Genomic DNA, 144179 nt, shown 5'->3' on the forward strand with positions numbered 1-144179 from the left:
CTGATTTCCTTTGGAATGGACTGGTTGGATTTCCTTGCAGTCCAAGGACTCTCAAGAGTCTTCTCCAACACCACAGGTCAAAAGCATCAATTCTTCAGCGCTCAGCTTTCTTCACAGTCCAACTCTCAATGGACCTTTGTTGGCAAAGTAATGTCTCTGCTTTTCAATATGCTGTCTAGGTTGGTCATAACTTTCCTTCCAAGGAGTAAGCATCTTTTAATTTCATGGCTGCAATCACCATCTACAGTGATTTTGGAGCCCAGAAAAATAAAGTCTGACACTGTTTCCACATGTATTTCCCATGGAGAGATGGGACCAGATGCCATGATCTTAATTTTCTGAATATTGAGCTTTAAGCCAACTTTTTTTCACTCTCCTCTTTCACTTTCATCAAGAGGCTTTTTAGTTCCTCTTCACTTTCTGCCATAAGGGTGCTGTCATCTGCCTATCTGAGGTTGTTGATATTTCTTCTGGCAATCTTGATTCCAGCTTGTGCTTCTTCCAGCCCAGTGTTTCTCATGATGTACTCTGCATAGAAGATAAATAAGCAGGGTGACAATATACAGCCTTGATGTACTCCTTTTCCTATTTGGAAACAGTCTGTTGTTCCATGTCCAGTTCTAACTATTGCTTCCTGACCTGCAGATAGGTTTCTCAAGAGGCAGGTCAGGTAGTCTGGTATTCCCATCTCTTTCAGAATTTTCCAGTTTATTGTGATCCACACAGTCAAAGGCTTTGGTATAGTCAGTAAAGCAGAAATATATGTTTTTCTGGAATATCTTTGCTTTTTCAATGATCCAGCAGATGTTGGCAATTTGATCTCTGGTTCCTCTGCCTTTTCTAAAACCAGCTTGAACATCTGGAAGTTTACATTTCACATATTGCTGAAGCCTGGCTTGGAGAACTTTGAGCATTATTTTACTAGCATGTGAGATGAGTGCAATTGTGCAGTAGTTTGAGCATTCTTTGGCATTGCCTTTCTATGACTAAAATTAAGACAGCTTAAACCTCATCAACTGTAATGCGCTCTTCTAGAAGCCAGAATTAATGGTCATGGGGAGTGAATGATATCTGTAAGAATCATTTGGACAGGCGGTTGGAAAATAAGTATTGGTCATGTGTCTCCAAGATGGTATTGATCAGACAACATGCAGTCGACTTGGAAATGTTTACTGCATGGGATGCACATGTATCAGGTAAATAGCCACTAAGCTTAGTCAACCAGATCTTCACAAGCTTCCTGTGCCAGGTTCCCAGGTTTGTTTGACTTCTCATACAAGTTTACCTGTAATCAGCCTTCAGTCTCATCAGATTCTTGGCAGCTTTAGGAGTCATTTGGTTTAACCTCTTCTCAAAGAGGAATGTTCCCAGAGTTCTCATCATTTCTTATCCAGACCCACCATCAGTGATTTTTTTTTAAAATAAACTTGTTTTATCAGTCCATGAGCAAACCTTCCTGCCTACAGCTTCAGTCCCAAGATTAAGATAAACTTTTCAGGCCTCTTTTAAGCCTCTTGAAACTCAAATTCACTTTTATAAGGTAAATGGTTAATGTTCTTATAACTTTCTCTCTCTTGCTCCATGCTCAATCACATCTGACTCTTTGTGATGCTTTGGACTACAGCCCGCCAGACTCCTCTGTCCATGGAATTTCTCAGGCAAGAAAACTGGAGTGGGTTACCATTTCCTACATCAGGGGATCTTCCCGACCCAAGGACTGAAATTCCATCTCCTGCACTGCAGAAGATTCTTTACGATTGAGCCATTGGGAAGCCCTCTCACAACTTTATTTGGCCTTAATTGAGGGGAAGGAAAATGACACAGTTATTGTTTTAATTTCTTTATTTATCAATAGTATCCAAAAAAAGAATCAAGAGTTACAAAAACAAGTTAAATGCAATATGGAAGCCTACTAAATACAAATACATTTCACAAACACACAGGCAAAAGAAACCTGTCCAAATTTGCTTCTTGAAATTTGACTATTTAAAAACATAAATGTAAAGGAAAGACATTCAGACAGGTCCAAATGGTCTTATTAGCAGGTGGAGGAGCCCTGCTTTCCAAAAACAGTGATGGAGTCCAGAGCCATGGCATGTGAGAAGGTTTCCATGGACACTGAATCTTAACAGATGCTATAATGTCTTTATAAAAACCATAGACACACAGAGAAAGCCCAAGGAAGCTTGCAGTCTAAGCCCTGTGCTTTTAGAGAGCTGGAGGAACTGAACCTGATTTAATTCTGTTTATTTGCTCCATGCAAAGCTCTATGCAAGACTCCCCAAACTAGGCTATTTAGCAGCTTTCTGTGAATGATCATCATCACGTGACTCTATGGTGCCGACAGCAGCTTCCCTATTTACAGGAGGAATGCAGGTTAGGGTCAACATCGCAGGGTAGGGTCATCTTGGATGGCAGCCACTGACCTAAAGGTAACAGGTGAGGAGACATTCTGCCTTCTTTTTTAAACAGACTGGTACTCCCGCCCTCTCTTCTGGTGTTCAAGGGCTGGCAAAACTTGGTCAAGATGTGCTGTTGGGAGCTCTCCAAGGCACTTTGACATGGAGGTGCATTTCAAACTGTATAAGTTGGGTTGGAAGAGAGCTTTTAAGTGGGATGATTTAACAAAAACTCAGAATTCTAAACAAAGTGGAATGTTCTTCTTTCAAAGGAGAAAAAGGAAACCTGGTTAGAAGGAATTACATTTTCAGCACAACTTTCTCAGAGTTGCCTGTGCAATACGGCCCCCATGATTTCCCTCTGGTGGTCTGTAATCTGCTTTCTGAAAATGAGATCTTATGTCAAGTTTTTAATTTTGTTATTCTAAATGCATCTTAAACATGGTATTGCGCGGGGTTAATTATCACAAGGGTCAAAAGACACAGAAATGACTGACTTCTCCCCAGTCACACTTTTAGGATTTGATTCCACTTTTTTCCCTGTCTTAAAATGTAAACCTTCTTTTCCCCTCATCTCTAAAGGGAGAGTCCTTTTTCTTCCCAAGAAGGTTAAAGATGAACTGCAAAAGCAAAGACAAAGAAGTGGTTCTCTTTCTCACTCTCTTCCTGGGTAGGCTTTACTTGAGGGCTCTACATCATAGCACAACCTGTGGGGCCATTCAGACCGAGGTCAAATTTGGTCATCTGATTCTTACATAAAAACAAGGTTTCATTTATCCTAAGGAGGAGAAAAATCATCTTCTCCTTCTGGACCTATTACCAGAATCACAGAATTTACAGTTCCTCAAATCAAGTTTAATGCATTCCTACCTGTTCACCGAGGAAACTAAGGCCCAGAAACAGGAAGAGATGGGCCAGAGTCACTCTCCTACTTAGTGCAGGATCAACGAGCATATTGATAGGCTGGGAACTAAGTCTTGCTTAGCTGCGCTTGTTTCCATCCTTTGGAATACTGATTTGTATGGCTCTATCAGAATAAATGAAAACAAGTTAGCGTTGTGGATCTTAAAGGCTTTGTGTGGGGATACTTCTCATGGCTTCTGTCTGAGGCACCCCCTGCTCCTCTGGCAGACTACAGACCCACTGGAAACCATAGGAGAATTCCAGGCTGCATGTGGCAGGGTGGGGAGATGTCTGGGTGATAGCATCTCTGCACAAGGAAGAATCCCAAACTCTCCCATCTCTGAAATGCAGGACTAATGAAAAATAATTACAAAAGCTTAATTTCTAGTTAAGAAAATAAAATATTAAACAACAACAATAATATAATGATAATAATTGAAGAATGAAATCAACTTGCCAAAAAAAGTTTACAGAAAAATAGCACCTTTGGTAAAAAGTATTTTAAAAATTTGGTTAGATCTCTAAGGGGCTCAAAGTCTACAAGTATCTGCATCATTTGGGGGCACCCTCTCTGAGACACTGGGGAACTAGCAGGATGGCCGTGTGTCTAGAGCCAGCGGCTGGGGCCTTGAGGAGAAGCACAGATGCTAGAGGTCTGTTACGCTGATGGTGGCAGGAAGGGCTGGAAGCAGAATGCCGTCTTCTTCTCTGAGTTTCCCAATTCCCTCCTCTGGGGACAGCCTGCTCAGCTCTCTCTCACTGCCTGCACTCCCTGCAGCATGTTCACAGCTGTGCTATACTCAGAAGGGTTCCAGATCTGGGTCCACTCTCCCAATCCTGATGCAGTTTCCTTACTTGCCTCCGGCCCCTGAGCACACTGACAGCTTCTCCCAAAACACTCCTAGAAATGAAGGCTCTGGCCTTTCCCCTCCTAGCCAGCCACCCCCATTTCCTTTATTGCAAAACAAATAGACAAAATAAAACTCATTGCTATATAAGCAAATACAGGTGATTTGGCGGTTGTAGCAGACACTTGCATATACTGAACTCAGCGCTGAAACTGAAGAGAAGGTGCCAGGCTCCAGACACCATTCCCAGATGCCTCCTCATTAGATCTCTTTGGTGCTCACTCTCTTGGACTTTTCAGCTGTTTCCTTTGAGAGGCAAGAGAAATAAACATAATGAAATATTTTAAAAAATTATTGGCATTTATCTAGTCTTCAAGGCCAGCATTCACAGAAACATGCTCATGCTGAATTTTGGTTCTGTTTACTTGTCTATCTCCTCCACAGATGATGAACAACTTGAGGGCAAGGATCATGTCTTACCATGACACAGCTGCATAGGGCTGTGGCTAAATTAAGAGCTGACTCTAAACTCCTATGAAACAATAAGGTCAGACATTATTATATTCATTTAAAAAATGAAGAAAGGATGCTACATGGAAGTGCTACGAAATGTTTTGAATCCAAGTTTAGAGAAGCATTGAGAGGGACAGGCTCTGGAAGCAGACTGCCTGAGCTTGAATCATAGCTGTGCAACTTTCTGGGGGACTCGGGCATTATTATGAATAATAATATTATTATTATTTTTATAACAGTGGCAAATGTCTCCAAAGAAGACATTCTTACAGCCAAGAAACACATAAGAAGACGCTTGACATCATTAAGCATTAGGGAAATGAAAATCAAAATACAATGAGATGTCATTTCACACCCACTAGGATGTCTAATAAAAAATAACCACAATGAAAAATGATGGTGAGTTTGTGAGAAATTGGAATATGACTGGTTAGGATATAAAATAGTATAGTCACTTTGGAAAACAATCTGGCAGTTTATTAAAAGATTAAACACAAAGTTACCCTGTGATCCAGCAATCCCACTCCTTAGGTACATACCCAAGAGAAGTGAAAACATATGTCCACAGAGAAACTTGTAGAAGAATGTTTACAGCAGTATCATTCATCATAGTCAGAAAGTAGAAGCAAACTAAATATATACCAACTGATGAATGGATATACAAAATGTGGTATATCTATCCATGAAATGTTCTTTATTCATAAAAAGGAATGAAGTCTTGATTCACGCTACAATAAGGATAAACCTTGAAAACAGTACACTAAATGAAAAAAGTCAGACAGAAAAAGCCATATATTGTATGATTCCAATTATTTGTGTTCATAATAGGCAAATCTATAGAAACAGAAAATATAATAGTGGTTGCCAGGGGCTGAGAGAGGAGAGAATGTGAGTGACTTCTAATGGGTTTGGTGTTTCTTTTGGGGATGATGAAAATGATCTGGAAATAGACAGTGGTAATGGCTGACAATCTTGTGAATATATTAAAAACCATCTGATTGTATACTTTTAAAAGGGTGAGTTTTATGGTATGTGAATTACATCTCAATAAAAAATTAAATAGGGAATAAAAAACAGTGTTTGGCATCTAGTAGGCACTGTCAGCGGAAAAGGCGATGGCACCTGACTCCAGCACTCTTGCCTGGAAAATCCCATGGACGGAGGAGCCTGGTGGGCTGCAGTCCATGGGGTCGCGAACAGTCAGACACGACTGAGTGACTTCACTTTCACTTTCATGCATTGGAGAAGGAAATGGCAACCCTGGCAACCCACTCCAGTGTTCTTGCCTGGAGAATCCCAGGGATGGGGGAGCCTGTTCGGCTGCCGTCTATGGGGTCGCACAGGGTCAGACACGACTGAAGCGACTTAGCAGCAGCAGCAGCAGCAGCAGGCACTGTCAGTGCCCCATCCATAGCCCTTGTCTTCAACATTTCAGTACACTGGCCTGGCTCCTTACTGCCAGCACCTGCATCTTTTTGCCTGAGGCTTTCTCTGGCTGCTGAAGCCTGCTCTGCCCACACACGCTGACAGGCCAGAAATGCCAGGGAATTCATGTTTGCTGGTGGCGGCTCTCAGCCAGTGGCTGCTGGGAGCTCATGCAGGCACAGCCCGGCTCCCTGCCCCCTTTGCACTAACTGTTCCCAGAGTTCTGTAACAGGATAAGCTCCACTTGCCCCCAGTGGTAATGTGCCGGAATACACACTCATTATTTCTTCCCTCCTTGGGCTCACTTCCCAACTCCCCTTCTGGTGTTTCCTGGGGACTTCCTCCCAAATAAACTGTTTGTACTTGAGTTCTTACCTTAGCGTCTGCTTCTGAGGCAACTGACATAAAACGGACAAACTACATAATGTTAGCTATTATAACTCACTCCCCACTGTCTACTCTGATCATTTTTCCACCCTAGATGAAAGGAATTCCTATTAAGTGTTTTTTGCTTTTGTGGGTTTATACTAATCTGGAAGAAGCTCAAGGCTGCTGAAATATGAAAAAGCCAAGGACTAGGAGCTTCTGCATCTGTTTAAAAAACTGACATGAGGTTTCTACACTATCAGTGACAAAATGCACATGAAAAACCATCAATAAATATGAGCAATTACTATTAATACAAATAATTTTTGATTCTCAAGTCACATATTTCATCTCAATAGTTCCTGTGAGCATTACATTGCTTAAAAACTTATATGTCAGAGAGAAGGCTTGTATTACCAGACCTAGTTTACAGACAGATGACTCAAGGAACAATATCCTTTGTTAGGACTACAGGTAAACCAGTGGAAAGACAGTCCTAGGAGTCTAGCTCATCTAGATTTTCTCTCTAGGCCCTCAATAACATATTTCTCGCCAAGAAAGCCTTCAACTTAATGACATAGAACCTGAACAGAATTCTTATTATCCTTTCAAGTCTCTAGGAAACAGAATCTCTAAGTTCTCAGGCTCAGGCCAGCTTGGCATTTAACAAATCCTTTCTGCTACAGTCTAAATTCACTAATTTCATGCTCCCTGAGAGCCAATTATATACAGCAGTGTTCATAAGTTCATAAGTGAAAGTTGCTCAGTCAGACTCTTTGTGACCCCATGGACTATACAGTCCATGGAATTCTCCAGGCCAGAACACTGGAGTGGGTAGCCTCTCCCTTCTCCAGGGGATCTTCCCAACCCAGGGATCAAACCCAGATCTCCCGCATTGCAGGCGGATTCTTTACCAGCTGAGGTACCAGGGAAGCCCAAGAATACTGGAGTGGGTAGCCTCTCCCTTCTCCAGGGGATCTTCCCAACCCAGGGATCTAACCCAGGTCTCCTGCATTGCAGGCAGATTCTTTACCAGCTGAGTCACCAGGGAAGCCCAAGAATACTGGAGTGGGTAGCCTCTCCCTTCTCCAGGGGATCTTCCCAACCCAGGGATCAAACCCAGGTCTCCTGCATTGCAAGCGAATTCTTTACCAACTGAGCTATCAGGGAAGCCCATTATACAGCAGACCCTGTGCTAAATGCAGGGCTACACTGGTGAGCAGGTCACAGAGCCTGCTCTCAAGGAGCTCACAGCCTTTGGGTCTGGGCACTGGTCATGACAAGAAATAGGAATGCTTCTTTAGACCATGCTTATTTGCAAACCACCAACCACCTGATTCTAACTTATAGAGCAATTTACCAAGTTGTAATCTACATCTGCTGGGGCATATTGGCTCTACAAGGACTCTGGCAGGGAACTATCTGTATCATGATCTGCATGGCACAGGTATATAGGTGTGTCGTTCGGGACCTACTGTAAGGAACAGAGCACATGTCCTTGGTCACCTGGGGCATTAGGCAGTGTCTGCGTGGAGGACGGGCCTGGTGGTGACAGGGCTACCTAAACCAGCAACTTACCTGGTGCTTTTGAAGCTCCTGGACATATCTAGTCATTTCCTCCTCTGCCTGGGTCTGGGCCCCCTTCTGATTCTTTCCTATAAGAAGAATCAAGGCTCAGAGCAGTGGTAGCTCTTAGAGATCCCTCCAATACCTACCTTTTAGGCTTTCAAATTCATCTCCCATTTAACTTATGGAAGGAGAAATGAAATACCCACATTTCTCTGAATATAAAGTGTCCCAGGGAAATGGACACCTCCAAAGTAACATGCTTGGGTAGTAAGTGACTGGGCCAGGGCTCAAATCTAGGCTAAGTGGGGAGGGTGTGGAGCTAGAGTTCTAGAAACCTTTTCTGAAAGATCTCTTGGTAGAACTGTGCTAGTGGTGATGCTGGCTTGGGCACTGCACCCCTTCCCCAGATGTCTGATGTCTCCCAACCTGCCCTGCCCATGTCTTAACTATTTCAACTTTCTCTTTTTTTAGGCTTACCCAATCCTGCTAATTCAAACATGCTTATGAACATGTCTCCTTTTCCTGCCGGGCATAGATGGCAAGAAGTCATTTTGCCTTCCAATCACCTTAGTCTTTGACATAGAGGATTTCCTAAGCTGTCATAAGGATTAAGTGGGTTAAAATGTAAAGTGCTTAGAAGAAATGCATGCATGCATGTGTGTGTGTGTGCTCAGTTGTGTCCCACTCATTGTGACCGCAAGGGCTGTAGCCTACGAGGCTCCTCTGTCCATGGAATTTCCCATGCAAGAAAACTGGAGTGGGTTGCCATTTCCTACTCCAAGAAATGCACGTAATTCTCACTAATAAGTGTTTGCTTTCCTTTCTACTTTTACCACTCTAATCTCTTACCAACACTTGATCTTGCCCTGGGTCTTGAATCTTTCTTATTCCCAACCTCTGGAGTGACTTTCTAACATAGCACATCTAGCATAAGTGCTGTGCCCTCAAGGCTGCTCTCTGGGAGCCCTGACGGTCCAAATGTGAGTGGGTCTCTTGCCCTCCAGTTTCTTTTCTCCCAGCCACTGCACTCTTCCCCAGCATCCCCACCCTGACTTCTCTCATGGCGATTCATGAAGACAGCACTCTCCCTACCGGCCCTTCTTTCTCACCGTCACAGGTCATGGCTGTGCAGACCCAGTTTCCACAGGCACACACACAGCGGTTACAGTCCACCTCGGTCTCAGCTCCATCAGCATACGTTTCATCCTCCAGGGCACACTCTGTGTGACCAGAAATGAGGGGCAAAGGTTTAGGGTGAGGGTGGAACAGGACATCCTGGCTACCGTCTGTGCACCTTACCACCTTCCAGATAAGACCTGCTTGTCCCTCAGAGGCACGATAACTGAACAAATGCCTCTATCAACCCAAAGATTTTCGGACCTGAACCTCAGCATGGAGATAATGGGCTGGGGCCCAGTCTAGAATCACGGAAGGGAATTTTCTTGGTAAGCTCTGGAGAGTTCCACAGTCTCCTCTATCTTGGCCCCCTCCAAATAACCCCAACTCCCTACAAGCCGCTATTTCTTAGATTAGGCATACTCTTCTCTGGAGGGTTGAAGGATGGGTTGAGGCACTTGAGGAACTCTTGGAAGCTGAGTTTCCAGTCAGCATTTTCATCAGACAGTTCAATGAGAGCATCAACACAGAGTCCTCTGAAAAGAAAACACAGGAGAAACATGTTGGCAAGACCTCAGCTTCCCTCCTGAAGGAATCAAGCATCAGGATTACATACACCTGGGCCTCTGAAGGTGGCCCAAGAAACTATTTAAAGAGAAAGTTTCTACACTGACCTTCTACAACCATCATGTATCCTGACTCCAGTAAGCTTCCAACCTTTAGTTTATTATATGGGATATCAGATCATTCAAGTTTTTCAAATGATACTCCCAAGATGACTGAAGCTTCCTGGATGGTTTTGTCCACTTGGATTGACAAATGTTTCACCATCTGCACATACCTTCCGCTATCAATTGCCTCCCCTGCTCCAGGTATAATGTATCAAGTCAACCGAACTAGAAAGATCAAATAAAAGTGGTAGGAACAGATGACATGAAAAGAATGTGTGATTTGAAAGAATATGACTTTGAAACCAGCAGCACCACTATCATCCTTTTATTATACAAAGAGATCTTTCAGAAAAGTTTTCTAGAACTCCAGCTCCCTCCCTCTCCCCTTGGCCTGGGTTTGAGCCCTGGCTCAATCACTTACAACCCAAATGGCCTTGAGCTAGTTATTCAACCTTCCTGCACCTGTTTGCTTATCTGTGAAATGGGGACAAGCGGCCTTCCGTCACTGCAGTGTTGTAAGGATCAAATGTTGAATTTGTAAAACATTATCTTATTGCAGGTCATCAAAATAAGAAGGATTTACAGGTATTATACTTCAAGGCAATAAGTAAAAGTTCAAAGCTCAGTCATGTCCAACTCTTTGTGACCCCATGGACTGTAGCCCGCCAGGCTCCTCTGTCCATGGGATTTTCCAGGCAAGAATACTGGAACGGGTTGCCATTTCCTTCTCCAGGGGATCTTCCTGACCCGGGGATCAAACCCAGGTCTCCTGCACTGCAGGAAGACTCCTTACCATCTGAGCCACCAGGGAAGCCTTAAGGCCATGGGTTATCATTAAAAAGGAACCCTAGAATCTGGGTTTCATTCTTTGCATTCTTTTGAACAAACAGGTGTTCTCCTGTTTTCCCTCAGTTGTGTCCAACTCTTTGTGACCCCATGGACTATACAAACCATGGAATTCTCCAGGCCAGAATACTGGAGTGGATAGTCATTCCCTTCTCCAGGGGAATCTTCCCAACCCAGGGATTGAACCCTGGTCTCCCAGATAGCAGGCGGATTCTTTACCAGCTGAGCCACCAGGGAAGCCCTTCCTATTTTTAATTCTTACCAATATACTGGAACCACAGTTAATTTAGGGATTAATTTTTATTAATTCTTAGGGGTTAACTTTATTAATATTTACTTAGGGGTTAATTTTTATTAATTCTTAGGGGGTAATTTTTAATAATGTTTACTCTGGAATAATACCAGAAAAGGAGAGGAACGTGCTCCCATTTGTAACAATTAGGGTTCTCTACATGAAATAGCACTTATTATCTTAAAATCAAATCTAAAGCTATTTTAGACTTATCATTAAATAGAACATTGAAGTAATTCCTTAAGAAAATGAACCATTAAAACATCACCCACAACACTAAGAAACAACTTTGCTCTGACGTGATCATTAATTTTAAAACTACTTTCTTCTATTCCTTGCGAGTTCTGGCCAAAAACACTAACTACTTGATCAGATATCAGTGGTGCTCAATGTATTAGTTCATAATGTTCACGGAAGAGATCAGGACAAAACCCTATTTCGCTTTTTAATTCACATTGACTTTGACACTGGAGGCTCCTTGGCAGGTAGGAAGGGGTTCAAATCCCTTCTTATACAGCCTCCCCTTGTGGGCCTCTCCCTGACCCCTTTATTCCACTCACCTGAGAAGCTTGTTGTTCTCCTGGTCTGCATAGGTGGTGATGTTGATGGCGGTTTCATTTTGCTCCACAAATTTCAGAAATTCGCTGGAGTCCAAGCGAGAGTCACCATTATCAAAGTTCTAGAAAGGAGATGAAGAGATCTTTCTGGAACGTTTTGTAAAACCTCAATTCTATCATCCCTCCACTCAGTTTGGCCCATCTCTGGTTCATCTTGTTTTTAACACAGTCCAAACCTGCTCTGCCCTTCGAGGAACAAAGCCTCGAAGCCCTGGGGCACCCAGAAGGCACCTGTGCCCCAAGATGAGAGACTGAAAGTGTCTGGGCAAAGGCTACTGAGGGCCTTTCAATCCCAGACCCTGATAAGGAAGGCAGCCTGAACCCAGGCCTTTGCTGTCAAGGAGCCTGGGGGTGCTTTGGAGGTCTCTGTAGCCCCATCCCTGGCACTATCCTCCAGACATTCTTGAATTCACTCCATCATCCCATGTTCTCAAACCCTAATGATCATGGAACAACAGACTTGTGAATCAGAATCAGTGTTGGAGCCCAGGATGCCTATTTCTAACAAGTTGCTTGTGAACAGTGATGTAGGCGACCCTCAGAGCTCACTCTGGGAACCACAGGATCATTTCTTGCTGCTTGATTTCCAGCCTTCCTGGCTAGCTCTCAGTGCTTACCTCTCCCATTGGTACCCTTAGCCGACCTCATCAAAGACAAAGGCCCCTGTACGTTATCCACATCAAAAACCTGCCTTGTGGAAGTGGTGCAAAGCCCCCCACCCTGCCGCCGTGTGCTGTGGGCCCCACTGTAGACAGTGCAGGCTGTCCTTGTGGTCCAGCTCACGTTCCATGAGCACAAGGCAAGGCAGAGTGAGCTCAACATTATGCTCCCTTTGGCAAGATGGTCGACTGAGACCTTAGCCACCTGGGACCATTCGGGATGCCCAGGCCCTTGCTGCAGGTGGAGGGCAGCAACTTCAAGGCTCTGATCAAATTCTAATTTAGATACTGCTGCTCTCCAAAATATTTTTAGTGGAAAAAAATATTTTTTTCAAAATTCCTTCCCTAGGCTGCCTCATTCTGCTACCCTGGGAAATAATCAGCACCCCATGTTACTTTCAACGTGGCTCTCCAGATGGTGGAAGAGTTTCTGGAAGAAAAGGCTGCACAGGTTTCCAGGTAGAAGAGAAAGATACAGCTACTGACTCTGATGCAGGACTATCACATATCATGTATATTCTACTCTAAGGCTGTCAATCTTCTAGTGGCATGTATGACAGTTATGTATAAAACAACTCTGGGGGCCCTTGCTTAATACCTATTTATTATTCTTGTCCTAATTCCTAGGAAAAGATCTCAGATGCTCTCTCATCACTATACTTTTACCCTGGCTCCAGTTTCAGCCCTGTTCACCAGGAATTCAGGGTGTGTGTATGTGTGTGTGTGTGAGAGAGAGAGAGACAAGGTCATAAAAGGCTCTGTGGCTCTGTGTGTGTGTGTGTGACATGGTCATAAAAGGCTCTTTCTACCCGAGGCCTTCCCCTCTTTACTCTGTTGGGCTTTTGTCTAAAAAATAATTACTGAATCACCAGTTGAGATGAGAGTCTGATTTTGGTCTCATTCAAATTCCGATTAGATTTCTTTTGCAACTAATTTGATGTAAGGAATGTCAGCTGGGCTGGAGGGGAATTCACTGGCTCAGAAACAGTCTCTGTGAGATACAGATCGCTTAGCAACAGGCAGCTGTTTGCCTAGTGGGGAGAGGACTCCCTTTGAAGATTGTACCATATGGTTCTTTGATGATCATCAAGTAGATTGTGAAAACCCTATTTTCTCGGAGGACACTTGGAAGAGCGAGCATTGTGTTTGTCACTTATGAGCAAGCTTTCTTGGTTAGGATGAGAATGCTCTAGAGAAAAGGTACTTTCTCCAGGGGCCTTGCAGTTTTTAGACAGGCACCTATGAGAGAAAGTTATTGCCAGAGGGGGTGGAGATGTGTGGGGCCCTGGTCCTTGCTGCTGCTACTGCTGCTGCTGCTGCTAAGTCGCTTCAGTCGTGTCTGACTCTGTGCGACCCCATGGACTGCAGCCTACAAGGCTTCTCCATCCATGGGATTCTCCAGGCAAGAACACTGGAGCCCTTTCCTTCTCCAATGCATGAAAGTGAAAAGTGAAAGTGAAGTCACTCAGTCGTGTCTGACTCTTAGCGACCCCATGGACTGCAGCCTACCAGGCTCCTCCATCCATGGGATTTTCCGGGCATCAGTACTGGAGTGGGGAGCCATTGCCTTCTCCCCGCTGGTCCTTAGGAATCAAATTAATAGCACCTTCCAGTGATGCCCAAGGCATGTTCCATCAAGGGGCCACTATGAACAGTTAAAAGGTCCCAAGAAGTCTCCTGGAAAGTGTCCTGGGCCCCATGGCTCCTGAGCTGTAATGACCAAGCCGAAGTCACTGCTCACGACAGACCCAGCAGGTGCTGTTCACTTGGCTTTCAAAAAATCATTTTCTTTAGTTTCTCCTCCTGTCCAAATCTCCTGGCTCAGCAATGTGTGTTTTTCTGTAGATAAGGAACTACCCCTGCTCCCAGAGCTCCCTGATATGGGAGTGGCTGAGACAGAAGACAGAGAGGGCTGTGCTTTCTCTTCTCAAGCCCCTGGAATCCAGAGAGACCGACTTTCTGCCACAGTGAGAAACTTCTACTTAAATGAAGTCCTAGATGACCAATATCCTATTTCAGTCCAACACCGTATTTCTCCATCTCTGGGCAGGGGGTCCATGATGTCAGTTAACAAGAGGAATCCACAGACGAGGCTGGTGTTGACCACACTTAGTGGCCACAGAGTTGCCTAGAAGTCCCTCATGTGTGTGGGTTGCTTCTGAGTCTGAGCTGGTCAAGCCTAGGACACACCATGGAGGTATGTGAGGGCATCTGAGGATGAGCCTTGGAGGGCCTCTATCCAGAGATGTGACTGTCTGTAAGTGATGGGGGCTTTCGTGGCTATGCGGGAACGCGGGCGCCTGAACATGTGTCTGTGTGTACGACAGTCTCCATGTGGCATGCACACCTCTGCATGTGATGGTGTGTTTCTGTATGTGGTGTTTATCTGAGTGTGATGTACATACGTGTGTATGTTCTTATCAATCAGCTGGAAGAGCGCCCTTAACTTCTTCTTTTAACAACTGTCTCAAGCTCTCTGAAAGATCTCTATGGCATGGCCGCCCTATTCATTGATAAATACTGTTTCCTCCCTCATTTTCCTTTTGGAAAGCAGCATCTCTCCTCCCCACAAGTGGAACAATCTGTTGCTTCAACCAAACACGATGGGAACATCAGTTTCTAGGTTCATGAAGAATCCTGGACCCATGAAATACGAGTCCATTGATTCTCCTCAGATGAAGAGAAACTCTGTAAGCCATGGAGGGTCAAGTTAAAGACTTAGAGAAAAGCCAAACTGGGTGGGAAACAGGCTGAAGTGGCCTGGGTCTGAGAATAGGCAGCCAGCTCTGTGTGCTGGGTTACCTTAAAGTACTTGTCTAGGATTTCACTGTAGTTGCTGCCTTTGGAGAACCAGCCGTCTGGAATGATCTCCGCTTCCAGCCACTGGATGATGCGACGCCGGAGTTCATCGCGGTTGGACTGATAGCAAACGACTGCAGGAAAAGGGGTCGGCTGAGCAGTGAGGACTCCAATGTCACCCAGCACCCCTTAGCTGGTGGGCTCAGTGCCTGGGGATCTGGTATGTGTCATCTCACTGAATTTTCACAGCAACCCAGGGAAACAGGACTATTACACACATTTACAAAGGAGTCAATCCAGGATACTGGATTGTATCTACCCAGGATTCAAGCCCATGTCTAAAAAATTTATACAGTTTGAGATAGTTGAAACAGAGATTATGCTTAGTTGAGAAAAAAGTAAAAAGAAAAATAAAGGATATTTTCACTAACTTTAGAAAGCCAAGAGGGAAAAAAAAAATCAATCAATCAATCAATAGAACAGCTCTTTTGGTTCATAGATGAGCTGAATTAATAATGAATAAGAGAGAACATTACAATTCTTTACGCCACTGGATTTTTGATTCTTTCTATATAGCTTTTCCCTCTTTCCCACTTAAAAACTTCTACCATTTAAAATCTTATCCTATATTATAAACAACAGAAAATGAGGTTGGGGAAGGGCATGTTGAAGCCCTGCTCTGGACAGCTGTTTGTTGTAAGCCACATGGCAACAACAGGTGAGGCTGAAAGTCTAGTGGACTGGGAGGCAGAGAAGGGAAAGCTTTGGCAAAAGGGAATTCCCAACATATGTTGGGATGTAAAAAGGGCACTGAGCCAGGGAAATAAAACTGTGGGCACTTTTCCCCACTCTGGCACTTTCTGGCTGTGTGACTCAGGGAAATTCACTTAACCTCTCTGAGTCTCAATTTCCTCATCTATAAGGTAATTATAGTAACTACTTCACAAGGTTACATGAGGATCTAAGGAAAAGTATATGCTAAAGGAGTCTGTAGCTATAAATCGATGAAATCTTAAATTTGTATTCATTGAAAACCATGGAAGAAGATCTGCCATTTCCAATTATCCCCTTTCCAAACCAGCTGTGCCTCCTGATTCTGCTTGTCCCGTGACACCCACAGGTCTCACAGGGCACTGAAGGAGGGACTCAGTGGCTTTTCCATCCTTGCAGTTCAATCATTACTCAGCAAAAATGAAAAACACAGCCAACACTCTGATCCAATCAGCTGCTTTCCATGGCAAGTACCAAAAAATGCAGTACTGCAGCTTTTCTGAACTATGTTGAGGAGCAACCAGTTCTGGGTCACAAGCTCTGACACATTAAAGATCTTGTGAGCTTTGCGGGTAGGGATTGTGGAACATGGAATTTCCATCATGAAAAGAATTTCCACCCTAAATGCACACTGTAGAAAAAAAGAGGTACTCACCTGGGCTGGCAGAAGGACTTACAGATTTCTTCTCTGTAAGACAAAAGGAGAAAATGCATAACATAAAGTGAAGAAAAAAGAAAATTCTATGTATTGCTAGGGTTAAAACTGCCCATATTAAGGGGCCACTTATATCTTTTCATCATTTTGTCTTGAATCCTTGTCTCCTCTCCTTCCAAGTCCCAAGTATGGGGATCATTTCTTTCCTGCTTTGTTTGAATTTTGAGGCCACTGAGCTGCCCTCCTGATATCACACCTCCTTTTGTTAGATTGAGGGGTGGGGGGCTGCTGGGACTTTGAGAATTCATACAGAATCATTACGGACAAAGAAATGCAGTGGAGACCAACATGTGGGAAACAGCTTCTTCTTTCTCCAGAGAAGTTCAAGGTTAGGCAGGAGGCTGGTGTCTAATTAGCAACAAGCTTAGAATCCCTTCCCTTTTACTCTGATAGCAGTGGTTTGAGTGTAAATTAGAGGAACTATATCATCAGGGCTGAAAGGTACCCAAATTTAAAAAGCACAAGATATGTGAAATTACCTGCTTTCTAAAGAGGTACAGAATTCAGCTAAATACTACCACACTATTGATTGTTGATGTGGTCCATATCCACTATCCTTCTCCAGACAGTGTGGGAAGCCACCTGGGGGGTCTGAGGCAGGAAGGGCAGGGTAGAAGCAGGGCCACCCAGGGCAAACCCAGCAGGCTCATGAGCACCAAGGGGATGCCTTTCTAAGCAACTGGGTGGTCCCCACAGCTTTGGGCACTATGTTCGGGGTGGAAAGAACTCCAGGAGGCCAAGCCACACTGCTCCTTCTCTGGCTCCCTGGCTGGAGCTGCAACATGGGATGAGAGCACCATTTACCTTTGCAGTGTCCATCATAATCGACCTGGATTTTGGATCCAGTGAGGCAGGCATCTCTATGCAGCTCACAGTGGTTGAGGTAGGTCTTGCCATTGCTGCCACACACAGGCCTCTTGTGAGGTTTGCATTGCTGAAACAGATAGTGGAGGATGCTGGTACAGTCAAGGCTGAGTCTGTGTGTGCGCCACACACACACACACACACACACACACAGCCATCTTGTGAGGCGTCCTCCCCAGCAGAGATGACTTCTACCCTGCCAGGGCACAGGGAGCCTCAGCTCTGGCATCAGTGACCCTACCCTACTCAGTGTTGGAGGGATTACATCACCTTGCAGTCCCTCATGGTGCTCTGTGCCGATCCTGGCCCTGGGTCATCTCTTCTATTCAGTGAAAAGAAATACCCACTCCTTGACCCCAATCCTATCAAATTAGCAGGAAGGGCATTTTGTCAGAAGTCAGGAATCTGGATTATCCGTCACTTTATCACTTTGTAGAAAGTCATTCAATGTCTGGATATTGAAAAACCCCTTAAAATTCCAAAATTTTATGACACAAAACAGCCAGAGCTGGAAATATGGAAACATTGAAAGGAATGTTTCCACAGCCCCCAACCCCCATTACCCCAATTCTTCAATTATTTCAGGGTCTAGCTATAAGAATCTTTGCTCTGTTGCTTTATTTAGTATTTTGTTTTTCTCCTAATCTCACAACGGTTGTTTTCAGGCAGGGAGAGGGGGTGCCAGGTCTTTGTGAAGTGGGACAGAGGATCCTTCTGGACCAGGAAATGGACTAAAGTTCACTTGGCAGCTTGATTCTACTTTGGCTATTAAAGTGCCACAGTGACAGGCAAGCTTAGTTTCTTTACACTTCTGTGGTTTTTGAAAGGGGGAAGGGGTAAGCAAGTTCTGCTTAGACCTAATAAAGACATTAAAACAAAACAGAGTAGATATGGTGAAAGAACATAGGACCCTGGAACTGAAGGCAGGTCAACCTCTCCAATTTATAGACTGGAAAACCAAAGCCCAGAGAGACAAACTTCACTTAACCAATATTTATCATTGGGTTATTAAGATCACCCACTGGGCAAAGCAACTTGGGCCCTGAGCAAAGCCAAACATGGTCGGTCTTCAGGGCATCCAGCGGCAATTAATTTGCTTAAAATCACACAATGGTATGTGGCCAAGTTGAGGTTAAGTTTCTGGACCCTAAATGGCCACAGAGTGGCCAGGTACACCACTAGTGAGGACCTTCCAGAATCCTTAACGGATCTGGTTTGCAAGTTTTTGAGTTGAGACTTCCTTTCTGGGACAACGGGTCGGGATCCTTCAACTGGTTACTAAAGTGGGTGAATTAACTTGCAGCAATATGGATGAATCCAGTCTTGGGTTCTTCTGACAGAAAGAGGGGAAAAAGGCACACATCCAAGCTGTTTATGTTCGCCAAGAGAGAGAATTCTGCCTACAAAAGAAGTATTTCTCAAAAGCTCACTTTGTTTTTTAAATTTCATTAAAAACAAAACCAAACCTGAAAAATCTGCATTCCAGCTAGTATTTTAAAATGTGCATATCCTTGACCTAGCAAGCCTAGGACTCAACCTAACAAGTGGGACTCAATCCTATAGAAATAAAGGCAACAGCATGTAAGAATATTTGGCCAAAGACATTACTGTTTATAATGGTAAACAACCGGAATGTCCATCTGTGGGAAAATGATTACATAAATCTGGTTCTTTTATATCACTAAATATAACTGAGCTATTACAAAATGAGAACTATATGTGCTGACCCATAGAGGGTTGTGTTACATATTAAAGAGTACAAGACGCAAGTTGCATATATCTAGATCTGTCTACATTATGATCTCATTTTTGCATAAAATAGGGGGAAACTCTATATATTTATAGTGCAGAGAAACAAAAAAAACTATGTGGAACAAATATACACAAACTATTAACACTGATTACCTCAGACTAAGGGGATTTGAAGGTTATGGGGGGAGATTATTAACTTTATCTTTGCATAAATGTCTTATGTATCACTTATAAAAAGCAATTGTTAATTTTGTAATTTGAAAATCTTATAAAGCTAAATAATTTTTAAAAGGAAAAAAATCCCTACATTCACATCTGATTTTTAACCTCTGAGATAAAAAGTTCACGTCTTTCAGAGAGTCAAGGTGTGCTTTTATAAAGATGACAAAATCTTTGGCTCTGCTCTGTAGACGGGTAGCTCCAGTGAGGTAACCACATGGCCTTGGCCACCATCCTCTGGCTCTCGCCCGCAGTTCTTACCTCGATGCAGAGGCAGGTAGGCTCTCCTTTCTCTGTGACTGCACATTCCCGGCCAGCTCCACAAAACACATTGGCACAGATCTTGGATTTGCTCCTTACTTGCTCCTGAAACACAAAGCCATCAGGGAAACACGGTCCATGGGAGGAGCCCGTCTCTGGATGAGTCAATGGTGGTGATTATCTCTCAGGCTTGGGTGTGGTCCAGTCGAGGCTCCTGGTGCTGAAGGGTCCTGCACAGCCAGAAGTTCTCCCTGACAGCCGGCATCAGTCTTGCTAGCACTGCTCCTGCCCAGGCCCAGCTGCCTATGAATCCCTAAGACTGTTTCTCAAAGAGCAAGTGCATCTTTCTAGCAAGCTTCCTTTCTTCTGAAAATGTTTACTGAACACCCATTAAATGCTAGTACTAGGCTAAGGACTGGAGATATAAAGGCACAGTCCTTGTCCTCAAGAAGTTCCAGGGCTATCCAAGGAGACACAATAAAGAGACATCTAGAAAGCAGTGGGGAAGTGTAACAGGACGGCAAGACTCAAACAAGGCTTTCTGAAGACAGGTTGCCTTCACTGACTCCTAAAGGATGACAAGAATAAGCCAGGCACAAATGGAAATGCTTGAGAGAAAATACAGGTATCTGAAGGACCAAAAATCTCACTGAGTAGTGTTCAAGGCACTGCCATCTCAAAAGGCAAAAGAAGGATGGCTAAGCCATAGGAAACATGCATCTGCTGTTATTCACATGGTCTCATGCAGCCCCTGTCCAAGTCTGCCTCCAACTTTAAGATCAAGAGGGCTGAAGAATCACCTGACAGAGAGAATTGTTCTCAAACCACTTGTGGTCAGACACTCATGTTCAGACACATGCAGCAGAACTGACAAGGCAGGGAATGGTCCCAGTCTATGCCACTGAGAATGTGGATGTCCATAGGCACTAACCTGTCAGTGACACAGTCCTTCCCTCATATTAATTGGTGGCAGAAAGCCAGCCCCACCTCATCTGCCACTCAGGCCAGTGGTAGTGGAGGCTGAACAAAGAAGTACGTTTTTTCTCTAGCCCTTTTCCTGACTGGCTGGGCAGGTAGTCACTAGGGCCTCCAGGCTCCTGTCCACTGGGGTAGCACTGGCTGTGGAAGAACCAACAAAGATGGCAGAGGTTGGGATGGGGTTGTGGGACTGGCTATAGTAAAGGTGGGGGGTGGAAGCTAAGATTCCATCCTTCGGGAATCCGTCTGCCACGTCACGCAGAGAACTCACAACCACAAAGCTTATAACTGTAAAATTCTTAGTTGGTAAATGTTCTATATCCAAAGCAATAAACAAAAGTGGATGATGACAGCGGAGAGGCTATGTCTAATACAGCTGGTCTGCTGCCACCTGGAGGCTGCTTTGCAAATTCCAGGTTATTTTCTCTCAGCCAGCTTGCCCATGATCCAGGGCTCCCATTGGTCTAGAAGCTCTTGCTATGCTCTCATTTCATTGGTTCACAGGTTGTTGCTAAACCCATTCTTTTTTGTATGTTGCTAAGGAGAATTCAATAAAGCTGGCAGGGAGAAAAGAAGTAATTCCCAGAAGGCTGGGAGTACTGGAGAATTGTTATTTCCTAAATCAGGAGTGGAATATAAAATTGAGTCTATTTGAGTATATTCCGGCTAAGGCCCTCTTGGAAACTGTGCCTGGGAATGGCAAGCAGGTAGAAAAATGAAGAGGAAAAAGGCTGTCACTGACCAGTGTGAAAAAAAAAAAAACACAACTCCCCCTCTTCATGAAACAATATGCTAATTGAGGAATACAGACAAATATATACCCACAGCGAGTATGTCACATGAATAAAAGACACACTAATGCATAAAAAAGCATGCTCAGACACATGCCTACACTCAAAGGCACACCAGCAGATAGCCCCACAGGGAAAACACCCACAAGACTTTACCACTTACAGGGTTCTTGCCTGGAGAATCCCAGGGACGGGAGCCTGGTGGGCTGCCGTCTACGGGGTCGCACAGAGTCGGACACGACTGAAGTGACTTAGCAGCAGCAGCAGCTGTATGTCTGTAATTAGTCACTTTAATTCTTTAAGCCTTGGTTTCCTCATCTGTAAAATAGGGGTAAATACTAGCCCTGCCTTGTGAAAATGAAGAGAGAGAATGTATTTGGAATTGCGTCATAAGCTGTAAAGCAAATCTGCCTGTTAAGTATTATTCATGTTAATGTTTATAGAGCTTCCTGCAGAATAATCTGTGGCATTTACAGAGCCTCTTTTTATCTTATGTTTGCTTTTAGTGAGTATAAAAACTAAAAGCTTTTACTGATAGGTCAAATTCAACCCAAGTCATTTTTCAGAAATAATTATCAAAAATCCATTTGAAGAAACAGATACTGTTTACTTAAAATATAATGACTAACATTTGAATGTTGTTGTTTAGTTGCTAAGACCCCATGGACTCTAGCCCACCAGGCTCCTCTGTCAATGGGATTTCCCAGGCAAGAATACTGGAGTGGGTTGCCATTTCCTTCTCCAAGGGATCGTCCCAATCCAGGTATCAAACATGCATCTCCTGCTTTGGCAGGCGGATTCCTTACCAATGAGCCACCAGAGAAGCCCAATGTCTGAATAGTACTATTTACATTTACAGTGTTTTCATGCCTAAAATTTCATCTTACTGTGGACAACCCTACAAAAACATGCATATTATTAACCACATTTTATAGAAGAGGAAACTGAAGATGGGAAGGTCGAGTAACTTGCCAAAGGTCCCACAGCTAAAAATGAGGAGCTAGGATTCCAACCCAGATCTTCAGACAATAGATGTCTAGGCTCTCATTTATAAATGCCTGACACCCTGCTAAGTGATTTTCATTATACATGATACATTATGACAACATCATAGACATCATAACCATCGCCATTTTACAGATGAGGGAACTGTGCCTTAAGATGTTAAATAAATAGAAAGTGACACAGCTAGGATTCTAGACAACCAAAGAGAAAACTGTTCTTTAATATTTATTTTCATACCTAGAAGATTGGAGGTTAAGGAAATTATGATGGGGAATTGATTTGCATAATTAGCAAATGTCAGGTGAAAGTGCTTAAGAGTATGACAGAGAGTTAGATTTGACTTCCACCTCGATCCTCTGCTCCTTACTTGCCAAGGTTGTAGGCAAGGTACTCTCTGTAAACCTCAGTTTCTGGTATGTAAAACGGGAGCACTGATCTCTGTGAGGACTGGGAGGGTTATACAAGACGTGCTGCATACAGCAGAGTGCCTGCCACACATCAGAAAGCATCCATAATTACAGTGGGCAACTGATGTTCAAACAGTTTTCCCACTGAGATGCCATCATCACTGTGGGCTGTCAAGTCTCCACCCATCCTTCCTTACAATGAATGATAATACTGAGAACTGCACTGACTGGATGGAAAAATCCAAGGACCTAACAACCCCATTATCCTGTTTGAAGACCACAGAGAAATGCTAGCTACACAAGCCTTTCTCTTTGCAGGTGGCTCATCTGTCAATAGGTGGCAATCTCTCTCTTTGTCTTGTGGAGCCTGGCACCACTTGGAGCCGCAATGCAGAAGTGCAGCTTTGGCTTTAGCAGCTCCTCGCAGCTCTGTCCTCTCATGGAGATGTGGGGAAGGGGGCTGGGAGAATGGGCAGGTCCCCCTTGGGCATCAGGACACTACGAACCAGGAATTTGCTGACTTGGGGAAAAATGTCTAACCTGAAGCCCTCATAGCACCCCTGCCCCCTAATTCTGTCCATTCACAGGCATGCTGTAATGCAAGAATCAGCAAGGAAGAAAAACTTTCTTTAGAGAAGAGGTCTCTCTTGTGTTATTAAAAGCCTTTCTCCAAGCCCTATCATCTCTGGGAGTAGGGGTGTCAGGACCACCCTCAAGGCTTCTAGAAAGTTCCTGAGACGGTAGATAGTCTTGCCCATCTGCTGATTCTGAGTGGTGGGGTGGGGGACACCTTGAGAGGGGATAAACATGGCACGAACATGCTCATAGTACAGGACAATGGCTGCCTTGTGTGTGAGTGGAGGAGGGCATGGTGAGGAAGAGATGAGTTGGGGTGTCAGGTGGCAAGAGGTGGGTCTTGCCAAGCAGTCTAGGGGGCTCGCTGCTGAATCTGATGCACAAAGAGGACCTTGGGAGGCTTGGGACAGGTGTCATGATGAAGGTGGTACTTTCAGATATTATTTCTGGTCCCTTCCAGCTGGGAAATACAGACTCAAAGTGCAGGGCAGCCTGGAGAGAAGCTGCAGGCAGAGAAACCTGCCAGGTATAAGGCAGTAAATCTTTTGGGAGTGACCAGGGCCTAGGGCTAGTATTAATCAGAGCCCTTGCAACTGAGTGAGGCTCTTCACAGATCGCTCTGTCCTCACAACATCTTGTAGGTTTCCATATTTTTAGTCCCATATAACAGAGAGGGGGGCTTCTCTTGTGGCTCAAATGGTAAAGAATCTGCCTGCAATTTGGGAGACCCAGGTTTGATCCCTGAGTCGGGAAGATCCAGAAGGGAATTTCAGATTCAGAAAAGCTCTGTGATGTGCAGAGACCACATTAACTAGCGAGAGCTAAGTCAGGATTGGAACACAAGTCAGCCTGACCCCAGAGCCTCGACAGTCCCTTATTGGGAATAGTTGAGGACATGAGCTGCAGGGAGAGCGTACAGCTATAGGAGCTGGCACAGGGAGAGGTCACAGGTGCCGTGCAGCTCTCACAACTGAAATAGATTTGTCTGCTCTACCACCAGAGCAATTTTAGGAATTGGGTTCCAGGGCCGTATGAGAAATTCATCTATGCAGAAGCAACCACATTGGCATAGGAATATTCTCTGGGAGTGTGAGCTCTCAGGTACATGAACCCATAAGTCTGAATATACACCTGTGAGAGTGTGACTGAGTAGGGAGATGGAGTATGTTCTGGAAGGGTGGACACCATGATATATTGAGAAAAATCAACAAAATATCTGCTCCCTATGGAGAGATATATCAAGTTCTAGCTTTATCCTTCTATATCATTTCCCTCACTTGCTTTTATGTTGTTTTCATTATGTGTTGTATGCCAGGCTCTGGGGGTTTGATCTCATTAATTTGCACAATGCAAATTCTCCTTGGAAAAAATTGACCAGAACACATTGCTGACTTTTACCAGGGAAAAACTTCTCTGAACCTCTGCATGGTGATAATGACACTTTTTAAAAAAAATTTTTTATTGGAGGATAATTGCTTTACAATATTGTGTTTGTTTCTACCATACATCAACATGAAACAGCCAAAGGTATACATATGCCCCCTCCCTCCTGAACCCCACTCCCATCTCCCTCCCCATTCCACCCTTCTAAGTTGTCACAGAGCACTGGGTTGAGCTTCCTTCGTCACACAGCAAATTCCTACTTGCCATCATTTTACATATGGTAATGTATATGTTTCTATGCTATTCTCTCAATTTGTCCCGACCTCTCCTTCCCCCACTGTGTTCATAAGTCTGCATATCCACTGCTGCTGCTGCTGCTGCTAAGTCGCTTCAGTCGTGTCCGACTCCGTGCAACCCCATGGACTGCAGCCTACCAGGCTTCTCCGTCCATGGGATTCTCCAGGCAAGAACACTGGAGTGGGTTGCCATTTCCTTCTCCATATATCCATATCCACTGCTGCCCTGCAAATAGGTTCATCAGTACCATCTTTCTAGATTCCATATGTAAGTGTTAACATACAACATTTGTCTTTCTCTTTCTGACTTACTTTACTATGTATTATAGCCTTTAGGTTCATCCACCTCATTAGGACTGATTCAAATGGGTTATTTTTTTAAAGCTGAGTAATATTCTATTATATATATGTAGCCCAATTTCTGTATCCATTCATCTGTTGATGGACATCCAGGTTGCTTCCATGTCCTAACTATTCTAAAAAAAAAAAAAACTCTCCAGAAAGTAGGCATAACCCAGGTGGTGCTAATGGTAAAGAACCCACCTGCCAATGCAGGAGACTTAAGAGATGCAGGTTCGATCTCTGGGTTAGGAAGATCCCCTGAAGAAGGAAATGGCAACACACTTGAGTATTCTTGCCTGGAGAATCCCATGGACAGAGGAGTCTGGTGGGCTACAGTCCATGGGTCGCACAGCTGGACATGACTGAAGCGACTTAACATGGCATGGCACCTCAACATAATAAAGGCCACACACAACAAACCCACGGCAAACATTATTCTCAATGGTAAAAAACTGAAATCATTTCCATTAAGATCAGGAAAAAGACAAGGGTGCCCACTCTCACAACTACTGTCAACATACTTTTCGAGGTCCTAGCCACAGCAATCAGAGAAGAGAAAGAAATAAAAGGAATCCAGATCAGAAAAGAAGAAGTAAAATTCTCACTATTTGTAGATGACATGGTACTATACACAGAAAACTCTAAAGATTCTACCAGAATATTACTAGAGCTAATCAGTGAATGTAGTAAAGTTACAGGATATGAAATTAACACACAGAAACCCCTTGCATTCCTGTACACTAACAATGAAAAATCAGAAAGAGAAGTTAAGGAAACAATCCCATTTACCACTGCAACAAAAATAAAATACCTAGGGATAAACCAACCTAAACAGACAAAAGAGCTGTATGCAGAAAACTATGAGTCACTGATGAAAGAAATCAAAGATGACACAAACAGAGATATACCAAGTTCTGGGACTGGAAGAATCAATATAGTGAAAATGACTATACAACCCCAAGTAATCTACAGATTTGATGCTATTTGTAGAGCAATTTTAACTAGTTTGTAATTTTTACTATTGCCTTTATTCTCAAAACCTCTTAGGATAGGAAGGAAGGGGTTACCTCTAAGGTCGCTCCAGATATAACATCCTGTGATAAAGAAGAAATGGAGGCTCACAGCTGTATTGACAGTTCCAAGACCTCATGGATACAGAACTGTGTCCTGAACCAAGGTCTCCAGACTTTAACTCCAGCCCTCTTTCCAGTAAACCACTATAACTCTTTATAAATCAGAGTTAGAAAAGACAAGGATCCAAGGTCTAAAAAAAAAAATCAGCAATTATTTTTGCAATTGAAAAAGATTCTTTGCAAGCAAAGGGAAAACCAAGTAGAGGTTTGCAAAACCACCAGTAGAGGTGATAGTGTGTCTGAGTCTCTGGGTCGAACAGCATTAAGTCTGAACATAAAATATGCTTTGAATGTTTAAAAAAGTCTTCTGAAGTAAAACAATTTCTGGAAGAACAGTGTGCTTTGGCAGGGGTTGGAAGCTTATAAGCAAAGCCATAAAACTGTCAGCTTAATATACCATCATTTCACTAATGTGAACTGGGTAGGCTCTGTCCCTCCATCCCTTTCCTTCTTCCCAACTTTCTTGTTGAAAAAAGAAAAAAAAGCAGCCCTACGTATGCCAAGGTGGAATTTTGGCTCCCCTTGCCACTATTCTGTGACAGAGCGGCTTTGTTGACATGAGAAAGACTCTCCCTGCATTGCCAGAATTAGTCATGGAAACTTCACAGGAACACGAGGGCCCCTCAGATACGCAGAGCACCACAGAGTTGGGGACAAAGGAATTCACAGAACTGGGGGGTGGGGGCGAGCAGGAGGAGACCTGGGTTGGGCACAGGGTGGAGGGCTGTTCTGGAATGGAGCCCAGTAGCACAGGCCGGAGAAAGCCAGGGGAAAATCCAAGCCACTTCAGGACCTTGAAACCTGGCTGGGGCATCATGTGACTTTGCTCAATTCTCTGCGATTCTTCTCTGAAAAGTTGTGTTGCTGCATGCTACATATTCTAGGGAAGAGGAGGAAGGAGTGATTTCTTGCAGTTGCTCTGACATGCTTGGCAGGAGGCACTTGGTTTGCAGGGACTGTGCCCCGCTTTGTGTGTGCTCACGACCAATCCCTTATCTCCAGGTTTAGGCACCAGAGCCAGACCTTGGTTTTGCAGGGCCTGCAGCTTAAACAATTTGATGGGCCCTCCTTATGAAAAAGAATACATACGTAAAACTGCAAAATTGGGCACAGGGCTTTGGAAGGGGCCTTACAAGAAAAAGGACTGAAACTGAAGCTTAATTAGCTTCTCAGTTGATCTGACTCGCTATATACCCTGTATTTTCTTCATAAACATGGAGGCTTTGAGGCCTTCAATCTATTAGTCAGAGCTCTATTTAATATTTTATGCACATATAGCTTATCTCAAGTACACTAAACGCCTGCACACTGTGGCTTCCCACAGGCTCACCACATTGTCTTGCCAGAGAAAATTCTCAATAAACATATATATATATATTTTTACATTAAATGTCATTTGGGGTTTTTCAGGTTGATGTCAGTGTCAGTGGCTGGTGACAATGCACTCTGATGTTTAGGGGAAAGCGTGGCTGAGCTTTATGATATCAAAATAAGGGCTGCGCCAACCCCAAGAGGATTAGCCTTAAGATTAAAAAAAAAAAAAAACTCTATTATGGATCTGTCACTCAAGAATGACCTAATTTTTCATTATATTCATTTTGTTTTTTTTAAAAAAGTATTTATTTATGGCTGTGCTGGGTCCTTCTTGCTGAGTGCAGGTTATCTCGAGCTGCAGCGAGCAGGGGCTAGTCTTCGTTGTGGTGTGCAAGCCTCTCCTTGTGGTTGCTTGTCTTACTGCGGAGCATGGGCTCAGTAGTTATGGCTTAGTTGCTCCACAGTATGTGGGATCTTCCCGGATCAGGGATAGAACCCATATCCTCTGCATTGGCAGGAGGATTCTTAACCACTGGTTACATTCAGCTTCTATCATAGCTTATGGGATAGCACATTTTCTACTCACGATATGATAATATATTATGTGCCCGGAAATGACTACTTTCAAATTTCAAATGGGACAAGGCTGTTTACCTTAATCACTGTCTTTATTATTTTACAGATTCTGTCACATTCTCTGAGCGCTGGCCCTGTCAGACAAGGATCTACACTGCCACCTTCATATGGAAGCCCTCCCACTTTCCCAGCTGCTCAGCACCATCTCTGGAATTGCCTCTCGCTTCATACATTTCTCTTGACGTGGCCCAGATACAGCATGGCCGACTGGATGTCTGGTTTCTATGTAAGTTCAGTTTTCGGTCTCCAGTCAGAGCACAAGTACACAGCAGCACTGAGTAAGCACTTAAAGAGTTAAAAATATGCCAGGCCCTTCCACGTGAACTGAAAACAACCTCACAAGGATCTACGAGGTTGGAGGATTCATCCCTGTTGACGGTGAAGAGACTGAATCTGAGTTGTGACTGAGGTAAGAGTCAGCCCAGGAGGCGCTTCTGCTCTCATGCCTTCAGGCCATAGTCTACCACAACGAGCTGCAGTCCTTCTGGGAGTGCCAGGCTGTCTCCCCGACTCAGCACATCCAGTGACTCCACTCTGACGCACAGGGGCTACTAACAGTCTTTTGGACTGTGTGGGAGAGGGCGAGGGTGGGATGATTTTGGAGAATGGCATTAAAACATGTATTTCATATGTGAACTGAATCGCCAGTCCAAGTTCGATGCATGATACAGGATGCTCGGGGCTGGTGCACTGGGATGACCCAGAGGGATGGTACAGGAAGGGAGATGGGAGGGGGGTTCAGGATGGGGAACATGGGTACACCCATGGTGGATTCATGCTGATGTATGGCAAAACCAATACAATATTGTAAAGTAATTAGCCTCCAATTAAAATAAATACATTTATATTTTAAAAAATGAATTAAAAAAAAAGAAAGAGAATTCCAGAAAAAAAAAAAAAGAGTCCTCAGAGTGACCCCTGGGGATTCCCAAGATCACGTGTCAGTCTTACTAAAGAGTGCTTTTTGTACGTTCCCTAGTTTCACCATTCCATCCTTCAGACCACTCTCCACCCTGAATTATTAGTCTGTTGAACATGATATTCCTTTTCTGTTTCCCAACCGTCTGCCTGAGACTTTTCCACTTTAAAGGACAAAGCAGAGGGTATGGATAACCTCCTAGTCTTCTTCAGTGAAGATCAAGGCAAGGAGTTTAAACCCATCAGAAAGCATATCTGACAATGCCTATAACAACAAACAAAAAGGAGAGCGACCTGTGACCGGCACGGCACAAGTTGTATGGCATATACTCTAAAAGCATATAGGATGTGGCCTTCGCCTTCATAGGAGTGTCTAACCTAGCCCAGGAGATGAAATTATCACAGACACTAATGCAGTCCTGAAGTAAATGGGGCTGACTTTGGGAGATGGGTATTATGAATGAGACGGATGGGGAGGGAGGAGGGTGGAGGGTTCAGGATGGGGAACACATGTATACCTGTGGCGGATTCATTTTGATATTTGGCAAAACTAATACAATTTTGTAAAGTTTAAAAATAAAATAAAATTAAAAAAAAAATGAATGGGACGGGACTTGAGCCAAGCCCTGAAGAATAGTGGGATCTAGACAGAAAAAGTTGTTGAGCAGGAAGGTTTTAAGAACAGTTGGGTGGTGGTATATGGGAAGAACTAGGTAAAGAGGAGGGGCTTCCCTGGTGGCTCAGACGGTGAAGCGTGGGGTGATGAGTCTCACTGAAGGTGGTGACACAGATTTAGAGAAAGAAAGGAAGCCAAGAGAAATCTCTAAGGAATAAGGAGATCTGGCAGCACATTGGACAGAGGAGAGCAAGGAGAAAATCCAGGGAGCTGCCAATATCTTCGGCTTTGAGGGCCTGGAAGGCTGCTGGTGGAGATGGAGCCCTGGGAAGGGGCTGAATGGAAGAGGGACAAGCGATGACGAGTCAGTTATGGACATGAGTCTAAAAGGACAGTAAGATAACCCACTGACAGCTGAAAATAAAGAGCTGGAGGTACACAGCTGGACATCATATGTGTAGACGATGAGAACAAATGAGCTTAGGAGGAAAGGGTGGGAATGGAGGGCTGAGGGCGACTGAGAGAAAGGGACAAAATGAACACCTAGAGGAGCAGGGAGGAAGGCCCATGGGGGCCTTGTGCAAATCAGAAATGGTGTCTTCTCCTTTGAGCAGATGCAATACCGGACCAGGTTACCAGGCTTGGCAAGGAGATGGCAGGTTGGAATTTAGCCCCCCAACTGTATGAGGACTCTGAAGGCAGACCAGCCAAGCAAGCAAAGTAGACACATTCAGAAAACTGGGAGCTAAACCAGGAAGTCTAGAGAGCTCCAAGAAATGGATGATGAATGGCACTGCATGAGAAATGCTTTAGCAAACACTGCGAAGAAGTAGCCAAAAAAAAAAAAAAAAAAACGTTTAAACTTCTGCTAAAACCTGAATCGGTAACTCAGGGGGCAGACCAAGCAGAAGCAGTGAGGTCTTATGTAAAGAGAACTGGTGTAAGAGCCTGGAGACAGGCCCTGGACATGTCTCTGCCTCTAACATACTGTGTGATTAGGGCAATGTGCTTGACCTCTGTGGGCCTCAAATTCCCTGTCTATAAAATCAAGTCTTGTTGATGATACCACAGCCCCTTAAATTGTTAGAAATCTCTTAACTAGTAAGCACAAGAACTTAACATTTCAGATATTCCTGAATATCAAACTTCAATCTCCCAAGGAAACTAACCTAAGTGTCCAAACTAAAGATATTGGTTATGTATAGACTCTCGTGAGGGTTTCAGGGTTTTTGCTGGGCTTTGGTGGGGGAATTAACGTTAGCTTTCATAGTCAAAGGATTTTCATAAGCAATGCTTTTGCATTCCCTCCTGGATCATGGCAGAGGAAATCAGGGGAGCAGTAATGGGACCCCAATTGAGGGGCCTGGTTTCACTCTTAGTTAACTGGTTGGAACCCTCTACTCCCCTAGAATGCCATTAATAATGTTTTTATTCTATTTGTGTTTGCCTTGCAAGAGAAAAAGGGAAGAAAAGAAGGGAGAGAATGGCTAAAGGAAATTCACATGAGATTCACAATTCTTCATTCCTGCCAAGAACCTGTCACTGAAATATGTCTGGGACTGCCAGGACTCACATTTACTCAGCATTCATGCTCTAATTATTTCCACATGTAGTTCAAGGAAAATGGTTGATTAAAAGTAAAAAAAAAAAAACAACCCACACACCTAAATCCCAACTCCCTCAACTAAAGAGGGGAGATAGCTCTAGGGCAGCTCAGGGAGAGTTCCGAGAGCCAGTTTTAGAAGTGTCCCCTGCAGTGCAGGCCACATCTGGACTAACATCCCCACACATTCCGGGCACTTCATCCCAAGCAAGCCAGCCGTCCACCTCCCCAGGCTTCCCAAGCCCTGAACCACATAGAATTCACATTCTTTGGACTTCTGAGTGGAATATAGGATTTATTCCTCTGCTCTGGTGGAAGGCAGAAGAGATACAGATACAGACTGAGAGCTCTAGCTCTTTTGACTGGGGCTCTTCTGAATTTAGGTAGCTCATGATTTCAGGAGGGCTTCCCTTGTAGCTGTCAGGAAAGAATCTGCTTGCAACGCAGGAGACCTGGGTTCAATCCCTGGGACGGGAAGATCCCCTGGAGAAGGAAACAGCAACCCACTCCAGTATTCTTGCCTGGAGAATCCCATGGACAGAGGAGCCTGGAAGGCTACAGTCCATGGGGTCACAAGAGTTGGACACAAGTTAGCGACTAAAACACCACCTTCTGGGCTCCAAAATCACTACAGATGGTGACTGTAGCCATGAAATTAAAAGACGCTTACTCCTTGGAAGGAAAGTTATGACCAACCTAGATAGCATATTCAAGAGCAGAGACATTACTTTGCCAACAAAGGTTCGTCTAGTCAAGGCTATGGTTTTTCCTGTGGTCGTGTATGGATGTGAGAGTTGGACTGTGAAGAAGGCTGAGCGCCGAAGAATTGATGCTTTTGACCTGTGGTGTTGGAGAAGACTCTTGAGAGTCCCTTGGACTGCAAGGAGATCCAACCAGTCCATTCTGAAGGAGATCAGCCCTGGGATTTCTTTGGAAGGAATGATGCTAAAGCTGAACCTCCAGTACTTTGGCCACCTCATGCGAAGAGTTGACTCATTGGAAAAGACTCTGATGCTGGGAGGGATTGGGGGCAAGAGGAGAAGGGGACGACAGAGGATGAGATGGCTGGATGGCATCACCGACTCGATGGACGTGAGTGTGAGTGAACTCCGGGAGTTGGTGATGGACAGGGAGGCCTGGCGTGCTGCGATTCATGGGGTCGCAAAGAGTCGGACATGACTGAGCGACTGATCTGATCTGATCTGATATCAGAACACTCCTAAGGAAGGAATCCACTGTGGCAGAGAACTTGGTCACCTTCCCTGAACTGTGTCCCCTTTCCAGCATCCCAAATTGCACATGCCTCCCCCTAAAACTGAAAGGTAAGCCACTGTTTTCCAAGGTGGTTCACACGACTTGGCACCAGTGCCAACACTGTCATCTACTTGACCACATTTAACCAGATCTCTGGCACGTGGCTCAGTTTTCTTCCTCTCTCCTGGGTGACTTCCTTGTTTACTTGGCCTGCTCACCTCCAGGAATCCTCATTTCTACAGGCACTTCAGGAGGTGTCTGTGAGTAGAGCAGGTGGCCACAGTAGACTAAAATTAAGGGGATGGGGCTTCTGAGGTTCTACATTTTGAAATAAGAACTCATTACTCTTTTAAAATGTCAACACATAAGGCATTGTTAGCTGCTTCTTTAACCTTCAGATAGGTAGAGAATGTCCCACAAGACCAGCCAAAAAATAATGTTACCATCTGGGAAATCTGATTTATCATCTGAATTACCCCAATTCTTCGGTTCTTCAAGGCTTAGTTCAAGTTATTATACACCACTCCATCTTCAGTGACTTTTTCCTTTTTGTTGGTTATGAATTCCTTCTTCCTTCTCTGAATGTTCATTCCTGTCTTTATGAACTCCTTCTGATCACTTTTTAAAAATTGATTGTGCAGATTTTGCCTTCCTATCTGAACTAAAAGTTCTGAAAGGACAAGGATTATGCTTAAAGTTCTGTCAGGTCCTGGCATCCTGTGACACTCAATCAACCTTTGTTGAAAGTAGGAAAGGGGAACTGAATCCCACCTCCCTAAGGACTTGGAACAGGGGCAGAGAGACAGCTCCTATGCCAGTTCCTCTCCTAGCACTGCCCACTTCCAGGGCCAGTCTTTTTGGGGAATAGCCTGAAGACCCCACTGTTTTCTCTACCAGGCCATAAACAGCTTGGAATTTCACTAACCAGAGATTGTCTTAGACCCACAGAAAGACACTGGGGTGTGTGTGTGTTGACGAAGTGGACAGGAGAACACTACAGGACTGAAATGGCTTTCAGTCACGCCCTTTGTTCACAGTTAATGTACAACCTAGCTGACATGCTGGGGGAATGAGAATTTTGGTGGAGGGAAGCGGTGTGGAAGATGAGGTAATGTGAGAATGTGAGATCCCTCAGAGGAAGGCAAAATTCGGTGAGACTTCAGAGTATAGGGTACATGCCACCCAAGAATAGCCCCACAAGGTGGCAAAAATGGAGAAGATGAAGAGAAGCACATGAGAGGAGGCCAAGAGAAATTGTGAAAATGGGCTTATTATCAAGGCAGCTGTTTTGTGTTCCCTCTTCTCAGGACCCTCACCCCAACACTGCTCTATGAGGTAGAAGGAAGGCAAGATGGTCAGTCTCTCCCTAGATGAGAAAGAGATGCTTCTTGCCTTATTCTACCCCTCCTCCAGCCCCAGAATGTCTCTAGCCACTCCCCTCTGGCTCATCCACTAGGCTGACCCAGCAGTGGGTTGGAAGACACTGAAATGTGAGTTGCCAGAGAAGGGCAAAGGCTTAGCTATGCCCAAGTGATTTATTTCCCCTGGGGCTTGGGGACCTTAAAAGGAACTGTGATGTCCAACTAAATCCTGAGACAATCTGACTGAATGGAGGGGGAAATAAGGTGGGGGGAAAGCAAAGAATTCAGGGCTGACTGGAACAACATAGAACAGAGAGACCCGGAGACTCAGCATAGCAGAGCAGCGTGAGTTTCCTCTTTATAAAGACATAGACAAAGCCCTGGGAATCTTTGGGGCAGTGCAGCTGAAAAGTACTTGTCAAGTTTCCAGATACTGGCAATTATTCTCCAGTCTAAGGAATGAAGAAGGGGTTAAAACCCAGCAAGAAACTCTGGGTTAAATGAAGTCTCCATATGTGTGGCTCAGTATGGTTCCAGGAGAAACAGACAGATGTAATTAGAAGTTCTTAGACATTGTGTTGCCATGGCAACTGCCAGCCCCTGGAGTGGAGGGAGTAGGGGGAAAACCTGGAGTCCGAGGAATACAGTCTTCCAAGGAAATGCCCGAGGTGGGTGGCAATCACCCTCAGGCTCTACAAGCAGGGTCTGTTTCTCTATCCTACCCACTCTCAGACCCTTGAGGACCCTTCCCAGCCAGTTTCTCCTCATCCTCACTTCCCACTACCCAGATACATACTCAGAGCAATTCCAAATGCCAGTGAAGGGCTCCATTCAGATGGCACCCAGAGAAAGTCAATTCTTGGAGGAAAGTTTGTGCAGGTGATAATGTCCTCTGGGCAGTCTCTGGCCCTAGGAGCTTTCTGAATCTGAGTCTGAGGATCAGTGAAGGAAGCTGCAGGCTTAATTTATATATCACTAAGGAGCCCAGTTCCTCTGTGAGGGGGATGCTGGATAAGTGCTGAGGGCAAGTAGGGGCGTGTGAGCTTGAGCAGGGAAGGGGTACACTTGTTCATAATAGGACAACAGTGTATGTTATCAGTCAAACTGGGACATATCTGAGAGTAGAAAGGGAACTTTCAAACAGATATACTTGTGACACATGGTCACTTTAATCAATAGGCTGCCTAAGTGGAAAATGTTTCTTTCCATTTTATGATGTGGGAATTCTTACCTGGTGTCTATGAGACCCTAGAAATCCACCTATAGATTTGGGGACTCAATTTTCCTAGGGTATAATCTAGGAAAGATGAAAAACCCAAAAATGTACTGCTTTAGAGATGAACCGCCTCTTGCAGCTTTAATCTCCCTTGATTCAACTGCGACATAAAGCTATTCAAGGGGGTCTGCTGCTGCAAAGCTGGGGAACCCAGGCAGATGAGACCACTTTTACTTCAGAATCCTTGTCATTACAAATCCTTCTAACTACTTCTCTAAAGAGACAGCCATTTAATACATCATTGCCAAAAGGAGAGGGTTCTCAATGAATATATGGCAATAATGTGGTCAATGGAGGGGGATCATTCCACAGCAGTGAGACCTAATAAATCTCCCCTGAAGAGAGGTTTCCAGAGGTGCTTTCTTACACATTCCTTATCAACCGAACCAAAATACAGTGGCTCAGGGACCCTGTGGTCACAAAACCCAGGGAAAGGTCAGACTCTCCCAGGGAACCAGAAGAAATGACTGTATTTTAGGTGCAATATAGCCAGCCTAGAAATTATGAGCATGTGGTTCAGCCACAACCTCAGTCACAAAATTGTAGGATGTTTAAAGGGTAAGGCCCACCCAGGGTGCATCCCCTGGTATTTTCTCAGGGACGCTGGGAATCACAGCCAAGAGTTCCTGGCAGTTACTTAGCAACCATGGCTGGTGGTTAGCCCTCTTCTTTCAACTCTGCTGCAGGGTTGGGAGCCACTGGGGCTAATGAGTTTTATTTACCTGGACCTATATCCAGACAGATACTGGAAAATGGGGCACAAATCTCTGAGTTTAATGTGGAGCTTCCCCAAATAATTTGGGTGCCAATTTACAATCTTTAACTATCAATTTTAACTATCAATTAACACTGTTGCTCTCTGCTGGGCAGGAGTGTCAGGAAGTTCCAGCACCTACTGCACGTCTCCTGGGTTTTAACAGTCCAGTTTAGAGGAATGTTAATCTCTCTGAAACAAATTAAGAATTACATAAAATCAATCCTTTTGAAAAAAAGCTACATTCCAAACACAATTTAATCTGCATTTCCTTATCATTGTCCAAAGTGGAATTGGACAAAAACCTATTTTGGAGAAAGTCAGCAAAATATAGGACAATCAAGCAACAAAATACCAAACATTATGCTAGATGCTGGGGACTAAAGGAACAATAAAGCATAGTCCATGTTCCTCAGCTGCTGACAGTTTGGATGAGGAGATGGGGTATAAATACGTAAGGGTTTTAAATAACAGAAAAATATAAGCTAACAAGAGCAACCTCAAGACACTGTGAGGCTAAATGCAACATCTGGTGAAGTGACAATTGTCTAGAGCAGTGCTGTCCAATAGACATCAGTCTCACAAATGAGTTAAAATTTTCTAGTAGCCATATTTTAAAAGTAAAAAAAAATAGATAAATTTATTTTAAGAATTTATTTAAACCAATATAGCCAAAAGATGACCATTTCAGCACATAATCAATATTACTGAGACAGTTTACACACTTTTTTCATACTAAGTCTTTGCAGTCCAGCATGTATTTTATATCCACAGCACATCTTAACGGGACTGGCCCCATTTCAAGTGCTCAAGGGGCACTTGTGGCTCGTGGCTTTTTCTACTGAACAGCACAGCTCAAAACAGTAAGTTCTAAGTTCTGATACATTACTGAGAGCTAAATCAGGGAGGAGAGTTTAGATAGAAAAATTAAGCCTTTAACTGGGAATGTTTTAGAACATAACTGAAATCGACAGATGTTATCTGATAACAGGGAAGGCAGCACGCTGGCTGCCTCTGGGACTAGGAAACTGAAATACCTCGTCCTGTGAAGATGAACAGGCATCATGGGCACTTCGGCCTAATTCTGACTCAGCTTTCAGAGCCTGTGGGCAAGTCACTTCACCCGTCTGGTCTCCTCTATAAGATAAAATGCTTGCTATCTTCTATTTTAGGACTTTATATGGCTTATTTCATGAAAAAAATAAGGGGCTAATTAAATTACATATTTTGAGCCTTCTCTTAACTACTTAAAGATACTTTTTTGTTTGGGCATAGAAGTACATGGACAACTTTCACAATGACGTAGATATTTCTCAAAACTCTTTTTTCATTTTTTTCTGCTTGACTGATAGACTTACTCTGTTGCTGTCGGCTTTCAATAATCTCTCTCTCTTTCTCTCTCACATACACACACACACTTTTAGTGCCTTGAGATTAAAGTCAATGAATACATGTACATCCTATTCCTCTTGAGACTTTCCTGCCTTGCATTCTTTCCTTGGAACAGTTGCAAGGTCACAGCTCAGGGGGAAGGAACTGTAAAGCCAACTTCTGCCGGTCAGGTCTTAGCTGACAGCAGACCCACCAATGAGAATCTGCCGGGTATCCGGCTCCACTGTAGTGAAACACCCTATTTTTGCAGATTAAAATCCTATGAGAACTTTAAGCTATACCAGCAATGCACAAAGACCTCCTTTTCTGTTCATTTTGTTTCCCCCAAGGACCGTATTAGAAACTCTACCCCAAAACCCACTAGTTTAGTAGCTACACACAGATTATCATTTGCAGTAAAAACATTCCCAAGTATTATGTGGGAGTATACTTCTTAAAATTCTGTTCTCCTTCATTTTTAACTGACTAACCACTAGAGACTCTTGAGAGTCCCTTGGACTGCAAGGAGATCCAACCAGTCCATCCTAAAGGAGATCAGTCCTGGGTGTTCTTTGCAAGGACTGATGTTGAAGCTGAAACGCCAATACTTTAGCCACCTGATGCGAAGAGCTGACTCATATGAAAAGACCCTGATGCTGGGAAAGATTGAGGGCAGGAGGAGAAGGGGACGACAGAGGATGAGATGGTTGGATGGCATCACTGACTCAATGGACATGAGTTTGGGCGGGTTCCGGGAGTTGGTGTTGGACAGGGAGGCCTGGAGTGCTGCTGTTCATGGGGTCACAAAGAGTCTGACATGACTGAGCGACTGAACTGAACTGAACCACTAGAGAAATGCCACACGTAAAACTGGCTCTGTTGAAAAGCAGAGCAAGATGCTGTGGAAGTCAAGAACTTGGTTTGTGGGTCATCTGGAGAGCCTAAAGAGAGTAAGACTGCAGAAAAGCGGAGGTGGTCTGTTCCCTGGGACTCCACTCACTACTGATGACTGTGCCTCTGCTGGAGCTGTCCCAAGGACATGAGACTTCCCTGAGATTTAATGTGTAGGTCCAGAAATATTGTTTTACCCACACTGGGGACATCATAGGTGCCATTCAAAGGAAACAGAAGAAAGAACAAAAGCTTTAGGATCCCAGAAAGCAAAGGTCTCAGCAAATGGTGAGGTCAGAAGACAGACTGACCAGAGGCTTTGGGGCAAAGTATCACCAATAACAGAAATATAATGCTTTATTTTACATTCCTTTGGGACATTTGCTTACTCTAGGAATGATGCCCAGTTAAATCAGAATTGCTGATCATGGAGAAAAAGAATAAAAATATTTACTATTCAGCTAGTGTCTGTGTAAATTCCAACTTTTCCTGGAGCTGAGAGAATCAGGTTTCAGACTAAGTAAGCCCAGCATTACTACCAATTCCAAAGTTAAGCAAAGTATCGATGGCACATGCTATCAACCACCTTCCCAGGTGCACAATATTCTTGCAGAATCTGGCACAGAGATGACTGAGGTAGGCAGGATACTATGCATCTTCTTATACTGCAGATGACATATTTTGGTGTACTGAGCAATGCATTTAGCCAGTGGATTAATCCCACAAATTACTTACTGAGCACCTACGATATATGCTAAGCTCAGTTCTAAGGGCCTGGGATTCACTGGTGAAGGAAAAAGAGAAGGGCTCTGTCCTGAAGAGTACATATTCTAGAGGGAGGACAGTGAATAAACACAAATAACAAGATCATTTTGGATTGTGATGAATGTGTACAAGAATATAGAGCATGTCTCACAGAGCAATCTGGAGAGAGGGCACCATTTAGATCTAGTGCTTAGGAACCATTCTCTTGAGCTGAGATCTGAAGGATGAATGGAGCAGTTCAGACAGAGCGAAGAAAAGTGTGAAGGTTCTGAAGCAGGTGGAACTGGTCATGCTCCTGGAACAAGAGAAAGCCCAGTGTGGCTGTGACACAGGGCCCAACAGGGAGAGCAGTGAGAGGCGAGCTGGGAAAAGCAAATGAGGGCTGGAGCATGTAGGGCCCTGGAGTTGCTGGCAAGAAGTTGACATTTTATTCTTAATGAGACGAAGGCTACTAGAGGGTTTTACATAAAAGAGTGCCGTGAGTGTATGTGCTTTATGAAGATGACTCAGGTTGCTGTGCAGAGAAGTGGATGGAGAAAGCCTAGAGGGCAAAAAGAGCAGCTAGGATATTACTGCAATAGTCCAAGTACAAAATAATGGTAGCATGGACTAAGGTGGTAGTGATGGAGACAGAACAGTCAATGGAGAGGTAATAGATTCTGACAAAAGAGCTGAGAAAATCTGCTGATGGACTGACTGGGTATGGATGGGGAAAGTGAAAAATAGAAAAGAAGACACCTGGATACTTCAAGCTGATAAAAAAAAAAAAAAAAAAAACCCAGCCAGTTCTAGGTAGGTATACATATGGCCATGCCAATGGTCCAGTCTAGAGTCAGGCTCAGAAGAATCTGTTGGACTGACCCTAGGATCCAGATGAGCCCCATGCCCTCTTAATAAAACTGAATTAGTTTAGGAAGTGAGTTCAGCAAGCTCACTGAGAGCCAGGGGTCAGATGTAAACAGACTCTGCTTGTGGAAATCTGGAATTGACCCATGTTTCCAAACTGTTCCACTAGTCTTTAAATATTTACGGTATTTTTTGAAATGGCTTTATGTGGTGAAATGTCTGGAAAACATTGCTTACTTTTGTTTTAGAGAGGAAAATAAATAATACATATGAACATTATAAGGCTCTGAAGTCTTGCAACAAAAAACCCTTTTATCTGGGCACATAATATTAACATCAATCAGTATTCAGTTTGAGAAACATGGGTTTAGGCTCTGTATGTCTCTCCCTGTAGTTCTACTCTCCCCTGGAATTCAAGCAACAGAAAGAAGAATCATATCAGATGAGGTCAGTCGCTCAGTCGTGTCCGACTCTTTGCAACCCCATGAATCACAGCACGCCAGGCCTCCCTGTCCCTCACCAACTCCTGGAGTTCACTGAGGCTCACGTCCATCGAGTCAGTGATGCCATCCAGCCATCTCATCCTCTGTCGACCCTTCTCCTCCTGCCCCCAATCCCTCCCAGCATCAGAGTCTTTTCCAATGAGTCAAATCTTTGCATGAGGTGGCCAGAGTACCGGAGTTTCAGCTTCAGCATCATTCCTTCCAAAGAAATTCCAGGGCTGATCTCCTTCAGAATAGACTGGTTGGATCTCCTTGCAACTGGTTGGATCTCAAGAGTCTTCTCCAACACCACAGTTCAAAAGCATCAATTCTTTGGCGCTCAGCCTTCTTCACAGTCCAACTCTCACACCCATACATGACCACAGGAAAAACCATAGCCTTGACTAGACGAACCTTTGTTGGCAAAGTAATGTCTCTGCTTTCAAATATGCTATCTAGGTTGGTCATAACTTTCCTTCCAAGGAGTAAGCATCTTTTAATTTCATGGCTGCAGTCACCATCGGCAGTAATTTTGGAGCCCAAAAAATAAAGTCTGACACTGTTTCCACTGTTTCCCCATCTATTTCCCATGAAGTGATGGGACCAGATGCCATGATCTTTGTTTTCTGAATGTTGAGCTTTAAGCCAACTTTTTCACTCTCCACTTTCACTTTCATCAAGAGGCTTTTTAGTTCCTCTTCACTTTCTGCCATAAGGGTGGTGTCATCTACATATCTGAGGTTATTGATATTTCTCCCGGTAATCTTGATTTCAGCTTGTGCTTCTTCCAGCCCAGCGTTTCTCATGATGTACTCTGCATAGAAGTTAAATAAACAGGGTAACAATATACAGCCTTGACGTACTCTTCTTCCTATTTGGAACCAGTCTGTGGTTCCATGTCCAGTTCTCACAGTTGCTTCCTGACCTGCATACGGGTTTCTCAAGAGGTAGGTCAGGTGGTCTGGTATTCCCATCTCTTTCAGAATTTTCCACAGTTTATTGTGATCCACACAGTCAAAGGCTTTGGCGTAGTCAATAAAGCAGAAATAGATGTTTTTCTGGAACTCTCTTGCTTTTTCCATGATCCAGCGGATGTTGGCAATTTGATCTCTGCAGCTACTATTTATTGAGCACTTACCTTTTGTAAGGTACTTTATATCATTATCTCCCTTGCTATACACACTATATACAGGTGCTGTTTAAATTTACAGCTTGTGTGTTATCCTTTGCTGTTGTGATGAGACCATACATCCATCTAGCAAAAACAGTCACCTTTCTTTTCGGGTCATATGTATCAACAGTGCTCACTCACAGTATTTCCTCACAAAGCATTCACGATAAAGACCAGATATTCTTTTTTTTATCACCTCTTCTTCATTTACTTACCCAACTAAGCTAACAGTAAGAGATTCCCACCCCCACCACTGCCTTTCTCCTCTTCCTGTAGTCTTCCGCATCACTATTTTCCTTCTTCCTATTTACTCCACCCATTTCTAAACAAGAAACTGTTTTAGGACAGTTCTCATGCTTTTGATCTTCCCTGGTGGCTCAGAGGGTAAAGGGTCTGCCTACAATGTGGGAGATCTGGGTTCAATCCCTGGGTTGGGAGGATCTCCTGGAGAAGGAAATGGCAACCCACTCCAGTATTCTTGCCTGGAAAATCCCATGGATGGAGGAACCTGGTTAGGCTACAGTCCATGGGGTCACAAAGAGTCAGACACGACTGAGCGACTTCACTAACCCATGCTTTCAACACCCTTGGCTTTAGAATCCTTTGTCTCTCCCTCAAAGAGAATGCCATGGCTTTCCAAATATGGCTGTTGTCACATCTAAATCCACAGACTGGTAATCTAGAGCCCATAATAGTCCTCAGCTGCCTGGGAACAGGCCCCACTCCCCCCTACACACACTTGTGTGTGTGCACTCATTTCACCAAACTTGACAGAGAGAAGACTTTCCCAGATTTAAACAAGAAATCATTGGGGAATGAGAAGGTCTTTGCATTCTAGGCCACTATAACATGAGTAATTATGGTCACTACATGACAATGCCATTTACACTGGGCAAAATAGTGATAACACTACCCAGAAACATAAGCCAATCACCAGCTGAAATATAGCCCCTGGGGAGGAACCCAACCTGCTCTCTAATCCACACAGCAATTCAATGAAGCAACTTAAGCAGGAAATGAAGAGCCTGCTGTTTAATCAAATGTGTAAAAGGAATTTAGAGGGAAAATGCAATTATCTAAGCTATCAAATGACCAAACAGTGGAGTTAATAAACCTCAAGCATTAGTTTTTCTTACAGGATTTCATATCACCTTCATGGTTTCTTTATTATTATGTAAAAAAAAAAAAAAAAAAGAGAGAGAGAGAGACAGAATGCCTAGATAGGGTATATCACAAAAAAAATAGTTTATTATCATCCAGATTGTATTTAACACGTTTTCTCATAGAAGACAAAAAAACCACAGACTCTTTTCCAATTGTATTTCTCAGAGAGAAAACTGTTAACTTTGAAACTATTGTTTAAACAATATGGTCCACAAATAGCTGAGCAAGTTTTATTAAAAAATAAGTCTGCAGTGAGTACTGAATTTATTATACTCGACATTTAGCAAAGACTTGAATGTCTGGCCTCTGCTCAAAACACTTCCCAATCCCATTCTCCCTTCTAGACATCCCCCAGGAAAGGAAATTGAGAAACCCCAAACGAACTCACACCTGAAGTGGATATCCTTGTGCTGGGGTTTTTTTCTTTGATCATTAGCCAGCCCTTGGTGCATGCAGAAAATTACTCTTTTGTTGAACATGATACAGACACCAATTAATGCAAAAAGTGAAAGGTTTCACCCTTAAAATAAATAGCTAAACCATGAAGTCTGCTTCTTGGCATGTGGCTGCTGGCAAGGCCAAGGCCACACAGGCTAAGAAAGGAAAGAAAACAGAAAATGCCAAGGACAGAAGAGGGGTAGGGAGAACAAAGCACAAATGAACAGATTTCCTCAAAGATTCTTAGGACTCCGAGGAGAAGCCAAGTGAATTTCCTGCTTCTGATGTAGACCTCTGTCTGCTCCAATTAATTGTAGCATTGCAATTATAGCACATGGTGAAGACCCAAGGATGGGAATGCCCTTGGGAGAGTGAAGGTGAACGTTCTGAGCACTTGTGAATCCTGCCTCCATTTCCAAGCAGGTTTTGTGAGCTGGGCCGGGTCACCCAGAAGCCACACCTGGGTCCTCTTGACAGGGACCCTGACAATGAAGGGGACTCTGGTTATGTCTGAGTCTCAGCTCAGTGAGGGCATCTGGAATCCTGCTTCAAAAGTTTTAGCTGCTCTAATAGAAATTCCACACTGGTGTGTCAATTTTTCACTAACATCTACATGAGCCAGGTATGCTGGTGAGTCACCAGGAATTTTAAGTTCTCCATCATTTTATTTTTCTCTGTTGCAAATGTTATGCTATAAACTTGGGTCCTTGTCCATAACTGAAAATATTCCTAGTTAGTATAACCCTGAGGGGAACTAGTAGGACATGCTAGCCATAGGATTTGAGAAGAAAAACATTCTTCTTATTCCTGGAATGAGGTAGGGAATGAATGAATGAATGACATATATTAAGTTAATGTTCATTAACAAGCAAACTTCACAACCACAAGTACTGATCTATATCCCTAGATTCAGATAGAAATCAGGACAGTGTAACAGAAGTTAAATACCAAACTAGAACAAACATAGCAATCGAATTAAGGGAAATTTAGTAACATATATCCTTCTTTTCATTAGTTTCCACAGGAATTTGTTTTTGTGAGGGGAGTGTATTTGAACTATAAGTAGATGGTCACATTCTCCAAGTAGTGAAACTTAAGTCAATTAAGCAGTAAAATTTATGTGTGTGTCTGTGTATATAGTCTACCCTGGAGCACAGCCAATTTCAATTCAATTCTGACACTACAAGTGGCCTTATTAGGAAAGCCACAGACAACACTGGGCTGGTCCCCCCTTCAGAACCAAAAGTCAGCACAATTTAGCATACTGAGATTGTGTAGTGGGATTCAGGAACTAGAGGGCAGTTAAGGCACCAGGCATTAAGCAGGACTGAAACATCTGCATTGGCCTCTGCTTCCTTACTGGGTTCACCTTCTCAGGTCACTCGATTTAACCACCGAGGTCAAGGCCAAAGGAGCAGTGCCCTCAGCTGTAACAAGAGCCCTGAACTGATCTAGAGAGAAGGCATGGGGACCCAGGCAGGAACTTCATCAGTTCCTGTTGAGGAAACCCAGGATCTGGTCATGGGCCAGGCAACATGGTGAGAAAGCAAGATGAATTCCAGAAAACAAAATAGTGTCCGTGCAACACTTTCAGACAATGATTTTTGTAAGCCATGAACATTTACGAAGGTCAGAAGGAAGTTTTGTTTTTGTTTTTTTGGTAAGTTCAGCAAAAGCTCAAGTGGCACATTTTGGAATTTCGAGGTCTTTCATTAAAAAAAAAAAAGATTCCTTGCTCAACCCCAAGAGGACCCATCATCCTTCATTTCTTGCCCAGTGTTGTAGAATAGCTACTTTCTAAAGTGGAATAATCAAGTGATTCCTTTCTGTAGAATAAACAGCAGTTGGAATTTCTGGGCATGAAGACTGTTTGGGTGCCACAGGATGTACTGGTTATATTTCAGTCAATGCACACAGGAGGAAGCAAGGGACACAACATGACTTCTGCTTTTACTTGTTCTCTGCTCCCATTCCCTGGCCAGCTTCTCTTTCAAACTCCTCCTCTTTGGGCCATGAGTTAAGAGCTAATCAAATATCCTAACTCCATTAAGTAAATACCGTGACAATCCAACCTAAAACGTCTGCCTTCTTTTATATGGATAGGATTCCAGAGCTGAGTTTGAGAGCTCACCTGCTCTAACCCCCATATTTTATTAATGAGGGGCCCAGTGACTCGCCCAAGTTCACTCCACCAAGGACAGCATAAGGCTCATTACCGGGGTGCCACTGTCAGTCCTGGGTTCGCTCCAGCCCATCTCTGGCCAGTAAATGGAGGCTTACTGGAAGCTGGCTCACATCAGGGATCACTGCAAACCCAGCCACAGCTGCAGCCAGCGCTGCTGATATTTTTTCATCTCTGAACCCCTCAAGACCGCTGAATCCTCATGGTCTCACAAACTCATTCACCTGCTGCTTATATATGCGGCCAGTACCCTGAGACAGTTTAAGGCTAACTAAGAAAATTGGGTGAGGGTGGGGATGAGTGAACAGAGGCAACTGAAGTCAGAGCTGCAGAACTGTGCAGATTGTGCTGCAGAGGCTCACTGCCAAGCAGACACTGTCTAGACTTTAACTGGCCTCTCCAGGGTCGGGGGTGGGGCGGGGAGGACGGGGAGCAAGGCCGGAAAGCCTGCTTGCTTTTTGTTCAGCTAATGCAAACACATGACACAACCTCTGATGGTTCCGGGCTGGGAGTTCACTCTGTCTAAGGCATTTCTTCCTTGGAGCTGGAATTCAGCTGTGGGCTGAGGGAAGTTGTGCTAATCCAGCAGTCAGGGGGAAGCTAGGAATGCTTTTCTCAATTCCTGGGGAATCACAGTTCCCCAACTAGATTGAGTTGGACAAGAGCCAAAAGCAGCACATTTTTGGTTGCAACAGCAAAAGAGACACTGATGTACAGAACAGTCTTATGGACTCTGTGGGAGAGGGAGAGGGTGGGAAGATTTGGGAGAATGACATTGAAACATGTAAAATATCATGTAAGAAACAAGTTGCCAGTCCAGGTTCGATGCACGATACTGGATGCTTGGGGCTAGTGCACTGGGAGGACCCAGAGGGATGGTATGGGGAGGGAGGAGGGAGGAGGGTTCAGGATGGGGAACACATGTATACCTGTGGCGGATTCATTTTGATATTCGGCAAAACTAATACAATTATGTAAAGTTTAAAAATAAAATAAAATTTAAAAAAAAAGAAAACAAAAAGCAAAAGAAAAAAAAAAAACAGATTTTAAAAAAATTTCCATTTATATCATCTTAGGTTATCCATAAGGAAAACCCACAAAAACAAAGAACTGGCTTTTGATGGAGGCCAGTTATGAAAACTTTCTAAGACCCTAAAATGATATTGATTTACAAAATGTATGGAGGAGAAATGGCCACCACAGTCCAATAAGCATCACACATCTGAGAGAAAATGGTGGGTTTGGGTAGCTCTGCACATCAGTTAGAAAAACGGTGACCCTCTGGGAGGTCAGAAAAGCCCCAGGACAGGGCATAGAGACTTGTAAGCAGAGCACAGGGTGGGGTCAGCCCAATTTGCCCCCTTGCCCAGCCACTGTTATGCAGTCGACAGTGTGGACAATCATACCCAGACACTTCGCTGGAGATTTACAGCTCTCTTGCCAATTGGTCTTATTCAATGTGGAATAGTTCTGAATACATCTGAAGGACAAGGACACTGCTATAAAGCATCTCCTGAGTCACTGACCATTATGCAGCAAGCGCTCTGATGGGACATCTACACTTCACTGTGGTTCAAAGAAGCACCTGGACGTGAACCAAGTCGAGGCCATGTCTATGCTGACGTGGCTAGAATGACCATGACCAGGCCTGAAACATTGATCCAGGCACTTGTAGCTGATAGAGTGTGAAATGGTAAATGACAGAGCTTGGGCAGCTGTTTTTGAGTTCAAGTTACCTAGAGAAAAGGTCTTTGCTTTGTTTTCTTTTTTTTTTTTTTTTAAGGTGAGTGATTCAGTCTCATTTATGTTTATTTATTTTTTTTTTTTTTGACATGACTGGTATAGTGTGGCCTTTATTTTTTTTTTTTTTTTCTTCCAATTTTATTTTATTTTTAAACTTTACATAATTGTATTAGTTTTGCCAAATATCAAAATGAATCCGCCACAGGTATACATGCGCTCCCCATCCCGAACCCTCCTCCCTCCTCCCTCCCCATACCATCCCTCTGGGCCGTCCCAGTGCACCAGCCTCAAGCATCCAGCATCATGCATCGAACCTGGACTGGCAACTCGTTTCCTACATGCTATTTTATATGTTTCATTGCCATTCTCCCAAATCTTCCCACCCTCTCCCTCTCCCACAGAGTCCATAAGACTGTTCTATACATCAGTGTCTCTTTAGCTGTCTCGTACACCAGGTTATTGTTACCATCTTTCTAAATTCCATATATATGCGTTAGTATACTGTATTTATGTTTTTCCTTCTGGCTTACTTCACTCTGTACAATAGGCTCCAGTTTCATCCACCTCATTAGAACTGATTCAAATGTATTCTTTTTAATGGCTGAGTAATACTCCATTGTGTGTATGTACCACAGCTTTCCTATCCATTCATCCGCTGATGGACATCTAGGTTGCTTCCATGTCTTGGCTATTATAAACAGTGCTGCGATGAACATTGGGGTACACGTGTCTCTTTCCCTTCTGGTTTCCTCAGTGTGTATGCCCAGCAGTGGGATTGCTGGATCATAAGGCAGTTCTATTTCCAGTCTTTTAAGGAATCTCCACACTGTTCTCCATAGTGGCTGTACTAGTTTGCATTCCCACCAACAGTGTAAGAGGGTTCCCTTTTCTCCACACCCTCTCCAGCATTTATTATTTGTAGACTTTTGGATCGCAGCCATTCTGACTGGTGTGAAATGGTACCTCATAGTGGTTTTGATTTGCATTTCTCTGATAATGAGTGATGTTGAGCATCTTTTCATGTGTTTGTTAGCCATCTGTATGTCTTTTTTGGAGAAATGTCTATTTAGTTCTTTGGCCCATTTTTTGATTGGGTCGTTTATCTTTCTGGAGTTGAGCTGTAGGAGTTGCTTGTATATTTTTGAGATTAGTTGTTTGTCGGTTGCTTCATTTGCTATTATTTTCTCCCATTCTGAAGGCTGTCTTTTCACCTTGCTAATAGTTTCCTTTGATGTGCAGAAGCTTTTAAGGTTAATTAGGTCCCATTTGTTTATTTTTGCTTTTATTTCCAATATTCTGGGAGGTGGGTCATAGAGGATCCTGCTGTGATGTATGTCGGAGAGTGTTTTGCCTATGTTCTCCTCTAGGAGTTTTATAGTTTCTGGTCTTATGTTGAGATCTTTAATCCATTTTGAGTTTATTTTTGTGTATGGTGTTAGAAAGTGGTCCAGTTTCATTCTTTTACAAGTGGTTGACCAGATTTCCCAGCACCACTTGTTAAAGAGGTTGTCTTTAATCCATTGTATATTCTTGCCTCCTTTGTCGAAGATAAGGTGTCCATATGTGCGTGGATTTATCTCTGGGCTTTCTATTTTATTCCATTGATCAATATTTCTGTCTTTGTGCCAGTACCATACTGTCTTGATAACTGTGGCTTTGTAGTAGAGCCTGAAGTCAGGTAGGTTGATTCCTCCAGTTCCATTCTTCTTTCTCAAGATCGCTTTGGCTATTCGAGGTTTTTTGTATTTCCATACAAATTGTGAAATTATTTGTTCTAGCTCTGTGAGGAATACTGTTGGTAGCTTGATAGGGATTGCGTTGAATCTATAAATTGCTTTGGGTAGTATACTCATTTTCACTATATTGATTCTTCCAATCCATGAACATGGTATATTTCTCCATCTATTAGTGTCCTCTTTGATTTCTTTCACCAGTGTTTTATAGTTTTCTATATATAGGTCTTTAGTTTCTTTAGGTAGATATATTCCTAAGTATTTTATTCTTTCCGTTGCAATGGTGAATGGAATTGTTTCCTTAATTTCTCTTTCTGTTTTCTCATTATTAGTGTATAGGAATGCAAGGGATTTCTGTGTGTTGATTTTATATCCTGCAACTTTACTGTAGTCATTGATTATTTCTAGTAATTTTCTGGTGGACTCTTTAGGGTTTTCTATGTAGAGGATCATGTCATCTGCAAATAGTGAGAGTTTTACTTCTTCTTTTCCAATTTGGATTCCTTTTATTTCTTTTTCTGCTCTGATTGCTGTGGCCAAAACTTCCAAAACTATGTTGAAACTGTAATCAAAAATCTTCCAGCAAACAAAAGCCCCGGTCCAGACGGCTTCACAGCTGAATTCTACCAAAAATTTAGAGAAGAGCTAACACCTATCCTGCTCAAACTCTTCCAGAAAATTGCAGAGGAAGGTAAACTTCCAAACTCATTCTATGAGGCCACCATCACCCTAATACCAAAACCTGACAAAGATCCCACAAAAAAAGAAAACTACAGGCCAATATCACTGATGAACATAGATGCAAAAATCCTTAACAAAATTCTAGCAATCAGAATCCAACAACACATTAAAAAGATCATACACCATGATCAAGTGGGCTTTATCCCAGGGATGCAAGGATTCTTCAATATCCGCAAATCAATCAATGTAATACACCACATTAACAAATTGAAAAATAAAAACCATATGATTATCTCAATAGATGCAGAGAAAGCCTTTGACAAAATTCAACATCCATTTATGATAAAAACTCTCCAGAAAGCAGGAATAGAAGGAACATACCTCAACATAATAAAAGCTATATATGACAAACCCACAGCAAACATTATTCTCAATGGTGAAAAGTTGAAAGCATTTCCTCTAAAGTCAGGAACAAGACAAGGGTGCCCACTTTCACCATTACTATTCAACATAGTTTTGCTTTGTTTTCAAAGTCACTTTCATAAATAAAACTAAGACGACCTTAAGCACACTTGAACACAGAGTATTTGCATTGAGAATTGAAGTCCTGGATTTGTATCCTGGCTTTACTATTTATTTACTAGGTGGCTGATTTGGAGTAACTAACTGAATCCTCTGAGCTACGGTTTCTTCTCTGATAAATGAAGAGTATAGTAACAGCATCATCATGTTGTGAGCATTAAATAAGGCTCTTTGTGTCTCCCTGCTGTTGTCTGGCTAACAGCACTCATATTTGGGGCTCAGCTTGGGGACACACCCTCTCTGAGGCCTTCCTGCAACCCCCAGTGATGGGTTAGGTTGTCAGCCCTGTCCTAGCACTTACCACAGTGTGTCACCCTGTCAGCCTCCCCTACTAGCCTGCAAGCTCCTTGGAGACAGGTCTGTGTCTTAGTCACCAGCACTAACTCAAGAGTGCCATAGAGAACAGGCTTGTGATACTTTCTACTTGCCTTCCTTGAGTTTACTCGGAGAAATGTTACTTTGTCCCAGATGGATGAAGCAAAATAATGCATCAAGATTGTGTGCGGTTTTCTTTCTGTATGAGATGTGAGCCTGGTGCTCTGTGCATGTTTTGGCAGCTCCTAAGGCAGCCCAAACACTCCACGATGACCTCTCTGTTATGGTGGATGAAGGAGATGAGAAAGAAGAGGAAAGACAAGAAAGGAGGGGAAAAGATGAAGTGAGCAACACAGGGAGCAATAAAGAGACAGGCTCCGGGGCCTGGGAACCGGCAACCACGTGAAGCTGCAGTCAGGGCTGGCTGCCAGACACAGCAGTGCCCAGCAGAGGATTCAAGTTTGTGTGCAAAACACTGCAGCGCTGCCTTGGTTCCCAAACAGACAAATCAGCCTGCTCCAGCAACACTGCCTACCCTGTCTTTGAGAGAAGGTATTTATTTTTCAAACAGTGAAGGCAAAGGGTTCTATTTTCTAAACCCCAAATTTAGCATCTGGCCTGGGAACAGGCTGTGCTATGGGGACTACACCAAGAACATATGTAAATGACAAATCCCACAAAAAACGGAAGATATCTGGTGGCCACCTCCATATGTCAGAAGGTGGGACACAGGAAAACAACTGGATCTGCAAAAATTCCACAGGAGTTTTATTACCTCTTTTTTTTGCCTTTTCTCGCTCTTCTTCCCTTTCCAGTTCTCTGCCTTATTCACTGTCTTCAGAGAGAACCTGTGCTGGCTTACACAGCTCACTGCCTGCGCAAAGGAGGTTGATGAGTCCTTAACTCTTTTCTCAGAGGAATGATAGAACCGTGGCTCTACAGAGGACATGCTGGAAGTCTGAAGGCAAGACTGGCTAAGTCTAAGTGGAGGCAGGGTTCTGATATGAACTCTGGGTGACAAAGCATCCACTGAAATAAATGCTCTAGTTGTCTTTTAAAAGGTGATCCTTAATCCCTGGAAAGAGTAAAGGAGGCAAGGGGAATTCTGCCAGCCATGAGCACATGCGAGTATGCAAACACACACACACACAACACACACATACACAGCTGTGAAGTTCTTTCAATAAGTAGAGATGCCACAAGGTTGATAATAATAGCTAACTATTTACTGCACTCTATGTGCCAAACCACTCTTCTAATTGGTTTACATGGAACAGCTGGATTCTCACAGCTAACTTATGGGGTGAATACTCCATATTAAGCCCATTTTATAGATGAGGAAAGAGAGCCAGAAGGTCAAGTAACTTCCCCAGGTTCACAGAGCTAATAAGGCCTAGGATTTAAACTCAGGTAATATAGCTTCAGGGTTCCCCAAGGGGTGCTAGTGGTAAAGAACCCACCTGCCAATGCAGGAGATGGAAGAGAGGTGGGTTCCATCCCTGGGTCCAGAAGATCCCTTGGAGGAGGGCATGGCAACCCACTCCATTATTCTTGCCTGGAGAATCCCCATGGACAGAGGAGCCTCACAGGCTACAGTCCAAAGGGTCGCAAACAGTCGGACACTACTGAAACGACTTAGCAGAGCACAGTACAATATAGCCTCAAAGCCTGAGTGCTACACCATTATGCTATACTTCCCCTCAAGGATAAATCAGTAAACAGAGTAATAACCTGAGCTAGGGCACAGGCGGTACAAATGGAGACAATACCTTGTGAATGTCAATGTGTAAACTGAGAATTCTCTCATTGAAATCATGAGTCAAAAACATTCTGGGAAGGGGCACTTCAGTTTTGCAAATGTTTGGCGTTGACTGTGTGCTATGAGGAGAAGGCTTTTCTATCTAATTGATTGACTGGCAGGAGAGATGGCCATTTTACAAATGAGGAAAGTGAGCTCAGGGAGGTTAAGTAACTTGCTCATGGTTTCACAGCTCAGCAAGGCCAGAATTCAAACCCGGTTCATTACCTCAAAGCGCTTGCTCTTAACTGAAGCTGCAAGTCAGAGATATTAATTAGGTGGCTTTAAAATGGTAATATCAGCAAGAAAGGGGAAGAGCAGGACTTCTAAGTCAAGGACTCTTTCATTATTTTATAAGGTTCTTTTCAATCACAAGGAGTTTTGTAACAGGATCCACATAAAAGATAAAACTTGAAAACACCCAGATACAAGAACCAGAGAAGAGAATGAAGAAAGGAGCTCAGTGGAAGGCTCAAGTGACAGGAAAATGGGAAATAAAAGCACCAGCCCTCAAGCAACAGACAATTTCAGATGAAGTTCCACACAAAAAGCTGCCACCTACTGGATAGACTGGTCAAGCGGGCTAGGTGAACAAGCTGAAAATGGCCCCAGCAGCTCTGCTGGAGCCTCTTAAATTCTGAGAAGGCATCCATCCCACAGCTGCATTGCAAAGACTTCTGCACCAGCAGCAGGAGACGAGGAAGGAGGCGGTGTGGCTCCCTAATGGCCAGGTCCATTTGAGCTGTACAGTAGCTATGGTGGTAGCAGCTACTTCAGAATAGGGACCAAAATGGTATTGCTTTTTAGTTCCACACTATTCTTAATAGAAGCATATGTGCAGACTGACTGGCATAATGCCTGGCACTGCTGTAGGAGATCAATAAATTATATTCATTTACTATCATTGAAGGGCAGAATGACAGACTGTGAGGAAAAAGGCAAATTTTGACTCAGACTCAGGATTTTATCCTTGAATACAATAAAAGGTAGAAAACAGAGACATTTTCCCCACCTCAAGCCAATTCAAGCCAATATCCCATGCCACACACATTATAAACCGTGCGTGCATCATATCAGGCTTTTGCCATGTGTCACATGACTTGTTTTGGCAACAGCTTAGTTGGTCATATATAGTGTCTGGGATTATACAGGAAACATTTTAAAGGTCATAAATTCAGACAATCCTGGGAACAGCTTACTGGTGATGGCTTCCAAATGAGCATATAAAAAGTCTGTGAAGAGATTACATGGAAATTCTCCAACCATAGCAGAAAATGCAGATTTACAGGATATATTTTGTACTCCAACTACCCAAAGAGCTTTCCATTAGCATGTTCTTGCCAGGCGGCTGTTATCTATGACAACAGCAGTTCTTAGAGCCTTAGCAAGAGCAACTATTTATTCCACCAGAAGAGCCAAGACAACTCTCATATTTTTGTTGATGGCCAATGTTAAAAAGTTTGCCTTAGGTTTTAAGATGCTCGGATTCATCTAAAGAACTCAGAAGCTTGAGCTAGGAACAAACTTACTGTTTTCCTGACATTTTCATCCATTTCATTTGCAACCCTAGGTCTATCACCCCATGTCGTCTTTGTTTCACATAGTCCCTAACTCTGCCTTCTAAATCATCTTAATTCTGGCTAAAGACATAGCGCTATCTGGACTGACTTCCAAATTGGATTGACTTTTCCAACAGAAAAAGCAAGTATCTTTTTATCTCACACACAGACTAATGGATTGCTAGTGGCTACCTAGAGCACTGGGGCTTCCCTGGTGGCTCAGTGGTTAAGAATCTGCCTGCCAAGGCAAGAGATGCAGGAAATGCGGGTCTGATCCCTGGGTCAGGAAGATCCTCTGGAGGAGAAAATGGCAACCCACTCCAGTATTCTTGCCTGGAAAAATCCCATGGACAGAGGAACCTGGCCGGCTACAGTCCATGTAGTCACAAAGAGTCTGACAGGACAGAGAGACTGAGCACGCACACGTACACTGCATTCCTGAGAAGGATTTTCTAACTTTCTCCAGCCTCAGAAGGGAGAATTCTATGATTGATTAGCAAGGTCTGTCGTAGGTAAGGGAGAAGGTAGTGGTGACACACACATCATGTTTGTTTCATCTCTGCAGGCGATCTATCCTACTGTTGCTCTGCTTAGTCTCCCAGTTGTGTTGGATTCTTTGTGACCCCGTGGACTGTAGCCTGCCAGGCTCCTCTGTCCGTGGGGATTTTCCAGGCAAGAATACTGGAGTGGGTTACCATGCCCTCCTCCAGGGGATCTACCCAACCCAGGGACTGAATCCAGATTTCCCACACTGCAGGCGGATACTTTACTGTCTGAACCACTAGGGAAGCCCCTTATCCTAGTGTTGGGAGGTACTAATTTTCATTACCTGTAGGGTCTAGTATGCACATCACATACATCTGTTAACTGACTGATAATTTCTCTAAAAGGAGGGATGAAAGGCTAGTTTAAGTTTAGGTGGTAGAAGTACAGGCAACTTTATTCTTTGCTCTAGTTTTTTCTATATTCCTGAGCTTCTTATTAACATATTTCTGTATTTTATCAGAAAATAATACTACTTTTTTATTTAAATAAAATAGGATGTATTAGGAGGATAAATTCCTCTTGGAAAATGTGAGATGTCACAAGAATCCTCATGATGGCTTTTAAGACATTTTGTTATCAGTTCAGTTCAGTTGCTCAGTCGTGTCCGACTCTTTGCGACCACTTAAATCGCAGCACGCCAGGCCTCCCTGTCCATCACCATCTCCCGCAGTTCACTCAAACTCACGTCCATCAAGTCGGTGATGCCATCAGCCATCTCATCCTCTGTTGTCCCCTTTTCCTCCGGCCCCCAATCCCTCCCAGTATCAGATTCTTTTCCAGTGAGTCAACTTTTCGCATGAGGTGGCCAAAGTACTTGAGTTTCAGCTTTAGCATCATCATTCCTTCCAAAGAACACCCAGGGTACTTCTCTATAAATTTTTACATAGGTGTGAGCATAGAGCATTGGAGTGGGAATTGTTCTGCTTTTTAATTTAAATCACAATAATCTGCTAGAGCCTTAAATTTTTGTAAACATAACTTTTACTGGCATATATTGCTGTTAACTCTTAACTCTTCTCTTATAGTAGGTTTAAAGTTTTTAGCTTTCAGAATTAATGTGATAGGCATCTTATGTGGAGTCCCTTTAAAAACAATACTGGCCAGGGCAAAGTAGTCAAGGGAATTACTTGAGTTTCTATCCTTGGTTTAGTTTCTCAATGTAGATTATATTGAGCCCTGGAATATCTATTGGCAAAACAGTCAAGTCAGCTCCCCCAAAGCCTATACAAAGTTTGCTAAAATGAATTCATGTCAACAAAGACTGTATTCAACTGTGTTTGTTATGTTTTTGTAGCTAACAAGGAAAACAATTTCCTATTGAAAGCACTGTTACCTGTCAGTTAAAATGTTTAATATCCAAATCTCATATGGAGAGGGTTCGTTTACCTTTTCATTAATTATTAAAGGTACATTTAATTCATTGTTAAAACATGAATTAAAACTTGCCAAAAAACTTGTTAGTAGGGCCAGACATTAAGAGATTGGACTAAAAAAAAAAAAAAGAGAGATTGGACTAATTAAATGATAATGATCATCAAGTGATGAAATGTAACCTTGATCATATCTATTCCTCACTTTTTTCATTGTAACTGTTTCCACACACCCCGCATTTATGGCCTCCTTACTGCATCAATTCCCTCAGTCTTGATTGGATAGTGGCTACATGTGTATATTCATATGTAAAATTCTTCAAGTGATACATTAAAAATGTGTGCACTGTATTAATGTAAAGGAACTTTAAAAATCAAGGTATGTCCTCTGTTAATGTAAAAAAAAAAGCAATAATAATAATAGTGAAGATACTTGTTCATCAGGTAGTAATAATCTTACGTATTTTAGCTGCCATCGTTTAAATCTCCTGGCGCACCATTAGATTGTAAGCAACCTGAGGTCAGAGACCATGTCCTGTACTTCATCCACGACTCTGCCCTGTGTAGGGCATGCTCAGCCTTCAGCAGGGAATACTGCCTGATGGGCACCGGGAAGGCAAGGTCTGCGCTGTTGATGACTCACTCCTAGAGAAAGCATCCCACACCAAAGTCACGCGTGACAGAAGATGGCACCTTAAGAGAAAAGTATACATTTGACCTGCAGGACATCAGTCACCTAGCTTAAAAATGAACCCATCTAAAGATAAGTTGTTTTTTAATCCTATAATATCTGGTGTCCTTAAGCTAATACTATTTGTGGCTACTAGAAATTTCTGTCTGGATGTCCATTTATTTAAAAGGAGTAGGAAGAAGACACCATGACATTTTCAATTCTCTGTGTGTGACCACTGGCATTTACAGATCATCCTTTACTTTCTCTGTTCTCCTGGAAACATGTATCTTCTTGCCTCACTGAATTTGAAGACTTTATTTCCTTCTTCAAGATATTACATTCATAGCAGCCATGCCCCCACCTCACAGCTCCTCCCAAACTTGTTCCTCTGAGCTTGAGAATGGACCCCTGCTTTCTGTTTTCCAATCCAGAGACTTCTATGGGAATTGTGACATGTTCCTTCTAAAGATGTTTTCAGTATCCAAGGCTTCAATTTGCAGGGTGCTTGTCCCTCTGTTTTGGCTATTCAGCAGAGTCCCTGCTATATTTTAACATCCCATTTTCTAACAATGACCTCCAGAATCACAGCAAGGAGTTTCTTTGCCAAAGGATAAACAAACAAGAGATTATTTTAGTGGTCAATATACAAGATAGATATCAAAATCCTAGCTTTTCCTGTAGAAGATGTGGGGAAAATCAAGGGAAAATGGGGGGGAAAAAGTCATACCTTGGCCCACCTGAATCCACTATTAGAATAATTCTCAAGAATATAAGGGAGATCTCACATTGGCCAATAATACCCCTGCTGCTGCTAAGTCACGTCAGTCATGTCCAACTCTGTGCGACCCCATAGATGGCAGCCCACCAGGCTCCCCCATCCCTGGGATTCTCCAGGCAAGAACACTGGAGTGGGTTGCCATTTCCTTCTCCAATGCATGAAAGTGAAAGTGAAGTCGCTCAGTCGCATCCGACTCATCGAGACCCCATGGACTGCAGCCTACCAGGCTCCTCTGTCCATGGGAGTTTCCAGGCAAGAGTACTGGAGTGGGGTACCATTGCCTTCTCCAAACAATACCCCTAGTGGTTGATTAACTGTATGTTGATAATAGGGTATGAAGGAGGTAAGAAATCTGGCTTCAGAGGAACAATGCACTAATAATCTTCTTGCCTATCTGTACAATTGTTGTTATTCTTGTCACTATTACCTTAAGCGATGCACTCACAGTTCACGGGTTAAGCATCCCCTCCCTGGAATAAGTGTTCTGATTTGTGAATCAGTCACCTGTACTTGTGACTTATCATGTGACCTGTGAATTTATAGACCTGGAATGTTGGAAATCAGAGTGCCAGCAGACATAACCACCAGCAGAGAGTGGAGTGTGCTTGGGCACTTGCCAAGGCTGCCTTCTGGAAGCAGGCAGTTGAGCCACAGGGTCCCCTCCAGCCTATGGTGTTGGACTCAGACCCACCCACTAAGACTCCAGGGCACAAGCACTAATACCTGACTTCTCAACCTTTCCCAGCCTCTACTATCCACACTTCCCAGTGAATTGTAGTAATTCTCACTGGGAGAGGGGGTGGTGAGGGAGAGTGCTCTGTGCTGCCACTCCCCAGTCCTCATCCATAGCAGACACTAATATATCAAGAGACATGGCTCATCAGGAGACATGTGCCAACACCCCCTTTAAGAAGACTCTAATGAGCACATGGGAGTGAGCTCAGCTGAATGGGATGGAATTTTGATGGAGGCTGCCTGAAGTATTGAGACAGAAAGACAGAGAGGAAGCAATCAAAAAAGCAACCCTGAGGTGCCAATAAGAGACCATGGAAAACATTCAAAACAGAACACTTTGTTTAACGAGATTTGCTAATAGTTTCTTGAATCCAACCAAACAGGATTTTTACAGACTGACACTGATAATCAAGACAACTACCTTTTCTCAAGCTTGGCACTTGACTTCTTCAAATATCAACATAATTTGTTGTACAATCACATGCTTTAAAAATATGCCGAATTGAATCCTTGTGCTTATACTAAATCAAAAAGGAGCAAGAAAACTCTTTGTTTTTTAAATTTCATTTTAAAAGCTCAACAATATTTGTACAATTTTAGCCCTAAAGACTACTAAAGTGGATGTCAATAAAGACAGTAAATTATTTGGCTTTGTTTGCTATATGTTATTATAGCTAACAAGGAAAAAAATTTCTACTGCAAGCACCATTAACTACATGATAAAATGCTGAAAGTAATATCTAAACTGCTAACGCTAATTTATCTTTTCATTAATAATTTAAGGTATGTTATTATTAAAACGTGGATTAAAGACTTGCCAAATGTTACCAGGTCCAGACACCAAGAGATTGTACTCATTAAAAAATAATCCTTAATAATCTGGGGTCATGAAATGAAACCTACATCATACCTGCTCTTCACATACCTTGAGTTCACAGCCTTCTTTCTGCACCACTCCTTTCCTCAGTTTTCATGGCTCAGCACTTCTTGATTTTGCCTCTCTGCCCTCAGATTTTGCCTTGGGAATTCTGTGAGAGTATTTTCTGCTCTTCCACCTCAAGCAGGAAATTGCTGCTGAGGGAACTTCCTATGAGGGCTAAGCTTTTCCCCTGCAATGCACTGGGGGGAGGGGGTGTAGTACAAACAGCTTCTGAGAATAGATCCCAGACCTTGGGCTACACAGCCTTGTGACAAGTGAACCTATGGCCTCCTCACTCCTCACACTTGCATTCCAGTTCACAGAGCGATTTCACACACTAGCTGGCAATTCCTAAACCTGCAGTAAAACAAATCAGGGATTCTCCTCAACCATCAATGGACTGTGGCTTTTGCCTTTTGAGGGCAACAGCAGGGATGCCAGGGTGTTCCTTAGCTAGGACTAAATCAGCCAGTGAAGAAGGGTCCTCCCTCAAACTCAAACCCTGGAAAACAAAATGCATGAGAAACTGATCTGGAGTTCAAGATGAGCTCTGCCAGTGGAAAGAGCTGGGTTCAGATCCTTCTTCAGAACTAACTAGCTGTGTGTGACCCTGGGCAGGTTACCTAATCTCCTGGAACCCGTTTCTTTCCCTGTAAAATGTGGATAACAAAAGTGACCCTACAAGGTTCTGGGAAGCTTTAAATAAAATGATGTATGCAGCCCAACCAAGGTCTGCTTTATGCCAAGAAGTACATGGCAAATATGAAGTCCTTGTGGGAGGGAGTGGTTAAAAGCCTGGGGTGTGATGCCAGACTGTCTTCAAATCTCACTTCTACCATTTAACAATTTAGGACTCTAGATGAATAATGTGACCTTTCTGACTTAGTCTCCCCATCATTCAAATGAAGTTTTATTACAACACAAGTAGATATCCAAAAGAATTAGCTCTTTTTAATTTAATATAGTATTAGTTGCTCAGTCGTGTCCGACTCTTTCTGACCCCATGGACTATAGCCTGCCAGGCTTCTCTGTCTATGGGATTCCCCAGGCCAGAATACTGGAGTGGGTTGCCATTTCCTTCTCCAGGGACTCTTCCCAAACCAGGAATCGAACCCAGGTCTTCTGCACAGTAGGCAGAATCTTCACTGTGTGAGCTTCCAGAGAAGCCTGACTTTTAATTTCATTGTGAGTAAAAACAGCTCCTATTTCCAGATCAACCAACAATGTAGTAGTGAATTAAATGAGAGTTCAGTATAATGTGCATATTTTTTTAAATCGTGAAGACCTTGCAGGCTTTTATGACTTTTCTGGGCAGAAAAGCTGTGATGCTAAGGGTGGGGCTAAACTGTAATATGAAGAAAAAAATTCAAAGAGGGAGAATAACCACCCACCAGGGAACTATTTCTTTTGTAATGTACATTCCATTTCTTCTCCCTCATGCTTTTTAATTCCTTCCACATTTCCTGCCATAATTATCAAATGTTTGGTTTCTGACCTCACTTTTCTGGAGACTAGAGCCCAGGGAACTTAGAATTGTTTATTTTCTGTCCATAAACCTTTGAGTTAATGGAGGGGCTTGTGAGTGAAGGGTTTGTTGGTTTGTTTGTAGTGTTTCAGGAAGGTCACTGGAGTTGAAAAGAAAACATTACCCCAAAAGCGCTGAAATACTTTGACTGGAAACGCGGAGCCCTCAAAGAGCTGAGCAACGGATTGCTCATACTTGCGCAATGCCCAGTTTAGGAAAAAAACTGAGATTTTTAAAAGGCCGTTATTTGGCTCTGATAGTAACACAAAGTCCCAGGGCACTTTACAAAGAAAGAAAAAAAAATCAGAGAATCATAATCTTACTCTATAAAAGAGAAAAAAAAAAAAAAATATATATATATATCCCGCCCTAAAAGAAGAATCTCTTGAGCTCCTCGGACCGCCCCCCATCCCCCAGGAGACAGACTCGGAAGGGAGAAGGCTCCAACTATTCTCAGATTCCTCTCAAGTGAAGGAAAGAACTCGAGCGCCTTTTTGAACTCGGCTCCTGCTCGTGTCGCCGCCTCTGTCCCAATCGGCCCTGCTCGTCCTCACTCCCCCTCCCCACTCTCCCTCCATATTAGCCTTGGTGGGGCTCCAGCTTACGGCCCAAACTACTTTTCCTGATTTTTCAGGTTTAAGTTTCCTAAGTAGCATTTCTGCTCCGAGCGCCCCCTCACCCGGCGGATGGAAACTCCCAGTCCGACCCGGGGAGAGCATCCCCGGGGACGCACGCACCGCCCGCGCCACGCGCAGACCCCAGTAGCCCCGGCGCCCGAGTTCGGACCGGCTCAGAGGCTCACCTACCTCGGCGTGGACCCAGGCGACCGCCACCAGCGCGAGCGCAAGCCAGCGTCTCCACATCTGCGGAAGAGAGAAGAGCCAGACTGAAGGCTCCGGGCCCCGTGCCGACCCCGGAAACTTCCTCGGGTCCCGGCCGCTCGCCCCCTCCGCCCGGCCACCGTCGGCCGCTCAGAGGGGTCGCACCAGTGCGCTCGGCTTCGCGCCACGCACCCCACTCTCACCATGGTCCCGTCCCGGTCTCCGGAGGGCGCGGGGCAGGCGGCTGCAGCGAGCTCTAAGGGAAGGTGGGAGCTTCGCGGATCGCCAGCCTCAGAGGAAATCCGACCTGGGCTCGCCGCCCCTTAAGACCCCTCCTTCCCGACAGCCTGCCCCCCAGCTCCTCCCCATTCTCCTCCCCCTTCTGCAGCAGCGGCCCCAGCGGCTCAGGCTCCGCTCCCTCCTCCCAATCCCTAGCTACCTCGAGCCCGCGAGCGTCCGAGCGCTGCTGAGCCCCTTTTCCCACCAGGCCCCTAGTTTAGCACCTTTCTGACTCCCAGGACGTGGAGAGAGAGTCGGGGGGTTGTCCTGGGGGGGCCCTGCAACAAAGCGAGTGTGGGAAGGGGGAGCCTAAACCCCACCCCCGGGAGGGGCCGGTGGCTTGCGGCAGCTCGGGCTGGCTGCGGGCACGGGCTGGCTGCGGCGGTGGCCAGGTGGGGGGGTGCTGGGGAGGACCCCGGCTCTGACGGGCGGCAGGAACCTGGAGGGAAAAAACCCTGCGGCGTGGGGAGCTGGAGTCGCCCCCTACAGCTGATAGAGGGACTCCTGCAGCCCGTGGTCCGAGGCGTCACTGTCGCCAGAGCATGAGGAAGGGAACTCAGGGCCCAGAAGACACAGGCCAGCCTGAAGAAAGCTGCTTTGGGTCCAGCTGTGGATTTCCTGGGGGGCGGGACAGGGGAGGGAGGTGGAAGCCATCCTCCTCTGCTGACAAGATCCTGATTCCAACCTTTTGCCAGCCGCCTCATCCTGCCCTTCCCTTCAGTCCAGGAGCGACCCGTGTCCCCTTGCTCTCCTCCCAGCTTCACCTGTGTCCCTATTCCCATCCCTGTCATCCCGAGTCCTCTCCATGTTCATGCTTCACATCTCCACCGCTACCCAGAGGCTTTCAAATGTGTGCTGCCTCTTTGTCGATGTTGACTCCCCAAAATGCTTCCAACCCTAACTTCTTTCCTAGCCTGTGCCTGGTGTCCTTGGTGCCAAGAACAAGTCCACTTGAGACCTCAGATTTAAGGTGCCCAAGGCTGAGACCTGGACGTTCGTTGGAAGGGCTGATGTTGAAGCTGAAACTCCAATAGTTTTGCCACCTGATGCGAAGAGCTGACTCATTGGAAAAGACCCTGATGCTGGGAAAGATTGAGGGCAGGAAGGGAAGGGGACGACGAGGATGAGATGGTTGGATGGCATCAACGACTCGATGGACATGGGTTTGGGTGGACTCCGGGAGTTGGTGATGGACAGGGAGGCCTGGCATGCTGTGGTTTATGGGGTCGCAAAGAGTCGGACATGACTGAGCAACTGAACTGAACTGAACTGAAGGCTGAGACCCACTTCTCACCAGCTCTGGGCGTGCTCATCTACGTTTTTCTGAGTGGTGCCTGAAAAAGGTATCTCCACTTCTCAGACCCCAGTTGTGACCATATCCTGGCACTTTCCCCTTGATCTCTCCTGTTTGTCCTTTCACCCCAGTTCACATTTCCACTTCCCTGGACCAGACCTTCATCCTTCCTCACTCAGGAATTCTAGAAACCACTTCTGGTTGCCCTTCAGCTCCTGGTTTTCCTCCCCTGGCCTTCACTGCAGCCCATTGATAATAAGGCAATGGATATTGCCATATAGAGATATCTATATAAGCAATAGAGATATCTACATAAACACTGTCTTCCTCATGCTCTTTCCCTGCTCAGAAACTTGAGCACTCTTCCCACATCAAAAGCAAAACTCTTTCTTGTAAGTCATCCATCTAACCTTACAAGCTACTTATAATAGGGCTTCCCAGATGGTGCTAGTGGTAAAGAACTTGACTGCCAATGCAGGAGACACAAGAGACGGGGGTTTGATCCCTGGGTCCAGAAGGTCCCCTGGAGGAGGGCATGGCAAGCACTCGCGTATTCTTGCCTGGATAATCCCATGAATACTCACAAAAGCTACTTATATGTTCTCTACTCAAATCAGGCCGTCTTCTCATTGTTCTCTGAACTTGTCATATTCATTCTTTTACCATGATTTGTTGAATGCATACTGTTGCAGTCTTAGGGGTCTTCAGATAACACCCACAAGGCCCATCCAAGTTCAAAATCCATCGAGATAGCTGCAGGAGTCAGACTAGTGGAAAACAAAATGTCAGCTTTGTCCCTGGGAAAATCTGGAATGGTAGCCATGGCTTTTAGATCCGCAGGGATAAAGACCGCTTTGTACTTCAGTCCAGAATGAACATATCCCATAATGGAGATGTGGGTTTGATCCCTGGGTTGGAAAAATTCCCCTGAGAAGGAAACAGCAACCCACTCCAGTATTCTTGCCTGGGAAACCCCGTTGACAGAGGAACCTGGTGGGCTACAGCCCATGGGGTGTCAAAGAGTCGGACACAACTTAGTAGACTAAACAACAACAACAAACAACACCAGTCACAAGCAGAGTTGGAAAGTCTGCTTGTAAAAGCTGACTGTAGTTTTGCAACTTCTGGAAAAGCAGAAAATACATGCTTCCTGGGTTAGGCCTGCTTTCCAAACTTGAGGGTTCAGAAGGACACAATGCCAGTTCTTCCTTCAAGCTCACTAGACAGGCAGTGTACTCCTGCTTCCTCCTCGTGGAAACAGACGTAGGGAATAGACACCCCCGACCCAGTAGTTACCCTGTCCCCATCTCTGTGCTTGGACTGAAGGGCACTATGTTGCCCTCTAATAACTCACAGTACTTTTCATCCCCGTATATGCACTGTACTCCCTCAGAATCTGGCAGGGTGTCCTCTCCACCTTCCTCCTTTTGTCTATTAAAATTCTGTCTTTTTCTTTTCTCTTTTTCTTCAGGATCCAAGTCAGGTTTCATTGCTTTTTCTAGCATCTTTTCTGGCAATAAACTGACATAGTGGAAAGCACGTGAGGTCTAAGGTCAAATGAACCTGGCTTTCAATATTACATGGACAGACCATGGGGTCACAGAGTCAGACTCGACAGTTTCTAGTGTCTAGTACACTTTCAGTATTATTACCACCTTATACCAGCTGTGTGACTTTGTCAAATTACTTGAGCTCCCTGAACCTAGATTTCTGCGTCTGACAAATGGCAGTAATAATGCCTTGCAGAGGCTTGTGGAATTTAAATATGGTGACTTAGAGTAATGCCAGGCAGGTAATAGACCTCTATAAATGGTTCAGTTCAGTTCAGATGCTCAGTCGTGTCTGACTCTTTGCGACCCCATGAATTGCAGCACACCAGGCCTCCCTGTCCATCACCAACTTCTGGAGTTCACCCAACCCCATGTCCATCGAGTCCGTGATGCCATTCAGCCATCTCATCCTCTGTCGTCCCCTTCTTCTCCTGCCCCCAATCCCTCCCAGCATCAGAGTCTTTTCCAATGAGTCAATTCTTTGCATCAGGTGGCCACAGTATTGGAGTTTCAGCTTCAACATCAGTCCTTCCAATGAATATCCAGGACTGATCTCCTTTAGGATGGACTGGTTGGATCTCCTTGCAGTCCAAGGGACTCTCAAGAGTCTTCTCCAACACCACAGTTCAAAAGCATCAATTCTTCGGTGCTCAGCCTTCTTCACAGTCCAACTCTCACATCCATACATGACCATATGGAAAAACCACAGCCTTGACTAGATGGACCTTTGCTGGCAAAGTAATATCTCTGCTTTTCAATATGCTATCTAGGTTGGTCACAACTTTTCTTCCAAGGAGTAAGCGTCTTTTAATTTCATGGCTGCAATCACCATCTGCAGTGATTTTGGAGCCCCCCAAAAATAAAGTCTGACACTGTTTCCACTGTTTCCTCATCTATTTCCCATGAAGTTATGGGACCAGATGCCATGATCCTCGTTTTCTGAATGTTGAGCTTTAAGCCAACTTTTTCACTCTCCTCTTTCACCTTCATCAAGAGGCTTTTTAGTTCCTCTTCACTTTCTGCCATAAGGGTGGTGTCATCTGCATATCTGAGGTTATTGATATTTCTCCCGGCAATCTTGATTCCAGCTTGTGTTTCTTCCAGTCCAGCGTTTCTCATGATGTACTCTGCATATAAGTTAAATAAGCAGGGTGACAATATACAGCCTTGATAGATATAAATGGTAGCTGTTATTATTTTGTTGATGTGCTCTGCTTATGAATTGCAATTATTATATGCCAGGTACCAACTACAAGAACCAGGTCTTACTTTATTTAACTATCACAACAAACTGAAAAGTATTTTTTAATTGCTTCCACTTTCCAAGTAAGGAAACTGAAACTCAGAAAAATTGGGGTACTTTTCTGAGGTTAATAGTTGATTATATAGGGGCTTCCCAGGTGGCACAGTGGTAAAGTATCCACCTGCCAATGCAGAAGACTCAAGAGATGAGGGTTATATCCCAGGGTCAGGAAGATCCCCTGGAGGAGGGCATGGCAGCCTACTCCAGTATTCCTGCCTGGAGAATCCCATGGGCAGAGGAGCCTGGCGGGCTGCACTCCATAGGGTTGCAAAGAGTAGGACACAACTGAAGCGACTGAGCATGCGCTCATACATAGTGTCTAACACGTGTTTGTTTAGTTGTTGGTTTTGATTCTTCAGTTAGATTTTAAGTTGCTGATGGCATAAACATTGTTTTTCATGTTTTTATTCTTTCCACATTTGGGGCACAATTGATCACATTGATTATATAAAAACTAAAGATTCCTGTTAATCAAGGGCACCACAGAAATGTGATAGATTAGAAGATGTTCAATATCTAAAGTGGACATAACTTCAATATGTGACCCCTGAAAATCAATAAGAAAAAGACACCAAACTCAATAGAAAAATGGGCAAAAGGTATGAACAGGTAGTTTCTCAAAAAAGGAGTCCTAAATGGCCAATAAATACAGAAAAGATGTTCAAAGTAACTGGTACAATTTAAACTATCCAACAACCTTATAAAATCAGTATTATCTTATTACCTCCATTTTATAGGTAAGGGAACTGAGACACAAAGAGTTTAAGTTGTGTAACTTGTCCAAAGTTACATAAGAAATAGTAAATATTACTTTATATTCATTATAGTGGCAAAAATGAGAGAGTTGGACAACGCCTAACTATAGTATGTGAGTAGTGTAGTCTTTGCCTTGGTAGTAAATTTTGGCTTTATTACTTACTCAGTAACCTCGGGCAAGTTACTTATCTCTGGTCTCAGTTTCCTCTTTTGTAAAATGGGGATAATATAGTGCTACTAGGGGAATAATTCAATGGAAGGACCTTGCAGTACTGATGATAATTCTGTCCTCAGAGTACGGTTAACTTGACACACTATAATAAACACTAAATAAAACAAGATTAATCAAAAATGATAACAAAACAAAAAACCAAAAGAGTTGATAGCTGTATCATGAGGAATTTTCTGGTTGCAGATGATAGAGAAGCCAACTTGACTAAATGGCTTATGCAATTACATAGAATTTATTCACCTACCAGCTAAGAAATCCAGGGGTAAATTTGATTTCAGGAAAGCCTTCAGCTGGAGCTCAAATAAGGTCACCAATGATCTATTGCCATCTCTCCCCTTTACCTTCAGCATCTTTTTTCCTCCCTGGATTCCACATGGTGGCTCCTGGGAGTTCCAGTCCATGCTCTCACTGTGGTAACTGGCTGCAGTGCCAGTCTTATCATGCCCGTGGACTACCCCCATCTAGGTGAGGGAGAGAGTCTCTTTTGGGTTCACTTTTTTTTTTTTTTTTTGACTGCCTTATGGGATCTTATTTCCCTGACCAGAGACCAAACCTGGACTATGGCAGTAAAAGCACTGAATTGTAACCACTGGACATCCAGGAAATTCCCAGCATTCACTTTTTAAAAAAGCAAGCCAAAATTGAGTTTCTTGACATCTCCATACCAATCACTTTGCCTGGAGGCTGGACTGGGCTGACTGGTTTAAGCCAATGAGGATCTACTCAGAAGAAAATCAGGGTAATGTTGACAGGAAAGGCAGGAATGAATGCTGGGACCAAGTCAACAATGTCCACTGCAGCAATGAATCACCAACCTACACTGTGAAACCAGCACTCTCCAAAGTTGGGGTGCCCCTTTTCCCAGAGGGTATGGGAAAAGAATATTAGAATGTCTATGTTTACTCATTTCCAATCTAAAAATAGAAATTAACTTTGCAAGTAGCAGACAGGCTCTGTTCCTCATATTTGGTCTCTGTGTCAGACAGTCATGGATTACACCCTATTGCCAAGCACCATTGCCAAGAACAGCAGTCATTCTCCCCACAAAGGGATGGCTCCAGCTAGTTCCCTTTAATATATTGTCATATACTGTGGTGTGCCCCCTTACATGGATTTACATAGTATACAATCTAGTTTTAACTAGATTAAAAACATTTTAGCTACAGAACCATAAATTGAGGATAAACCTTCCTATTAATAAGAAAAGGGTAGAGCTGACATATTTTCTACTTCTGAAAACAGCTCAATGACTGCCACATTAACAAGGTAAAAACAAATGACTTAATTAGATCTGATGAGTCAAACTCAAAAATAACAATAAGACTATTTGAAATGTGGATTCACATTCATTATTATTGGTGATATCTTCATCCTTAGTATGTTTTGAGTTACTCAGTAGGAATACTTGGAATTACCAAGAACTCTAGAAACCATAAACTGTGGAAAATTCTGAACGAGATGGGAATACCAGACCACCTGATCTGCCTCCTGAGAAATTTCTATGCAGGTCAGGAAGCAACAGTTAGAACTGGACATGGAACAACAGACTGGATCTAAATAGGAAAAGGAGTACATCAAGGCTGTATATTGTCACCCTGCTTATTTAACTTCTATGCAGAGTACATCATGAGAAACGCTGGGCTGGAAGAAGCACAAGCTGGAATCAAGATTGCTGGGAGAAATATCAATAACCTCAGATATGCAGATGACACCATGACACCACCCTTATGGCAGAAAGTGAAGAGGAACTAAAAAGCCTCTTGATGAAAGTGAAAGTGGAGAGTGAAAAAGTTGTCTTAAAGCTCGACATTCAGAAAACGAAGATCATGGCATCTGGTCCTATCACTTCATGGGAAATAGATGGGGAAACAGTGGAAACAGTGTCAGACTTTATTTTGGGGGGCTCCAAAATCACTGCAGATGGTGATTGCAGCCATGAAATTAAAAGATGCTTACTCCTTGGAAGGAAAATTATGACCAGCCTAGATAGCATTTTGAAAAGCAGAGGTATTACTTTGCCAACAAAGGTCCGTCTAGTCAAGGTTATGGTTTTTCCAGCGGTCATGTATGCATGTGAGAGTTGGACTGTGAAGAAAGCTGAGCGCCAAAGAATTGATGCTTTTGAACTGTGGTGTTGGAGAAGACTCTTGAGAGTCCCTTGGACTGCAAGGAGATCCAACCAGTCCATTCTGAAGGAGATCAGCCCTGGGATTTCTTTGGAAGGAATGATGCTGAAGCTGAAACGCCAGTACTTTGGCCACCTCATGCGAAGAGTTGACTCATTGGAAAAGACCCTGATGCTGGGAGGGACTGGGGGCAGGAGGAGAAGAGGACAACAGAGGATGAGATGGCTGGATGGCATCACTGACTCAATAGATGTGAGTCTGAGTGAACTCCAGGAGATGGTGACGGACAGGGAGGCCTGGCATGCTGTGATTCATGGGGTTGCAAAGAGTCGGACACGACTGAGCAACTGAACTGAACTGAACTTAGAAACCATGTATCTGGAACATAAAGACATTAAGACAGATATTTATTTTTGGAGGGTGATATTTGCAATACTCATTTCAGTACTTTAGAAAATTTCACTGAATTTGATATTAAATAGAGACACTCGGGTTTCTTAATAGCAAAGGACATACCTTGAGGGGAAACAATTATCTTCCTGCTCTAATTAAGAATAGTAGAAATAGTACATGGGAAACAATATGATGACAAGCTAAAATACATTTTTGGTCAGGATACACCATTGGAATTGGCAAAAAAAAAAATAAAAAAATCATATATATATATATGGTTTACACATACACACATCTGAAAATTAGCAGGAAAAGCAAGTATTAAAGCAAGTTATACCATGCAAAGTTACTACATCAATTCAGTTCAGTCAGTCACTCAGTCATGTCCGACTCTTTGCGACCCCATGAATCGCAGCACGCCAGGCCTCCCTGTCCATCACCAACTCCCGGAGTTCACTCAGACTCATGTCCATCGAGTCTGTGATGCCATCTAGCCATCTCATCCTCTGTCGTCCCCTTCTCCTCCTGCCCCCAATCCCTCCCAGCATCAGAGTCTTTTCCAATGAGTCAACTCTTCGCATGAGGTGGCCAAAGTACTGGAGTTTCAGCTTTAGCATAGGGATGAAAATATGGATGTCTCAATGTTTCTCTTCTTAAAGATTGACTATATTGTTTCAATAATGAAATCAACAAGGAACTGCTTTTTGTGTGTGAGCAACTACAGAAAGCTGTAGTTGGAAAAGATACATTCCTAATAATAAACAACTTCTTTAATGAACTCAGTATCTTCTGGAAGAACTGTGTAAGTAAAACCGAGGAGGAGTGGCTGCTTTGAACAGAGCAGAAGGACTCAGGATAACATTCCACAGCTACCCTCACAGATGGAATCCTATGCCCGGCAATTCACAGATGAGCTACAAATGAGTTACTGCAGCAAGGATACTGAGGTCAGAGCTGCATACCATGGTATAGAAGGTCATTGGTGTCATTAATTTTATAAATTAACATAGAGCAGGATATTTTAATATTTAGTATTGATATGGAAAGTGACCATGAAAATATTTTGTGCCACACAGAGGTCACAGATTGTCTTGAGACACAGGCCATAAATGTTGAACTTGAAAACACAAATCTTTGCCTGTGAAGACTGCTGTTCCAAATTTGTTGGCTTTTTATGTGATAACAAATAGAATGCCACCTATCATATTAAAAAAATAACCCACATACAATCTACCACTACATGGAAAATTTGTGATGCTAATGAGTGAGAAAGTAATTGCTCTTTGAAATAAACATGCTGTGAAACAAAATATTTTGAAATTGGATATTTGGAAGCGTTTCATTGTTAGGTGATTTTGTTGTCCCAAACAAAAATGGTGTGGCACCCATAAAAGCTCTCATGTATGCACTCTTAAAAAACTTTAACAAAATTTTCTAACCCTGTTTAAAAAGCTTCCAACAAAGAGATTTAGTAGTTTATCTATGCATTTGTAGAAAGTTAAAGAAGGTAACTTTCAATTAATTTGAAGAGCAAATGATTTCCAGAGGAGATGGAAATTTACTAGCTGAATTTCGACAAAAATTTTTTGCATGATTGGTTTATAGTGCTGTCTGGAGTAGGAAATGGCAACCCATTTTAGTATTCTTGCCTGGAAAATTCTATGAACAGAGAAGCCTGATGGGCTGCAGTCCATGGAGTCACAAAGAGTCAGACATGACTGAGTGACTTAGCACAATCTTGTGACTGGGCCATTGATACACATCTGCCATCTAGATCTGTGAATGTTGGGAGTGTATTAGTCTGCTAGAACACCACAAACTGGTGGCTTACCCAACAGCAATTTATTTTCTTACAGTTCTGGAGGCTGAAAGTGCGAGATCAAGGTGCTGGCAGCATTGGTTTCTGGTGAGGTCTCTCTCTTTGGCTGGCAGACGGGCACCTCCTTGATGTGTTCTCACGTGACCTTTTCTCTGTGTGATGCATCCCTGGTGTCCTCCTCTTCTTTTAGAGAGAGCAGTCCTATTGGATTAGGGCTCCACCCTTCTGACTTCTTTTAACCTTGTGTGTGTGCAAGTCATTAAGTTTCGTCTGACTCTTTGTGACTCCATGGACTGTAGCCCATCCGGCTCTTCTGTCCATGGGAGTCTCTAGGCAAGAATACTGGAGTGGGTTGCCATTCCTTCTCCAGGGTATCTTCCCCAACCAGGGATCGAAGCCAGGTCTCCTGCAATGCAGGTGGATTCTTTACCATCTGAGCCACCAGGAAAGACTTTTAACCTTAATTACCTCCTTAAAAGCCCTATTTCCAAACACAGCCACATTGGTGGTTCAACATGTGAGTTTTGGGAAAACACAATTCTGTCTATAAAAAAAAGTTGTCTTTTTTACTTCTCAGAGTCTTAAGCCAAATATCAAAATAAACTGGACTTAGGATCAAACCTTCAATTTTCTCTGTCACAAGATATTAAGCAAATATTTTCTAAATAAAATAAAAACACCACTCTCACTAAATTTATTATCATTATTTTTCCCAGAAGAGCATAAAGGTTTTCTGACCATTGATAAGTAAAATGATGTGTTTTTTGAATGTTGATTAACTTGTCTTCTTATTTCATATTTCCTGTATGTTTTATAATATATTTAGTTGGTTCATTGTTATTGGTGGAGGTATGTCACCAAAAAGTTTGAAGACCACTGCTACAGAAAACTAAATCTCACACTTAGGCCAAAAGAAGATTTCTAGAAATGAATACAATATTTACTATTGTTAATCACATTCATTGTGCCATTAATCAAATTCATTGTGACATTTTGTTTAATTGTTGAGAGTACCTGTGACAAGATGCTTTTATCAGCAACTTGGGCAAATATTTGGTACATATTTCTGTGTTTATTTACATACACAGAACAACGTATAATTTATATGTATGCCTATTCTACCCTGTCTAAAGATGCTAGATCCACACAATCTTCTCCAAGCTAATTTCTGAAAGTTCTGTAAATTGGTAGTATAAATTATCACGCTATATTCACAAAACTATGGTTTATGATAACAATCTCTCATACACTTGGCAGGCCTATTCATTTGAATGAATAAAGGAATTTGCACCATGAAACACTCCAATATTTAGTATACATTTATTCCTTTTGTAGCCAGCGCGCTTTCACCCCACTTCAGGTAACCATGCTGCATTTCCCTCTAGAATACCACTCTTCTTTCACTCTTCATCCTTGTGTTCTACTCCACTCTAGAGGTAAAGCAACGATCTCTAGGGTAAGCAAATCACTGCCTTTCATTCCTCTGACCACAGTTTAGCAGTAGGCATCTGGCAGGAGTCAGACCAATTGGGCCAATGAGATCTAATTTCACGATTTTTGTTCTACCCATCCGGGAAATCTACTTTCTCTTCCACTGGTCAGGGTACAAGACATGTGAGTTTGAAACTGCAAGGGGCCACCTCCTGGGACTTGAGATGCTGCCAACCTTAAAGAGACAGAGCCAAGAGATGGAGCCCAATAATATCATCAGAGCCTCAAACTGAGAGGTACCTGATTAGCCCCAGACTTTTTAGCTTTGTTGTCTGCTTGGTTTTGCTCAAGCGTCTTATGTTGAGTTTTTTGATCACAATTTCAGAAAGTCCCAGCTAATCATCAGACCATAAATATAGTTACACAGTGTTTAAACCAATAAAATACCTAGCATAAGCAAATGCAACAGTCCTTTAAGCCTTATCTTTGTAAGAGTTATGAAACATCAAAGCTGGGAAAAGGAAATTATTTTCTCAAACTCTTGCAAAAGAACAGATGTTCTGTCTATGGTACCAGGCTGCCTCCTCCATTTCCCAGCTTGCTGCAGACACGGGCATGTGTATTATTTAAGATACCTTTAATACAAGTGACTAACTCAACTTATGGTAGCCTAAGCCAAGTGTTAGTTACTCAGTTGTGTCTGACTCTTTGTGATCCCATTGACTATAGCCCATCAGGCTCCCCTGTTCATGAGATTTCCTAGGCAAGAAAACTGGAGTGGGTAGCCATTTCCTTTTTCAGGGGATCTTCCCAACCCAGGGATAGAACCCAGGTCTCCTGCATTGCAGACAGATTCTTTACCATCTGAGCCACCAGGGAAGCCAGGAAGGAACTCATTGACTGGTGATAATATATGGCATTGAAGGAAGAGCTGCAAGAAATAAGGTCTCGGGGACTTGAATGAGACATGTAAACAAAAAAATAAAATAAAAAAAAAAAGAATGCTTCCCCAACTCCCATCAAGATATACTTACTTCCTAACCTCTGGAACCTGCAAACATTACCTTTTATGCAAAAGAATGAATATTACTTATATGGAAAAGATGTGATTAATTTGAAGATATTGAGAGGAGGAGCTTATCCTGATACATTATTATAAGAAAGAAGTAAATGGATATTCTATACAGACAAAGGAGGAGAGGACATACAGAGAGAAGGTGTTATGAAGATGGAAGTAGAGGTGGGAATGGTACTGGCAGTCCCCAGAAGCTGAATGAGGCAAAGGACAGAGTTTCCCCCCCGAGTCTGCAGAGGGAGCACTGCCCTGCCCACAGCTTGAGTTCAGTCTTCTGGTCTCCAGAACAAGGAGAGAATAAATTTCTGTGGTTGTAAGCAACCAAAGTTGTGGTTAATATTTTATGGTACCCCAGGAAATGAACACAATATTCAATACTAGAAGTACTTGCTCTTTCTTTCTCTCTCATCAGTGCATGTGCTGAGTCACTTCAGTCGTGTCCTACTCTTTGTGACCCCACGGACCGTAGCCTGCCAAGCTCCTCTGTCCATGGGATCCTCCAGCCAAGAATACTGGAGTGGGTTGCCGTGCCCTCCTCCAGGGTATCTTCCTGATCCAGGGATCTAACCCACATCCCTTATGTCTCCTGCACTGTCAGGCGGGTTCTTTACCACTAGCACCACCTGGGAAGACTCTCTGCTTAATCTGTAGTTTTAGTTTCTCCATTTGGCTGAATAGATGGCTAGTGCAAGTGCCCAGATTGCATCCTCTCTGCTTTGGTATTGCAAAAAGAAGGGAGTGTTTACTGATGTTTTCCCAAGGTCCCTACATCCAACCCGGGGAAGTTTTCTGATTGGTTCTGTTTGTATAATGTTCTGCTCCCCACCCCCATCAACATGTGTTTGGACAAAGCATACTGTCAACCGGGTGGTCCTTTTCTTGGCTGTATTTTGGTTGTGATACCATCCCTGTAGCAGGCATGACATGCTGATTAACAACTTCCTAAACCACATGTGGCTAGAGGTTTTTCCTAAGAAAAGAGACAAGGTGGACTGAAACAACAAATATCCATAACAAGGCATTTGGCCAGATTCCTGGATTCTTTCCTAGCTTGGGACACCATGAGGCTGTGTAGGGTTATGGGCAGAGGAACAACAGCCTTGTCCCTGGGACACGGGCTACTGGATATTCCTTCCTCTGATCCAGATGTAAGGGCTTCCCTGGTGGTTCAGACGGTAAAGAAATCGCTTACAATGCAAGAGACCTGAGTTTGATCCCTGGGTTGGGAAGATCCCCAGGAGAAGGGAATGGTACCCACTCCAGTATTCTTGCCTGGAGAATCCCATGGACAAAGGAGACTGGCAGGCTATGGTCCATGAGGTCTCAAAGAGTCAGATACGACTGAGTGACAATCACTTTCACGTTTTCACTTTCAACCCAGATGTAGGTGTAAAGAACTGCCTTTGGAATTTATGTGGAGATCAGAAAAGCTGCATGTTTGATCAAAATGTTGGTCCCACCCTCCTATAGGTTCCCGTCAGAGTGGGACTGGTCTAGGCTGGATGAGAGGGTGGCCTCAGTGGTGCCATGAAGTTACTAGGCAGTGGCAGGTTATGGATGGGCTGGGCCTCTCCTGAGAGGACCCCTGGGGATAGGGATTTTCATGGCCAGAGCTCAAGGCTGAAGAGAGCCCTTTCTCATTTTCTGGCAACTTCATTTCCCTCTCTGTTCCCCCTTTTAACCTCCCTTCCTCTTTTTTTTTTCTCCTTGTCTCTCCTAAGTCCTACCCTCAGGAGAAGAAGCAGAATGTTAATGCACCAGTTGTGGGCTTTGTAGAAGCAGTTTATGATTTTTTTTCCCCAGCTGAAAAGCAATGCCTTCCCTGCCTAGTTTTGGTGGAGTACTCTATTATCAGCATAATCACTGATATTTATCATAAAATTTCACGGACAGATTCTTCCAGAGTCTGGGCTACTCCCTAGGAGCAAACCAGGCACTTTTGAGCAATGGCAGGGCTTCTTTCAGATTCTTAGGTATTATTTTTAATGTACCAGCAAAACCTAAAAATGGAAGTGAATAAATGCAGCTGGTTAAAGGAACTGACCTGCACATGAAGGTCATGCAATAGAAGAATTTGGTTCACTTAGGATATGCAAAAGTGGCAGAAAATGTTCATTTTTACTGGCTTTTCATGAAATAGAAATGTCGCCATTAACCTGCTGATACAGCTCAGAGTGAGCCTGCCAGAGAAGCATCCTCCAGCTGGGTCTGCCCCCTTGATGTTTCTTCTTTTGCCCTCATTAAATTTTTAGACACTTATGGCTTCTTCCAAAGAAAGCTGGCTCTTTCAAGTTACAGACTTAAATAGCTGTAATGGATATATGGAGGAGGGGAATGTAATGTCTCTTCCTTGCAGAGAGACTATTTTTGTTTTTAATGTGAAGAAATGGTGCTACTGCAATATGAATGGAAATCTGTGGACCAGGTTGACTGTGTGTTGAGGATCCCCAAGACCACTTGATTCCATGTGATTCCAGTTCCATGACTCTCTAGGGGGACTAACAGGACTGGGCACATAGTTGTGTTTACAGCTATGATTTATTATAGTGAAAGGATACAGAGCAAGAGCAGCAAAGAGAAAAGGCACATGGGGCAAAGACCAGAGGAAACCAGGCCGGGGTTCCAGGGGTCTGCTGCTATTGGAGTCAGTCATAATGCACTGAAATCTTCCAGCCACAAATCGGGACAACATATGTGAGATGCTGCCCATCAGAGAAGCTGATTAAGACTTGTGACCAGGAGTTTTAGTGGGAGTTGGTCATGCAGGCACACCCTGCCTAGTACCTACCAGAATTCCAGAGCTTTAGAAGAAAAGCAAGTGTTTGGCATAGCCACACTGCTTGCACAATTTAGGCACAATGGGCCACTCTCATAATTTCTGGGAATGGTGGGAACCCTCCTGAAATCCAAGTTTCCTGATGCCAGCCATGGACCAACCTTGCAGTCAGGACTTTCTAAGGATAACTGTCTCAGATCTGCTATGTTAACTCATTAATCTCCACAATTTTCCAGTGTCTGTAGCTTTTCCTGCATTAAGGAAAACTTGAAGTTATAAAACAGAACTTATTAAATATAAATTGGGAGATAAACCATGAAGCCTCAAATGTCTGTCATGACCCCACCTGTCTTTCAAACTGGGTTTATATGTCACATGTTTATCCTGTTCTCCTGGCCATAAATGATGAAACAAGAGATTTCTCCTTGAGTCAAAAGCTAAGAATGCAGTTGGATATGACCTAGACCAAGAGTCACAGAGTCCAACCAGAAAGGGGGATGTTATGGTGGGGCATAATTAACTGATCCCATCCATTGTCTTTTGAAAAATAAATTCTAGATGGAGAAAGGGAAAGTGGGTGACTAGAGCTCAGACTGAGTGAAGCAATGTTGAGTTGTTGTTTCAGGTCTTTATGAAGATTGCTATGCTCCTCAATCTTGGAAGTCTACGGTCAAGACAGAGAGAAACCTCCTGTCTGACATTCTCATGTATCCTTGCAATAAATTCCTTCACTGATACGGCTGTGTCTTTTCCAAGCAGCCTGAAAAAGCCTAGAGAACATGGTGTAAATACTTCCTTTACAAAGAGATTTGGCAACTAAAAAGAAAAGATTGTACTAAAGAGTGTCCAAGGAAACTTGAAAGAGTACAATTTAGGTCAATAACAGGAAATAGTACCTTACACTGCAGAAAGGAAGTTTCAGAACACATTTCAGTCCCTCAAAAATAGAAAACATAGATGGGCTTAAGAAAAGCTTCAAAACATATCTATGTGGTTGAGTCATAAGGAGTTACTGGGAAGAGCTCAATATGTTGGGACTATTTCGTCTCCTATGAGATGGATGTCAGGAAGGACAGTGATGATCTCCTAGACATAACTCTTGTGTCCTGGGCAGGACCAGCTCAGGATGGCCTGAAGCAAGGGTTCCTCTGATGAGGCAGCCAGCAGGGTCTATGAAGTTGAGAGTAGCCCCTGAGGATTTAAGTCCCAGAAGCTCCACACCAGAACTGAACAGTAGGTGGAAACATTCTGATGGACTCAGTGGGAGGCAACATTCACCCCCTGTATCCAAATCAGGCTCAGAGCAGGAGTATAGTGTATTTATCAACTTGTCTGTGGATTAAATATAACTCAAGAGTCAACATTTTGGGTCTCTGCAAGGATAAGTGTAATTAGGAGTAGGCTTCATGGGCACACCCCCTAGCCCAGGATGTTCTTGTGAAAGGCCCTCAGAACATGCAGTCAGTGTGGGGAACACAGCGTCTGCTATCTGGCAAAGCACTTCAGAGACTCCCATTGACATGTTGCATGAGGCAGGACTGATTAGAAAGGCTGGTTTCATTCCAACACCATCACCTTCTTAAGAGAAGGGTAGATAACCTCTCTTTATCTGGCATGTGACCTTATAGTTGAACTGGAAGTATTTGGGGTTGTTCAGAGATAGTTCTAAATGGGACAGGAATACTTGCTCTGTGATCACTGTTCCCTGGTGAGCTTCCTGCAGTTAAAATGATAAGGGTTGTCTGAGAAGATCCAGTTTTAGTATTGGGGCCATTTCCATTCTTTGTTATTAAAAATGGGCTCAACTTTTCTTTCTCTATAGAAGGAGGGGAAAATTAATAGCTCCCTTAAAAGCATTCAGGGCACAGTTATGCTTTGATATACAGAGTAGTGGTTAAGACTACAGATTCACGTATATGAGAGGTCTGCAGCTTACTAGCTGCTTGGGCCATTTACCTAAGCTCTTTGCTCATTAGTTTCTTCTGTAAAATGTGAATAATAATATCACACAGGGTTTTTGTGAGGATGGAACTGGATAATGTATATAAAACACTTAGCATAATGCCTAGCACAGAGTGACTGCTCAATTACTACTAAGCTACTATTTAACTGTTTTATTTTTTCATAGGTACTGAACCTGTGTACAATTACTTTATTCCAGAACTTTCCAACATCAGAATCCCATCACTGTAAGTGGTCAAGAGCAGAATGTTTTATAGACATTAAGGAGGGGTAGGTTGGGCCGTTTGTAAAATGAAGTAGGCCTTTGTCTTCCATGGATTTCACTCTTGTGGTTTCAACTATTCATAAACTGTCTCAAGGGTTGTGACATGGTATACGTTATATATGTAATATATATATATACACATATAACCTTAACCTAAAATGGATACGAAGCAGTGAGGATGCAGTAGAATCATTTTGAGTACCCGCCCAGTCATTCTCTTCTCTGACAACTGCCCCCCACAAAAGAGGTGGGCTTGGAGGAAGCTTTGTGTCTTGTGACCCCACACCACAGCTGCTGGGACACGCAATGCAGGGAGAGCTGATCTGGTGTTTGGATCAAACTGCTTTTCTGTCCTGAATCGTTCTCATTTTCAGGAGATACATGAAGAAGAAATTGGGGGTCACATCTCATGATATACATAATTTATTTTCAAATGGTTCAGGAAAACTGTATATATGTATATATACTGTACAGGGAGAGAAAGCATCACAGAATTAAAACATCACAGAATTAAAATAATTAATAAATCTAATTGAAGGGTGTATAAATGTTCACTGCACTGTTATTTCAGGGGTTTTTTGTGTGTGTTTAAAATTTTAAACATTGGAAAAGATTTCAATGGGAAATAGCCCTTTTTAAAAAGGTCGATGATGAACTAAAAGGGTGGGATGGGAGTGGGGTGGGAGGGAAGCTCAAGGGGGAGGGGATATATGTTTACTTATAGCTGATTCACATTGTTGTACAGCAGAAACTAACACAACATTGTAAAGCAATTACACTGCAATTTTATAAAGTTATCTATTATATAAAGTAAAAATAAATAAAACTCCTTGAGTTACAATGAACTCCTGAATTTCTGGCTGTTTCTCCCAGGCTTTGAACTGAGAAACTGCATGTGATCTTGGGTGGAGAGCCAAGCATGCATAGAAGAGAAAGCTGTACTTCAGAGAGAGACAGAGGAAACAGAGATGCAGAAAGAGCCTAAGATCCCTGGGAAACAGGAGCATGGGGTGCATTCCTGACTGCTTGGTTCTGCCTCCAGAGGCCTGGTTCTGGTGCAAGGTCTATCTCCTCTTTCTGTCTCAGAGGTTCATGAAATACCCTAGTAGTCTTCCAATAAATTTTTATTATTATTATTATTTTGCTTAAGATATCTTAAGTGGTTCTGGCCCTTGTGAATAAATGGACTCCCATCAAGCCCCCTGGCGGGTCTGTGGTAACAGGTGCTCTGGGGCATGCATGAGCTGTCTCCTCTGAGCTGAGGTGGGGATGAGTGGCTTAACTGGAGAGTATGCCTTGCAGACTGCTAGCTTCTGCATTTCAATGAAGTCGACCTGGAATAAAAGTATTAACTGGGAGCATATTTTTCAATTGTACTTTACAGCTTTTGAAAGGATAAATCACATGTGTAGTGGGAACATATCTTCAGACCACAAACTCAAGTGTGGGCTAGGGGGTAGGTGGAGTAACATTTGCTCCTTTTCAATGCTATATTTAAGTACTCTCTTCAGCCTTCCTTCTGCCTGGTGGCAGAGTCTGAGTTTGCTCCCTGGGTTCAGTGTTTTTCTTCTTTTCCCCCGGGGGAGCGAGTTGGTGAGGATGGCCTATAACCCTGGGTTCATCACCACTGATGCATGCCTGACACCTTCAAAGATTTCCCTCACCCTCTGGTCTTCCTGGCCCTCCTGCTCTCCTGGGTCCTGACCTGCTGCCTCGGGGCACAGGGACTCTCTGAGGCACTTCTGGCCTCTAAGCCCACACCTTCTCTAGGGCCAGACCCTGCAACTGCTCCACTGCTTGCAGGGGTGGAGTCACACCACTCCACTCCCTGGGCTCCTATTTCGCCAACAGTTTCTGAGCATTTTGTTCACCTTCTTCCCTGGCTTAGCACATGGCCTTAAGGGCACGAGGGCCTTTCTCAAGCCTTTCTTTCTTTCCTTTTGTGCAACCGTGGGATGGCGGACTGGATCCTAGACCCTTCCCTGGAAGTCTTCTCAGGCAAGTCTTCTCATGTTTATGGAATGTTTCTCTTAAAACACAGTGTTTTATTCTTACTAGAGTACCTACACAGAAATAGCTTATTTGGTTGTTTTCTTTAATTACAAAATAACCAGAACTAACAAAGAGAGCCTTTCTATATTGCTCTTTTAGAAACATGGGAGTCACAGTTTAATAATATATAATTTGGCATGATTTTATGCCCTGAATTTTGGGGGGGTGGTATTAGCTTTTGCTATCTAAAGGCAGAGCTTTTGGATCACAAAACCCTTTTTTCTTGCAAAGCCTATTTTGAAACTAAGAACTGACTTCTTTGCTATTTGCATTATGTTGTAACAAATCTACCCTCGACAATGTCAGCTTCAGGTCTAGGTCAAATGCAGATTGGACAAGGCACAGCAGAAAGTGTGGGGTGGGGAGGAGGAGAAGCCATTGTGTCATATTATCCACTCTATATGCCAGTGGAGTATTCATGAACTGGGGGATTTAAATAGATCCCAGAGTTCCCACTGCCAGGCTCAAGGTTTTCTTCTGTGAAAAGGTAAAAGATTTTTCTCTTGCCAAAACTCTGCTATACAATGACCTCTCATCCACCTGAAACATGGACTGAACTTAATCTAAACACAGCTAGGGATAGGAAGTAGCAAAAAAAGTCAGGAAAACGGGTTTCATAGAAGCCATACACCAAAGAGTTCATTCATAGGCAAGCCCCTTATCCAATAAAGCTTATTTGTTTTTGTTACATATTCAAAGACACTCAGGTTATCAAGTTTCTATGCCAGACTGAGGTTGCTAAGTGATAGGAGGATCTAGTTGCACGATGTAAACAGTAAGAAAAACTGCTGATAGTGACAGAGGAGTCAGAAATACAACAAAAAATCAGATACAAACATTTAAAGCATCAGTGCTGTCTAGGGATATCAGTGTAAAAATAACATGTCTCAAATCTCTCTTTTGTTTCTGTAATCAGAACTATAATTGATCAGTGTGTTAGAGCTCAGTGGAAATTCAGAGGAATCTAATCCAAGTATGAAATACGGGATTCAAAATTTAATAATAGGACATAATAATAGTGTCACATGATTTTATGCCCTAAATCTTTTGGAGCATTAGCATTTAATATCTAAAAGCCAAGCTTTTAGATCTTAAAACTTTTTTCTGCAAAGACTATTATGGGCTGAACTGTGTCTCCCTCAAAACTCATATGTTGAAGCCCGAACTTCCAGTACCTTAGAATGTAACCCCTAGGAACTTTACAGTAAGTATTATCTGGTTTGGAGATTTTTATTTTTAAAAAATTTTGCCACGCTATACACAGTATACAGGATCTTAGTTCCCCAACCAGGGATCAAACCCATGTCCCCTGCTTTGGAAGCACAGAGTCTTAACCACTGCACTGCCAGGGAAGTCTGAGAATCTTTTTTTAAAAAATAAATTTTGTTATTTTCCATATTCCCCCAAATGTATGTAATGACTGAATATTAATTTTAAACCAAGACAAAAACCATCATAAAATCTTTACCAAAGATCAGATAGTACAAGAGAGATTAAAAAAAAAAAAAAAACAAGAGAGATCAAGTAAGACAGTGACAGATTTTATTTTCTTGAGTTCCAAAATCACCATGGATGGTGACTGCAGCCATGAAATTAAAAGACGTTTGCTCCTTGGAAGAAAAGCTATGACAAGCCTAGACAGATATTAAAAAGCTAGCAAATATCAGTCAAGTCAAAGCTATGGTTTTTTTCAGTAGTCAATGTATGAATGTGAGAGTTGGACCATAAAGAAGACTGAATGCCAAAGAATTGTTGCTTTCGAATAGTGGTGCTGAAGAAGACTCTTGAGAGTCCCTTGGACTGCAAGGAGATCAAACCAGTCAATCCTAAATCAATCCTGAATATTCATTGGAAGGACTGATTCTGAAGCTGAAGCTCCAATGCTCTGTCCACCTGTGAAGAACTGACTCATTGGAAAAGACCCTGATACTGGGAAAGATTGAAGGCAGGAGGAGAAAGTGATGACAGAGGATGAGATAGTTGGATGACATTACCTAAGTCTGAGCAAACTCCAGGAGATAGTGAAGGACAGGGAAGCCTGGCATGCTGCAGTCCATGGGGTTGCAAAGAATTAGACATGAATGAACAAGAGAGTACAAAATACATTTGATTATTTGGTCGTTGCTGACCTTAATGGAAGGCATTTAAGTAAGTGACAGTGACAGATGCCAGAGTACTTGGGTGGAAGAGTGACTGAAAAGTGAGGAAGTGAAGATATGCTGAGAACATGATAAGGGGGCTGAAATTTGGGGAACCCTTTTTTCAGACGGGAGAAGACCTGGATATATTCTTGGTGAAGAGGAAGTAGCTCTTAGAGAGGGTCAGATTATAAAAGTACAGACAAGAGAGCAAGGCCTGGGAGAGACAGGCAAGATTGGGCTGAGGCCCAGGCAGGTGGGGAGGTCAGCCTGGGGCAAGAGGACTGAAAGCTCTTCTTCTGAGCCAGGCAGGAAGGAGGAAAGTGAGTAGATAAGTTGAGAGGAAGAGGAGAGAGAAGTTGAAGGGTTCTGGCCTGATAGCCCATTTTCTTTGTGACAAATAGGCTGGAGGAAGGGCTGTGGAGAGTATGTGGAATTGTCAACATGGAGAATGAGAAAGGGCATTTAGTAGGGACAAGTGAAATCACTGATGGTCAGGGCTGAGGGCCTGGCCAAGGTGGGGAGAAAATAGGGTTATAGAGAAAACAGTGAGTTACTAAAAGTTTTTGAGGAGAGGAGCAATGTGACAACAAATGTGTTTCAGGGAATTTATAAAGAACTGGTATACCAGATGGTGCAGTTAAGTTTTGCCAGGTCCTAGGATGGAGAAGCTTGGTAGGCTGTGGTCCATGGGGTCGCTAAGAGTCAGACACGACTGAGCGTCTTCACTTTCACTTTTCACTTTCATGCACTGGAGAAGCAAATGGCAACCCACTCCAGTGTTCTTGCCTGGAGAATCCCAGGGACGGCGTAGCCTGGTGGATTGCCATCTATGGGGTCGCACAGAGTTGGACATGACTGAAGTGACTTAGCAGCAGCAGCAGCATGATGACTAGCAATGGGGTGCAGGAGGGATGGTGAGCAGGGCCTTCCTGAAGGAAAGTCATTTATATCTTTAGAATAAGACAGAGGTCATCAAGCCACATTTCTCCTTGAGTAGCTGGTCCCTGTGACACTCTGACAATAGGTGACACTAAAGGGAGACTGGAAGGCTGAGGGGATTTTTAGAATTGTTTTGATTTTTGTTCCTGTCAGTGTCACCTCAGGAAAGACTGCTCACCCTGTTGATGACAATGGGTTCTGGTTCCCACCCTTCTGAACAAACCTCACAGCATCCACCCTGGAGACACCAGCCCCAGCGACAGGCCACATCTCCTCAGAGATGAGTTCCAGGTTGGTGGGTCCATCTCCTGAGCTCCGGAGGCACCAGCACTGACAGGCAGCCCTCTCATCTGGATCCCGGCTCGGTAGGGCCACTCCTCTAAGCCTTTAGATTCTGATGACCCTGATCTCTTCTCTTTTCCCCTTGCTCTAGCATGGGAGCTGCTTCCTGAATTCTCTGTTGCCTCCATGCTCCTCCTTCACCTTTCAGTCTCCAATACCTGCTTAATCAATTTCAGTAGTTAAATTCTTTCTGTAAAAAAAATAGCTGATGAAGTTTTTATTTTCTTGATTAAATCCTTACTATGGGGTCACTGTATTAGTTTGCTAGGGTTGCTATTGTAAACTACCAGCAACTGGGTGGCTTTAACAGCAGACATTTATTGACTCAGAGATCTGGAGGCTGGAAGCCTGAAAGCAAGGTGTTGGCAAGGTTGGTTCCTTCTGTGGGCCGTGAGGGAAGGATCTGTTCCTTGCCTCTATCCTTTAAATGGCCATCTTCTATGTCCCTTCATACCATCTTTCCTCCATGTACGTTTCCAAATTTTCCCTTTTTAGAAAAACACCAGTCATACTGGATTAGAATTCATCCTAATGACCTCATTTTAATTTGATTACCTCTATAAAGACCCTGGGGCTTCCCAGGTGGTTGCACTTGTAAAGAATCAGCCTGCCAATGCAGGAGACACAGGAGAGGCAGGTTCGATCCCTGGGTTGGCAAGATCTCAGGAGTAGGAAATGGTAACCCACCCCAGTATTCTCGCCTGCAAAATCCCATGGGCAGCGGAGCCTGGCAGGCTACAGTCCATAGGGCTGCAAAGAACTGGACATGACTGAGTCACTGAGCATGCACACATGCACATAAAGACCCCATCTCCAAATAAGGTTACATTCTAAGATACTGGGGTTAGGACTTCAACATATGGGGGTCACAGAATTCAACCAAACTGTTACCTTCAGCATAATGAAGAGAAATTAGAGAAAACTGTGTTTAAATTTTCCATAGCCAACTTCTACCTCTATATCCCTAGATAAGTAGCTTAATCTGTCAATGCCTTATTTTTATCTTCTATAAGGTGGATATAGTAACTCCTACTTTAAAGATTAAATTAGGTACTATAAAGACATATCAATTCTCCTTTCTTTTTCATATTTTCTGGAAGATAAATCTACTTCACCACCACCCCTCCCCCAACTCCAGTATTCTCATTGTATTTAGATGGAAAGATGAAGTTTGGTTGCTCACATCTTACTTTGAGACTTGACTGATAAGCTGTACTGACCACGGGAAATTCATACCTCCACCACCAGCTGTTTACAGTCATTCATTCTAACTCAAGTGGTATCACCAGGACTGCATCCCAGCCTTCCTTTACTCTGTAACTCATTTCTCTGCTCCCATTGGCACAATCTGGGTGTGTCTCTGTTAGAGACCCCACTTTCCCAAACAAGTTTTGGCCAAGTTTCTGGTAGCTAACCACACCCTTGCCTCTCAGGAGAAAGTGCTTTTCCACATACTACTTTGTTTAGAAATCCTTGTTCCTGGAAGCTAACATGCTGTGAGTTGCTTCAAATGTAATGGTTACCTATGAACAGCACAGCTAAATATAGTCATGAAAAAATGCAGTATTCTGAAACAGAAGAGCATTGTTTAAATGAGATTTTGAATAGTTTCTTCCATGTAGGGATACAGTGAGAGGCCTTAGTGAAGCCTGATTTATATATTTTTAAAACAAATAGAATTTTTAAAGTGATATGACTGTTATTTTTTTTCCTACCAACTTGACAGGGTCATGCACGCCCAAATGTTTGGTCAAACATTATTCTGAGTGTTTCTGTGAGGGTGTTTCTGTGTGGGATTAGCACTTGAATCTGTAGACTGAGTAAAGAATATTGTCCTCCAAGATGCTGGCATAGAGAACAGGCTTGCGGACACAGTGGGAGAAGGAGAGGTGGCAAAAACTTAGAAAGAAGCATTGAAACATGTATTAGACATGTAAAATAGACATGTAGAATATGTAAAAATAGACATATTTTGTAAAATAGACAGCCAGTGGGAATTTGCTGTTTGATGCAGGGAGCTCAAACCCAGTGCTCTGTGACTATCTAGAGGGGTGGGATAGGGCGGGAGGGAGGTTCCAGAGGGAGGGGATACATCTATATATACCTATGGCTCATTCGTGTTGATGCATGTCAGTCTGTGTGTGTCCAACTCTTTGTGGCCCCATGGACTGTAGCCTACCGGGCTCCTCTGTCCATGGAATTTTCCAGGCAAAGATACTGGAGCAGGTTGCCATTTTCTACTCCAAGAATATCATCGACTCAATGGACATGAGTTTGAGCAAACTCTGGGAGATAGTGAAGGACAGGGAAGCCTGGCATGCTGCAGTCCATGGGTCACAAGGAGTGGGACATGACTGACTGACTGAACTACAACAAACCATCTGTATAACTTTCCCTGGTACTTCAGGTCATATCTTGAGAGATACTTCTTCAGGAATCCTTCCCTAACCTCCAAGCCTGAGTTAAATTTTCCCTCTTAAAGCACCATTTAGGGGCTTCCCTGGTGGCTTGGTGGTAAAGAATCCACCAAGGAGACGTGGGTTCAGTCCCCAGTCCAGGAAGATCCCATATGCCTCAGGGCAACTAAGCCCATGCGCCACAACTACTGAGCCTGTACTCTAGAGCCCGTGCTCTACTAGAGAAGCCACCACAGTGAGAAGCCTGAACACTGCAGCGAGAGAGTAGTCTCTGCTCGCTGCAACTAGAGAAAAGCCTACATAGCAACAAAGACCTGGCACAGACCAAAATATAAAATAAATAGATTGTATTTTAAAAAAGCACCGTTTGATAGTCTGCCACATTTAATTCTTCCAGGCCTATGTTTTAGTAAATGATCCTCTATGTCCTCAAGCTAAATACGATTTATGTAAAAACAGTGCCACAGCCTATGTGTAGAGTCTATTTATTATTACACAGGCTCTGGATAAGGCAAAGACACGGCATTTATGACAGAGTAAGAAATTATGTCTTGAACCTTGATGTACAGATAAAAAAATAAACAAAAAAAGAAATTACAACCAATGAAGATAATTAAGCTACAGTTTCAGGGTAACATGCCCAAGGGCCAGAGTTCATAGTTTCCTTATCCCGGACAGGAACCCAACTCCCAACTCCCCTCCCAGATCAGCCACTGTCACCAACAGAAAGTGTTTGTCAGGAGGGACTAGATAAGGGACTAGAGGAGATCCTAGAATTTGTACTTATCTAGAGTCTCTAGTTGATATCTCTTTCCCTTTGGCTGAAAGTTGTATCCTTGAAGCCTACAACTGTAGAATGAAATTTGCCTACAAGCTCTACAGTGTATTTGAGTGTTGTTGTTGCTTAGTCCTTAAGCTGTGTCCACCTCTTTTGTGACCCCATGGACTGTAGGCTGCCAGGCTCCTGTCCATGGGATTTCCTAGGCAAGAATAGAGTTCTCACCAATTCTACAACCCAGTTTTCTGCTTAATTAATGATCACTTTTCACTCAATATTATAATTTCCTATTTGGCTGCTTAGACATTCCACCAAACCAGAATTTTTAAGGTGGCAGAAATACTCCTGCATTTCTATCAAGAGTATAGTGCCTATCATATGGAAAGTGCTTATTTATGTTTGCTGAAAGAATAAAGATGAATTTTTGTCATGCTGAGTTCCAGGAGCCTTTGAGACCTCCAGGTAAAGACACCTAAGAAGCAGCTGGGTGTGTAAGGCAGAAGCTCGGAGGCTGTTCTGCTCTGGAGTTAGGGAAGATGGTTGCTACCATTGACAGGAATGCGGTCTCTACATCCAGTGTCTAGAGCAGGGCATTACTGTTATTCGGGGTGGGATATTTGTTGTAGGGGGCTGTCTTGTGCCTTGTAGGATATTTAGCAGCATCCCCAAACTTTACTCACTAGTTGCCAGTAGCACCTCCTATGCTTGTGACAACCAACAATGTCCCCAGACACTGTCAGATGTTGCCTGGAGAGCAAAATTGCTCCCAGTTGAGAACTACTGATCCAGAGTGACAAGCAGCATTGGAAGGTCAGCATGTGAATGTGTGCACCTCTGCAAAGGCTTGGCTCTGCAGAGTCAAGTGAGGGTCCTTCTTCATTGCCTCATGACCTCACCTACCCTTCTATCCTGTTCCTCCACCCAGATACTCACTTTGGTGTTGGAAGTAGTAGTATGGCCTTGACAAAGCAATAATTATGTCTATGCTGCTTAGTATTAAAAAGAAAAACAGAGAAGTCATACTCCTGGTCATGTAAAACTGAGTCATTTTCCCTAGCCTAATTTCATGGGAGAATGCCTCCTTCCTGAGTGGGAGCCCCTCCTTAAGATGCTTTACAGCTCCTCTAAACTTCTGGGACCCTGGATAAGACTTGAGACCTCTGAGACAAGGTAGGTTGCCTGGGAGTGGGTGGTTCTAAGGAAGTAGTTGGAGCAGGTGCCAAGTGAGATATTTCTTCTGAGGCTCCACATATCAACCCTTTCCTTTCATGCTCGGAAAATACGTGCCTAGCTACCAGACAACAATAACCCCAGTCAGACAACAGTGATGTTTCTCTAGATAGATTTAATCATGAAAATATTGCATATAAACTGAAGTCTCAAAATGAATTCACTCTGTTTTCCAAACTATGAGAACACAAGAAATAAAACCACAAGGGGATCTTGGAGTGGGTAAGTGTATGTCATCTTGTAGCAAGACTGGAGGATGCTGGAAAGGCTTTCCTTTCAGGTTCTAAGTTGAGAGCAGGAAGGGCTGGTTTTCCTCTCTATCCCTTCCTATATTTCCCAGAACATTTTCTCCTCAAACTTAACATGCCTAAAAAGTCTAGTTTAGATTTTTTATGAACAAAGAAATCAAGCTAATCTAAGAAAACATGAGCTCTTCTCTGTTTAGGGTAGTAAGCGTCTCATTTTTCACTATATCTCATGATGCAATGTTCATTATAAGTAGGATCACAATTTGAAAGCAGGAAATGTGGAAGGGGCTAGTGGTTTCTGTCAGAGGAGCAGCATAATTAAGATGGGTAAATGGACACTTAACCTTCTCATCATTCAGTATTTGTGGGGTCTCTACCATGTTCTGAGCTCTGTGCGAGACACAGGAGATGTAGGTGGAAAAGGTACAGTTTGTAAACATAGGTGGAGTGAACAGCTGACTCCCAGCCAGGGTGATAAGCTTAGTAACAAGTAATGGGTGCAGTGGGTACATATAAGGGTGCTCTAAATAAGACGGCCTCAGGGGTAGGGTCCCAGGGGAGGTGTCATGTGAGTGTGTAGGACTATCCAGGTGAAGGGCATGGGCAGAGATGCATCTAGTTGTCACACTGTGGTTCCAAGTACAGACTGAACATGTGGTTCCAATAAGAAGTGCTCTGAGGGACTACCCAAATAGAATGGGCAGTCAGACTCATTTCTATTAAAAATAAAGAAAGTGTCCTCCTACTCCAAAAAAGGGAAAGAATTTATAAATAATATATGCCAATTACAGGTAAGGAACAATCTAGCTAGAGTTTCTGTCAGCTATTACGTGTAAGTGCATAATGCCTACCTAAAAGTGCATCTACTTCTGCCTCATTGACTACGCTAAGGCCTTTGACTGTGTGGATCACAACAAACTGGAAAAGTCCTAAGGAAATGGAATACCAGACCATCTTACCTGTCTCCTGAGAAATCTGTATGCAGGTCAAGAAGCAACAGTTAAAACCAGACATGGAACAATGGACTGGTTCAAAATTGAGAAAGGAGTACGTCAAGGCTGTATATTGTCACCCTGCTTATTTAACTTCTATGCAGAGTACATGACGTGAAATGCTGGGCTGGATGAAGCACAAACTGGAATCAAGATTGCCAGGAGAAATATCAATAACCTCAGATATGCAGATGACACCACACTTATGGCAGAAAGTGAAGAGGAACTAAAAAGCCTCTTGATGAAAGTGAAAGAGGAGAGTGAAAAACCTGGCTTAAAACTCAACATTCAAAACATGAAGATCATGGCATCTGGTCCTGTCACTTCATGGCAAATAGATGGGGAAACAATGGAAACAGTAAGACTTTATTTTTGGGGGCTCCAAAATCACTGCAGATGGTGACTGCAGCCATGAAATTAAAAGACACTTTCTCCTTGGAAGAAAAGCTATGATGAACCTATACAGTATATTAAAAAGCAGAGACATTCCTTTGCCAACAAATGTCCGATCATCTAGTTAATGCTATGGTTTTTCCAGTACTCACGTATAGATGTGAGAGTTGGACTATAAAGAAAGCTGAGTGCCAAAGAATTGATGCTTTTGAATGGTGGTGCTGGAGAAGACTCTTGCAAGTCCCTTGGACTGCAAGGAGATCCAATCAGTAAATCCGAAAGGAAATCAATCCTGAATATTCATTGGAAGGACTGATGCTGAAGCTGAAGCTCCAATACTTTGGCCACCTGATGCAAAGAGTTGGCTCATTGGAAAAGACCCTGATGCTGGGAAAGATTGAAGGCAGGAGGAGAAGGGGATGACAGAGGAGGAGATGGTTGGATGGCATCCACCAACTCAATGGACTTAAGTTTGAGCAAGCTCCAGGCCTGGCGTGCTGCAGTGTATGGGGTTGCAAAGAGTAGGAAACAAATGAGTGACTGAACAACAAAGTGTGAATCTCCCCCCACTCCAGGCTACCTGTCAGAATCTCTCCTCCCATTGGCTAAGCCCATGAGCTCACTGGGTCTTGAGAGATTCCAGCTCTGAGCCTCACCCCATAGCTACCTTCTCTGTAGCACTTCTGCTCCCTCACACCCACTGTAGCTGGCTTTCCATTCCTTCTGTCATTTACCACACAGGACCCTTAATAGAATTCCATCGAATTTCAGAGCCAGAGGGAGCTTGCAAAGCATATTATCCAACTTTTTCATTTAACAGCTGAGAAAACAAAATTTACAGCTGAGAACTTTTGAAGGAAGAAGCCATTACCAGCTATGTGGGCTGAGTAACAGAGAAAGCCTACACTGGTGCAAGAGAGGCTAGGAAGCAGAGGGATGCTCAGAAAGGAGCAGAGATGAGAGACCGTGAAAGAGGATTCCCAGGTGGCATAGTTCCACCTATTCCTGAGATCCAATCACTCTCCTGCCTTCAGCATTTGTACGGCTCCCTTGGGCCCTAATTACAAATTCCCTTTCTGCTTATGGTTACTAAAATCAGTTTCTGTTACTTCATACACATAATGAATTAGAATTCAGTCAAGTAAAGTCATCTGTAAGAGAAAGAGTGACTCTCAAGCTGAATCTGTAAGTATTGGTGTATTAGATTATTATGGCTTCTATAAGAAAAAATTACCATGAACTTGGTGGCTTAAAAACACAGAAATTAATTTTCTTAAGTTCTGGAGGCCAGAAGTCCAAAGTCAGTATCACTGGAATAAAATCAAGGTGTTGGTAGGGCCATGCTCACTCCAGGGGTGTGCTCCTTCCAGAGACTCCAGGAGAAATCTGCTTCCTGTCTCTTCCAGCTTGTAGTGGCCGCCACAGTTCCTTGACTTGTGCCCACATCAGTCACTTCAGTCTCTGCCTCTGGAGTCATGTTGCTTTCCCATCTGCTGCCTGGGCATCAAATTTCCCTACTCTTAAAAGGACACAGTGATTCCATTTAGGCCCACCCAGATAATCCAGGATAATCTTTCATCTCAAGATATGTAATGTTATCACATCCACAAAGACTTCTTTTGCCATATAAGGTAATATTCACAGATTCAAGGGATTAGGACATCAATATCTTCTAGGGGACCATCAATATGGCCTTCAACATTTGGCATATTTAAAAATAAAATGCCAATTAAAAATGGTGTTAGCTATCTTCTTTGTGAATCGTACATTTTTTTCATTTAAAATAAATAAATTAAACTGAAAAAAAAAATGGCATTAGCTGGCAATGGGATGACAAAGAGTGTTTTCAGTACCAGATGGAATAAAAGGCCTGCAGATGCAAAGAACACAGGTTGTGACCCACCAGATTGCACATCCCCCTGGAGGAGATAAATGCACCATGTTTTTTTGGTCCGGACACCAGCCACTATGCTCACTGAGTTAGCATCCGTTGTTCTGATTTCAAGTAATTTTCTAATAATTTGGCTGCTTATGCAGATTAAGCAGTGACAGGATATGCTGTTCTGTACGCCTAAGTATTTAGTCTGCTGGATCATTATATTTCTCAATATAAATCTAAAAATCAGAGTTTTGGCTTTTCACGCATTAATTTTCATGACTTTGGGTAATGCATATCATCAGGTTCTGAGATGGGGGCTGTCCATTTCACAAGTTCAGAAATACAATCTGCCAGCGCACTCATGGTTAATGCATTCCTGCAGGATAGTTAAACTGAGTTGTAATCTCTTGGTCTTAATTTCAAATTCCTAAGGAAGGAGTATAATTAGCCAAACTCCAGTCAATTTCCTGCCCTGGAACAATCAACTGTGGCTAGGGAACAAGGTCCCTTTGAATATACTACTTTTATTGTATGTTCATTTGAGAGGAATAGGGCAGTTTCCTCAAAAGCCAGAGAATGTGGCAAACAAAGGACACAATCGTCCATGGCAGCTGTGTTATACTTTAGCTCTCAAAAGGAATTCTAGTTCCAAAAGTTCCCTGGACTACCTATTAAGCCTTCTTCATGATTGTGTATTTGTATTTTGGGAATTTATGGGAAAACTACATTTTGTCCTTCCTCCAAAGTATTATTCTCACTTCTACTGAATTAATCTCTATAAAATACCTTAGATTTATAATCTATAGTATGTGTGTGTGTGTTTAGTTGCTAAGTTGTATCAGACTCTTTGCAAACCCATGGAGTATAGCCTGCCAGACTCCTCTATGTATGGGATTCTCCAGGCAAGAATACTGGATTGGGTTGCCATTTCCTCCTCCAGGGGATCTTCTCGATCCAGAGATTGAATTCGTGTCCCCTGCATTGCAGGAGGATTCTTTACCACTGAACCACCAGGGAAGCCCAATCTATGATGACTATTACTCATATACTGTCTCTGTGTTTTAGCCTTATCTATGTTACCTCTTGTATTTCATTACTTAATGTCTTAAAAAAAAACACAACTCAGCCTATAACTAAATACATTAATTTAAAAAATACACTCTACCATAACTGATATCACTTTCCTTAAATAGAAAGTAATCATGTAAATAAATATAGCAGGATGTTAGAATGTGGTTTCGAACCATGGTTTTTGACTAAGACTCCAATGCAACATACAATATATACTGCCAAAGTAGTGTAAGATGGAGTCCTTATATGCAAGTTTACATAGGAAGTTGTGGAGAACTGGCTCTATGATTTTTGTACCCCTTAGCCAGATCAATGATATTTAAAATGAGTCAGACTGTGGAGGGAGAGGAGGATTTGTGGAGGAGCTCTTAGGATTCTGGTGCTATTGCAGAGACTCAAGAAGGGTCCTTCTCTTCAGACTTAGAGTGACAAGTTTCCTCGGGACCACACACATACAGAGCTGCAGACTATGTTCCCTACAGTTAAGGGAAATGGAGTAATTGCGACCAATTCCCACCCCATGAAGGGTAGAAGTGGCTGTGTTAGGAGTGGGCTGAATTACCAGTGTTTTGGGGACAAGGAAGGTATTACTCTTTGTCATGGGCCAGATTTGGGCCACTTGGGAGAAAGAGAAGTTGGGTCAGAACATCTAGGATCCTGAAGGAAGTTCAGCAAAAAGAAGCTAGGAGGGAATGCTGTGACAGGACTAGAAATACGTACGTGCCCTGCTCCAGGGGGTGACAGAAATCTCTATTAAGGTGCCCAGTCAAGGACTCAGATGTGAGCTCCTGGGCCCACAGAGCACTCAGTCACCTGTCAGAAAATACTGTCCTAGTGCCTGTACCTCTCCTGTCTTGGACCTCCCCTTCTCTAACCAGGGAAGAAGTAAAACAGCAGCTAACAAGTGGAGGAGAAAGTGAGTGGAAAGAGCAGATGCCAAACACACTCCCTTCCTGGAAGGCAGGCAGCTGTCAAGTTAGAGGCCTTGCCCAGGGGAGGGGGAGGAGGTTGAAAGGTTGGCTAAAGGACCTGACATTCAAATGACCAAATTAAGACTGAATTAGAACATAAAAGACTGTACTATCTTTAACCTAAGAGTTAGCAAAGAAAAAAAAAAGCTTTCCCACCAGGTCAGGTTTTAAGGAGACTTGGGAACAAAACACTGCTGACATAAACACCGCAAAAACAAAAGTTGTACTTAAAAAAATTAAAATAAAAAAATGATAAACAAGTAGTAAATATAGTGTTTAAATGCATATACGAAAAACGCTTAATTTAAACATGTGAAAAATTCCTTGGTTTAAGTTCACGACTGTCCAACTGGTGCTTGATGTTGCCACCACGCCTAGATGCTTCCTTGGTTCAGAGTGGGTGGGCCCCGGCTTGGTGGTGTGACACAGTCCTTGGTTCAGAGTGAGTGGGCCCCGGCTTGGTGGTGTGACACAGTCCTTGGTTCAGAGTGAGTGGGGCCCCTGCTTGGTGGTGTGACATAGTCAGGCCACCTTGACAACAGTCTCAATACAGGAATGATAACCTACCATGACCACTATGGGAGGATAATAAGAGCAGTCGTTCTTACTATCCCTGGTTCCAAGAAGTTGTGGTGAAATGCTGAATACATAAAGGTCTGAAATATTCATGGCAGTCTGTTAATCTAGGTGGTCTATGAAACCATGTTTCTATCTTCTGTGCCCAAGTACTTGTGCCCCTAATAACATTAAAATACTTATGCATAATGTAAAAAGCAAACTAACATTGCAGTGGTAAGCCTCCTGAAATCATCTTTCATACCACACTCTGCCAGAGTCCTCAGGTCCCATCATATCTAGCTGACTCTCTCTCTCATGGGGCCCAGCCTGGCTCATCATCAGTGCAAAGTCCATCTTTACTGATTTCCAATCCTGTCATGTTTTCTGGGTTCTAATTCTCTAGTGATTCTGCTCTTCCTTTAGAATTCCTCTATGTCTCCTTTCAGTTCTATGTTTTCTGCAGCTCTGTTGTTTAGCACAAACATATTTAAGGCTTCCCAGGTGGCTTTGGGCTTCCCTTGTGGCTCTGCAGGTAAAGAATCCACCTGCAACGCAGAAGACCTGGGTTCAATCCCTGGGTTGGAAACATCCCCTGGAGAGGTAAAGGCTACCCACTCCAGTATTCTGGCCTAGAGAATTCCATGGACTGTATAGTCCACAGAGTCACAAGAGTCAGGCACGACTGAGCGATTTTTCACTTTCACTTTCTTTCAGGTGGCTTTACTGGTAAAGAACTTTCACCTGCCAATGCAAGAGACCTGGGTTCGATCCCTGAGTTGGGAAGATCCCCTGGAGGAGAAAGTGGTAACCCACTCCCGTATTCTTACCTGGGAAATCTCATGGACAGAGGAGCCTGGGGGGTCACCCATCATGGGGTCTCAAAAAGTTGGACACGACTTAGAGACTAAACAGTAACAGCTATCTTCCTGATGGATTGACTCATTATTATATAATATCCCTTTCTGTCTCTAGTAATTTTACTTTCTCTAATGTCTACTTTATTTGTTACTAACATTCCTTCTTTCCTTAATTAATGTTTGCATGGTATATCTTTTTCAATACTTTTACCTTCAACTTCAGGCACTCTGTCTATCATATCTAATCCCTTGAATCTATTTGTTACTTTCACTGTATAATCACAAGGGATTTGATTTAGGCCATACCTGAATGGTCTAGTGGTTTGTGACCTAAGTCAAATCCCTTACGATTATACAGTAGAAGTAACAAATAGATTAAAGCGATTAGATCTGATAGACATAGTGCCTGAAGAACTATGGACGGAGGTTCATGACATCGTACAGGAGGCATGATCAAGACCATCCCCAAGGAAAAAAAAATTCAAAAAGGAAAAATGGTTGTCTGAGAAGGCCTTACAAATAGCTGAGAAAAGAAGAGAAACAAAAGACAAAGGAGAAAAGGAAAGATAAACCTATCTGAATGCAGAGTTCCAAAGAATAGCAAGGAGAAATAAGCAAGCATTTCTAAAGTGAAATGCAAAGAAATAGAGGAAAACAATTGAATGGGAAAGACTAGCGATCTCTTCAAGAAAATTCAAGATACCAAGGGAACTTTTCATGCAAAGATGGTTACAATAAAGGACAGAAACAGTATGGACCTAACAGAAGCAGAAGATATTAAGAAGAGGTGGCAAAAATACACAGAACTGTGCAAAAAACATCTTCATGACCTAGATAACCATGATGGTGTGATCACTCACCTAGAGCCAGACATTCTGGAATGTGAAGTCAAGTGGGCCTTAGGAAGCATCACTATGACCAAAGCTAGTGGAGGTGATGGAATTCCAGTTGAGCTATTTCAAATCCTAAAAGATGATGCTCTTAAAGTGCAGCACTCAATATGCCAGAAAATCTGGAAAACTCAGCAATGATCACAGTACTGGAAAAGGTCAATTTTCATTCCAATCCCAAAGAAGGGCAATGTCAAAGAATGTTCAAACTACCATACAGTTGCATTCAACTCACATGCTAGCAAAGTAGTGCTCAAAATTCTCCAAGCCAGTTTTCAGCAATACATGAACCATGAACTTCCAGATGTTCAACATGGATTTAGAAAAGGCAGAGGAACCAGAGATCAAATTGCCAACATCTGTTGCATCATAGAAAAAGGAAGAGAATTCCAGAAAAACATCTACTTCTGTTTTATTGATTATGCCAAAGCTTTTGACTGTGTGGATCACAACAAACTGTGGAAAATTCTTTAAGAGATGGGAATACCAGACCACCTTACCTGCCTCCTGAGAAGTCTGTATGCAGGTCAAGAAGCAACAGTTAGAACCGGACATGGAATAACAGGCTGGTTCCAAATTGGGAAAGGAGTATGTCAAGGCTGTATACTGTCAACCTGCATATTAACTTATATGCAGAGTACATCATGTGAAATGCCAGGCTGGATGAAGCACAAGCTGGAATCAAGATTGCCAGGAGAAATATCAATAACCTCAGAGATGCAGATGACACCATGCTTATGGCAGAAAGTGAAGAGGAACTGAAGAGCCTCTTGATGAAAATGAAAGAGGAGAGTGAAAAAGCTGTTTTAAAACTCAACATTCAAAAACTGAAGATCATGGCATCCAGTCCCATGACTTCATGGCAAATAGATGGGGAAACAGTGGCAACAGTGACACACTTTATTTTCTTAGGCTCTAAATCACTGCAGATGGTGATTGCAGCCATGAAATTAAAAGATGTTTGCTATTTGGAAGGAAAGTTATGACCAACCTAGACAGCATATTAAAAAGCAGAGACATTACTTTGCCAACAAAGGTCCGTCTAGTCAAAGCCATGGTTTTTCCAGTAGTCATGTACAGATGTGAGAGTTGGACTATAAAGAAAGCTGAGCACCAAAAAACTGATGCTTTTGAACTGTTGGAAGAGACTCTTGAGAGTCCCTTACGACTGCAAGGGTATCAAACCAGTCAATTCTAAAGGAAATCAGTCCTGAATATTCATTGGAAGGACTGATGCTGAAGCTGAAACTCCAATACTTTGGCCACCTGAAGTGAAGAACTGACTCATTGGAAAAGACCTTGATGCTGGGAAAGACTGAAGGCAGGAGGAGAAGGGGACAACAGAGGATGGGATGGTTGAATGGCATCACCAATGTGATGGACATGAGTTTGGCAAGCTCCATGAGTTGGTGATGGACAGGGAAGCCTGGCATGCTGCAGTCCATGGCGTTGCAAAGGGTCGGACATGACTGAGCGACTGAACTGAACTGAACCTTCAACTTGCGTATATCATCCAAATCGAAATCTCTTGTACATAGCATATACATTTTGTCATGTTCTAAAATCCAGTCTGCCTACCTCTGTCTTCTAATTGGTGTATTTAGACTGTCTGTATTTAATGTAATTATTAATATGTTAGGGCCTTAATCTTCCATTTAATTTATTTTAGTTTTTTGTTAATGAAAATAAGCTTTATTAAATAATAAATATGCACAAAGATGAAAGCAGTTTTAGTCCTTTTTTTACAGATGTTTTGATCAACTTACACAGTAAAAGCAGTACTTAAATCTACATACAGTCAGTATGAAAGTTGCTGTTGGATTGATTGCTCTTTTATCTGTATTTATAAACTGTGACTTTTAAAGCTGACTTCAAAGCACTAACAGTCATGCAAGTGCTTAAGCAAAAAAGTTCTGTTATGTAGCATTTATATTGTACAGCTGTCAGTAAAATAAAAATTTAAAAACAAAGTGATCTGTCAGGATTCATTACAAACAAAATCCTTAGGGTTGTGTTGGCTTACGAAAACGTACAAGGAAGAAGTTGGGCTACCTAACTGTTATCAAGAGAGATTAAAATGAGACACTGGTATCTGGGAGGCAAACTACAGTTTGCTGCAACAGTAGATAACTTTCATGTGCATCTTTTTAATCGATGCTTTAAAAACTAACCCAAATAGTTCCTAACTACTTAAGACGAAAATTCTAATTAAAAGCAAAATCTGTTCTTTAGGTTCAGAACCTAATGAACCGTGAGAGGGAAAAGGGGAGAAAAATTCAAACTGTTACCATTTTGGAAGCATGTTTCATTTAAACAGAAGAGAAGCTGTAATCTTCCATCTTATTTAAAAATATATATATGGAAAATCTTTCAGAACTAACAAAGTGACTAGGGTCTGGTATTGTGTTCTGTTTCAGCCAAGTACTCCTTATCCAGTCCTTTAGGGTGAATGATACCTCAGGGTAGGTGGGTCTGATCACTTTCCTCAACTCTATGACAGTCAGCAGCTCTGCATATTTGCTCCGAGGTACTTGGCTGTTCCCAGTTCCCTGGGTGTAGCTTAGGGATGGGGGCCTGCGGTCCCTCAGCAGCTGATAGTACCATGAGGACATGGCCCTGAAGATGAAAGAGGAGGGGATATTTCCAGCTTTGTTGAGCAAGACCATAAGCCTGTGCAGTCTAGTTTGGAAAACATGCTTCATCTCCCCACCCCATCAGTGATGGATGGCACTTGGTTGCAGCCAGGGGAAGGCCTGTGAGTGAGGCAGTGGTGAAGCTGGGCCTACAAGCAGGTAGTAGTGGGGGCTGAGCAACCCTGGCATTTGTGTGCTGTTCACGCACTTGTGCACCCACTGAGCTCCCGAGCACTATTTTATTATTTCCATTTTATTTTTTGTTTTCTGTTTTTTTTTTCCCTTCTGGTTTTGTTTGTTTGTTTCTTGCCCTCCTACAGATTACTCAAACATTTAAAAAAAAATTCCATTCTGATTTATCTGTGGTGTTTGTAAGTATATCTCTTTGCATAGCTTTTTAAATAGTTGCTCTAAATGTTACATCATATCTACTTAACTTATCGGTCTTTTGGTGCCATCATTTTACCAGTTTGAATAATGTCAGAGAAACCTCACCTCCTCTTTCTATGTACATTTACCCTCCTCCATCTATAATATAATTATCTTAAATAACTTACATTTAGAACCCCATCAGATAGTGTTATAATTCTTTTGCTTTGATACTCAAGCAGAATGTTGAAAACTCAAGAGGAGAAGAAAATTCTATTGTATTTACCATAATTTTGCTTATTGTGTTCATTTGCCCTGGTCTTCCAAACTTCCTTCTTTTACTGTTACCTTTCTGTGTAAGGAACTTCAGTTAGCTTTCTGACTGATACCTAGACGTTCTTTTGACATGGATCTGGTGACAAATTCTCTTAGTTTTCCTTCACTTGAGAAGGTCTTAATTTCCCCTTCTTTCCTGAAGGATATTTTCAGGACTTCTCAGGTGGTCCAGTGGTTAAGACTCTGTGCTCCCAATGCAGAGGGCATGGGTTTGATCCCTGGCTGGGGAACTAAGAGTCCACAAGATCCCACATGCCATGTGGTTGTAGGCAAAGATATTTTCACTGTGTGTAGGATTCTGGGTTAAACGTTCTTTTCTTTCAGGACTTGAAAAAATATTGTATCACTTCCCTTTGGCCTTCATGATTTCTAATGAGAAATCTGCTGACATATAAATCAGTCATCTGTAATAGATAAGGTGCCATTTTTCTCTGGCTTCTTTCAAGTTTTCCTTATCTTCAGTTTTCAGAAGATTAATTATAATGTGTCTTGGCATGAGTTTCTTAGGCTTATTCTGTTTGGGGTTTGCTCAGCTTCTTAAACCTGGAAATATACATCTCTTGACAAATTTGGGAAGTTTTCCATTATTATTTATCTCAAGAATTATTCAGCTCCCTCATCTTTCTTCTCTTCTGGGACTCTGATGAGGCAAATGTTAGATCATCTGTTATGATCCTACAGTCTGAGGTTCCACTCATTTCTTCAAGTATGTTTTTCTCTGTTGTTTAGACTGGGTAATTTTATGGTTCTATATTTTATTTCACGATTTCTTTCCTTTGTCCCCTCTATTCTGCAATTAAGCCCATCTACTGCTATTCTTATTTTGGTTTTTGTATTTTCAGTTCTCAAGTTTCTGTTTGATTCTTTTTTATATCATCTGTCCCTTTGCTGAAACTCTCTTGTTTTCACAGATCTTAAACATATTTATAATTGCTTGTTGAAGCATTTTTATCATGGCTGCTTTTAACTCATTATCAGATAACTCCAACCTCTCTGTTATATCAGTGTTGGCATCTGTTGATCGTCTCTTTTCATTCAATTTGAGATACTCCTAGCTCTTGTTATGATGAGTGATTTCTGACTGATACCTAGACATTTTCATATCAGGTTACGTGACTCTAAATCTTATTTAAACCTTCTCTTTTAGCTGGCCTTTTTCTGGACCTTGCTCTGGCAGGAGAAGGAGACTTCCACATTTTTACTGTCAGGTAAAGGTAGAAATCCAGATTCTTCACTAACTTCCACTGATACCCAAGGTGAGGAGCCACTCAGTATTGTGGGACAGGGTTGGGAGCTCTGATTCTCCTGGTGGTCTCTACTGGAACTGTGGTAGAGGTGGCCTAGTTTCCACAGGGTAATGATGAACGTTCTAACTCTTCACTAATCTTCCTCTGACAACACCCCAGCAGGAAGGCTGAAGGATGTCTCATTACTGCTGGGTGGGGACAGAATTCCAGGCTTCCTGTGTGGTCTCCCTTGCACCACTCTAGCAGAGGGGCTGGGGTGCCTCATTTCAGCCTCCCAAGGGTGGAAATCTAAGCTTCCCACCAGGGCTTTGCTGGTGTGAGAGAGGTTGAAGCATGGCTTTTCTTTGGTGTTTCACTGGAGGAGAGTAGGTTTTGTTTAAAAGTTTTGTCTAGCTACAATGTTCAGTTAGAGAGAGCAGGTTTTTGTTCAAGGTTTTTCTTGCCTGCACCTGTTGGTGTTTCTGGGTTGTATGTTCTTCAGCTCCACATCTGGGATGTGTGAAGCAAAGAGAAAGCCCAGGGAATTACCATCATGTCATTCTTTGAGTTTAGAAGCCTTCCCTCCACCTTTCAGAGGCTTCTTGTGCTTGTTTTCAGTTGTGCTGAGCAGGAGCAATAGGGAAAGTATATTTCCTCCCACTTCCTGGAAGTAGAAGTCACTGAGTCCTTTTCAAGTCTTAGTAAACACTTGATGGCTATGTCAGGCACACCACCCTCCCCGCTTCCCACTCCTACTCTTTACAGAAATATAAAAGAGTAAATCATCAAGTTAGTAAAATAAGTTAATAGTATATATATAATTAATCAATAGGTGTTTATTTAAATTAAAAATTAAGCAAATAAAATAAAGATATAGATACATGTTTATCTACCCACGTAGATATTTTTATACATGTAGGTATATGAAGTTAACAGATTAAAAAATATATACATTTAGACTAATGCTGTGAACTGGAGAGTGGTGAGTATCCGCTAGAAGTCCTGAAGTTCAGGCCTCAGGGATAGAAGATGATTATTACCCTGGACACAGAACCTTGGGCAGAGTGGAGGGTAACACGCTCCCCATTCTGCCCACAAGCAGAGAACCAGGGCCCTTTTTCTTGTGGTTCCCTAATATACATATTCTCACCCATGCATCCTCAAGACAGATAGAGCAGAATAGTCGGCAGACAGACAAATATACATACACACTGTGACACACTGGACTAGGCTGATGGAAAAGTGAATAAAATGGCTTGAATACAGGAGAGTTTGTGAATAATTAATGAAAAGGCATGTTGCTCATCCACTATGTATCAGGTACTCTATAAACATTTAATTTTTAAAAGGTGATATTATTACTCAATTTTAACCAATAAGTAAATAACTGAGGCCAGGAGAGGTTCACTTGCCTAGCATCACATCTAATAATTGCAGAGTCCAAATTCAAACCCCAGTTTATCATATTTGGACACTGTCTTCTTTGCTATCTATTTCTCATGGAAGATGGGGACTGGGGGAAAGCAGGGCAGGGAGATAAGGTAATAGAGATCTTGGTAAACTCCATGAAGTGGTCATGGAGGATTGATAAATGTGACTTCACTGCCTTCCCCAGTCCCTTCTGTTCTCACAGTTGTGATGTGCATTGTCTCAGAGTCTGCAGCCTTCTTTTCCCATGATGAACTCTCATTTCAAAGGAAAGTCTGGGCTGGGTTCTACTCTCCTCCCAGTTGTGAAGGGAGTTGGCCAGCTCTCCTCTTCTGAGTGTACATGACTAAGAGAGATGGGAGGGGGCCCACAGCACAGAGACCCATTGCCAAGAACATCTCAGGGTGGAGAGACCTCTGGAACATTTTTTCCATTCTGCATCAGACAGGGTAAAATTGATTACCATTTAATTGGTTTCAGCTGTTCTTAACATGTTGCACAGAAAACGTCGATGTACTTTGCTAAACTCAATATTCCTTATGGTTAACAGATTGAAAGCCAAAAACACCCTTGAAGAAACACCAGAAATCAGTGCTTTGGATCACACTGAGTTCTTTGCTTTCGTTCATCCATTTGGAATGCTCTGGGAATGCTAAATACTTGGGATTAGGTATAAAGAAAAGAAAGAAATCTGTGTCTGGTAAGACTCTTGGGTAGATAGCTTCCTAGAAATCAAGATGTATAAACTGCAATTCCTGCCTTCCCTGTGCAACCAGGCAATTGTGATGAACCTCTTCACCTCCCTGGACTGCCATCAGGCTGCTAATGTAGAAAGCAAGGAGGCCGAGCTCAATGACCTCAATGACCTCTGAAGTTGCTTCCATCTCTCAGATCCTTTGATTTATTTTCATTATTCTGATGCTTTGGTACAATTCTGGAAAAAAAACAATGCTATAATACTCTCTAATTAAGAAGTATACAGAACAGCTATGGGAGACTGTGTCGTGGAACCCAGTGAAGAGAAAGGTTTCAAAGGACATAGTTAAAGCTTAATCAATAAGGCATTTTAATCTCCAGAGGTCAGAAGACAAATGACATTTTAATCTCCAGAGGTCAGAAGACAAATGAGGAACTGGGAAAATGTCTGATATTGTGTGTCCTTGAGCAAGAACTCTCTAGTCCTCACCCTTCATGACTCTATCTATGAAACACAAATAAGAACACCTACCTGTTAAGGCAAAAATCTTTGTTAAGACATCTGGCCAAAATGTGGGATGTAAACAGTATCAGATGCTAAGGGGGTGCAGCTACAGTAACTGCTTTTCAATCTCACCTCTGTTCTTTACTGAATTCCCTTCAATTGCTCATTCTCCAACTTCCTCTTTGCTTTATTTCTTCTCTGTCTCTGCTTCTCTCTTGCTGAATCACCCTTAGTGGGTCTTCTTTTTGTGAATGTTCATGTATGACCAAGGTGGTAGGTAGAACAGTGAAAAGCCCAGAGAAGTTCCATCCTATAACACAGCTGCTTACTAGGAACTGGGAGGGAGACTTTGAGCCCTGGTTGCCACCCATTAGAATTCATGGGGCCCCCAGGGGTTGTTGCTTCCTTGCCATCAAACTTTAGGTTATCAGTCTGTTGACTCACTTGCAGGGCTAATCCCAAGGCCTAGAGAACTCTAGAGCCATCTCCAGCAGCCACAGGGGCTTCTTCACTTACCCCCAGGATTGTAGGGCTGAATGAGGACTTACTAAGCTTGAGGAGGAAGAGATGCAAGATATAGCCACTTCCCTCATCCTCTGAAGATAAGAATTCCCCTATGCCCCCAAGATTCAGTGAATGCTTGAAACAGCTCAGACTGCTGTACCCATCCCTGGAGTTGCTGCCTGCATAGTCTAGGACCCTTTATGGTCATAGGCTTTCACAATGAGGGCAAGGCCAAGGCCAGCTGAAACATGCTGGAGGCTTGCCATTAGTGGTAACCCTGAAGAGCTGTTGGCTTTGTCTGAAGTGGTTCTCCAGGATTTAATACCCCGTGTGGTAGCTCAGTGGCTCCCCAGGTGGCACTAGTGGTAAAGAACCTGCCTACCAATGCAGGAGACAAAAGAGACGTGGGTTCAATCCCTGGGTCAGGAAGATACTCTGGAAGAGGGCATGGCAACCCACTCCAGTATTCTTGCCTGGAGAATCCCAAGGACAGATGAGTCTGGCGGACTGTGGTCCATAGGGTTGCAAAGAGCTGAACACGACTGAAGTGACTTAGCATGCATGCAGGCATGGTGGCTCAGACGATAAAGAATCTGCCTGCAATGTGGGAGACTCGAGTTTGATCCCTGGGTCAGGAAGATCCCCTGGAAAAGGAAATGGCAACCCACTCCAGTATTCTTGCCTGGAAAATCCAATGGACAGAGGATCCTGGCAGGCTATAGTCCATGGGGTTGCAAAGACTAACACTTTCACTTTCATAGACAATGTAGATTTGTGTTAGCAAAACACAGAGCTATGATGCTGAAGGTAAAACTAGACACTGGAAGATGAAGCCTGCTTGTAAAACTTCATGAAGGTTATTGTGTCAATGTGGAACCTTCTTTCCCAGGGACATACCAGATTCCCATATGCAGAGAATCTGAAAAGAAAAAAAGTGAAGTTGCTCAGTTTGTCCAACTCTTTGCAACCCCATGGACTGTAGCCTATCAGGTTCCTCCATCCATGGGATTTTCCAGGCAAGAATACTGGAGTGGGTTGCCATTTCCTTCTCCAGATCTTCCTGAACCAGGGACTGAACCCAGGTCTCCCGCATTGTAGGCAGACGCTTTACCATGTGAGCCACAAGGGAAGTCCACTGAAAATCTGAAGTGCAGGAGAAAGTTCAATTTTTCTCCTGCCTCTGACTTACCCACTTGGAGATACCAGCCTCATTTGATCGGAAAGTGGATGAATAGTGTTTTCTGCCTCTGGGAATGTCATGTGACCATCTAGGAGGGAGTGAAGGCTTGTGGGCAAGATCTTCCCAGCCCCGTCTGGTATCTCTTTACCACAGTCTGAGCAGGACTGGCCTGCCCGTGCTCTTCTCCACAGTAGTTGAACATTCTATCTCTCTGAACACCCTGGAGGAGCAGAAGAAAACCGAGCCTGCTAAGTATGCCTACCAGTGCAGCCAGTCCAGAGTGCTACACGCTGTAGTATGCTGACTGCTCTGTCAGAACCTAGTTCTCTCATGCTTTTATTTGGAACATGTTACTGAATCTTTCCAACCTAGATGGCATATTCAAAAGCAGAGACATTACTTTGCCAACAAAGGTCCGTCTAGTAAGGCTACGGTTTTTCCAGTGGTCATGTATGGGTGTGAGAGTTGGACTGTGAAGAAAGCTGAGCACCGAAAAATTGATGCTTTTGAACTGTGGTGTTGGAGAAGACTCTTGAGAGTCCCTTGGACTGCAAGGAGATCCAACCAGTCCATTCTGAAGGAGATCAGCCCTGGGTGTTCTTCGGAAGGACTGATGCTGAAGCTGAAACTCCAGTACTTTGGCCACCTCATGCAAAGAGTTGACTCATTGGAAAAGTATCTGATGCTGGGAGGGATTGGGGGCAGGAGGAGAAGGGGATGACAGAGGATGAGATGGCTGGATGGCATCACTGACTCGATGGACGTGAGTCTGAGTGAACTCCGGGAGTTGGTGAGGGACAGGGAGGCCTAGCGTGCTGCGATTCATGGGGTCGCAAAGAGTTGGACACGACTGAGCGACTGAACTGAACTGAACTGAACTGAATCTTTCCCTGGTAACATGAAAATCACACACTATTTCAGGCATCATTTCTCTTAAGGGTTTACCCATTGACGGAAATGTGAGGAATAGATATGTGAAAAAGAAGGTGAAAGTGCTTTGTAAATTCTAGCGTGCTAGTGCTGTTTATTCTTATTGGTGTATGACACCCCGTGGAAACTTCCCCAGGGTTCCCTTCTCCTATGTACTGATTCAGGGAATGGGGCACTGTCACCTGGTGATGACAGATGTGCTCACACTCCTCGGGGAGAAGTCCAATCCCATCCTTGTAGCCTGACCAGCTTGGCAATAAGCCCAGGTTCATCTTACTGCATCCTGATTCTTTCTCCCCATGGTCTTAGCACATTGACCCTAAGCATTTTCGTTAACTTCCCAACTCTAATTCACCTTGGGTTATGAATGAATGATGGTAGGTCACATGGTTTCCTTCAGTTTGATTGTAAGGACAGAACATGAAGGAGTTTTTATTCTTACAGTCACTCTGTGCGCCTCACATGTTCCTCAGGTGTGGGGGTAGAGGGGTGACTGAAATCATGCCCCACTCTTGCTTTGCTGTGCAAAGCTCTCAGCACAGGCTATGTTTCTCCTCTGGTTTCCTCTCCCGGCTCTTCTGAGGCCTTGTCTCTCTCTCTCTCTCTCTCTCTCTCTCTCGCATCCTTTCAGCCTGAACTCATATAGACTATTAATGAGCCAAGCAGCATTACCCAATTTTTATAAACTAAAAGGATAGAGGTTTATAAGAAAACAAGGCATGATTATGGATGGTGCTGTGAACATTCAGCTCTACACTGCTGCTTTTGAACTGGCCTTTATTAAAAACTGATTATAATTCTTCTGGGGTCAGGACTGCTAAAAATATTAGGAATTAACTTGGAAATTCTATGCTTTCATTATGCCCACGTTCCCCAGTTATTTGTTTTCAGCCAGAAAATCTGACATGTCTTAAGATATGTTGCTTTTGCCATAGGCCATAAACTTAATCTTCAGCTGCTGCACTTTGGAAACCCAAGATACTCAGAATATTATTTATATTCAGAAAAAAATTTATTTTAATCTATCAGACTTAGTTTATAGTAATTAGGTCAGCTTGAAAAAACCTACATTTTCCCCTCTTTTTTTACGATGATGAAATTATGAGAACTATTGTATTCCATGATTATGTATTTAGATATCATGCTTTCAAAAAGCACCAAAAAAGGAGAAATAATCAAATGAAACAGATAAATAGGCAAAAATTCTATCCCCATTCCTCCCTCTCCTACCTTTTTGGCTATTTATAATAATAGTCATCCTAACAAGAAGTAGATTTAAACTTCCTGGACATTAGTGAAACTGTTTATGTTCAAACTCCTCCCTATGTGAAGATTTGTGTTCTGAAGTCATTGTGTTCTTAGGCTTTGTTCCAAAGTGACTTCATTTTCTGCCTGCTGGGATATAAGAGAGACTGCTAATGTAAGGGCGGCAATTTCATGAGCCAAAGATGCCTTTTTTCTGACTCATGTTAAATAGGACTGAACTGTGTGTTAAGATGCCCATTAAGTGTCTCCAAAATTTCAATTACGTTTTGCAGAATTCTATTTGGCTCAACTATGGAGTTAATTAAAATGTACATTATAGATCTGGTACACTTAACAATGAATTGGCACTGGGAAGGCATAGGAACAGCTATGAAAACTCTAAAAATAACAAATCTTAGAGAACAGTTTCCAAACTCATATTAAACACATCAAAATTAATTTCAGCTGCTTCAAAAAGTTGGCATGTGAGCTAGCTCAGGATTTTTGTTTTTTAATTGATTTGAATAGAATGGCAAAAAAAAATCTAGGGTTTCAAGATGGAAATGAAGAGTTTACTTCCCATGGACCTGTCGATTAAGAATGATGCACCATCTTACTACTAACACCAGGCCTTCTACTAACTGACACCACTGTGAACCAGAAGGTCAACACTTCTGGGACAGCCTGAGCTTGAAGAAAATTGGACTTAAAAGTAATCTCTCAAGTCACTTACTCCAGCCTTCAGGAAGGAAAAAAGATAATCCAAGATGTGCAAATACAAAACAAAACTTTGTAGAAGGTTGTTTGTTGCAACATTATTTATCATTGTGAGAAATTGGAAACAGCCAAATAGCCAAAAAGAGAATCCTCCTTTAAACAAATTACAATATATTTAGGGCTTCCCAGCTGGCACAACAGTAAAGAATCTGCCTGCAATGCAGGAGACATAGGATTGATCCCTGGGTCAGGAAGATCCCCTGGAGAAGGAAATGGCAACCTACTTCAGTATTCTTGCCTAGGAAATCCCATGGACAGAGGAGTCTAGTGGGCTACAGTCCATAGGTTTGCAAAGAGTCAGACACCACTGAGCAACTGAGCACACACATGATACAGTCACACAGTGGTATACTATACAACCATAAAATAATGTTATGTTATAATAATATTAAATTTCATAAGAAAATTTTGTGATATATTAAGCTAATTATTATATGTATTAAGAGAAAAAAAGCAGGTTAAAAAATAAGACTCCAAAAGTCAGTCGTGGCCATCACTAGGACAATGAAAGAAAAATCTGAATTTCTTCCCTCTGCCTTTTCCCATAATCAAAGAAAAGTGAAATAAATGCCACAAAGAGGCATTTCATTTGTAAAATATGCTGAGAAATGGTGTATATGTTAATCTCTTATTTTTAAATTAGAACTCTCACATTACTTGGCTTTTTAGAGGCATATGTATTTATATTTCTTATCAATAAAAAATACCTATCACTTCTTGTCATATTTGGAAGTTTTCTGCTCTTTACTTATGCGATGCTTTGGGGAAATTAAATTTGATTGTGCCAAAGTCAACAGAAATGGTCCTAATTCTATTTCTGTGAAGCCTCTTTAAAAGTTGTTAGGTGGTGTTAATAGGCCATTAAATTGGTCAAGAGGCCACCAGGCCTGAAATAAAACAGTCCTCTATTACTGCAAAAACCTCTAGGACAAACTCCACCCTCAAAGCAATATGCAAACCCTAGAAACTGAAAAGAAGGCATACATGCTAAGCCAGAATGCTCTTGCCTGCAGAAGACAAATCAAGCTGTTTGACTGAAGATGCAGAATTGAGGTTTTGACCAGTAAGACTGGGCACTGGGGGAAGATCAGGCCTTAGGTCAATACACTCTTATGTGGAAGGATCCCTGTCCACGGCAATTTCACAGCACAAATGAGAATGACTCATGTTTACATGGGAAATTCCAGTAAACCCTATTATCCAAGATGGTCAGGAAACTAAAGCATTACTGTATTAGCTGCTCCTGAACTGAGACACATGTACTGTATTTAAAAACTGCAAAATCCCCAGTCTCAGTTGTCTTTGCCTCTGTCTCTCTCACACACACATGTGCACCCTCCAGTGCAAAGAGAGAGATATTTTAGGATCAGGATTTATAGCAATAGTTGGAATTCTCAGGGTTTCCTCCTGCTACATCTTTTGCTTTATGACCTGGTGTTCTTACTTTTCTCCCTGGCACTCATAATTCTTCCCTCCAATCTATGTCCTACACTAACCCAACTGCATACAAGATAATGAAGCAACCTTTCTGATGTTTCCAGGCTTAGGTTGCCCACATTGCATGCTCTAGGGAAGAAGATAGCAGAAAATCCATCAACTGATGTGTGGCTGGTTGCTTAGGCGGGCGGAGAGATGCAGGAGATGGCAGTTGCTTGGTGCCTGTACCATGGGGATAAGGAGAACCAGGGCAAAGGAGGGGGAGGGTAAACTGAGGAAGCGCAGAGAGAGACCAGAGGGAAAGGGTTAATTGTGTGTACACTATCAGGGCACCAAACATGGCAGAAACTGGGAGGAGAGTGAGGTAGGAGTGCTCTGAGGTGGAGAACTGCTGAAGAAGGGGTGGGCGAGAAGCCTGCTTGGCAAAGCAAAAGTCCTTTCAGTGGAGGTCTGTGGATTATAAATAGTTTTAGTTTTGTGTGTCTGAAAATATCTTTATTTTTCTTCATCACTCAAACTGTGGTTTGGCTGAATATAACAGTCTAAGTTGAAAGTTTTGTTCATTCAGCATTTTGAGGAATGTTTTCTCTATTGTTTTGTAGCATTTAATGTTGCTGCTGCTAAATCTGATAATCTGGGGTGTTTTTTTTAACAATCTGTATTTTTTTCTGGCACATTTAAGATTTACTTTTATTCTTTGTGTTCTAACTCTCATGACAACATTCCTAGATGGGGATTTATTTTTATTTACCCTTTGAGTGAACTTTCAGTCAGAGGATTTACGTCTTTCTTCTGCTCTGGAGAATTCTCAGCCGTTACTTTTATGTGAAACAACTTGTATTGCTTCTCTGTCATCCTTTTCATTCTCTTTTTCTGGGACTCATAGAATACGCATGTAACCACTCTTTTGTATATTCAAACTCTTTATCTCTTTGTGTTAAATTTAGGGTGAGTTCCTCAATGTGAACTTTCCAGTGACCAGCACTTTCTTCATTGATCTAGAGGTCATTCCGTCTATTAAGTAATTTAAAAATTTTGAGGGCTACTTGAAGAGTAGTTCTATTTGGTTATTTTGCATATCCATCTGTTCTTGCTTCATTTATGCCTGTTTTTGTTCAGTAATGGCTGCTTCTTTTTATGACTGTCATTCTCTTATTTATATCTTTGTGCTTCCTTGCTTTAACCATTTTGTTATACCCATTATGCATTCATTATAATAAATTTCCTTCTGGAGTGAATTCATGTTCTGATTTCATATTTTACTGACTTTATTTTTTTAGGATTAGATTTCATGGATCTTGGTATTTTGATTTGCAAGCTAATTTTGTGTTGTTTTTAATTGTTGTTTTCAGTCTGTTTTTTTTTCTTCTTTCCCTGTGTCTACTTTTCTAAATTCATTGGTTTTGTGATTGTCACTTCACTTGGCCCCCTGGAATTCCATTTCGGAACCAGATGCTATAAAGGCAGTTCAGGACTCTTGGCCATGGTGATGTCATAGGTACCACAGGTCCATTCACCAGGCCAACATGTGGCTTGGTTCCTTTCCTGCTCTCAAGGCCGGATCTGTGTCCTCCCATCTCCCTAGCTATATAGACTTTTCTAACTCACAGTTTAGGCAGCTTCTGCCTAAGGCAGTGATTCTAATCCAGGCCCCTTGTCTCAAGTGGAGCAGACTTCCAGTCACATAGCCTTCACCACCTAATTTTAGACATGGAGACTGACACGTTCATGGCTTTAGCCCAACTCACTCTTTGGCATTCTGTTGTTTTCTTTATCATCCATGGAGTCAGTCAGTCAGTTCAGTCACTCAGTCGTGTCCGACTTTTTGCGACCTCATGAACCTCAGCACGCCAGGCCTCCCTGTCCATCACCAACTCACGGAGCTCGCCCAAACCTATGTCCATTGAGTCCGTGATGCCATCCAGCCATCTCATACTCTGTCATCCCCTTCTATTCCTGCTCTCAATCTTTCCTAGCAGCAGGGCATTTTCCAATGAGTCAACTCTTCACATCAGGTGGCCAAACTATTGGAGTTTTAGCTTCAACATCAGTCCTTCCAATGAACACCCAGGACTGATCTCCTTTAGGATGGACTGGTTGGATCTCCTTGCAGTCCAAGGGACTCTCAAGAGTCTTCTCCAACACCACAGTTCAAAAGCATCAATTCTTTGGCACTCAGCTTTCTTTATAGTTTAACTCTCACATCCATACATGACCACTGGAAAAACCACAGCCTTGACTAGATGGACCTTTGCTGACAAAGTAATGTCTCTGCTTTTGAATATGCTATCTAGGTTGGTCATAACTTTCCTTCCAAGGAGTAAGCGTCTTTTAATTTCATGGCTGCAATCACCATCTGCAGTCATTTTGGAGCCCAGAAAAATAAAGTCAGCCACTGTTTCCCCATCTATTTGCCACGAAGTGATGGGACCAGATGTCATGATCTTAGTTTTCTGAATGTTGCGCTTTAAGCCAACTTTTTCACTCTCCTCTTTCACTTTCATCAAGAGGCTCTTTAGTTCTTCTTCACTTTCTGCCATAAGGGTGGTGTTATCTGCATATCTGAGCGACATCCATGAAGACAGCAATCTTTTTCCCCCCTTGAACTCTGCAACATCATTTTAATTTTCTTTTTCATAGTTTATAATCACCATGTATTTGAGGGAAGAACAGCAATGTCAGTGTGAATTTCCTGTCTCATCTTATTCAAGTCCAGCAGCTGTTTTATAAAAATCTTCCTTGGGAAGTTTTCAATTTTCTGTGACAAAGTGACCATTAATAACATACACCATGGGTTGTAATGTTTAAGGTATGAATGGGAATTTTTGTAATTAGCAAAGTTGGAATGACTTGCTGATTCTAAAAATATGTGATATTTGCTCAAGGTTACGTGGTATACTGACAGCAAAGCTAGAACTTAGTAATTGGGTTCTCTTAGATTTGTATTTCTTCAACAAAGCTGTCAGTAGCATATATCAGAAGTGATGGAACTAGGATACTTGATAAATGATTTCTATTGCAATGCATAACTATTTAAAAAGTGGAGGCATTTCACAGAACAAATCACATCCAGTTTTCATAAGGTCTCAGTTTCAATCTACTGCAAGTTTTTCAAATGCAAATATGTGTATATCAGCCTTTCTTGCTTCTGATAGAAAGCAGTTAGGAGGCTACTCCTTATTCTGTCTCTCATGTGGCCCTATTAAGTGTTTCAGTTCAGTTTAGTTCAGTTCAGTTGCTCAGTCATGTCCGACTCTTTGCAACCCCATGAATTGCAGCACGCCAGGCCTCCCTGTCCATCACCAACTCCCGGAGTTCACTCAGACTCATGTCCATCGAGTCAGTGATGCTATCCAGCCATCTCATCCTCTGTCGTCTCCTTCTCCTCCTGCCCCAATCCCTCCCAGCATCAGAGTCTTTTCCAATGAGTCAACTCTTCGCATGAGGTGGCTTAAGTACTGGAGTTTCAGCTTTAGCATCATTCCTTCCAAAGAAATCCCAGGGCTGATCTCCTTCAGAATGGACTGGTTGGATCTCTTTGCAGCCCAAGGGACTCTCAAGAGTCTTCTCCAACACCACAGTTCAAAACCATCAATTCTTCGGTGCTCAACTTTCTTTTTTTTTTTTATTTTTTATTTTTTTTTCCTAATTTTATTTTTAAACTTTACATAATTGTATTAGTTTTGCCAAATATCAAAATGAATCTGCCACAGGTATACATGTGTTCCCCATCCTGAACCCTCCTCCCTCCTCCCTCCCCATACCATCCCTCTGGGTCGTCCCAGTGCACTAGCCCCAAGCATCCAGTATCGTGCATCGAACCTGGACTGGCAACTTGTTTCTTACATGATATTTTACATGTTTCAATGCCATTCTCCCAAATCTTCCCACCCTCTCCCTCTCCCACAGAGTCCATAAGACTGTTCTATACATCAGTGTCTCTTTTGCTGTCTCGTACACCGGGTTATTGTTACCATCTTTTTAAATTCTCAACTTTCTTCACAGTCCAACTCTCACATCCATACATGACCACAGGAAAAACCATAGCCTTGACTAGATGAACCTTTGTTGGCAAAGTAATGTCTCTGCTTTTCAATATGCTATCTAGGCTGGTCATAACTTTCTTTCCAAGGAGTAAGAGTCTTTTAATTTCATGGCTGCAGTCACCATCTGCAGTGATTTAGTTTAGATAAATATGGGGCTTCCCTGGTGGCTCAGATGGTAAAGAATCTGCCTGCAATGCAGGAGACCCAGGTTCGATCCCTGGGTCAGGAAGATCCCTGGAGAAGGGACTGGCAACCCAGTATCCTTGCCTGAAGAACTCCATTGACAGAGGAGCCTAGTGGGCTACTGAGTGACTAACACTTTTACTTTAGATAAATATAAGAGAATAAAAAAATAAGAATAGAAATGCAAAGAGAAGTATTATACATTTCAGGGTCCACAGTTACAAGCATCAGAAACTGACTCTGGTTGATTGAGCAGAAAAAATTTATTACTAGGGTTTTGTGTAGCTCACCAAATTGTTGGGAAGGCTAAACAGGGCTCCAAACCTTAGAAGTAGCCTGCTGAGAAAGGCTACTGTTTCAAGCGGTGAGCACTGGATGCTATAGTAAACTAGATGCTTACAGAAACTTGGCTTTACTGAAACTATGACTGCCACTAGCATCAGTGCTATTTCTGTGTAGAACACACCTTGGTGTCAATGACATCTGCTGGAATTGTGCAGTGTGTTTGTACTTCTCTGGTTATGGGAGCTCAACTATAATCCTACTGATCCCGAAACCCAATCACCTCTCTTGCCATCCTGAGCAGCAAAACATGAAGTTTATCTTCAACCAGAATCTGCTGTGCTTTGGATATGTCTAATTGATGTACCCCGGCTCACGCCTGAAGCTTGCTGCAAATGAGGGGCTGGGGAAGCAAGTTTTTTGTTTTCTATCTTACAGAGCCAAAGCTCTGAACATGGGAACCTCCCCAACAATGATGAGGTACCAAGCAGCCAGAAAGTTTGCCAGTGTTTTATAGATTTAATAAGTTAAAATTGGTAAACAAATAAAGAAGCTGAAGTGTCCACGGTGGTACCTGGGGACCATCCCCTGTGCCAGATGTTCTCCATTTATCCTTCTAAATCCATTTTCCATTCTTCTCCTCCCTGCACTGTGCCACTCAAGGCTTACTTACATGGATTGCATTGACCAGCTCCCTTGCCCTCTGCTCCAAGTCAAGTCTGGCCAGTGGGAGAGGTGGGCAGAAGACAGGACGGTAGCAGAAGGGCAAGTTTGGGGCCTTTAGCGCCTCAGTTCCCTCCTGGCTGGGCTGCAGCTCGTTTCTCTCCTGAAGGCCCCTGTCGGGTGGCCCTCTCCTACAGCTGCAGTTCTGACCACCACTACTTTCTCCTGCCCCTCCAGGCCCAGTGGTTCCCACCATTGCTGGTGGGGGCACTTACCCATCCTTTGTGACTTCCCTTACCCCCTCGACACTTTGTAAATAGTTTCTTTAAACTCTCCCCAGTTATCCTATTCACATGTTCCATCAGTTCCCTGACAGGGTCCCAAATGACAAATATATCCATCCTTACTGTGACACATGCCTGACCTTATTTTCTCATCTCACCAATAAAATTCCCGAATATATTTCCTTTTGTTTTCTTCTCAAACCCAAATCACTGATTAACTGAATTATATGAAGACAGTATTGAAAATATGATAGGAGGAGAAACATATCACTAAGGTTTCAACATTTATTTTCTACAGCTATAGCCAAATTCATTTCATAACTGGCCATGTATCATGAAAACACTTAAAAAATCAGGAATTTGAGGCTCCATTTCAGACCAGGAGGAGGGAGCCCAGGCTATACATATCTTTTTTAAAAGTATATCAGCTGATTGTGCGGCAAACTACATATAGATGCTAGGGAAAAGGATTTACTGAAACAACACAAAGTGATAAACACAGCTCCCACTTTTCACATATTCCAATGGACTTATTTCCTCCTTCAAGAGTGTCACAACTCTGAAAAAGCTAAAATGAGTACCAAGTGGATTTTTTAACAGAAAAATCAAATGTGTCTGAATTCTCATAAAACTCTACAAAAGGCTTCCTTGCTTAAATAGCTATTTCTCCCAGTTGTTTCTGATTGATGGATAACTTGCTCTTATGTTCTTACAGATGTCTTAGCTATTTCTGTCACCAGTAACATAAAATCATCTGCATATAAAACCTTTAGCAATATGATGCAATAATGAATCCACTGCAATTTCTGCTGGACTGTGTTAAAAAAAAAAGCCTCAAGAAAACAAGGTCATATAAAGGTAACAAAACAATCAACTGACAGTATAGGTATAACCATGCCTACATCTACTCTTAGAATCATGTATGTTATTACTGATCTTCAGAATGACAGATGCAGAACTTACATTATCTTCAGTCTTTAAAAATCTTCCAGGGCACTAAGATCTCACATGCAGTGGGGCCAGGTCAAAAAGTTAAAAAAGAAAAACATAAAATCTGTTTTATTACATTCAGTATCTACTAAATGCCTCTTATATGCTCAGCTCTCCTCCAAGTTTTATGGGGAATGAAAAATACAATCTGTGGTGTGTGTTTTTAAGGTGTTTACAATGTAATGGGATCCTCTCAGTTGCTCAGTTGTGTCTGACTCTTTGTGACCTCATGGACCATATTGTAGCCCACCAGGCGACCCTATCCATGGGATTTTCCAGGCAAGAGAACTGGAGTGGGTTGCCATTTCCTTCTCCAGAGGATCTTCCCGACCCAGGGATTAAACCCGTGTTTCCTGCATTGGCAGGCAGATTCTTTATCACAGCGACACCTGGGAATCACAGGAAGAGATAATGGGAAAAACAGTGATAATTAATGAAATCATATTAAATGCTAAATGGTACGGCATTCAATGGAGAGACGTTCAGAAAAATCTGTTATGTTCCTGAATGATACATATTTCTGTGTTTCTCATTGGTTAACAAGCTTAGACCAGTCAGTCCTGGTGGATGACCCCACCAACAACTGTGACCACATCTCTCTTCCCAAGGTTTCTCCTAATATGGCTTGAAATTGTTATATTTTTATCATCTACATCATAGAACTGCTTCTACAGTGATGATTCTAACATCTCAGTTCAGTTCAGTTCAGTCGCTCAGTCATGTCCAACTCTTTGCGACCCCATGAATCGCAGCACGCCAGGCCTCCCTGTCCATCACCAACTCCCGGAGTTCACTCAGACTCACGTCCATCGAGTCAGTGATGCCACCCAGCCATCTCATCCTCTGTCGTCCCCTTCTCCTCTTGCCCCCAATCCCTCCCAGCATCAGAGTCTTTTCCAATGAGTCAACTCTTAGCATGAGGTGGCCAAAGTACTGGAGTTTCAGCTTTAGCATCATTCCTTCCAAAGAAATCCCAGGGCTGATCTCCTTCGGAATGGACTGGTTGGATCTCCTTGTAGTCCAAGGGACTCTCGAGAGTCTTCTCCAACACCACAGTTCAAAAGCATCAATTCTTTGGTGCTCAGCCTTCTTCACAGTCCAACTCTCACATCCATACATGACCACTGGAAATTAACATTGCATAAAATCAAACACCACAGATTTAGTGTTCATCTCCTTTGGCCCTTCTTCCTCTAACCCCACATTCTTCTCCAGAGATATTTACTCAACTTGACTTGGTATGTACTCATCAAGACTTGTTGCTATGCACTTCTTTACCTCTGTACATGCTTTAGTTTTTACTAATCTGAATTACTCCAATTACTAATGAGCTTGAGGATCTAACTGGGTTGGCCAAAAAGTTCATTTGAGGTTTTTCCATAACATGTTTTGTATGAACTGCTTATTCTTACTCTTTTCATAATATTCTCTCTACTCTGTTTTATAGAGTCTTCACATGAACCTCCCCCCCGCCCCCAAAATTTTGAATAGTACAAGAACATGTACAGAACAATACGTTACAGCCTTAGAGGTCTTTGTTTATGATGGGCATAGATCTATTAACAGACATATGAATGCAACTGTCTAGTCAGCAGTGGATCCCCCCAACCAGCACACAAACTCGGCAAAATCCCTCCATCTTATTCAAATGAATATTACAAGCATCTTTGCAAAATATTGTGCTGCAAAAAAAGGTTAATTATGCCTGGTATTCTTCCATTCTATTTTTTAGCTCTATCAGAAAATAATATGATGCTAACTCAGAGATTTAAAGTTTAGTTCACAAATGTTTATGTAATATGCACTCTAGAATATTATAAAAAGTAATGCTAAGCTCACTCACTTTATAGATTCCATAATCCACTTTTTTCTCCTTTCAGATCAGATCAGATCAGATCAGTCGCTCAGTCATGTCCGACTCTTTGTGACCCCATGAATCACAGCACGCCAGGCTTCCCTGTCCCTCACCAACTCCCGGAGTTCACCCAGACTCACGTCCATCGAGTCAGTGATGCCATCCAGCCATCTCATCCTCTGTCATCCCCTTTTCCTCTTGCCCCCAATCCCTCCCAGCATCAGAGTCTTTTCCAGTGAGTCAACTCTTCGCATGAGGCGGCCTAAGTACTGGAGTTTCAGCTTTAGCATCATTCCTTCCAAAGAAATCCCAGGGCTGATCTCCTTCAGAATGGACTGGTTGGATCTCCTTGCAGTCCAAGGGACTCTCAAGAGTCTTCTCCAACACCACAGTTCAAAAGCATCAATTCTTTGGTGCTCAGCCTTCTTCACAGTCCAACTCTCACATCCATACATGACCACAGGAAAAACCATAGCCTTGACTAGACGAACCTTTGTTGGCAAAGTAATGTCTCTGCTTTTGTATATGCTATCTAGGTTGGTCATAACTTTCCTTCCAAGAAGTAAGCGTCTTTTAATTTCATGGCTGCAGTCACCATCTGTAGTGATTTTGGAGCCTCCCAAAAATAAAGTCTGACACTGTTTCCACTGTTTCCCCATCTATTTCCCATGAAGTGATGGGACCGGATGCCATGATCCTCGTTTTCTGAATGTTGAGCTTTAAGCCAACTTTTTCACTCTCCACTTTCACCTTCATCAAGAGGCTTTTTGGTTCCTCTTCACTTTCTGCCATAAGGGTGGTGTCATCTGCATATCTGAGGTTATTGATATTTCTCCCAGCAGTCTTGATTCCAGCTTGTGCTTCTTCCAGCCCAGCGTTTCTCAAGATGTACTCTGCATATAAGTTAAATAAACAGGGTGACAATATACAGCCTTGACGTACTCCTTTTCCTATTTGGAACCAGTCTGTTGTTCCATGTCCAGTTCTAACTGTTGCTTCCTGACCTGCATAGAAATTTCTCAGGAGGCAGATCAGGTGGTCTGGTATTCCCATCTCTTTCAGAATTTTCCACAGCACTTTCACAGCATCATCTTTTAGGATTGGAATAGTTCAACTGGAATTCTATCACCTCCACTAGCTTTGTTCATAGTGATGCTTTCTAAGGCCCACTTGACTTCACATTCCAGGATGTCTGGCTCTAGGTCAGTGATCACACCATCATGATTATCTGGGTCATGAAGATCTTTTTTGTACAGTTCTTCTGTGTATTCTTGCCACCTCTTCTTAATATCTTCTGCTTCTGTTAGGTCCATACCATTTCTGTCCTTTATCGAGCCCATCTTTGCATGAAATTTTCCTTTGGTATCTCTGATTTTCTTGAAGAGATCTCTAGTCTTTCCCATTCTGTTGTTTTCCTCTATTTCTTTTTTTTTTGCATTGATCGCTGAAGAAGGCTTTCTTATCTCTTCTTGCTATTCTTTGGAACTCTGCATTCAGATGTTTATATCTTTCCTTTTCTCCTTTGCTTTTCGCTTCTCTTCTTTTCACAGCTATTTGTTAGGCCTCCCCAGACAGCCATTTTGCTTTTTTGCATTTCTTTTCCATGGGGATGGTCTTGATCCCCGTCTCCTGTACAATGTCACGAACCTCATTCCATAGCTCATCAGGCACTCTATCTATCAGATCTAGGCCCTTAAATCTATTTCTCACTTCCACTGTCTAATCATAAGGGATTTGATTTAGGTCATACCTGAATGGTCTAGTGGTTTCCCCTACTTTCTTCAATTTAAGTCTGAATATCGCAATAAGGAGTTCATGGTCTGAGCCACAGTCAGCTCCTGGTCTTGTTTTTGCTGACTGTATACCCCTGACCTCCTTTTCTCCTTTAGAGAATCTGTATTTTTGCCTGCCTTAGATTTCTGGCACATGTCCTATTTTCTATTTCCCTGAGACCTATAATCTTTTGTTCAGACTGCAAATCCTGCATACCTGTTCTTTCTGACTCTCTCCTCACTTAGATTGTGTTTCAATTTATTCTTTGTGGTATCTGTTATACTCTTCTCAGTTTGAAGATCATGTTCCTTATTGGAGAAGAAAGAAGCAATTGAGTAGCTCTGACTTTTCTCCATAATCATTTAACAGAATCTTCTCTAGTCAGTCAGTTTATGCATTCCTTCATCTTACTTCAAACTGTGTGTGTGTTTTTAAAGCCCCTTCTGTGGTCCTCGCCATTTAACACTCCTCAGCTCATTCTGAATTTTCACCTTTTGTCACTTTCTTACAGTGACACCTTCTTACACTTTTATAACTTCCTTATTCATCTTGGTGTGTCTTTTTTCATCTTTTATATGTGTCATTTCAAAATACAGACTCATTGGAGAACTCCATGTTGGGTCATATTGGCCTCTGCAGGTAATTATTATAGTACAAAGTTTAATTTTTCTGAGTTTCACCGTTAAGGAAAATGGATGTCCTTTTTACTGCCTCTGGCCCTGGGGTTATATTTATATTTCTGTGAACTTGTTGAAGTTTGTTTTCCTAAAGCCTCAATTACATGTCTATCAAGACAAAGGTTTCTTTTTTTTTTTTCCTATTACAGACTCTAGGATGACACAATTCCTTTCTTTTTCTTCAGGAAGGCAAGGACTGCATTTTATTTCATATGCTTGTTGAAAGATTTCTAGCATATAAACACCAACAAATCCTTCCTTGCTGATCAGACTGAGTCAAGTGTAGCAGTTCCCTTCATTCTTTCTTACACTTTTTGAAAGATCAAATTATTAGGAAGGCAAGCCAAGAATGTATTAAATTCTAAGATTGTTATAGAGATTTTGAACAGATGTCTAAGTAGTTGAAGTAACATAGCCATATTATATCTTGCCTCTGTGACATTTTTATCATTTGATTTAGGGAAGCATCCTCCGGTTTAGCCTGGCATTCTTAGCACGCTCCTATAAATAACAGTACTCTCTCACTCTCATCTAATCCTCTCCATATGCTGTATGCTGTACTTGTGGATTCCATACATTTGCAGTTTTGACATAGAGTGGTACTATATATCCATTTTTATCAGATCTGCTTACATTGAGAAACACATACCATTTCATTGCTTAAACCAGTTTCATTTCCCCAAGCCTGATTAAGATCTAAGAACTTGTATTGATCTGTGTGGTGGATGCTATGATGTACCACCCATTCCCCTTTAGGAATAAAGGAAGTATCACTCAAGCTATTGGGAATGACTCTGAAGCTGATCTTCACCTGTCAGTCTCTTTGGGAACTGTCTCAGTTGAGGAGAGCTGCGTCACCTCCCAAGGCCATGCCCCTTCCAGAGTAGCCTGTAGTCATTCAGTGACTGACCGATGCGGGAATAAAGTCCACTCCCTCTTGCCTCCGTTCAGGTTAGCTCTGGAGGGTCATCCCAGCAAGGTTGGTGAGACATTCCGTTGAGGTGGCAATGAAACTCCACTTGTTCCTCTGCTCAATTCTGCTCCTTCCCTCCCAGTTCACAGGTATTAATCCTAAGAGCATTCCCTAGTCAGCATCCTGCAAGCTGAACTCCATCTCAGCATTTGTTTCCTGAGAAGTCCTATATTTATTATCTCATACACTGAAACATGACAAAATGAGCCTTAAGTATTATTCTCAGCCCAGTTCTCTGTAATTTTCTTAGAATTACTGGGCTTCTTTTTCTCCCAGAGTGAATCTTCTTTCTACACTACTCATATTTACGACCATTTCTGTAATTTAGAAGTTTCTTCTAAGTCTTTTTCTCCCTTCCCTTCAAACTTCATGTGGAGCCCTTTGGCTAGGAAGCTTTTTCCCTAATCTTCCTAACATGCATCACTTGTTTTGCCAGGAATCTGTCATTTTGGTATTATAAATCAGAGTTGAGAAGAAAAAGTATTGACACCATCTTCTGAGATACCTATTCACTTCCAGTAATCTTAACCTTTCAAAGGCACAGCTTTCAAGTGGAAGAGCTAAGACAGTTCTGGTACATTCAGCTCTCTGCCTGAAACCCTCCCCAACCAGCAGCTCGGGGTCCACTGTCTGAGGGGATTCAGAGTGAGGTGCCACCTCTCAGTGGGCTCTGTCTTCGGAGGTGTGCTTGGGGGTGATCCCAGTGTTAGTTTGGGTCCTCCGGGAAGCATGGTGGGTCAGAATCAAGAGTTCAAGAGTCAAGATAAAGGGGGTGGAAGCAAACTAGGGCAGGGAAAGACTTCACAGGTAGTTCTGACAGCTGTGAAAGGCAAGTAGAGAAGAAGCACAGTTGGGCAGAGAGAGCTGCGACTGTGCTGCAGACCTAATCACCTTGTATACACACAACAAGTAAACGGTAGCAATTCAGGCAAAGAGAGGAACAGGATTCATGCCAAATCTTACAATATCTTCCTCAGGAAGTATTCTCAGTCTTAAATTCTTCCTCATAAATAAATGATTTTATTAGTTGTAGTGGTTAATACTGATCACTGATGTTGTTCAGTAGCTAAGTAGTGTCCAACTCTTTGTGACCTCATGGGCTGCAGCACACCAGGCTCCTCTGTCCTCCACTCTCTCCCAGAGTTTGCTCAAATTCATGACAGTGATTACTATCCAGGGACTATTCTGCATATCTTAGAACCATACAAGAACCTGTTTGCTCTTCACAACAATAAACTCTATGAAGTGGGTACTATTGTTTCCTACATTTTGCAGACAGTAAAACTGAGGGAAAGAGAAAGTGTAATGACTTTTCCAAGGTCATATAACCTAGTGGTCCCCAATCTTTTTGGTGCCAGGGATCAGTTTTGTGGAAGATAAGTTTTCCATGGACCAGGGGCAGGGGAATGGTTTCAGGATGATTCAAGTGCATTACACTTATTGTGCACTTTGTTTCTATTATTATTACATTGTGATGTATCATGAAGTTCTACAACTCACCATAATGCAGAATCAGTGGGCAGCAGCTATAAATACAGAAGAAACGTCACTAGATCACCCACTGCTCACTTCCTGCTGTGAGGACCGTTCCAATCAGGGTTGGGGACCCCTGATACAACCAACAAAAGGTGAGGCCAGGGTATAGATGATATCAGCTGGGTACAACACAGCTAGGAACCTCTAGACTACAATGTCCAGTGAAAGATTCATCAAGCCTCCCTATGGTGCCTCGAGAAAACTTAAGAGTCAAGAATACATGGTTACTCGATAAAGAATACATGGTCACTTGGTATGCCACACCTTTTCACAAGGGCTGCAGACTCTGGGGCTTCTGAGAAGGCTCTTTTAAGACTGAAAACTGGTTTTCTTCTAAATTTTTACTTCCCCCTACTTTCTAAGCAGCCTTGGCCTATTAGCAAAGCAATTAACACCTGGAAAGGAGTTCACTTCCCCAGTGGCATTCTACAATAATTTATTTCTTTCCACCTGTTTGCTAAGCCTATTCAGTGAGTCTCTTGGTCTAGGTACCTGTGAGAATCCTCTTAAATTCACTTTGGTTTTTTGTAAATTGTTTTTTCAACCCTTAGGAAACAAGCAAAGCAATGAATGCTTAATAATAAATTAACATGAAAAGTGCACTAATTCATTTCAGAAAGATTTTTCTACTGGAAGCTTTTTCCAGTTAACCTTCCATCTCCCATTACAGAAAATTAAATTAACAAGAATGTCCAATTCCCCAAGCAAGATGGTCAATTCATATTTCAATGTAAAGCAAAGTTAATATTTACGGTCGTTAATCTAATTTTTCTCTAGAGAGTCTATTCATTTGATTAATGTTTCTCCTTGTAACTCTCTCACTTACCTTGTGAATCCCTCCAATCCAGTTTTTTCCTTGTCTGGGAATGATTTATGAATTTCTGCCCTGAGTATAAGAAAATGTTCATGCAAGTGGTCCATAGCATACATATCACAGAGGAGCTACTCATGGGACAAGGAAATCCACACCATTTTTCTCATCATCTAAAGCAGGGTAGTTAGACATCCATGAAATTTGGGTTTGTGTACCAGCACTGGATGGACAATACTGATTGGTCATAATATTGTATAATATATGGTATCAGTTGTTCGGTTTAACTGTGAACCCAATGCCATGTTCTTTCACCAAGTTTGTGGGTGTAATCAATTTCCTCAAAGCTTGTGGAGCATTCTCTAGGTTCCAGGGAAGCTAGGGACATGTTTCCCAAATCATAGTCCATGATGATCTTTGAGTTTAGACTGATGGGGTATAACAGCGGCAGCCTTTGGCCAAGTTCAGAGCAACTCTGCCAAACAACCCAATAATACGAGGGTGTGGTGTACACAGCACATAGCCCTCAGAGTCATCTGGACTGCATCCCCTTGATGGTTCACACTGTGGCATCACTGGGGATAAGAGACTAAAACTCATGTCTATCTGCCTGCTGCCTCTGGCTGGCCTTCCTGTGGTGCCAGACACCTGGGGATGGGGGGACTCATGAATGAGGGAGCCACGGCAGTCCTGCCCACTGCCTCAAACAAGAGCTGTCCTCTCAACTCCCGTACAAAGCAGCAGCAGCCACACCAGGGCTTGCTGCCCTCCTTGCCAACCTCCAGAAGTCAACAGTAGCTTTCTCCACAGCCATTTTCATTTGGTAAAGTGGCCCAGAGGTGAGACTGGGAAGAGGCCCAGGTGCTAAGGATTGCCTGACAAAATGGAATGAAGAGTTCAGGGAGAGGCACCGGGCTGTCTGAGTGAGAGATGGTCCCTGTGTAGGTAGGTGTGTGACTGGTGACTTGACCTCTTCTAGTCAGCACCAGCTTCTCTGAAATGGGCTGGGGAGCCTTGTGAGCCATTCACAAGACCAGGAACTGTATTACTGAGAAGCCCTGTGAGCTGTTGACAAGAAGAGGAAACAACCAATGCCTGACCTCTGCCCTCTTCTACTTACAAGGAGAAACTTGGGTGATTTTTCATTGACTGAGTTTCCACGGGCTCCCCTCCCCAGTGATCTGGTGAGTACCCTGTGAGAATCACTCATGTTGTTAGCTCTCACCTGATGGAAAGTCAGAAAACTTCCTTTTTGGCCAAAAGGGAGAAAAAGAAGACCCCTGCCTGAGACATTTGTGCCACCCTCTAATGGACCAGGTGGGTCAGGAACTAACATGGCTCAGCTGCCCTGGCCTGGAAGTAGTCCTGTCTGACTGCCTGTGGCATATTCTGACTAAGGAGGGGCTAACTGTCTCAAGCACAAGCCATTACAATTCAAGGGGGACCTCAGTTATATCAGAGTCCATGCCATCTGGACGTCTCCTCTTTTGGTCTTTAAAGGAATCCATTAATCTGGTAGTGGTTCCAAATTTCCTGAACTGGAAATCTTATCTGGGTCAAATCTTGTGCCATATCACTCCAACCACCCTCTCAGCTGTTGTTTAGTCACTAAGTCGTGTGCGACTCTTTTGTAACTCCATGGACCATAGCCTGCCAGGCTCCTCTGTCCATGGGATTTCCCATGCAAGAATATTGGAGTGGGTTGCCATTTCCTTCTCCAGGGGATCTTCCCGACCCAGGGATCGAATCCATGTCTCTGTGTCAGCTGCATTAGCAGGTGGATTTTTTTTTACCACTGAGCTTCTTGGTAAGTTCTTGCCCCCTCGGTAGTTGGAAACAAATCCAAAACAGAGCATCTAAGGTATTGGGAATCAAATGTCCACCATACCTAAGGACAACCTATTAGGGTGCATCCTGTAGAAACATTTAGTCTTCTAGGTAATACAGCCTAGACCCAAAACCAGCTGGGAGATGGGGAAAGTTGGCCCTTCCAATGGTCACAAACTAGAGTGACCTACCTAGGCTTCATTCTCACAGAAGGTCAGAGAAGTCTACCCCAGGAAAGGAAATAAGCCATTTTCAATTTTGCCCCTCCTAAACTGGAAGACAGCTTAGAGATTTCCTGGGCATGGTCAGGTTTTGCCATGTCTGAATCCCTAACTATGATCTAATAGCTTGGCCTCTATATGAAATGTTAAGAGGAAAAGACGATAATCCTTTTGAATGAAATTCAGAATGTGAAGGGGGCTTTCAAGAATTGGAAAAGCGATTATTTTAGGCCCCTGCCGTGGCCCTCCCAGATTTAGCTAAATCCTTTGACCTTCACATTCATGAGAGAAGGGGACTTGCCTTTGAGGATATTAGCTCAAAAACTGGGATGGCTTACTGAGGTGGTTGCTTATTTCTCTAAACAATTGAATCAAACTGGTAAGGGACGGCCTCTTTACCCATGGGCAATAGCAGCTACTACAACCCTGCCAAAGGGGGCTGAAAAGTTAATGTTCAGTCAGCCGATCATTATATGGACTCCACACCAGGTTCAGCTGTGGTAAGTTCTAAGGGAATGGAATGGCTATCACTCAGAAGGCCAAGTCCAGACAACCCAGTGGTTACCATAAAAACCCGACACATGCTAAATCCTGCCACCCTGCAGACTGCCATCCTACCCACAGAAATGGGGCTCCTGGAGCATAATTGTACAGAAACCCATACACACCACTCTATTCCAGTTGCCCCAACTTAGGAAGTGGTCCTCTCCCAAGTGCCGAAGAGGACTGGTTCACAGATGGAGCAGTTTTATGAGAGAGGTGAAAAGGCTAGCGGGATACGCATTAGCCTCCCTGACCCAAGTCATAGAGGCACTATCCCCAGGGACTTCAGCCCAAAAGGCCAACCTGATTTCCCTCACTCAGGCCTTAGAGCTCAGGTCAGGGGAGACCTTGAATATTTATATAGATTCTCAGCATGTGTATGCCATCCTACACACACCAGGGCTATTTGGGAAGAAAGAGGTATGCTCACTGTGGAGAATACAAAGGCAAAACAAGGCTTAAGTGTATTGATGCTCTTCAAAGCGGTAAAGCTTTCAAAAAGGTAGCAGTGATTCATTGTAGGGGTGCTAGAAGTGGGATATAGAGGTTATAAAGGGAAACACAAGGAAGATGCAACTGCCAAAAGGGGGGCCCAAGACCCAGTAACTTGGCAACTATCCCTCATACCTTGAAGGCCAGCTCCAACCAATTACTCCCCAATCTACACAAAGGAAGAATTAAGAGCCCAAAAATGGAGTTTCAGTAGAGATCTAGGAGGCCACGGGCAGCTAGTTAATGAACATGGGTGATACTTCTTTCCTCAAACTTCAGCTTGTCCAGCTGCCAGGGAGGCTTATCAAGGAACTCATTATGGGAGGGTAGCTCTATATAACTCATCAGCTGAGATAATGGTAACTCCAGGTGTGAAAAGTATAATCAGTCAGATGGTCAAGAGGTGCCCCATCTGCACAATGAACAACTCTAACACCAGACCCCACCCCCTCCCCCAGATAAGGCCCCTCAGACCAGTTAGACATATCCTGGGGAAGACTGGAAGGCTGATTTCACTGTCATGCCGAGAGCATCTGGCAGCTTCAGGTATCTCTTGGTGCTAGTGGATACATTTTCAGGGTGAGCAGAAGCATTCTCCACTAGACCTGAAACTGCAGCCAAAGTGGCTAAATAGTAAAGGAAAATAATGCCCAAGTTTTGGCTCCCAGGACCCCTACAAAGTAATAATGGTCCAGAATTTGTGTCTCAAGTGATGAAGAGATAAGGAGTCCATATAATGGACCTTGCACTCATCCTGGAGGCCCTGGTTGTTGGGGAAAGTAGAGAGATCCAATCAGAACTTGAAGCAGGCCTTTAGGCAAGTTGTGTCAAGAAACACAAGAAAATTGGGTTAAGTTGCTTCCATTTGCCCTGTTTCTTATTCAGTTAACTCCATGAGATAAAGTTAAGTGCTCACGAGAGAGGGGACATATGTATACTTATGGCTGATTCACCGGAGAAGGCAATGGCATCCCAATCTAGTGCTCTTGCCTGGAAAATCCCATGGATGGAGGACCCTGGTAGGCTGTAGTCCATGGGGTCGCTAAGAGTGGGACACGACTGAGCGACTTCACTTTCACTTTTCACTTTCATGCATTGGAGAAGGAAATGGCAACCCACTCCAGTGTTCTTGCCTGGAGAATCCCAGGGATGGGGGAGCCTGGTGGGCTGCCGTCTATGGGGTCGCACAGAGTCGGACACGACTGAAGTGACTTAGCAGCAGCAGCAGCAGAAATCAACACAACATTGTAAAGCAATTATCCTCCAATTAAAAATAAATTTTAAAAATATGAAGAAAAAAAAGTTAAGTGCATTTGAACTCATGTCCCAACTCCTGTCCCAAGCCTGAGGGAAGGGACAGAAACCTTAACTGCCTTGAAATGGAACAACTCAAGTGTGCCCTTCAGGTAGCAGAAACCATGAAAGCCCTCATGAAATTGCCTGCACCCACTGACCTGGCCCTACACTACTTCTGGCAGGAGACTGGATAACCTAAAATCTAGAAAAGTGGCAGTCTGCAAGTCCAATTCACCCCTAAGGAGAATGGACCCCATTTGGTGATCCTAACCATCCATTCCATCCTGAAGTTGCCAGAGTCACTCTGTGGTTACATCACATGAGTGAAGAGGCCCCCAAGCCCCAAACTCTGGAGAAACAACCTGGGACAATGAAACCCCTTGACTACTCATGAAAACCTCTCTGACCTGAGGCTTCTCTTGCAGAAAACAACAAAAGTGTGATAAGGGATATTCAGGCCTTGGCAGTGAGCCTCAACATTAGGGCACATGTAGCCTATAGGCAAAATACCTAGATGGGCTTCCCAGGTGGTGCTAGTGGTAAAGAACTCACCTGCCAATGCAGGAGATGTAAGAGACTCGGGTTCAGTTCCTTGGTTCGGAAAATCCCCTGCAGGAGGCATGACAACCCACTCCAGTATTCTTGCCTGAAGAATCCCCATGGGCAGAGGAGTCTGGTGGGATACAGTCTACGAGGTTGCAAAGAGTCAGACACAATTGAGTGTCCAACACAACACAAAAGACCTAAATAATGGCATTTTTAGGAGAACAATTTGAATGTGATCATATTCTCTTGTGATCACAATTTGAATGTGATCATATTCTTTTGGGCCGTGTATTTTGAATTAATTGATTAGTTAATTAATTTCTATTAACATATAGTTGATATTCAGTATTATATATTATAGGCATACAATACAGTGATTCATAATTTTTAAAGGTTGCATGTGCGCTAAGTCACTTCAATTCTGTCCAGCTCTTTGCAACCTCACCGACTATAGCCTGCCAGGCTCCTCTGTTCATGGTTTTTTCCAGGCAAGAATACTGGAGTGGGTTACCATGCCCTCCTCCAGGGAATCTTCCTGACCCAGGGATCCAACCAGGGTCTCTTGAACTGCAGGTGAATTCTTTACAGTCTGAGCCACCAGTGATACTGCGAAAGTTGGACAAAAGATGGTGGCTCAGGCATACCAACAGTCAGGGCTGAGGTCTGGTGAGCCTCAAATGTACCTAAAGGCAGCTGAGAAGTTCTGCTCCTCTACCCAGGGGTATGATATTGCCCGAAATCAACAGAAAGCCGAAGATGGACCTGTGCCCCTCAATACCCCTCAAGAATGAGGAGCAGGACAAAAGACAGAACAGAGATTTGTCACAGGCAAAGCCCACGAACAATTCCCACCCCGTAAAAATAGAACGTGGTAGTAAAATAGAGTCTAACCTTTTTCTTTGTGCTTCATCCAGTTTCACTTGCTTAAAGGGTGCTGTGTGCAAAGGTCTTATTCCCAGCACTTCAAACCAGTTCCTAGGGTGAAATGGCTGCACCCGTACCTCAGCTCAGGGGTGTGTACAGAGACTCTGCTCATAACACTCAATTCAAGATGGCGGCAGAGTGCCGCGGTTAGAGTCGCTGCGCTCCTCATGGTGGTCTGGACCCGGAGGGGCAGAGCTGCGCATGCCTTGTGAGAACTCTGCCCCATCCCAGCTGATTAAATCCATATAAAGCAGCATCCTCCCTTCCCCCCACGGTTCGTCTTCTGGGGAGAGCAGGGGCTCGAGGAGTTGAGCTCACATCGTCATTCTTTGATCGAATAACAAAGCTTCCTTATGCTTCTGAACCAAACTGTAACTTGTTCTATCAGTGTTAGTGACACAGGAAAAGGACCTTTGTTGGGGACTGACTTGGGAGGGTTGGTTAACAAAGAAAATTTTGGAAAAAAGCAAGGTTGAAAGATCCATACTACCTGGTTTCACAACTTCCTAAAAGTCTTGTTAAATCAGCTTTGTGGTACTGATAAAAAGATAGGTTTATAGCAGTCAAAACTGCAGTATTCGTAAAAAGATAAGTAAGTAGATCAGTGAAGTAGAATAGAGAATCCAGAAATAAACCCACACAAATATGATCTACTGGGTTTTGACAAAAGGGTAAATGCAATTCAATGGAAGAACCGTCCTTTCAACAAAAGGTGCAGGAGGGGCTTACCTGGTGGTCCAGTGGCTAAAACTCCCAGCTCCCAGGGCAGGGGGCCTGGGTTCAATCCCTAGGCAGGGAACTAGATCTGGCATGCCACAGCTAAGATCCAGTGCAGTCACATAAATGAACAAATATATTCTTTAAAAAGGTGAAGGAACAACTGGATGCCCAAATGCCATGAAAGTGAATCTCCAACCATGCTCCAAACTTTATACAAAAGTTAACTCAAAATGGGTCATGGACCTAAATACAAAAGGTAAAACTATAAAACTTTGAAGAGAATACAGAGGAGAAAATCTCTGTGAGTTTGAGGTAGACATGGAGTTCTTAAAAAGGATAGCAAAAGCATGATTCCCAAAAGAAAAAAATTAATAGATGGAACTTGATAAAAATTTCAGTCAGTTTATTTCTGTTGCTCAGTCATGTCTGACTCGTTGCAACCCCATGGGCTGCAGCCCCATGTCAGGCTTCCCTGTCCATCACCAACTCTCAGAGCCTGCTCAAACTCATGTCCATTGAGTTGGTGATGCCTTCCAACCATCTCATCCTCTGTTATCCCCTTCTCCTCCTGCCTTCAATCTTTCTTCCAGTGAGTCAGTTCTTCACATCAGGTGACCAAAGTATTGGAGCTTCAGCTTCAGAATCATTCCTTCCAATGTACATTCGGAACTGATTAACTTTAGGATTGACTACTTTGATCTCATTGCAGGTCTGAGGGACTCTCAAGAGTCAAAATTTAAAGCACTGCAAAGATAAGTCATAGATGGGGGGGGGGGATATTTGCATATCGCAAATCTGACAAAGGACTTTTATCCAAAATATATAAGAAATTCTCTAAATTCAACACAACTGGAAAAAATGGACAAGATTTTAACAGATATCTCATTAAAGAAGTTAATACATGGGTGTCAAATAAACACATGGAAAGGTATTCAATATCATTATTTGTTACGGATATGCAGATTAACGAAAAAATTGTGGGTGTTTATACTAAGTCACTTCAGTTGTATCTGATTCTTTGCTACCCTATGGACCGTAGCCCTCCAGGCAAGAATACTGGAGTGAGTTGCCATGCCCTTCTCGAGAGCATCTTTCCCACCCAGGGAAATCCATATCTCTTCCATCTCCTGCATTGGCAGGTGGGTTCTTTACCATTAGCACCACCTGGGAAGCCCATGGGAATGGGCTATTAGAATGTACCTGATGTGAAGAGCTGACTCATTGGAAAAGACTCTGATGCTGGGAGGGGTTGGGGGCAGGAGGAGAAGGGGACGACAGAGGATGAGATGGCTGGATGGCATCACCGACTCGATGGACATGAATATGAGTGAACTCCAGGAGTTGGTGATGGACAGGGAGGTCTGGCGTGCTGCAATTCATGGGGTCGCAAAGAGTCGGACACGACTGAGCGACTGAACTGAGCTGAACTGAAAACTAAACAAGCTGACAAGCCCTAGAGATGCTGAGGATGCAAAGCAATAGGAATCGTACATTGCTGATAAAAATACAAAGTGGTACAGCAACTTTGAGAGAAACTGCCAGTTTCTCATAAAGTTAAACAGATTTATTATACTGCGGCTGCTACTGCTAAGTCGCTTCAGTCGTGTCTGACTCTGTGCGACCCCATAGATGGCAGCCCACCAGGCTTCCCCGTCCCTGGGATTCTCCAGGCAAGAACACTGGAGTGGGTTGCCATTTCCTTCTCCAATGCATGAAAGTGAAAAGTGAAAGTGAAGTCGCTCAGTTGTGTCCGACTCTAGCGACCCCATGGACTGCAGCCCACCAGGCTCCTCCGTCCATGGGATTTTCCAGGCAAAAGTACTGCAGTGGGGTGCCATTGCCTTCTCTGAGATTTATCATACTACCCCACAATCCCACTTTTAGGTATTTATCCAAGAGAAATGGAAATTTATGTTCACCCCAAAGCCTCTATGCAAATATTTACAACCAGAAACAACCCAAAGGTCCTTCAACTAGTGAATGGATAAACAAACTGCAGAACATCCATATAGGGGAACAATACTCAGTAACAAAGAATGAACTATTGATAGACTCACCAAAATAGATGGCTTTCAAAAGCACTTTTCTAAGTGAAATAAGCCATATTCAAAGGCTACATTCTGTACCATTCTCTTTATATGACAATCAAAAAGGGGTAAAACTATAGGGATAGAGAATAGACTAGGGATCTCCAGGAACTAAGGAAAAGGGAAGTTTTTGACTACAAACAGTAGCATGTATGATGGAGCTTTTTAAGGTTATGGAACTGTTCTATTATAATTGTGGTGGTGGTTACAGGGCTTTTCATGTTTGTCATGACTCAGAACTCTATGCCCAAAAGTATGAAGTTTACTTATGTGAATTAAAAGAATCTGATTAAAAACTGCCAACAAATTCAAACTGGTATTTATTAAGCACCTATTATAGTAGGGCCTGGACTAGTGGTATGAGGAAAACAAAGCCTTCTAGTAAGCTCCTTCTCTCCATAGGCACCAGTCCACTGCAAGACACAAACAGGTACACAAATAACTACTGTTTATTTAGAATATGTGCCTAACACAGGAACCATGATGGTGTAAATGGAGAAGTCTGGATTATTACAAGGAGAATTGTAAGCTTGGAGAACTGTAAGGCTGAATTGCAGCAGAAATAAATCAGATTGTATGCTCATCAAAAATCAGATGGGAAAAGGTTATGAAGGTGGAAAAATGTGATTATTGATCAGAGGGGGTAATGTAATAAAAGCAAACTCTAAAGGTAATGAGATTGAATCAATGCATGTAATGCTATTTTTTAAAAAGGCTAGTCAAATAATTCAGTACTGTCACCATGAAGGGAAATAAACAGATAAAGCTTGTGGTATGAAGTTGTGTTGACTTTAGATTCCACGAGCAATTCTTTATCTATTCTGCCCCCATAAAAAAGGCTCCCTACTGATAGAAGAAAAAGGCAGGTCTCCTGTAAGGGGAATATAAAGGTTATTATCAGGAGAGACCTCTGTCCCTTCTGAGTGTGAGGGAGTCATGTGGTAGCTAGATCCTAGAGAGGATGTTGGTGACAAAGAGTTATAAAATGAAAACTCTCCCTTTATAGCATTATGTGTCTGGGATAGAGGTTCTCAAATCATGGCCCTAGGATAGCCACAAAACTTCATTTGGGAACTTGGAGATACAGGCTTTATGCCCAAACTACTGAATCAGAAACTCTGGGGTTAGGCCCAGCAATCTGTGCCTCAGCAAGCCCTCTGTGTAATTCCAGTGAATATTTGAGAATTTTGAGAGTTTGAGAAGATGTCAAAACTGAATGCTAGGGACTTTTCTGGTGGTCCAGTGGTTAAGACTTCTTCCAACACAGAGGGTGGTGGTTGGATCTCTAGTCAGGGAGATAAGATCCCATGAGCTGTCAGTCAAAAAACCAGAACAAAGAAACAAAACATAAGCAATATTGTAACAATTCAATAGACTTTAAAAATGGTCCACATCAAAAATCCTAAAAAAACAAACAAAAAAAACACCCATGGCGGATTCATGTTGATGTATGGCAAAACCAATACAATATTGTAAAGTAATTTTTTTTTACAATACAATATTGTAAAGTAATTAGCTTCCAATTAAAATAAATAAATTTATATTGAAAAAAAAAACTTGAATGCTATAGTTAACCATAGTAACTGGCTGAAGCTGAAAAAGGAACATCAAGTTCTGGTGAGCCCTCACTCAGACTCTCCAGACCAATGAACAATGGGGCTTGTTAAATCAATCACATAAGACCTAGGGTCTGGCTCCATTCTATCCAAAGAAGTAGTTTTCAATGCTTACTTGGCATAAGCACCTTGAATCTTTCTAAAGCACTTACAAAATTCTGACTTTTCCTTCTAAGTAAATAGTCACTGAATTTGTTTTTGTTTTTAACTGATTAGTGTTTTCTTGTCAAAGAAATAAACTTTGCTTTCTTCTTCTTCTTTTTACTATTTAAACTCTGGTGGTCTTTGTTTCATTTACAGAGAACAGGCAGTCAATAGTGACTTAGCAATGTAAATTTTCTTTTTCATCCCTGAACAAGTTCTTTAGAATTGGAAGGCCTATATTCTAACCCTTGTGTCAACCCAAATTGCTGGAAGGCCTTGGGCAAACTAGTTAACATCCCTGGAAGTCAGTTTTCTCATCTGTAAAGAGCAAGGAAGTAATTATCCTACCCACCTCAACTGGCATAATGGCTGTGAAGTTGCTTAGTGATGGGAGAAGCAGATGCACATGCAATTATCATTTTGTGGGCCTTTCTCAACACTGCACTCAACACCCTCAGTTTTCCTCCCTGTCATTAGAGCAGCCCACGAGGAAAGCCTGTAGCGTGAGCATGGTCCAGTCTCCTCTAATGGTCCAGCCTGCAGGCAACCATCATTGTTTTAGAATTACACTGAGTGAATGAAACAGCAGAAAACATTTCAGCCTGAGGGATCATCGATAAAAACATTAGATGATTTTAGGAATACATTATAGACTTTGCATCAGAACTTGGAAACGACCTGGCAAGCTGCTGTGAGGTTTACAACAAAAAATATTCTTCAGATGCTTGGAATAAGCAATTGGCTCACAGCAAGTCTTCTGAGATTCACTCCACGGCGATCCAATTAAGTGTTCTCCATGCACAGTATCTCATTATCTGACACAAACGAATAGGGTACGGCTGATGCCAGTGTCCAGTGGTCCTAGGAAATAAAACTGCTGCTTCTGGTGTGGTGGTTTAGTCGCTAAGTGGTGTCTGTATCTTGTGACCCCATGGACTGTAGCCCGCCAGGCTCCTCTGTCCATGGGATTCTCCAGGCAAGAATACTGGAGTGAGTTGCTATTTCCTTCTCCAGTGGATCTTCCTGACCCAGGAATCAAACCCGGGTCTCCTGTATTACAAGCAGACTCTTTACCAACTGAGCTACGAGGGCAACATAAACTGCTGCTTTTGGTAAGTAGGTGGTAATTTATGTTGAATTATTTGCTAAAGTCCAAATTAGTCCTTGTAGTTCTTTCTGAAGAATTAAAAGTAAATGTTTTTCTGCTTAAATAATATTTTGATCCAAAACAATTTTACTGCAATAATTTATCTGACATAGGAATGATCCTGACACTTTCCCAGGGCCTTTATGAGTAAGAGGATCTTTCTAAAGCATGCTAATGTTGAAAAGAAAGTAGATTTCTAGGCTTGGCTTAAAAGAGGCAAGCAGAGAATAAGTTCAATGAAGAAGGGAAAATAATAGCATTTATCTAGCACTTACTGTGTGGGCAGGTACAGCACTAAATGATACACGTTAACCTTATCCTGACAATAATCTGTGAGCTATTTACCTCGTTTTAAAAGACTAGGACACTATGGTTCAGAGCAGTTAAGTATCTTCCACAAAGTCACACAGCACACAGTTTATGGCAGAGTTGAGATTTAAATTCAGTAGGTGCTCTTGGGCTTCCCATGTGGCACTAGTGGTAAAGAACATGCCTACTAATGCAGGAGACACAAGAGACACGGGTTTGACCCCTTGGAGGAGGGCATGGCAATCCACTCCAGTATTCTTGCCTGGGAAATCCCATGGACAGAGGAGCCTGGCAGGTTACAGTCCGTAGGGTTGCAAAGAGTTGGACACAACTGAAGCGACTTAGCACGCACGCAGGTGGTCTCTTATCTAGACAGTTGCAACAGCCCCTGTGCCAGATGGCTTCCCTGTGCTCCTCCACATCCTCCCTATACACGTCTCCATTTTACTCTGTTCCCACAAAGGATGCACCAACTTGCTTGCTGGTTTCCAGCTGTGTTTGGCCAACTGAGATTATTGGCAGGAGGTGAGAAAGAGGGAGAGTAAGACAAAGGTTTTTATGCTCCCCTCCCCAGCTCTCTTCTGCTCCACCAACCAAAAGTCTTAGCTCCTCTCCACACAGGATGCTTCCTGCGCATTTTGATAACCACTCACTCCTCTGAGGGCCCTACACCCTGGCCGCACCTCAACGCTCCCAGTTCGAGTGTGCCTACAGTTACAGTGAATTTTATCTCCACCGGCTTATAAGACATCAAAGCCTGGAGACGCCAGATTGTCCAGCTTGTTGTTTCGTTACTGGTTCTGCTTCAAATGAAGTCGCTGAACAATGGACACAGTCTGTGTGTCCTCCACAGTGTTCGGCCTGAATAGCTCCTGGTTCAATGTTTAAACAGTGTCTCTACTGCTGGCTCCAGCTCCCTGAGAGAAACCAAATGGTTTTATGAGCAAAAGCATCTCATTGGGCCATATGTAGTTTCTGAATTACAGCATTCTTAGTTTGGTGAAAAATAATAACAGAACCTGACATTTATACAAAGTTCTATAGCATTACATTTAGTACTTTCTATTTAAGGGTGCATTTGAAACTAGATGCATGCCCAGAAGAAAACAGCTGAATTCAAAGCTTAAGTTATTTTTTTTTAAGACAGGTAATGACTGAACTCTCATCAGGACATAATAGCTGATGAAGGTCTTTCCCCTGAACCATTTTCATGAAGCTAATGAAACTGGTCTATCTTGGCAGTGCTAACTCACTCCTATTTTCTGAGTGAGTTCATTACCTGTAACTTCAGAAGAATAAAGAGGAAAGAGAAGCAGACTATTACATAGGACAGATGCGAAGAGTGGTTCTGCACATTAATGCTATATAGGCAGAAGTAAAATAAAATCTTTGGTGATCAGCAAATGTAATAGTCCTAACATTTTCACAGCTGTCACTCTTAAAAGTCTAATGGCATGCATGGATGAGCAATTAATTTTTTAAACTTGATTTTATCATTTTTTGTGCTTGAAATGACAAAGCATTTTGGAATCATCCTCTTACCTGAATACAGTTATTCTATTATTAGATAATTATAGCACTTAATGAAAGAAAGGAAGATAGAAATGAGTAATATTCTTAAATGCCTTTAATTATAAACTGTCCCCTTTAATCTCTAGCAATACTTCTAACCTCAGCATCTACTTTGTCTGATATTAATTTAACTATATCAGATTTACTTTGATTAGTGTTTGAGTAGGATAGCTTTTCTTATCCTTTTATTTTTCAATCTTTATCTTTTCATCTAATGTGTGGCTCTGATTAATAATAGCATATAGCTGGTTTTTGTGTTTTTATTTGGTCTGGCAAACTGTCTTTTAATCGGCTCATAGACCACTGACATTAAAATAATTAATAGTTAATGATACAGTTTAAGTCTAATGCCTGCTATTTCTCTCCTATCTGTCCTCTTGTGTTTTTTCTTTTATTTCTCATTTTTTGCCTTCTTTTGGAGTATGGAAACATTTTTTTATTATTCCATTTTTCTTCTTTATTCCATTTTTAGTTATACATTCTTACATAGTTTTTTTTAAGTGGTTGCCCTAGAGATTTAGCAGGTAAAGAATCCACCTGCAATGCAGGAGACACAGGAGATGCAGGTTCAATCCCTGGGTCGGGAAGATCCCCTGGAAGAGGAAAACTACAACCCACTTCAGTACTCTTGCCTGAAAAATCCCACATACAGAGGAGCCTGGCGGGCTACAGTCCAAAGGGTGGCAAAGAGTCGGACACAACTGAGCGACTAAGCACACACACACAGGCTAGATATTACAATATGCCTTCTTAGTGAATTGTAGTCTACCTTAAATGAATACTTTTGATTTTACCACTTTCTAAATAAGGCAAGAAACTTTGCAACAGTTAAACTGCATTTGTCACACTCCCACAGTTTGTGCTATTGTTTCCATGTATTTTATTTCTACATATGTGATTATTATTGTTTTGATGTAAACAGTTAGCATTCTTATATTTTTAACCACACGTTTTCCCTTGTCAGTGCTCTTCCATCTGAGACCATTTTCTTTCAACCTGAAGAACTTCTTGGTGTTTCTTTTGGTTTACAGCTGCTGGCATTGAATTCTCTCAGGTTTTGTCTGTCTGGAAACAACTTTACTTAACCTTCATTTTTATTTTTACATCTGTATTGTGGCATGATTTACATGTAATAAAATTCACTCACTTTTGGATGTATAGTTTGATAAATTTTGGTAAATTTTATGTATGCATGTACAGAGTCATGCAGGCAGCCCCTCACAATCCAGTTTCAGTACACTCTGCTGCTGCTGCTGCCAAGTTGCTTCAGACGTGTCCAACTCTGTGCGACCCCATAGACGGCAGCCCACCAGGCCCCGCTGTCCCTGGGATTCTCTAGGCAAGAACACTGGAGTGGGTTGCCATTTCCTCCTCCAATGCATGAAAGTGAAAAGTGAAAATGAAGTCGCTCAGTCGTGTCCGACTCTTAGCGACCCCATGGACTGCAGCCTACCAGGCTCCTCCGTCCATGGGATTTTCCAGGCAAGAGTACTGGAGTGGGGTGCCATTGCCTTCTCCCTCAATACACTCTATCACCCACCAAAAGCTCCCTTCTGCAGTCCATTCTTTCCCCTAGAAACGACTAATTTGCTTCAGGTTGTTATAGTTTTGCCTTTTCTAGAAGTTCATATAAATGGAATCATACAGTGTGATAATACTTTTGCAACTAGTTTCCTTTATTTAGCATGATGCTCTTGAAATTCATCCAGGCTGTTACATGTATCAGTAGTTCATTTCTCTTAATTGTTGAGTAATATTCTATTGCATGCATATGCTACATTTTGATTATTCATTCACTAGATGATGAACATTTGTATTGTTACCATTTGTGGTTATTATGAATGCTTATGCTATATTCATATACAAGTTTTGTTTAGCTTTATGTTTATTAGGTAAATATCTAGGAGTGAAAAGACTGGACTATATGGTACTTACATGTAGTGCCAAACTGATTTTTGAAGTGACTGTGCCATTTTGCATTCCTGCTTATAATGTATGAAAACCAGTTTCTCCATATTCACCCAGGCCTAATATCATCAATCTTTTAAATTTCAGTTACCCCTCTGAGTAAACCATAGTTTTAATTTGCATTTTTCTTATGACTACAATTGGGGCATCTTTTCATGGGCTTGTGGACCATTAGCATATCTTCTTTGGTAAAATGTTTACTCAGATCTTTTGTGTTTTTGTGAAGTCTTGAGAGTTATATATTCTGAATACAAGTTCTTTATCATATACATATTTTGTTTTGCAAATATTTTCTTTATCTGCAGTTTACCTTTTCAGTTTCTTAATACTGTCTTCTGATATTGGTATGATGGGTTATACTGAATGATTTTGAAATATTGAACTAACATCACATTGCCAGGATAAGTGCTCTTGATTGTGGTATATTATTCTTTTTAAACATTACAGGATTCAATTTGCTAATATCTTGTGTGAATTTCTGTGTTTCTAAGTTATATTAGTCTCCAGTTTTCTTTCCAAGTATTGTCTTTATCTGATTTTAGTATCTGGGCAAAGCTGTCCTCATAAAGTAAGTTGGGAAGTGTTCCATCCTCTTATATTTTCTGGAAGAAATTGTGTAGAAATAATGTTATTTATTTTTTAACCATTTGGCAAATGAAACCAAGTGAAGCTGTGAAATCACGTGGGCTTGTAGCTTTCTTTTTTTGAAAGATTTTAAACCGTTAATTCAATCTCTTTAATATCTATTTACTCTTTAGTACATATCATAGTAATTTTCAAGAAATTAGTCTATTTAATGAAAGTTGTTGATTTTTTGTGTGTAGAGTTGTTCTTTATAGTACCACCTTAATATTCTTTTAATGTCTGTAGGGTTTATAGTCATTTTCCTCTTTCTTTCCTGATACTGGCAGTCCCCGCCCACTGCTTCACACACCCCTCTGTCTCCCTCTCTTTCTGGCTAAAGATTTATCAGTTTTATTGAGTTTTTTGCTTTACTGATATTTTTCTACTGGGTTTCTGTTTTAAATTTCATTGCTTTTTGCTCTTCTCTTTATTTTTCCATCCTTCTGCTGTTTGGGGTTGATTTGGCTCATCTTTTTTAAAAGCTTCTCAAGGTGGAAGTTCAGATTATTGATTTGAGAACTTTCTTCTTTGCCAATATAAACATCTAATGCTATAAATCTCTCTCTAAGCAATGCTTTAACTGCATCAACAAATTTTGATGTGTTGTATTTTCGTTTTTGTTCAGTTCTAGATATTGTCTAATTTTTGCTTTAGAAAGTATTTTAAATAATTCAAAAAGAGAAGAGCATATTTACCTATGTATTTATTATTTTTGTTGCTCTCTCTTCATTTCTGATATCCCGAGTTTTCTTCTTCTGGTTTTGTTTTTTTTTTTTCATTCTGAAAGGCTTCCTTTAGCAGTTATTTTGGGGCAGGTCTGTTGGCTCTTAGTTTTCTTTCACTGAGACTGTCTTTATTTCACCTTATTTCCCGAAGGCATTTTGCTGGATATAGAATTCTGATTTGACAGTGTTTTTTCTTCTTTTCACTTTAGGGATATTTCACTTTCTTCTGTCCTCCATAGTATCTAATAAGAATTCCACAGTCATTTGAATTATTGTTTGCCTATAAATAATGTGTTATTTTTCTCTGGTCACTTTCCCATGAATTTATAAGTTTGCTTACAATGTGTCTGGGCATAGATTTATTTGGCTTTATCCTGTTGAGGTTTGCTGAGTTTCTTGAGTCTGGAGTCTCATGTTTTTCACAAAATTTGGGAACTGGTTAGCCATTATTTCTTCAAATATTTTTTTACACTGCACTTTCATCTTCTCTGGGACTCTGACAACATCAATGTTAGATCTTCTGGTGTCATTCCACAGGTATTTGAAATTCTATTCATTAAAAACAAAAACAACTTGGGAATTCTTTGGCAGTCCAGTAGTTAGGACTCTGCACCGTCACTGCTGAAGACCTGGGTTCAATCCTTAGTCAGAGAACTAAGATCCCACAAGCTGTGCGGCATGGCACAAAAAAACCAGAGCAAAACAAACCCAACTTTCTTCTCTCTGTTGTTCACTTTGGGTAAATTCTTTTGATTGGTTTACAAGTTCATTTACAGTTTCCTCTGCTATTTCTGTTCTACTGTTGAGCCCATTCAGCTTTTTCTTTGTCTTATGCTTTTTAAATTTCCCTTTGTTTCTTCCTTATATCCTCAATTTCTTTGCTGAGACCTTCTAGTTTTTTATATTTTAAGAACATTTGCCCTTAATTATAATAGTTGCTCTTGAAAGTCTTTATCAGACAATTCTCACTTGCATGTCATCTTGGCATTGGCATCTCTTATTTGTTTCTTGCCATGCAAGGTTGAGATTTTCCTGGTTATTTGTATGCTGATTATTTTCAGATTGTATCCTGTACATTTTGAATATTATATTATGGGATTATGGGTATTTGTTTTAACAGATAATCGACCCAGTTGGGTTCAGGTACAAGTTCCGAACAACCTTCTGTGGTTTCAGTGTGATGGCTGATTTCAAAACCTGATTTCAGAACAGTGCTATTCAGATCTATCTTGCACGTGCACCACCCAGTGGCTAGTTTGAAACCTTAGTGATCTGTCCTGTAGTTCAGTTCTTAAACTTATATGCTTTTAGGGTCAGCATGGGCATGGGCGTATGCACTTGGAAGTGAGCCCAAGAATTCATAGGCAACTTTATTGGCCTGCTTTCCCAATCCTCTCCCTGGGACAATCTCTTCAGCATTTTTTGGTTACCTGAAATTTTCCAACTAGAGAGTTGGAGCTATATTTATTCACTCTGTTGCATCTTTTTGCAGTTACACTGATGTCCAGGGTCATTCAGTAGGAGGATAGAGAGAATACAAAAAGCAACAGGAGTCTGTCCCACACAGATGATCACAGCTCCTCTGATCAGAAAGGCAAGTTCCCCTCCCTCAGCATTTAGAATCCTGCAGGTCCAGCTGTCACTACAGACACTGCCATTGCCATCATGGGATTTCTCAGGGGCTGGGGTGTGAGAAAATGGAGAAAAGAAGAAAGAGGGCTCTCCTTGACTCTCTTGAGCATTAGGAGACCCTTCCCTGCTCTTTGAGCCAGAGCTAGAGGGTTTCTCCTGGAGATCCCTCTGTGCAGATGCCCACATTCAGGTTTTGTGCTGCTTATTGGAGGAAAAAGATGATAAACTGTCTACCAATTTGATGGTACTTCAAATTCTAGTCCTCTTCCCCAATTACCAACTACAATTTAATTTTCAGAGTCCTCAAAAATCTGCTCTGTACATTATGTTCAAGTTTTTTTTTTTTTTTTAATTTTTTAGCTGCATCCATTGTGGCATATGCGGAATACTCTACTGTACCTGGAATTGAAAAATCCTATCTTGTTTAAGCTACTGAATTACTACTGGGGCCCTGGTTTCAGCAGGTAGGCCTATCCTAACTTATTAAGCCAATTCCACCATTCCTTTGTTCTTACACTACACCTATTCTGTAATTCTTCAACCCTGGATCAATCCTAAAACCCACCTATCTGTTCCCTCCACCCAGAATGATGAGCTAGACTTATTCAACCATGTGGGCTGGTGGCCCTTTGCTTGTTAAATATCTCTGCACAGCTCTCTAGTTTTCACAGAAATTGCTATTTATATTTGTCTTGAACCTTTACAGCTATCCTTTCACTCTCTCAGCACATGTCTTTACCTCTTATGTTGTAGAGAAAACTAGGCAGCTTCTTACTGCTCACCTATAGATATGCTTTCCCTTCAGTTTTAAATGAAGAGACATCCCTCCTTACACCTTCTGCTGAAGGAACTAATGCTTCCTGTGCTCTGGATCCTATCTCCTTCTGCCTTCTTAATGTTATCCATAAACTATTATCCCCATTTCTTCCATCTTCCACTTATTTTCTCCACAGGATCCTATACTTCAGCATATAATATGGAAAGTCTCTATCTTTTCTTAAATATTGCCAACATCTCCTAACACTCCTCCTGTATTAGTCAGATTAGTTGGATGAGGGTAATCTAACAGTTTTAACAATATTTAGATCTCTGAGACTAAACACACACACAAATTACTTTTTTACTCATATAAAGTTCAGTGTGGGCTTCCCAGTTGGTGCTAGTTGTAAAGAACCCACCTACCAATGTAGGACCAACGTAGAACATGCCAGACGCGGGTTCAATCCCTGGGTCAGGAAAATCCCCTGGAGGAGGGCATGGCAGCCTACTCCAGTATTCTTACCTGGAGAATCCCATGGACAGAGGAGCCTGGTGGGCTATGGTCCACAGGGTCACAAAGAGCTGGACATGACTGAAGTGACTTAGCATGCAGGCAAAGTTCAGTGTTTGTGTTCTTGGTTGGGTGGCTCTCTTGGTAGCTCTCTCTTCTCTGACTCAGGGATCCAGGTTCCTTCCATCTTATGGCATAGCCATCTTCATGAGGTGTTCAGGGCTGCTATAGAAGGGAAGACAGTATGAGGTAGGTTCACTTAACTACTTTAGCTCAGAATGCCCTACACACTTTTACTCACATTCCTTTAGCCGCATGGTTCCACCTGGAGAGATCTAGGAAATGCTGACCTTTATGGACCAAATGCCTTCTAGCATCATGAATCGTCAGTATTCAGCCAACTATTTCATCTATCTCTAGTAGCTCCTTACCTCTAGTCTTACCATATATCCATCCACATGGAATCGATCATAGTCTTCTTACCACAGATCTGATTGTACCACTTCCCCATTTAGCACCCAGTTACTATCTACTGCCAAGTGAATGGAATCCAAACCCTTTATCAAGGTATTCAGTATCATTTAGGCTCTAGCCCTTCCATCCCTGTTTCATGAGGTCTTGTCTTAGGGATTGTCCCATCAAACTGCTTCCCGTTCCCAGTTACTGGTAACAAGTAACAGTTACTCTTACTTGGCTCTCTAGCACATGCTCTTCCATCTTTCTGAAACATCTCTCTTTGCTGTTATCTGGTGGGAAAATTTCTACCTCTCCTTCACAATTCATTATAAGCATCTTCCTCTGTGAACCTTGTAATCTTTTTTT

General features: G+C 42.6%; 1 protein-coding gene across 1 annotated transcript; it reads right to left on the bottom strand.

The window, feature by feature from the left end:
- Nucleotides 1-1827: 1827 nt before the first annotated feature.
- FSTL1 (follistatin like 1) lies at nt 1828-61621 on the bottom strand. Its single transcript, NM_001017950.2, has 11 exons — nt 61540-61621; nt 61322-61378; nt 19606-19710; nt 17314-17443; nt 16450-16482; nt 15027-15157; nt 11509-11627; nt 9563-9675; nt 9133-9243; nt 8033-8109; nt 1828-4456 (listed from the first exon to the last, which is right to left on the bottom strand). The coding sequence occupies exons 1-11, from the start codon at nt 61540-61542 to the stop codon at nt 4412-4414; spliced, it is 924 nt and encodes a 307-aa protein (NP_001017950.1). The 5' UTR covers nt 61543-61621; the 3' UTR covers nt 1828-4411.
- Nucleotides 61622-144179: the final 82558 nt, after the last annotated feature.

The sequence above is a fragment of the Bos taurus genome, chromosome 1, assembly GCF_002263795.3.
Source record: "Bos taurus isolate L1 Dominette 01449 registration number 42190680 breed Hereford chromosome 1, ARS-UCD2.0, whole genome shotgun sequence".
In the NCBI taxonomy this organism is placed as follows: Eukaryota; Metazoa; Chordata; class Mammalia; order Artiodactyla; family Bovidae; genus Bos; species Bos taurus.

Coding starts and splice junctions, on each gene's coding strand:
- FSTL1 (NM_001017950.2), bottom strand. Junction 19,711..61,321: donor TCGCCTGGGTCCACGCCGAG/GTAGGTGAGCCT, acceptor TTTGTGTTTCAG/GAGCAAGTAAGGAGCAAATC. Junction 9,244..9,562: donor CTTCAACCCTCCAGAGAAGA/GTATGCCTAATC, acceptor CTGGTCACACAG/AGTGTGCCCTGGAGGATGAA.